The sequence below is a fragment of the Solanum lycopersicum genome, chromosome 1 (assembly GCF_036512215.1).
Source record: "Solanum lycopersicum chromosome 1, SLM_r2.1".
NCBI classification, from domain to species: Eukaryota; Viridiplantae; Streptophyta; class Magnoliopsida; order Solanales; family Solanaceae; genus Solanum; species Solanum lycopersicum.
In genome coordinates this window covers 82109774-82241054 of record NC_090800.1, presented here as the reverse complement: position 1 = coordinate 82241054, position 131281 = coordinate 82109774, and the positions used below count along the sequence as shown (strand labels likewise).

Genomic DNA, 131281 nt, shown 5'->3' with positions numbered 1-131281 from the left:
TTTTAAAAAGAGATAAAATCTTATTTATTAATGACATAAAAAGGAACATTTGAATAAATGAATTAGCTAGGTCGGATGTTCATGCTCCAAACTAGTTCCATTTTCATCAAATTCAAAACAATTATTATTTAATATTTTTAAAATTAGTAGTATGTTCAAAGCCTGGACCACGAAAATATTTAGACCAGACTTATATTTAAAGTTAAAAAAAAAAAGGCATTGGTTTTCTAAAGTCAATATAATAATTCAATTTTTAGAAATTTCAACTTTTCTTTAACACACTAAAGTGCAACTAGATAAATATTAAATAGACAAAAAGCCGTCATTTACCACCTTTTGTTGTTGTTCAATGTTCACCCTCTTTGCACCATTGAAAAATTGATATTTTAACCCTTTAAAGTCAATGTTCAACCGAATGAATTTTCGACGGTGGAGTACTAAATATTTCTTTATTTTTAAGAGGTTTTAAATTTAAATTTTTTAAATACGAGATTTTCTTTGTAAGAGAGTAATTTATTTTTAATATAAAATTTTCTATGCAAATTCAAATTTAATAAAATTTTAATATGAATATCAGATATTGAATTAAAAGAAATACAACTCAATGAATATAAATCCTTCAGTGGCTAATATATATCGTTTTGTATCCATTAACTGAGTGATGGTGGATTTTGTAAGTCAGTTGGTAGACAAAAAAAGAGAAAGACAAAATCCAAAAAATTTCAACAATCGAGAATAAGAGGTTAACTCCGTTATATATATATATATATATACAATAAATATATACATATATGTTTGGCTGTTTATGTTTGATTTAATATATATTTTGTTTATTTTTATTTATTTATTTTAAATTTTAAATGTTTTTAAAAAATAATACTTGATATACTATAATTGTATCCCTATTAATTGATATTTAAGAAATACCTAATTAATGCTAGAAATAAATGATCTTTTTATATGTTAAATGTCATAAGTAAACGTGAAAAATTTAATTTTAAAATAGTGTATAAAAAACAGAAAACAAATGAATAACCGGACAAGTTCGTTGGCTGCTAAATAAATTCGTAGTATTATTTGTCATTTTGGTCATAAAAGACAAGCGCCTAACTAAAAAGACAAAATTCTCATACATTTAGTAAAAAAAAACTCTTTAAAACATATCTAGCTAAATTTAAAAATAAACTATGTGTGAATATAAATTAAAAATTCGATGAAACATGGGTACAATGAGCCAATGAAGAGTGATAAAGATAAAAGAGTCATATCTTTGATGTACATAATATTTTTCATTATTATAATATTGAATTTAAGGTTTTATTTTCTGCAGGTTAAGGACATGAGTGGCCCTATATATAAAATCTATAACCGGCCTATATTTCATTTAATATTTGGGGCATGCACATAATAAATCAACTTGTTATTAGCTTTTAATTAAAGTTGAATATTGCAGGGTAGGAACTTCTTGTTGGCCCATGTCTCTTCCGTATAAGCAATCAACACCAATTGTTCATCCGGTAAATGTCGGAGTCAGAATTTTTTTTAATAACTGAATTTAGTATATAAAAATATAAATATGTGAGAAGATAAAAAGAGATTTAATTTTACATTACTATTTAACATCTATTAGAGAAATTCGAATAAACCAAATTTTTTTTTATCATGGTATGATCCTTACTTCGTTTCAGAATGAAAGGTGTGACCTAGTAGTTGTTGATCTGGGGCTGTCCCTATCTTAAATAGTATCATATCCTAATTATTAATGTACTTTTCTCGTCTAATTTTATTTATTTATTTTCAACTTGAGATTTCTCATAAGAAAAGAAAAACTATAAAGACATATTTTACTAAACTATTCTTATTAATTACACTTTAAGAAATTAAGTTTGATTACTAGAAGTGTATTATGTAGTTACTTAACGATAAAAGTATATTAAAAGAAAATTCTTTTAATCCGTTAAAATAGACAAATAAAATAAAAAATCTATTATTATTCTTTTTAATATAAAAGAGAAATAAAAATAAACTGAGGAACCATACTCCAATGTCACCAACTTATCTGACAATTCAAAATATTCTATTACATTATTTTTTTCACAGAGTATTTCTCTCCTATTGAAATATTATATTATTATTAATAATAATACTACGAAGAAGAAGAATTTTTTTTTTACGAATTTTACAAATATCTTACAAAATGTTACTACTACTTATCATTAATATAAATAAGTAATAAATTAAATTATAGTTATAAAATTTATAGCCAGACAAGAAGATGGAAAGAATACATGCAAGGCCATATATAAGTAGGAATTTAGTCTATTTCTGTTGAAAATGATAAAATGCAATTAATTCCAATCTTAATTAAACTTTTGTGATCTAATAGTATGTCTTTTCCCTTATGTTTTTGGAATTTTTCCCTTTTCATTTAAGTGCTTTTCTTCATTTATACACATATCCATTTTATATCTTTATTATCTCACTTTCTTACTTTAATAAAAGATGGAGATTAGATTTTGTGGTTCCTATCAATGTACTATTACTAATGCACCAGTTGCAAGAAGCTCTGGTCCTATAATATATAAACGTGTCATTTAATTTAGATTTTAATTGATATTTATGTATGTACTTTAATTTTAAGTATACGTAAATAGATACATAAATTTATATAAAATTGAATATACAGACACACACGTCCTAACTACTTGTTAAATATAAACTTATTTCTTGTTTTTTCTTTTTCCTTTCTAAAGTGGTACTACATACTTAATTGGAAAGGTTGAGAGAAGTCTTAGATCAAAAGGTAAAAGAACGACTATCTTGTTCAGTCAAAAATAAAAATTAACGGACCAAAAGATGCAAAAGAGTATTTATGAATCATTTTTCATACATTGAAATATTTATTACCCTTTTGTATTCAATATAAACAAATTTTATATTTCACCAAAAACAAGTATCAGGTATCATAATATATATAACTTTGATCAAACATGAAATCAACTCGAGTTTTACAATAACATGTTATTTATAATCTCTTTTAGCTGCAAGTCTACACATACTTCCTTTTATAGATTAGTATGATGAATTGAGGCCGTGGTAGATGAGTTAAAATGTACTCAATTTTAAGTATATATTATGATTAGTATGAATTTATCAACGAACAGTAATATTCTTATAATCACTTATAAACATTGTATACACCGACTTTTTAGGAGATTAATACTATTGTGTGTGTAATATATATGACAGTACTTTGAATTGAGACATAACTTATCATCCATATTAATTGTACTGAAAATACATGATATATTATTTATAAACATAATTATCAGAGTTTGCATTTGGGATGTTGACGAGATGTTCACACCTTTATTCTAATGATAAAAGTTTCAAAGTTCGAACCTCACTATATTTCACTTCACGAATTCGAAAAAAGAAGAGATGTTGACATATTTAGTACACAGTTTTGTAATCTAAAACAACAAGCTATGAGTCAAATTTGGTATTGGACCGTTCTACTTTTAACAAAAAACTAGATATTTCGGCCCGTTTTGATTTCTCCTTTGAAAAAATTTGTAGCATATGTAACAAATGTTTGTATTAAAAATAAATAAATCAACTTTTATCTATAACAAACACAAAAATTATATTTGTATGTTATAAATATAGTTTGCATAATTGCTCTTCACAGCAAACTTAGCTATGCTATTTCTATACACATATACAAGAGACCGTGATTATTTCGGCATATATATATACAAAAGAAATAATTGTATAATTCGTTGATTCCTCTTCAGGTTTGTATAATTTTGCTTGAAGATCATTTGTATAAATTGATGTCTGTCTCTCGTTTGTATAAATTGTTGGCATAATATCAATTCAATTTTATGTATTTGTATATCTGCATAAAATTTGAATTTGTATACAATTGAATCGAAATAAAACATTTCCTCTTGCTTATGTATAAAATTTGAATTTGTATACAATTGAATCAAAATAAAACATTCCCTCTCTCTCTTTATACAAACATAAATTATACATTATATTTGTATAATTTATGTTTGTACGAAGCAAGAAAGAGAGAAAGACAAAGAAAAAATGGGGTAGGGAAATATTTATATTGTATAATTATAAGTTTATAGGATTAAGATATATATATTTACATGTGTATACAATTTTCTATTGCTTTATACAAACAGAAACGTAATCTATACATTTCTGTTTGTACAAAGCGCGCGAGTCAAGGGGGAGAGTGGCGAGAGGGGGAGAGTGGCAAGCGAGAGTTTAAGAGAGAGAGGCGACTGACAACATATTTGCTATGGGGCACAATTAAATCAAATTATAATTATAACATTTAATCTAAATTAATAGTTTCTCATTATATACAATTTTCTAAAAAAAGAACCCAACTTCTCTTCTCTCCTTTTTAAAAATTGTTGTTTGCAAAAGTGTGAAAATATTAGAAAAGCTTAATAGCTTAGTTTGTTGGCTAATTGAATTTTTATTTATTTGGTAAAAATTTGATTTTTTTTTTATCTTACAATCCTTTTTTTCCAATCCCCAATTTAGAAAATGAAAATGGTTAAAAATTAGAATATTGATGCTTCTGACTCTCTAGTAAACCCTTCTCTAAAATGCAACATCCATTGTGTGTGTATATATAATTAGAAGTTTCATTTTTAGAATTATATCTAGAAGTTTAAAAGGAAAATTATGCGGAATAACAAACATTTAAATGATGTTAAATATTATGGCTACTGTATTTAAAATTTGTGATTCACAACCATAGATTTAGTAAATTTTGCTATTTGTTTAATTTGTGTAATTCGCTAAATTGTATATTTGCCTAGTTGTATAAAATAAAATTTTGTATAATTCGATTTCTGATTGTATATAATTCAGAATTTATAAATGTTTAACCTAGCTATTTGTATTCGATTTATGAAAAAATCAAGATAAATTACCTTATTTGTATATTGGCAAGCGAAATATACAAATGGATTTCTATTTTTTTTTTTAAATGTATCTAATACATAATTTATATACTTATTTTATTTGTATATCAAACGGACAAGTGAAATATACAAATTGAGTTAAATTGCGTCTCCATAATAAACAGAACTGTAGCATTAAGGTATGGAACAAAATTATTGAAACTATATCTATAAAATTTTACTATGTCTACTATGTTTTGTTATTTCTAAAATTTTCTCTTACTTAAATTATTATTCAAACTTTATTCTTTTAATGTAAAAATACAATTTAGATAAGAGTATCTTAAATCTTAAATATAATAATACGATAAATCTCAGCATAATATACTCATTCATGGAACTTTGAAACATTTATCAATTTAAACTTCAAAAAGAGTTGATGAGATTTAAATTGTATTCTTCTTGAACTTATGTCAGCATCGTGGAATTTCACTTTCATAAATTTGTACTTTAAAAGACAATTTTCACATATAGCAAACAAAAAATTCATATTTGTATGCTATAGCAAAATTTGCATAATTGCGCTCCATAGCAAACATAAAACTGTATAATTTGCTATACATATACTATTGTATAATTCGCTGGCCTAAATTGTATAATTCACTGGCCTAAATTGTATAATTCGCTGGCCTAAATTGTATAATTCGTTGGCCTATTTCGCTGCAATTGTATAATTTGTTTTGCATATAGTTGAATCGAATTAAAATGTATGTATATTGCATAATTATAAGTGTGTATCAAGAAGATATATGTTTTTCTAGCTTTATACAAAAACAGAAACACAATATATACACTTCTGTTGTATAAAGCTAGAGAAAATTGTATTTCATTGCAATTGTATAATTCGATGGCCTTTTTCTCTGCAATATTTGAAGTAAAATGTTTGTAAATTGCATAATTAAGTGTATAACACGAAGATATATATTTTTGCATGTGTATATACAATTTTCTCTCGTTTTATACAAAACAGAAACAGAATTATACACTTCTGTGTATAAAGCGAGAGAGGCGAGCGAGATTTTTGGGAGAGAGACGCTGACAAATTTTAGCTAATGTTTGCTATGGAGCACAATTAAATCAAACTCTAGTTATTCCATTTAATTTAGGTTATTAGTTTGCTATTATATATAATTTTCCGTTTAAAGTGTTGCCTTTTTTTGCTTTTATAAATTTTCCTTTGAAAGAGAAAATTTCCATCTTTTAGGCCCAATTTGTTGGAAAAGACAAAAATATTTCAGGCCCAACTATGCTGTGGCCCAATAATTTTTCTTGTTTGGTGTTTCTAGTCGGCTGTTATGAGTCATAAGTAAAGACCACGAACAAGAAGACACAATGGCACAATGAACAAGTGACGCGTGTGATCACGCTCCACATGTCCCTTTGCTTCTTCTTCTCTTCCCTTTTCACCTTTTCAATTTTCTCTGATCCATAGCCTAAATTTTCTTCAATTCTCCGTCACATTCCCCTGCAAATTGAAGAATATTTCAGGGTTTAGTGGGTAATCAAGGTGAAGAATTACTGAAGGCAGCTTATAAAGGTTCAAACTTCACAGGAGGTTGTTTGGAAATTCGTTTGTTCTACGTACGCATAGTGTTCTGCGCGGTTGAGGTAGTTCCGGATCACCTTATACTTCGTCGCCTGCGCCGTGAAATGGCTGTTTCGTTAGAGATTAATGGGTGTCGAATTCCAGCATCCGACACCGTTTCCATCACGGAAGAAAGCAAGTTCTAAATTTGACGTGAATTTTCCTACTGAACCAAACAATCCAATCAACCTAAGTGATTTCGAAGAAAATACTGGAAGTTTCATGTAAGAAGTATCAGTCTTTGTTATGTAATAAAAAATTTCAGTAATGTTTGAACATCAGGTTTTTAATTAATTTATTAGGACCACTTCAGTGTGGAAGACTTTAAAGTTCTGCCATAGATCACATCACTATTTAGAGATGGACAACCCTTTATTTATTGGATATCTTAGAAGTGGTTGAAATATGAAGAGATATTGTGAAAAAAATAATCGATTACTATTTAAGTGTGGAAATTTTGATTTCATACCAAAACTAGGATTGATTGTGGGAAGGGGTTTGCATGAAGATTCAAGATTTTGTTGTTGAGTAGAATGTTCGTCTTATCTCAGATTATGCTTGATTATCGCTCATGCGTTTGTAAAGCTCAACTTAGATCTGTAGTAGAGGTAACAATTCACTTGCCCAGATTAAGTTTTAGAGTTTGACATATATGGTAGAGGAGTGAAACCAACTTTGGTTTAGCATGACACTAAAGAAAGACAGACTTTGAGCACTTCAAAGAATTGATAAAAAGTACCGGTTGACGTTGGCACCAGGTAAAAAGAAGTGTAGTAGAGAATTTGAGTGACTTGTGTCTCCTTAGTCCTTATCAAAAGAAAATCATATTCATCAGCGCAAGAGTATTTTCTGCTTAATAATTTTCGGGCTTAGAAGCATATCCCCCAGTTTACTGATGATGCTTGGCCTGACATACTGGTTGCAGAGGGTTTACCAAAAGCTATAGAAGCATAAGTTCTTTGTTAGCAACTAAGAAGATAGTATGTTATGTAAGGAGAAGTTTCTGTTTGCTTCTTTTTCTCTCTAGTGGTATCTTTATCTCTCCTAAATGTTGCTATGTACTCTCTAACTTAAGATGTACACACACATTTTCTATTGTTTGAATTCCAAATACTACCCTAGTTATCCTCACCTCAAGCACAATAAGGACTCCCTGGAGCAATGCTTAGGTGGGCTTTGATTGTGGAGCAAGTTTAGGTCTGGTTTGGTTTTGATATTCTTAACCAGTTTCTGGGTTTGATTTTTCATATAACTGTTTGTATCTAAGATAACCTCAGCTGGGTAATTGACTGTTCTTTCTTCCACTTGGCGTCTGTTGTATCTCTCTATGGAGTCCTCTCAATGTTGCTTTCTTGGCAAAACTTTTCCCATACAATTGGGAGTGCTTGGGAACTACCTAGTGTAGTGACCAACCAGGAAAAGAGGTTGAGACTTGAGTCAACCATATTGGTTATATTCTTTATCGTTTATAGCCAAATACCACATTTTAGTTTCCTGTGGTTTTTATTTGTCTGCCAAGTTCTTCACAAAAACGTTAAGACTAAGATTTATACAACTCATTGGTGTATCTATACCATGCTATGACTGTTCTATATGTTCTTCGCAGAAATGTTCAGACTTAAATATTCTTAATAATCAATTGGAGTCTATGTTGTTGTTCTGCATATGTTATTTTTCAAACATCGAAATGATCATATACTTTTATCAGATTTATTTTATTATTTTGTCATCTTTAACCCATTGAGAATACTTAATGTATCCTACTTCATGCTGTAGACATTTTGAGTTTACCGCAATTTCTTGTAAATTGTGGTGGATAAACATATATCAATCTTTTATGTTTGTATATTTTGTCATCTCTAAATCAAACTCCTATATTTGACCTTGTGCAATACTAGACGAGAGTAGAAAAAGTTGTGGTTCACCCCAAGTTAGTGTTTGAAAAATGATCAGGCTTCCTCCTGCTGATATTATCGCAGCCTACAAACTTATCTAACCGCTATCTCTATGAGTTCTTTTACCGGCAAATGTGAAGTCTTCTCGTTTTGTTTCCTTTTTTTTAAAAAAAAATTGTATGTGTTTTCAGTTCATCTGTTGTTTTCTCATCTTTTTTCTTCTTTCATGTGTGCATCGATTGTAAATCTTCCAATTGATAAGTTGCTGGAAACATAGTTTTTACATACTGATCAGTAATAGATAGTAATCGGAAGTTTTCTTTAATGCACTGTTTGTTTCGGCAGATCACAGACTCCGAGTTGGATGATTATGAGTCAGAAGGAAAAGCTGGACATGGCTTTTACTCAGAAGACATGTACTATGGTGAAGATGGTCAACTCTCCTGGTTCAATGCTGGAGTAAAGGTTGGAGTGGGGATAGGCCTAGGGATGTGTGTCGGTGTCGGAATTGGGGTGGGGCTACTTATGCGCTCTTATCAAGCAACCACTACAAACCTGCGGAGGAGGTTCTTTTAAGCATGAGAATTTTTTTGCGAGTAAACTGTGGTCGTTATTGACTTTGATTTGAAGATGAAAATCAAGATCGCTAATGGTTGTTGTTGATGTTCAGCATCCAACAGTAATAGAGGATGACATAGTGGAGCCACTGAGGTGTGACATAATATAAATCTCTGGAGTGAATATTAGTTCTTGATATACTGAAGCTGCAAAAGACCCTCCATCAAAGGCTTCTACCGGAATGTTGACTGATACTAATGTGGATATAGCTGTATTTAAAACCATTGGGAACAATGTGTTTATAGGTATAGTAACGTGTTGTGTTTGGCTATGTTGCTCAAACTATCGAAAAATGTCGACGGGTGCGTGTCGAGTTTGCCAAAAAATAGTGTATTTTTGAAGAACCTGACATGGGTACGGCACCAAAAGTGAAGTTTGACAACTAAGGTGTTGGGGAAGATGAGCTGTATTTAGATGTAAGTTTTTTATACAATCATCTTTTCGAGTAAAGTTTTTCTGGGTAGCTAGCGGGGGATGCTGCTGACATCTTTTTGGGTGTTGTTACTTTATGTGAGTTTACAATGGTCTTCAATTTTGGTCATGGCAACAAGCTGCCATTGTGTAATAAGTGTCGTTTGTATAATTCTGACTGAAGTGGATACTGTACAAATTACTAATACAATGAATAGTTTATTTTGTAAATTCTTGAATTTTTGGTTCAGATATTGATTGTTTCAAGCTTTGGATTCCTCTTACCATATTTGGTACAGTGCACTGATGGTGTACTAACATTGGATGAGGTATTTTTTTTTCTTCTCGGTGTTTGGTATCTTTATTAGAGACGGACTAATTTGACTTCGTGTTGAATAGGGCCATTAAGTGGTACTTGATAGCACTTCCTATAAAAAAATTTCTATTCAGAGCTAAAAATTGAGATCTATATTTAAAGGTGAAATAACTCCATTCATTACACCAAGTCAAGTCACCCTGGTTGGATCATTGTTGTTGACATACTAAAGATAACATCAAAAGTATTCCCTTCTAACAAAAAAACTATAATTACTAATTATATCAAGTTTTTTTGTCTAACAAAAAACTGAATTTATTTACGTAACTTTATATGTGAAACTATAATAATGAAGTTTTTTTATAAGTACAAAACTAATTAAATATTTTTAAAGATTATTACTATGAATTGAGTATTATGGAATAGTTGATCCACTTGCATTTACAATAGTACAAATGACTTGTATTGATTGCTAATAATAATAATAACAAATGACTTCTATCTATTGCTAATAATAATAATTCATTTGTCACAAATGAGGATTTCAGAAATTCTACTAACCCATGTTACAATAGATAAGAGAAATTGTACCAATCATTTAAATATGTGTACTGCTATCTTTTAAAAAAAAAATAGCAGTGAAAAAGGATCTAATAATATTCTTTAACTTTTCATTATAAAATATCTAGATATATAAAATGAAATAGAGATAGTATTTTTTCGTCTTTTTTACTTCTTCCATTTTGATTTTTTACTTGGAAGTATTATTTTTGTGGAATAAAGCAAGTACTCTTTTATTTTTCTATTTTTTTTTTGGTTGACTCTTTTTACTTTTCATTTTTGATTAACCAAGACTCGCTTTGTCCCTCTATATAACCACGCAAAATGTGAAAATGGGCACCAACAGGAAGCTACTGATGGAGTACGCGTAGCATGGACGTGCATACATTATTTATTTATTTTTTTAAAAAATAAGCAGAAATATTGTATTTTTTATTTTTATTTTTTTGGTATTATTTGATCTATTAAGACTGACCCTTAAGCACGTGAATACGCTCTCTCTTTCTCTGTCTCTCTCATTCTCCATCCATTGATTGCTAGCACGAAGGGCGGATCCATAATTTTATTGGGTAAGTTTCTGCTCTTTTCTCTTCATATCCATACCTATGTCAATGGATTCTCCATATCTGTTTTTCGCACAAATCATACCGGTTGTTTTTTCTATATTTTATGGATTTCACTTTCGGATCCTAATTCCGATTCAATTTCATCGCCGATTGAGAACCGCCGGCTAATCAATTAGGTTTCAATTACAAATCGTGTATAACCCGTTCCGTTCGATTGGAGCCCCAAATCTAATGCTGATGCAGATTTCTGTAAGATGATGTATTATACTGTAGTTCGAAAGAAATAATGAAGATGATTTCTCAGATTAAGATCAAGTATCTGACTGATTGATTGATTATTATTGTTATCATCATTTGTGCTGGCTTAACTTGAATTTCTGTAAGAGGTTGTTTACAGTTTAATTTATATATATACTGCCTAGATCTAAATTAGTCTGTTCGAAGGGTTTTTTGCGTTAATGCTTGCTACGGTGTGTAGATAATTTGATCATTAATTTTTCTAGTAAGTCTTTGATTAGTTCGTCTTAGATTATAATTGATTCTCTACTCGACAGTGAACTGGTAATAATCATAGAGAGAAACCGCTGAAATATATGTGGTAGTATGCGGTTGTTTATAAACATGGAGTATTCTAGGCTAAATGCATGGTACTTCTCGATTGCTAGTTGTGGTTTACTGCTTCTTTGTGAGCTAGAGAACTGTTGAAGAGTGCTTATTATTGTTCTTGCATATAGTGATGCATGTTTGGCAGTTAGTTCAAGTGTATGTTCAAAGCTAACTCATTTAGCTGTTTTAGGTGTGCTTTTTGATCTATACTATGACATTGCTCCTTTTGATAGATGAGGGAAGTGTGAAAAGCTATGGATGTCATGCAGGGATATGGGTTGACTACCATCTATCCAACTGGATGCATTTTCTGATTTCATATTTCCAGAAATATTTGGTTTTTGACCTAAAATACATGAATATTTTAGATTTCTCAAAGAAATAACTTTTCTACTCTAGGAGTTAGTCCAATTTTGACATAGTTTATTAATAGTGGTATTACTTGTATCAACATTATAGGTTTGTATTTTACTGTTCTGGATAATATGGTGCAAAACACTATATTACATATTGTAGCCTGCCGTTGCTTCATTAGCCAGGAAGAGTGAAACGAAGTCTGAGCTACTGCATTTCTTGTGTTTCAGTGGTCTTGATTTGAGATCACAGTTTGCTTTGTGATGTTTGTAGTTCATTGAGAATGGCCTTTTCTGTTTCCTTAACTTGGGAGAGTATGGGACGGAAAAATTTTATGGAAAAAGAAACACAGGGCTTTCAGAGTATTTAATTCATAAATCAACTGAGTTCTTTTTGAAATGTGGTTTTTACATCCTAGAGATTACCACTTGTTTAATCCTTGTCGCAACCTCTACTAAAGGAATTGACATTTGTTTCTTATTTCATCACTTACATGCATCTTGACATTTGGTGCGTTTTCCTTTTGCTCTTGCCTATAGACTTTAAAAATAAGCTTCTGAAGGCCAAAAGATCTATAAATTTCTTTTTTGAAGAATGGTCTATCTTGTTGCATACAAGTATAAGTGACACTTTTTTAACTGACAAGTGCAGTGGTTGACTCTGGGTGGTTGAAAGAATGTCAGGCATGGAGGATGGAGCTGAAAAGTCGAACCCATCCACCCAACAAGAAGTTGTGTTTGAACCAAGATTTTTTGTTTTCATCTTACATTTTAGTTATATTGCTGATATATTGACATAACTTATCCTCTTTTTGTTAGGAGGAAGTTGTTAAAAAGAAATATGGAGGAATGATACCCAAGAAGCCACCTCTAATCTCAAAGGTAAGTCATAGTATTTGTCTGCTAGATTGTTACTGTGATTGGTGGCACAGTAAATATCAACATTTTTTTGTGAGTATTGCCTCTATCTGTGTTAAAAACCACCTTTTTTGTCTTCAGGACCATGAGCGTGCTTATTTTGATTCTGCTGACTGGGCTCTTGGAAAGGTATTTGCTCTTTGTACTCTCTATGATTTCGCTATAGTTGAAGTTTATACATACATTATATTGGTATGATGATCACCTAAACCTTTATGATGGTTAATAATCACAGCAAGGCGCAGATAAGAAGCCCAAAGGTCCACTGGAGGCACTTCGCCCAAAATTGCAGGTATTTTGTCGCTTATGAGCCCTCTGAATGGAATTAATCATTTGTCTAAGGCTCTCAATTTTTCTGATAGGTTAATGATTGATGAAACAATTTATTTGACATAATTTATTCTTTGATTGACATTTAAATGTGATGTTAAGGAGACCCTATGGTAATTTGGGATCATTTGATGTTTCGGTATTTATATGCCTTTTGACTTTATGGTTGCATAAGACTTTAGTTCAAGAAATTTTATTTTTGGTGCTACAAGAACAAGTATTGAGCATGGCCTTTCTGGATTCTTTGGTTCACTTCTAATGTCTAACGTCTCTTTTGAACTCTTAATTCTAGCCAACACAACAGCAAACGCGATACCGCAAGTCTCCTTGTGCTCCATCAGAAGGTGAAGGTATGCAAGATGATTGATTTTGTTTATATACCGACTTCTTGTTCATGTAAATTAAGTTTTTGCTTTTGGGGGAAGGACCTCAGAAAGTATTAACGGATGGAGATAGTTACTAAGTTGGGTTGTTCACTGTTGAGTTATTGTTCCTTTGTCCTTATAATTCTGAAAAGTTTTATGACCTTGTCTCCTGCGTCTTCCCTAGATGGAATTGCTCCGTCGGAGGATCCAACTGCAAATGAATGAGAAGGAGATGTTGACTCTTTGTCGAAATGTCATAAGCTGTTTACATATCTGCTCTTAAGAATTTTATAAAATAAAAATGATTCACGGGCTGTTTCAACTTTTACTTGAGGCTGGTATTGTGTTGCTGTAACATTGATGTAGGATAATTTCTTATGCTGTCCAAATGAAACGAGTTTCCTGTTTGGGTCTATCCTTCCCAGGAACTTATTTTAGAACTAGATGCTAAAATGATTATGTTACTATTATTATTTATTTACTTGTATTTGTGTTGGTATTACTTTTAGCATTAGTAATGGTGAATCCATGGTTTCAAGTTATGGTAGAATGAAGTCCAAAATAAAATTAGCTATGCTTAGTGGTAACACGGAATTCTGCTGTTTTCTTCCGGAAGACCCTTTTCAAGTGTGCACTTTGATTAATTCCGCAAGGTAATTTCTACCTTTCAACAGTTCAAATATTAGATAACTCTGTCTGCCAAATCATAGTTTTTAGCCCCACATCATTGTCAACTAGGCACATACCATTGTGTACTTCGGAGAATTTTTTTGATTTTGTATGCAATATGAAACATCCATAAGAATTTAAGGATAACACAACAAAGCATTACTACTTTTGTATCATTGTAGTTGAACCAGTGGTGTTCAATCGGTGCATAATAATCACCTGAGAATGAATCATAAGTCTAGAAATGTCACCATGGGTTTGGATTTGAGATGTGATGAAGGAAAACTCAACCTTTTGCTTCCATCACAAATGTTTTTTAAATAAAGCTATTTCTAAGTCTGTTCAACGCCAATTACCGTAAACATTGGGTCTTTAAGCCCATTTATTATTTTTTTCCTAGCAATCGAGATATATTCAGCAATACTCTACGTCTGTTCGACGTTCTTTCCTTTTTTCAACAAAAAAAAAGTGACAGCATAGACTTGACTTAGAACAAGTCAATAACAAGTGCAAGTTTCGCATACACCTAAAATACACTGTTAATTCCTTTGTTCCATTAGTTCTTGCAAAGTCATTTCTTCCAAATCTCGAAAAACATTTCTCCCCATGGCTGTCAATCTCCAAAACTCTAATATAGAAATTTGCAATGTCATTTCAGAATCAAAGAGAATCGTCAGTTCCCAACAACGCCATTTCAGAGCTCTCTCTCTTCTCTTCTTGTTTCCTTTGTCTATTTTCACATTCCTCTTTGTAAATTTCGAGAAAAACAATAGTCATTTCATCCATCTTCATCTTATTTGCCATAATATCCTCTTTTTGTGCTGTGGCTACTATAACATTTGCTACTTTTCATGGATATAACGGTCTACCTATCGACTTTTCCTCGATTCTTCTCTCTATTTTCCCCTTGTTTCTTCCCTTTCTTTCTACTTTCACACTCATCTTGGCTTTAATTTCCATATGCCTTGGCCTTCTTTTCCTTTTGATCTCCAACGGATTTCAACTCATGGGATTTGACATGAATTTGAACTCATTTTACTTTAATTCATATGTTACAATCATGATTGTAGTTGGAATATTTTTGGACATGAAATGGATGTTAGCAAATGTGATTATTGTGGTAGAAGGTAAAAGACGCTATGAACCTTTACGTAGAAGTGCTTATATGATGAAAAAATTGAAATGGGGGGCAATTTTGTCATTTCAGTTATTATAAATGAATTAAAAGTGATTAAGTGAAAAAAAATATTATTGCTATAAATGGTAAATATTTTTTTATTATAGTATATTTATGTAAGTTTCCCTTATATATTTATATATCATTGGAATTAGAGCTATCAATATAGGCTAGTTCACCTCATTCGATTAATCTATACAAACTTCAACATTTTACGAGTCAGATCGGACTAGCCCTTTTTGATGTGGACCGAAAAACGACCGCCCAACCCACAAGTACGTGGGTTACACCAAAGAGAATGTATATGAATATGCCTAAAAGAAACAGATATTTAATCATAATTTTGTTTCTGAGGTAAAATTTCAACTACTATTTCCAAAAAGGTTAAAGAAATTAAAAGCATATTTTAAAATAGATATATTAAACGATTCCATCACGTTTACCAAGGATATTCCCTTAGATTAGGGACTTGATTGAGAAATAAAGCAATTAATAAGGGTTGTTTTGGAAAAAGAGAAAGTCACAGGGCCAGTGTGACACAAAAAAAAGTGACAGGGAAGACTAGGGTCTCTCACAACTCTTTGAGGCAAAAAACCGGCACTTCATTGCTTTCTAAACTCGCCGGAGAAAAAGACGGAAATGCTCGCCGGTGTTCTCCGGCGTCCATAATCATTTCCGACAACAACGTCATCCAGATCTCCGGCAGCAATAATGGCTCACCACAACAAAACGACGTCGTTGATTAATCAACAAGTTCCTCTAGTCATAACACTCAATTGCATCGAAGACACTACGTTAGAACAAGAATGTCTCTCCGGCATCGCACTAATCGAACACGTCCCACTCAGCCGCTTAGCGGAAGCACGGATCGAGTCAGCTACAGCCGTACTTCTTCACTCACTAGCGTTCCTTCCACGCGCGGCACAACGCCGGCTCCGTTCATGGCAGCTTATTCTCTGTCTCGGCTCCTCCGACCGAGCTGTCGACTCAGCCCTCGCTTCTGACCTTGGACTTTCTCGGCTTGTTCATGTAGATGTTAACCGCGCTGAAGAGGTTGCGGATACTGTTATGGCTCTTATCCTTGGTTTGCTTCGCCGTACTCATCTTCTCTCTCGCCATACGTTATCGGCTTCCGGCTGGCTAGGCTCCGTTCAGCCTCTGTGCCGTGGAATGCGCCGCTGTCGCGGCCTTGTACTGGGAATTGTTGGTAGATCTGCGTCTGCAAGGTCTTTGGCTAACCGGAGTTTAGCATTCAACATGAGCGTGCTTTATTTTGATGTTGAGGTAGGTAAATTGATGAATTTTCGGTTTAAAATGTCAACTTTTCTGACTAGATTTCACAGTTAACTGTAATATATCAATCAATCAACATGATCCTGCTATATTATGATGTTGAGGCAGTGAAATTGATGATATTTCGGTTTAAAATGCTGACCTTATGACTAGATTTCACAGCTTAACTGAAATATATCATTCAATCAACATGATCCTGCTATACTTTGATGTTGAAGTAGGAAAGTTGATGTGTCCCGGTTGAAGATTTCAAGCTTGTATGAGTAGAGATTTCATTGATTAACTAAAATATATCATGTAAAACTACTAAAAATTCAATTTGGGTGTCCCCGTGTAAGAAGCACTTTGAAGGAAAATATCAAAGTATAGTGAAGGATTGCTGAGATAAGTACTAGTGTTTCATATCAATGCATGCTAACACATTTTTTTTTCTTAAATGTTTACAGGAAAATGGAAAAATGAGCAGACACTCTATTAGATTCCCACCTGCTGCCAGGAGAATGGATACCCTTAATGACTTACTCGCTGCAAGTGACCTGATATCATTACATTGTGCTCTAACAAATGAAACAGTTCAAATTATAAATGCAGATTGCTTGCAGCACGTAAAACCTGGTACTTCTTTTCTCTGGATATGTATCTGTAGTAGTTTCCTGTTGCCTCAATCCCACATTTCCCCTCTCAAAGGGGTGACTTGTTGATCATTTCATGCAGGGGCATTTCTTGTTAACACCGGTAGTTGCCAACTGTTAGATGATTGTGCTGTGAAACAACTTCTAATAGAGGGAAGCATTGCTGGCTGTGCTTTGGATGGTGCTGAAGGGCCACAATGGATGGAAGCATGGGTATGATGAATAGTCTTAGGGTATGATTGAGTGTTAGGAATATATTTGGTTAAGTAGCTCTTTTGTTGAATTCCTGTATAATGGCATGATTGCTAGTAAATAATGGTGAGACTGAATTTTCCGTCTTTGAAATTTGAATTACGATGTTTCTTCAAAATATCTTTCTTTTGTGCAAGAGAGAGTGAGAGGCCAATTTACAGCTGAAGCTCTTCTAAAAATGGTTTGCCAGGTGAAATTCATAAACCTGTGAGGGATGGTGTACTCATATAGGAAATTATTGAGAAAGTTGGTTATTGCCTTACTGTGAAAGCTTGCTTGTTCGAGAGATACTGTCCTGCAGTTTTGAGATTGAAAATTGGGTTGCGCATATTGAACTGAATTAATTTGAAGCACTGAGAATGAACTCTATTCCAAGGTGCTATTGCCCAAGTCCATGCACGCTAGTGATTTTTATCCTTAACTTTTAGACCGAACTCCGCCTGGTGTATATATACACTTAGGAACCAAAACATGTATGGGTGTAGTCTAGCAGGCATCCTTAATCTCCTACCTCGTCAAGGTGTATGCATTCTCAAAACACTTGTTTTGGTGAGAGATTAATGGAGATAGAGAAGTGTTTCAGGTTGCTGTTGAAATGCTTAGTTGTTCTGAACTTTTTGTTACTCCTTTCTCTTGTTATGCTCCATAAATAAAGTTGGGGTAGAGATCTGTCATTTCATCTTCACTTATGGATGATGTCGAGGTTATGACCCAAGTCCAACAACCTGAATGTTGTTGTTTTCAATTTTCTTTTCTTCTTTTGTTATTTCTTCTACTTCTGCAGTATTTTATATTGTTGCATTTGAAGGCCTTTATAGTAATTCATTATAAAAAAAGACCTTTGAAGTAATTAGGGTTGTGACTTGTACCTCATCGTGACATTTTTGCAGTGCCTGCTCTACTTTCTAGAAACTACCTGTCCAAGTTCCAACAACAACATACCCCGTGTAATCCCACAAGCGATCTACTTGTCCATGAGTAAAGAAAACTAATTCTCCTATCTTAAACACCGATTCTGATAATTCACTTGACTTTTGTAAAAATCTGTTTTTTCCTATAACCATCTTATACTTGTCCTTTTACAAATTTAAGCTAGTAGAAAGAAAGGAGAGAAAAAACTATGGACAATTTATAATTGTATAGCTGTGTCATTACTATCAAATCTTTGCCCTAGTATCACTAACTAAAAGTAGTTTCTTCTCGATTTAGTATAGTTACATTGTACAAATACTAAGTGGTATTTAATTAAGTTGTTCTGTAAGAAATTGTGTTGACTATGAGACACTATGAACTGATGTATTTCTGATATTTGAGTGAGCCTGGTAAGACCTGTATAGAGTTCTTATAAAGATTTACTTTTTTGAATTTTATGTTTTGTATACCTTGGACTTCAAGGGTTGTGAAATCCTTTTCCTTTTGCACCACTTTGTTTCCAATAGTAGTAAGATTGAGGATTATTAGGTGGAGATTGCCATGTTTGTTGGTGGTATCTGTTTGTCATATTTGGATTCATGGATTTATGTTAATTTGATTTCTGCAATATGCTATTTTGAATATAGTCCTTAATTGGAACTTACCTATTTCAAAAAAATAGAAAAAGAATATAGTCCTTAATTGGTTTCTTTTAATTGACGCAAGTAGATGTATGTTTGTATTAGGTAAGGGAGATGCCCAATGTCCTGATACTGCCGCGCAGCGCAGATTATAGTGAAGAAGTGTGGATGGAAATAAGGGAGAAAGCTATTTCTATGCTGCAGTCATTCTTCTTGGATGGTGTTGCTCCAAAGGATTCAGTGTCCGATGAAGAAGAGGAAAGCGAGATAGGGTATGACAATGAAGTTCACCAAATACAAGATGTTGAAAGCACGCTGCAGGGTTCTCCTAGTCAGCAGGCCATTGAAGATGTTGCAGAGAGCTCTCAGAAAAGATTAGCGAGTGTCTCGAGGGAATCACCTAGTCAGCTTCAAGGCTCCATGGTATCTCAAAATAGTTCTGGTAGATCTGAAGTAAAGAGAAGTCGATCAGGTAAAAAGGCTAAAAAGCGGCATGGGCGCCAAAAATCACGACACAAAGTGGATGAACATTTGGCATTTGAAAAGGAGAGTATGTCACACCATGAAGATGGGGCAACAATGAGCGGAACAGATCAAGGTGTGAGTTCCAGTTCACGTTTTGCTTCTCCAGAAGATTTAAGAGGTAGAAAGACATCAATTGAATCAATACAGGAATCATCAGTGGAGCATCTATCAAAAAAAGGCATAAATCTCAGCAGAAAATCTTCAGAACTGCTGAAGGATGGTTATGTAATAGCTTTACATGCAAGACATCATCCCGCTTTGCATGTCTCCAGACAAAGAGTTAAAGGGGGTGGTTGGTTCCTCGACACAATGTCAGATGTTACAAAAAGAGACCCAGCGGCACAGTTCCTTGTGGTTTTTAGGAGCAAGGTATGCCTGACAAGAAATTTTCTTTTCCAGTTGTTGCATAGCTGCCCTCTACCTTCAGTTTGTGGGTAACTATCAGCATAGTGCTTTGGGTTGTGTTGAGGGGGTGTGGGTGAGGAGAACTAGGAGCCATTGGGAAACTTCTGCAAAATGTTTCAGAAAGAAATTTCTGCAAAAAGAAAATATATGGATTATTATAGTTCTTTTTGTGTGCTGTTTCGAGAGTAGAAGAACTTGTTGCCAACCCCCTCAAGCCACGTATAAATATATAGTTTCTTCTAAAAACTGTTCTCAGAAACTTCTAGAAAAAAAATTAAAAAATACATTTTTTCAAAAACATTTCCTCAAACTAATGCTTTGTGAACACATATAATAACTCTGAGGTTCTCCTCTTTCAGGATACAATTGGGTTGAGATCATTTACTGCTGGAGGGAAGTTACTGCAGGTATGTTTTATCACTGTAATTCTTGTTATAAGACATCGTTGACCAAACCATTAGGAAACTGCAAAAGCTTTGAAGTTAAATTGTTGCTTCTACATGCTAGGAACTTTAAGTTTGAGATCACTTGCGTATTAATTCACTTGGACAAACATAAAACTCTGGATGAATAGTCCTTGTATTTATTTCATCAGAATAATTCTTATTTTATATGTAGAAATTTTTTACCCCTCTCCGCAGAAGATGCTGTAGCTTTCCAATTGATCTTTGTTCTACGTACTTAATTTTGGTAGTGTATAAAATACTTTCTCTATGTTATAAGTTAGCATCAATAGCTGAGGTAGAAGTTCATTTCCATATACCTAGTTGCTATTAAGAAGTTATTCGCTCCAAAATTTGAGGGACTTTTGTGTTGGTGAAGTTCTAAATTTGTCGATATAAAACTTTAGGAATTAGAGATATTAGAATTGTTGCATCCGTTCTTTTGTGGATTTCCAGCTTGCTTGATTTTCTTGGTATTCATATATAAGCGGTGATTTCACCCTGACCCCGATTTTGCAGATAAATAGGAGAATGGAATTTGTATTTGCAAGTCACAGTTTTGATGTTTGGGAGAGTTGGACATTTGAAGGCACTATGGAAGAATGTCGACTAGTTAACTGTAGGAATCCTCTGGTAAGTTCTTGTTCTGCCTCAGACATTCAGGACTCTAGCTCCCGTGCCCCATCGCATGATAGTTACTTACTGTAATTATTTTGGTATTATGTCCCCAGTACATATCTTTTCCGTTTCTTTGAACAGTGGTTTTTGATCGAGTGGATCACTACATCCATTGGGAGATCAGTTATTTAAGAATACTTATTCTCTATCATCCACTTTAGAAATAACCAATATTTTTGTGTTGCCATCACTGCAACCTGCAGGCTGTTTTGGATGTACGTGTTGAAGTACTTGCAGCTGTTGGAGAAGATGGTATCACTCGATGGCTTGACTAAGCAGTTGCGCATGATTCTTTAACATATGCTGTGCTGATGCATTTGGAATATTTACTTTACCACAAGTAGTTTTGTAAAGCATTGAGTCTCCCTCAAAGCAAGAGTTGTAAGTTTTTAAATGTAACTTTCATTATTGCCTCCTGTCAGGGTTCTTTCTTTCCGTGACAATGGCTTATTGTAATTTGAGGATTCAGAATAGGCTTGCCTTTTGTTTTGACTGTTGCTTTTTTTAAATGGACGTTTGCATGCTTTGCGAGTAAAGAGTAGTGTAGTACATAATGATACTTCATAGCTGCTAACTCAAAATCTTCAATCCCTGTAGCACCAAAGTTTTGTTCCAGCATAAGTAAAAGATTATTGCGAGGTAATTTCTTCTAATCTATCTAGACAATTCCTGTGCAGACATTTTGAATAATCCGCTTTTATCTACATGTTATTATACTGTAAATTAGATATTGTACTTGCTAATATTAGATAGCAAAATTTTATTTTTTTAACAAAAATATGTGGTCAATCAGTGATCCGTTAGCTCTACCTTTTTATCTGTACCTAAGCTGTAACATTAGCTATGTGTGAACAAAGAAGAAGGAATCTGCCTTTAAAGCCAAATCACTAGTAAATAAATGGTTAATCTTTTTTCTCAACGTCCAAGTGAAGTTTTTTGTGGCAGATGAGGCACAACTAATACTCTAATCGTATGTGTGTGAGGACATCGTATGTAACATGGACAACCCTAAATTCAAATGAATTCCTTAATACTAACCTAAAGTTTTAAATTCAATCTTCTTATTTTAGATTACAAGAGGCCAGAGGATAAGAATGAGACAATCAATTAGCAGATTTATGATAGCGCACAAAACTACAAAACGCCAAAAACTAAAAGAAACAGATAAATAGCCATTTCATATTTTCTAGAGGTTAGCTGACAATAAATTGCAATAGGTATCAATACTCGACTAGTGAATTATTGTAGCTTGCGCAGAATGTCCATATATACCAAGAATTTAGTCACTTACACTTTGTTTGGATTATTGTTACCCATTATTTCATAATGTATTGTATTGTATTGTACTGTATTGTATGGTAGATACAATGTTCGACTAGATTATATTGTTTGTTGCTCTTTAATAATATCTTAATTGTTTGATTTGATTGTATTGTACTGTATTATAATTTATAAATTTACTTAAATATCCTTAATTATTTTAGGATTGGAGATTTGACTAGATTTAAATAATTAAGATAAAGGATAAAATATTAATTTAAAATATTATGTAAAAGTATAATTGAAAAAAAGAAATTAAGTAACAATGAGAACACACTAAATTGGTTGTTCCACAAAATAGGGGTTTCCATTGTTACGAAACAATAAAATTTAAGTACAATACATTTTAAGTAACAATCAAAACAAACATTATAAATATAGTAACAATATAATATAATACAATGGATAACAATGATCCAAACATAATGTTAAAAAAGAAAAAAAAGTCAATCAGAAAGGCGACTTCTTTGTGATGCGTGGCTATAATTTTTTTTGGTTTACCAACTCCGTACTAAAAAGATTTTTCAACCTCCGTTGCTCTACATACTTTGTTTAGTAACATGTGAATATATATTTTAAAAGGAAAAGACAAGCGGTAGAAAGGAAAAATTGACTATTTTATCCTTAACAAAAAAATCTTAAATTCAATTAAAATTGTGTCATACTCAAAAAATGTTATAACTATAATTTAAATTTAATTAAAATTTAACGTAGACTCCGAACTTACTAAACAAAAAAGGTGGGGATGAATATAAAAATGTGTGGTTATTAAAGAGTTAAGTACAGGTCCCCACTAATTAAAATACTAAAAAATAATGGCCTCACATGACTACTAGTCATACTTGTATGATATAAACTTTCTAGAACCTGCCATTTGTTGAGAAATGCAAAACTCATTTCCACCTTCCAATTAATTACACGTGGACGTTCATGATCACAATTTTCCCTCCATTTGCAATGATGTCGGTTAATCATCTCTCTATATATACACAATACATTTCTCTTCAAATAAATTTCCATTTCATAAACGAAACAGACCATAGAGAACACTCAAAAAGCTGAAGTTTCTGTTGCTATATATTGATATACATAATAACATATGGTGTCTGTATATCCAACACCACCGGGTCAAGATTTTCACTACATGGGGGATCCGATGAAAACGGGTCTTATGGGTTTGCATCCGGTGCAGTCGGGTACTAGTATACATGGGAATTTGAATTTGGATTCGAATACAGGTTTGGTGGTGTCTGATGATCACAGCAAGAAGACACGGAAGCCTTATACGATTACTAAGTCTAGGGAGAGTTGGACTGAGCAGGAGCATGACAAGTTTCTTGAAGCTCTTCAATTGTGAGTCTCTCTCTGTTTTTATATTAGCTCAAGGCACTTGTTTGTGTTTTGCTGTTTTATGTATGGTGGATATCACTTCTTGTTGTTGAGGAAGTTGAATAGGACTAGAATAAAATGGAAGCTTTGTACTTTTTAGGTTATGTTATGAAATGGGAAATTGTTAAAACATTGTGGAGTAGGTGAAGGGGAATATGGAGAGGGGAGAAGGATGGACGCAGGAGCTCTGAATTAGGGAACAAGGATCAACTTTTAAGTTATAGTATATCTGCAAAGTTGCCATGTTGGTGTAACAGGGTCAATGAGGGTTCATATAGCCGACCCCGATTTGCCTGGGATTGAGGTGTAGTAGTTGTTATATCTGGTGCAAAGTCGTCCTAGAGGCACTGGTTGTAACAAGGCTGGTTGGCGGCAAAAATCTACCTAGCTATTGAAAAAAATTAGCTAGTCTTAACCATACATGGCACCATGTTTTGACCAGCTACAGGGGATCAAAAAGTAGGAACCAAGAAGCAAAACTCATTACCTCATTTTTTAAATAAATCTCACTCTCGTTGATTGTCATTGATGGTACATACTTATTAAAATCAAAGCTACACATCTGAGGTATGGAGAAACATTATAGGCCGCATCATAAATGCAAAGTCTAGTCCTGGTTGCGATGACTTTGAGTAGGCTATCAAAGCTACTTACTAGTAAGAAGAAAAACGAAATCAGTCTATATGGGAAGGTAACAATCTCTTGGGGCTTGGCCAAAGCTTCAATAGAGGGAAAAGTGGGAGCTGAGAAGAAAAGTTGCCCATCTAATGTTGTCATTGATGTTATGCACTTACTATAATTAAACCTTGATAAATGTAAGGAGAAGTCTTTCAAGTGTTTATTCTATCATAGACTATATTCAACTTTGCCACTGTGGTAAGCTATGTGCCAACACTTGTGACCTCTAGCTGACAAGCTAAAAAGAAATCGAGGCTCGGATAGTTCTCGAGGTTTAGCTTTAGGATAACGGATAGTATCTATTCTGGAGTCTCAATCAAGAGTCATGGAAAAAGCATATCCTAAATTTTTGTGACTTGTTCTTTCAGGTTCGACCGTGATTGGAAAAAGATTGAAGCATTTGTTGGGTCGAAGACTGTTATCCAGGTAGTTTGTTAGTCAGATGGTTTTCATTTGTTGACTTATTTGTTCTTTTTTCCCGATCTGAAAGAATATCTGATATCTGATGTGTTCTGTAGACAAAAGAAATAATGTTTATCTTAGTTATCTAGCAAAAATTTTCCTTCAGATTGAGAGTGTATATTTATCGTCAGCGAAGGTAGATTCTAGTTGTGCAACATTTGATTTTCTTGAATTGACCAACTGTGTTCTATTATGTAGTTGTGATCTAGGGTGGTTTGTGCTTCTCCTGTTCTCCCTTTACCTTCACAACGTGTATGAACTGTAAGCACAAAGAAATGTGCGTGTAAGAAACAACAAAGACTGTCAAGAAAACTAGAAATGGGGTGGGCTCTAGACTGGAAGGATGGTAAAGTGAATGGTAGTCAAAGTGATATAAAACAAGTGAAAGTAAAATTTAGGTATGAAAATGTTGTGTAGACAGATACAAAATTTTGGTAGTACTTTCTCTTGGATACCGAGGGGAGCCACCTCTTATCTCTTGTTCAAAATTAGTCATGGTGTTCCAGAATGCGACTTAAGTATCTCTCACCTGGACGCAGATATTGTATCGTATTTCCTCATCTCCTACCTCTCTGTTTATCTACCAAGGTATGCAGGATAGAAAGATTTTTGTGAGAATACCCAATGACTTTCTTATATGTCAATGAAGACTTAAATTCACCCAGAACGTATGTATGTGTATGTCTATACATACATACAAGCAATTTTCTTACAACTGTTCGACAAAACTGTTCTCAATCATGTTATTTCTTCTTCCCCATCCGCATTTGACAAGATAACTTCTTCTTTTTTTTTCCTTCTCAAAATAACTAGAAAAAAGGGCTTATCTTTTGTTTATCTTATGCTGACCCAGTACAACTTGCTTAGAAAGTGTTTGATTATGAAACTTGCCATTTTCTATGACTTATCACACGTTTACAAGAGCCCTTAATGGTATTAAAACATGTAACTGATGAGGAGCAATACTTCACATAATTTTCTGTCAAACTATTTAAATGCTAAATGCATTAGTCTTTTAGCCCAGAGTGTTCAAGAATTATTTTAGGAGAAACATCTGTTGTATGCTGGTGAAGAACTAATATCAGCTCAATGTCTAGGTCGTGTGCCAGTTGCCTGGTCACAGTTTCACTATTATGTTTTATATTTTGATATGCGTCAATGTACTAAAGAGCAAGCTATGCAGATACGTAGCCATGCACAGAAATACTTTCTGAAGGTCCAGAAGAGTGGAACTAGTGAACATGTACCTCCCCCACGCCCAAAGAGAAAAGCTTCTCATCCTTATCCACAAAAAGCTCCTAAAAAGGGTAGGGATAATGTCAATCATCTATTTGTTTGTTACAACAGATCGGACTGAAACTGATTCTAGCTTGTATTGTTGTATCTGCCTTCAACAGTTATTTCCCAAGTCGGCAGCATCCAATTTCAACCTCCTGGTGCCCTGCCTGAACCCGGATTTGGTATCGGGCCCGATCCTTTATCAGTACCTGGAAATACAATTAATTTTTCTCCCTGGACTTACGACAATGTGCCTGCCATTAGCACGATACAGATGAGAAAAGGTATGTGTCTGATGATATTAAGGAGATACATATAAGTGATTCTTAGCGCCTTGCTCAAGAAGAACTACAAGTTGAATTTTGTTGTTCTCAGATGACGCACAATTATCCAGTGGAGGAGTCAAGCAAAATTGCAGCAGCAGCAGTAATGAAAACAACCCTAGGATTAATAAGACTAAAGAGAGCAATGACCAAAATGAGAGCCAGAAGCAAATGAAAGGTGAGTGTTTTTGTTACTCGGGATGTGACCCAGTCTAAGCTGGTGAAAATATTTGTGACACTTGCGCTGCCTGTGAAGGCCTCTTAGCTGACTTTTGCCCAGCCTAAGCTGGTGAAATATTTGTGACACTTGCGCTACTGTGTAGGCCTATAAGCTGACTTTCTCGTTTTATCAATGTACTTCTTTGGTTGGATCCTTTCCCGTCACCCTTTTGGTGCATAAACAATTAGAACAAATTTCATATATCAAAATATAAATATGTACGGAATGTGTATTGGCTTGTAAAGAAATTGTGTGCTAGCGCTCACTAACATGATGTAAAATGCTCAGTAGAACTGTATGTTATAGCAAAGCATTCTCTTCTGCCCCAGTTAGGTTTTGTGACTGATCTTTTCCTACTAACCTAAGTAGTGTGTGACAGTTAGGCCTAAACTGGGTGTTAGTCGATTGGTAGGTGCTTGGGATGGATTGTGGAATGCTTGTAGAAATGTCAGATTATTTGTTTTTGGAGTTTGATGTTGTTTCGGTCGATATATAGAGCAATTTACTGGTGGAAAAAGATTATCTGACCAACTGAACCTTATGGGAAAGTTCCCCCGTTATAGAAATAGAACAGATTTCTATGCTAAGATGTTTATTTAAGCAGCCTCAACTTCTTTCACTTTTTCATCTCCAATACTGCTCTTCGAAGGTGGAAGTAACACTGGCTTTCCCCCTCACCTTCTCAGTTGTGTATATGGATGGCTATTCCTAGATGTAACAAGAAATAGTGGCAACTTTTGTTTGCCTAATAGTCGAATTTAGGCAAAGGAGTTGTTCATGGGTTAAAATCAGGTACATGAAGGAAACAGAGAAGAAAGTGGAAAGTACTAGGAAATCTAATGGGAGCCAGGGAGATATTCCCGGAAGAGAAGGTTGTTAGGACGAGACTGAGAAAATGTATTATCACATGACATTTATACGGCATTGCACATGATAACTGTACATTTTGCAGCAGTGTGTATTTACAAAATTCTGATAGTAGTTAGGTAGCATTAAGTCTGTTGGGGTAAAAGGGACCAAATTCATTTGTCCTATATTGCATGTAAGCAGATGGAGAAAGGCTATATTTGGTTTCCTTGTGCTCTTTATTTTATTCTCATTTAGTTCCATCTGTTCATGTCATGCTAGAAGGATGTGTTGCAGTACCAAGTCAGAGATCACTGTTACTTCTTTCTTTGCAGTTATTTTTATCTTCTCAAAGCTTTATTAATTCAACATATTGATTTGTTTTCCTTTGCTTTGTAAATTGCAGTTATGCCAGACTTTGCTCAAGTTTACAGCTTCATTGGCAGTGTCTTTGATCCAAGTACGAGGGACCACTTACAGAGATTAAAAAAGATGGACCCCATTGATATCCAGACGGTATGTTGGAATTAAATTAGCAGACGTATATGTTGATGTTAGTTCCAGTTTGCAATTCACGTGATGTATAGTTGTGAACAAAGAAAGGTGCAGAGACACTTATGTTGCATGTTGTAACTCTGTACATGAAGCATATATCCTTAGCTTGGAATTGAGGCGTAGTTGTGTTTGTTGTATATGAGGTGTAAATCTTATACTCGTCTGATCCTAACTGAGATGACCTGACCTTCTTTGACTGCCATGTTGATAGAGAACTTGAATGGTTAATTTTATAGGTTAACATTGAATAGACAGAAAGAATTTCTCTCTCTGCCTCTGCAAATTGCAGTAAAGCCTTGGTTCCTGGAGTTTTAGATTCTTCAGATTGGGGGGGGATGTTAACTTTGTCAGACCTCAGATATCCACTACTGCATGCTGACATGGAAGTCTATGAATGGCTTCATCTCACTTGACTGAAAGATACTGTTTTGTTGGTTTGCAGGCACTGATGTTGATGAAGAATCTATCCTTCAATTTATCGAGTCCTGAATTTGAGGATCATGTAAGTCACAATCTGTCAATTTCATCATATCTTAATCAGTAAAGGCTTATGTGATGTGATCTAGTTAGAAGTCTCAAGGTCTTAATAGAGCTGGAGAAATTACACTTGGTTCTTTTGGAGAAGGATTATGTTTCTTTTTTATTGTGGTTTCTGATATGCGGAGTCTTATTTTTTTGAGTATCTTCTTGTACCCGTGATGCAATAGTTTGTATTGTTAAGAAACCAAGTCGCGAAATTTCTTTTTTTCTGGGGAATTCTCATTTGTTGAGTTGGACATGAGCTCAGGTTGTCTTGGGCTTTGACCACGTATAGCTCAGGCTACAGTTTCTAAGCTTTCTGGGATCATGAGTCTAGATATGAACAGGCGTTCTCAAATTATAGTTGGGAGCCGTCTGCATTCTCAAATTACAATTGGGAGTTACACTTGTGGCTGATTTTGATCTACTATATATAGGCACTAAATACCTTCCCTAGATGCATCTCTTGTTTTCACTCTTCATTCACCTAGCCGCATGCATCCCTTTGGCGGCCCCCTCTATAGTCACATCCAAGGATCGTTTGTTTGCAGTAATGGATTTTGATTATCACAGCATCCTTGCAATCTTTGTCCTTTTCTATATTTTACCATTGTTCTGTGTGGTCAACGGCGTCACACCACTAAGTTATCTTAACTTAGTTTTTGCTTAGTATTTTGTATTTCTTCTGAAAGTTTATGGGATACTTTGAAGCGATTTTGAGTTTTGAAAGGACTATTGTTAAACTTTTGTTTTAATCTTTTTATTCTTTTTGTGAGAAGTTGCATTTCTGGATAGCTTTTTGGCTTGTTAACCCCATCTTGGGTAAGATTGCAGAAATGTCTGTTTTTAAAATAAGCTTCCGGAGAAAACTCAAACCAGATACTTTCTAAAATCGAGTGTGCCTCGAGAAACCTCTCACGAATACGAGAAGCTTCACAGAATAGAAAGAAAATAAATCATTCATAGATGCAAGCTTTTCCTGTTGGCCTAAGGACTTGCAAGTTTTGATGTATTGAGATCTAATTTTCTGTACCTACATTAGGGTGTTACTTTAATCAAGTAAAGAAAATAAGATGTGGTGGTACATACCAAATTGACGAAGTCTTTGTAGAAGCATGAGATGAATGGTTACGCTTAGTGCTGCAGTATGTTTTTTGAAATTGCTTTCAGAAGTTGTGATTAAGTTAATATTTGGTAAAGTTGTGTGAGGCGAGAAGTTGTACTCTACATAAAGAGGCCAGCCATCGCCAAGTGGAGAAGATGAGTCGTAGATGTGTCGTTTCTCAAGTCAATGAATCAAGTTAAAATTTGACCTGGCTGGCAGGGATGGCTCTATAGTGTAAAAAAGAAAAAGATATGTGCCTTGAGCCCCAAAAATTTAAGGGGCCTCATTTTTAATAGTCATAGGTTATAAGTTATTATTTTTAATTAATAGTCATAGGTTATAAGTTATTATTTTTAATTAATGTTGAATACTATTTGTAGAATAAGTGAACTTTTCATGAATAATGAAGAAAATATTAGAAGAAATTTGACATATTTGGCGTACAATATCTCATGAAAAAAAATTTAAAATATGAATAATTGTATCATCAATTGAAAACTAGAAGAAATTAATCACATCAACTTTAAGGCTCATTTGATTTTTGCTTTAGGCCACTAAAATACTTAAGCCGCTTCTGCTGGCTGGGGCGCAGCTTGGCCCAGTGTATATGCGTTCTTATTTTCCGTCTTCTTTCTGGAAAGTAAGTAGACAGCAACAAATGGATGTCGAGATAGATAAAATAAGAAATGAATTATGATCTGGAGTAAGGTCCCTGTGGATTTTTTACCTCCTATATCCATTGGGGTCTTCACTGTCACTAGGATAAATGTTGCATAGTATGAAACCTAAATGAATTGGTCAGTAATCCATTGTTTATCACTCTTATCTTATTTATTATTTGATCTTATTCGTTATCCCATGCTTGGTTCAGAGGAGGATGCTTTCATCATATGGCCTGGGTGCTGAAAAAGATAAAATGGACCTTCCTATAAAATCTGATTTCAGAGGTAACGCCATCCGAGCTATCTAAAGGAGGCTGGAGGAAGGTTCAGATGATTCATGCTCATTGCATATGATTGGTGGAGACAATTGTACGAAGAGAATGGTGTAATGTAAAGATGTTTTGCTTGTGCATCTAGTGTGTTCATATGCTTCAAACAAGCATGTTGCCATCTCCATCCTGTATATATCTCGTTGGGGGAACAATGCGGGAGTATGCTTTAAGAGGTTGTATCTTGTATGTACTTGTGGAGAGTAGATATGTAGGCTTGATCAGCTGTATTATAGATTATGTAGTGCTTGTGTTGTATGTTGTAGAGGGCTGTGCCCCTCATTGGTTCTGTCCTAAGAAACGCCCAATGAATCAGACACTTTGTAGCAGTAGTGTGTTTGACATGTGGAGAAGAAACGAAAATGACCTCTTGTGTTTTGATGTAAATGGATCAATGACATAATGCTTGTGAAAAAATAGTATTGGTGGAGAGGAATCAAAAAGTGTTACAATAAAGAGGTGTATATCAACTGAACTATTACGATTTGTTCCCCATTGATTCATAATTATCCTCCTAATAGGCCATTCAAAGCACAAATGACTGAGAAACTTTATCTTTCACTTCTAAAAATATGAATCAATGGGGAACAAATCAAACAATAGAGGAAAAGAAAATCAAAAAACTTCAGCACCAATTCAAGCAAGTCAATCATAGAAGTAGTATGAAGGTTAAAGAATTCACTAATGTACCTAAAATTGATGATGAAGTAAGTATATTCAGTTCAAGATTAAACCTGCGTAAAGTAATCTCACTTCTTTGAACCTGAAGCTATCCCATCTATTCTGTCAACAACTTTCTTCTTCATCTCTTTCATCGTGCGATCTAACTCATCAAGTTCATCCATACCCATATCATCAAGTGGCACCTCCAGTCCCAAGGTCACATAATCTTCCACTGCCTCTTCATCAACCGGAACAACTTCACCGATCTCCGGAGCAGATGTGGCAGCAATGTAGCGATTCACCACGGTGTCAACAGAGGGATGACCGAATGCAAAGATATTGCCGGCCAAAGAAAACGTGATCACAGCCGCTTCAGCGTCGCATCTTTTGACCAACTCCTTGGTTTTCTTAAACAGACCTTGTCTACGTTTTGTGAAAGTGGTATGCCTTTTAGCCTTATCCTCAATTTTCTTGATTTCAACTTTTGTACGTACCATGGTTGGCAGAAATTAACCTGCAAGGGTTTAAATCTAGGGTTTTAACTTCTTTTACACGTAAAAAGAAGAAGAAAGCCGTAGCATTCACTAGAAAATTAAACCCTAGATCTTCTGAACCAATTTTGTGAAGTGAATTAAGAATTCATACAGAGAAATCATAGACAGAAACTAAACTACTACTTCAAATATTGATACGAATGATTAGTATAGAAACCTGATGATTCCATTGAAGTTGATAACAAGTTAGTACAATTCAATGGATACGGAAGTAAAACCAACAAAAGCGAGCGAGCGAGAGAGAAAAAATCACCAATGGCGTTTTCTCTTCTCTTCTAGACGAAAGAACTTCGCTTTGCCGCCAAGCAACAGAGAGGCGCCTTATTTGTTAATGCGAGGGGATGAGGGTATTGCGAGACTATTATATATAGGGGCGGGAATTCATTTAGAGAAAAAAATTTGAGGTTTTTTTCTTCTTTTTTTTTCAAAAAAATAAAAATCCTAGTAAAGGTTTTAAATCATCACAAATCGATTTTGTTTGGTTTAGTTTTGGATTTTTCAAAATCGATAGTATTTGATTTAATTTGGTTATGATCTTGTTCGAAAAAATCGAAGAAACAACTGAACAAAATTAACAAATTATATACATAATTTCTATCCTAATATATTGTTTTTATAGATAATTTTAAAGATCTTATTTATGTTTTCATCAAAATATATTTATAATTTACTTATGAAAGCAAAAATTTTCAAGTGAGAACATTTATTTTATTGAGTTTATCATTTTCATGTATATGAATGTCTAAAGTTAAGCTTTATTGATAGTTAATTAAGTGATCAAAACATTTGTAATGTCAAATCATTTTAACTATTTTTCGTTCTAGGCAAAATAGATAATTTTGAAGCTTTATTCATAGTAAATTAAGTGATGAAACACATGTGATGTCAATCATTTTAAGTATCTTTTTGTTTTGAATAGATTGTTATCACTTTTTCACATTTTACATGAAATGTTTCTTTTATTTTTTGTGTATGATTAATAATTAAATCACTAAAACAAACCAAATCAAAATTGATACCAACCAAACTCATAATATATATATATACACACACACTCATTCATTCACCTAATGTTGGGGCCAAAAAAAAAAATTTATCTAATATTATTCATGCACCTTATGCTAAGCACTGAGTGTGATGCGGAGTATTAAAGCACAATGTTGTAGGGTGTTAAAGCTTTGGAGTGTAAGTTAAGTCCAAAATCTAATTTCACATGGTGTGTATATATATATATATATATATATATATATATATATATATATATATATATTGTTTGGTTTTGATAATTTTAAAATCAATTAAGTTGGCTTGATTTTAATTTTGATCAATAACTGATTCAAATTAACCTGTGAAAACCCTTGCTTGACTCCCTAAATAATACTCCATCCATCTCTTTTTAGTTGTCCTAATTTTCTTTTTGAAAATCAAACGATATGAATTTTGACTAACATTTGAAATTTTTCCACCTACGAAAATTGTTGCAATTTGTAGTACTTTTTCTAAAACTAGATTTTTTCAATGAATGTTATCTAATTTAACTTTATAAATTAGCTAAATTAACTCTAGTAAACCATAATATGAATTTGTTTAGAAAAATATCATCGTGAATAGAATATATGAGTTTCATTTTGAGTATTAAAGTCGAATTAGGAAAGTAGTTTGTTTTGAAGTTGGAAGTTCCAGAAATATGTTAGTTCAAGTAGGATCTTTATCCTGCAATTCAAACGAGTTGAACATTGTAGGTCTAAGTTAATTACAACAACTTATAAACAACACTTCATAGACCAGCTAGGTCCTCCTTTTTGCCTTTCAACAATTATCTACTAATACAAGGCACTCACATGGAAACCAGATTGCTTCTTCAGCACCATCCATGCCCATCGTTGCTATTGCTACTGCGCCTCCATATTTGAAATAGGAATAGCCTGTATTCTGGTGCTATACAACACAGTTCTTTCTGGGGAAAACTAAAAGACATGTCCAAGAAAAGGGAAGGGGATAAGGGAGCGAGCGGGTAACAATCAGATCAAGAAGAACTGACGAGAATTTCAACCATGTTTGCACAATATAGTAAGAGATGTCGATACAGTGGCCCATTCCTGCCACTCCTTTACTGATGTATGTAGAGATGACAGACAGTAACCCTAAACCCACCACCTAGTACGAAAAAGTAGAATCTAAGTATTATGTCATTTCTCCTGATATCTTGCCCATAAGTGATGGTCTATATCAGTACCACATAAAAGACGTTAACCTTATCTATGTCGCATTCCCATGTCAAGCTCGTGACCATACATCCCCTGTCCCCGCCCAGCAGGAAAAGGGTGAATCTGCTTAGAAGCCCTAAGCTCCATCTCGATAAGCCTTTGCAGGGCATCAGGATGATTGTTTCGGCTGTTGATGTCTGGGCCTGAGGAAGAAAAGAATATGATATAAACTCACACAGATGGTCAAACATCGATAGTTCATCTTCAATCAGAAAAGTGGCAAAACTAAGAGTGCAAGACATTTTTTTAACAATTCATGATATGTGGACAATATTCTACTCTGTTCTAGATTTTCAGGGTCCAATAGTATTCAGCAAAGCATATCTCGAGACATAGCATCCAGAAAATAAGTGGGCATGCGAAAAACAATTTACTAGTTCAAGTCTCAAAAGCCGACATGCTTCGCAAACAGAGTAATCTGTAGCAAAAAAGAGCTGAATAATAACACAAGAATAGCTACTGGTTTTACTTGTAAACGGCTAGAACGAAACTGCAGAAAGTAACGGAAAAAAATGAGCAGCTTGATGAAAAAATCGACAAGAATGAGCAGATACCTACTTCAAGTCATTAGACCTACAGGTTTTCAATGGGCAAGCTAAGGCTGATGTTGGCGAATAGACAACTTGGTCATGTTAATCCTCAATTTTGACTAGATAAAAATTCAAAATCTAACAGGAAAGGAGGTCTAGGAAAGATGAATAAGTTCTCCGTAAATACAAGAGATAATTTAAACAATAAGGTGTATGGTGGCAGTAACCAATGGAGTAAAACTCCTAACAAATTGCAATTCAAGTATATTGTTGTTTCCATCAGTAAAGAATGCAAGTGAGGCGGCGCAGGCAGGAGATAACAGGATATAAATATACGCGACAGTAGAATTGAAAAATAAGCAGAAGGTGTTGCAAAGATTAAGAAACTCGTTGCTTTTATTATAGCAAAGATCAAAAAAGAGAAACTTATTATTGAGGTGTAATCCAAAGAAGAACAAGATGCAGACAGGAAGCTGTAGAGACATCACATCAAAGTTTTACCTGGAATTTGCATCCCGATCCCATTAACGTTGACTTGGTGAGGTTTAAAAGGGAACCCTTGCATCGGGTTAGCTTCATGCACAAAGCCAGCTGCCTGATTACTGGAATGTGAAGGAACTGGGGCACCACTTAGACGGTCATGTAGCAGATGACGGGGGTGAGGTCCAGACATTTGCATCTGCTGCAGCATAGGATGATGAGCAGGAATATCAAACCCTGTCACCCTAGCATTAGGGTGGTGAAAAGGAGATCTCATCATGTTTCCAGCAAATTGATGACCTGGAACGGCATCATGTCGAGTCATGCCCTCTGGACCAGACATAATCTGAGTGTTCAAATGAGCAGGACGAGAATCCAATGGATGAAGTAATGGTTTCCCTTGATTCATTTGCAAAGGATGAAATTGAGAAGATGATGGTTGACCATGGAGATGGTGATGGTGAAACAGCATCTCAGACTCTATCTGTTCGTGAGAAGCCCGTGGAAAGGGCAGTGCTCCTGGACCCATCAAAGACATTTGATCACTGCCAACTGAATTAACAGTCATCAAATCACTTTTACCCATATTTTCTGCGGGCATAAACGTAGAGACCTGGGGTACCAAAGGATCGCCAACAGGTAGATGAAATCCACCAGCCCGATAATCACCATTTCTGGAGACCGCTTCAGTCTGGCGCCTCAAGGAATTGACTTCATACAAGGAATCATTGCAACCCAACCAGTTTTCTGCCTTATCCAGCTTTGTGTGATCTCTGCAACTTGAAGATAAGACAATATTCTCCTTAGTTGCTCTATCATCAATTATCAAAGAAGAAAGGGTATCATCAGAACCAGGCAAGGATGATTTTTGAGCCTCCAGAGAAACATTTTGTCCAGAACCAACTGAAATCCTCTGAACTGAAACTGGAGCTTGTGCAGATTGTAATTCGGTCATAAAAGCAGTTCCAAAAAGTGATTCAAGTGTGAGTGTATCCTTGTTATCTTCCTTCTTAGATCTGTCTTGCATGGTAATATCACCACGTGCCTCCAAGGATTCAATTCCAGCATTGGACTTCTCTGTCACATTTCCATGATCTGGCCTCTTCTGTAATAATGAAAGGAGGTGTTGAGATGCCTGGCTATCCACAATTACAGGTTCCTTAGGCTTTGTGTGATTAGTATTCCAGCCTTGTGGCTGCGAATTAGACTTCTTTTCGCTGAACTCGGACAACATTGTATGCTCAAGGTCTTCACAAGTAAGAATTGTGGGTGCTGCCTCCCTCTTACTGGGCTTATACACAGGCTCAGGCCCCCCAAGTGGCGAAGAAGGAAAATTGGAGACAAACTTACTTGTAGGATCAGGACTATGATAGGAGAATTCTGATGGGAATTGATCTGAAGGATTAGCCTCAAAAGGTTGTGTTCTGTTTTTATCGCCACCAACAATTAATGCAAGCAGATCACCAGGCCTGCTTGATGAAGGATCATCTTCCTGTTTCCTCTCTGCTATGACACAAGTGAGATAAGACTGTTTACATAAGATTTCAAGAGATTTTGATAGAAATTAACAAGAAATGCAGGGGGGGAGAAATAGATATACCTTCTTCGAAAAACCAATGAGCAAATTTCGATGATTGAACAGCTTTGGAGTCTAATGTTTCACTTGGTTTACTACCTTCATTCTGAGCAACATGGTCGAGCCAAAAAGTAACTAGTTAGCAGGGATTCCAGAAAGCAATATGAGAAGTTTTGACCACTAAATAAGTCCACATTGTTAGTTACTCCCCCTATCCAATTTAAATAGCAGACTTAATCCGTCCCCCAAAAAAATGTCACATTCCTATAATTAAAAAGAATTTACCTTAAAATTCCCCTTTTTAAAAAAGTTTATTCTCCTTTTGCCCTTTGATGAAATGAATTATAACCACATAAATGTGTACGGTTTTTTTTAGACCACAAATTTCAAAAGTCTTCCTTTATTTCTTAAAATTTGTGTCCAGTCAAAGGGTGCCATATAAATTAGGAGGGAGGATATTCTTGGACAGAAAAAGAGGAAAAGGAACACACAAGTTGATCCCCAGCATTTAGGCAGATGACAAAATAAAAAATAAAGAAAGCATCCTTCCTATTGATTGTATATGTCCTGCACCAATCCCAGTCATAATAGGGTATCTTGTAAAATTATTTTTCTATGTTTAGGCTACTGTTGTAATCTTTGGTGTGGATGAAATGAACTGTTACCACACCCAGGATTCATGAAAACAATCTCAAGTCCAATGGTGATTAACTCATGAAACAATGTACAAGCTTATGATCATCCTAAATCGTAAATCCTTTCAATTTACTTGTTTTCAAAAGCGTAAAGAAATTTGAGGTAAACTGCAAAAGGACAAGTATGTTGGGGCTTCATAGGATTTTTATTAAGAATAACAAATTGAGATTCAAATAGTGGAGGCTCACAAAGCGTACATACCATAACTGGAGCAACAGAGTCGGTGAGATTTGCAATGGCACTTCCAAAAATCTTATCCAGGATAGAACTTGAATTGTTGATATCGGACTCCTCGACATATTTTCCCCCTGAATTCTGGGCACTGAGTTCCAAAATCGAGGGCTTGTTCAAAGCTTCATGTTCCTCTAGACTTGAAGTCCGGAGTGAGTGACCTCTCGTGCTATGTTTCCTATCGGAATCAACTGAACCCACTGACAAGTTCACAATTTGGTCATTCTTCTTCAAAAATGAAGCATGCAAACTACTGTGCTCAAGTTGATCACTCGAACTAATTTCTTGGGAGCTCTCTTTTTCTAAGCTCTGATGGATACCATTTCGGGCGTCGGCTTTGGCTTCCAATAAAATTTCTTCACTTTCATGCTTCCCTATCTGTAGAAGTGATATGACAAGCAGGCAATTAAAGAAAATACAAATGTGGTTCATGAAGACCTATTTATATCAGGAAAAAAAATCGATCAAGGCCTATTGATGTCAATTGTAAATGTACCATGTGAACGGATACAAGTCAAATCCCATAAACAAGGAATCAAGTAACATGCGCACAACCACATGGTTATTGCTCTCCATGTTCAGTATTTTTGAATTTTATGCAGTTTCTAAAGTTATAACATTGGACCAAGAGTAAATTACTGAGGTGGACTAATCAAGAAGGAAAATGTGGGTTAGCCAATATCACGGTTCTTGAATGGACTATCATAGAATCAATGAACTATTTTCACACAGAGATCTTGAAAGCTCTACATCTTTAAGTAGTATATCTTTGTGTAACAACAGGAATGGGAACATCTCCACCACAAGAAGATAGAAAGGACATCCCCAGTCCCCACCTCCACATGACATGCTCCTCTTTTGCAAAACCAAGCTGTGTAAAAAAAAACTTGAGAATATGACATGGAAAAGAACCCTTCTTTTGATAAGGTATAAGTTTCACTGTTTTATTAATAAAACACCAAGAAGGTAAAAAAAAAGTACGACAAACAAAAAGCCCCTGCAATAGATTATGGATAGAACCCTTCTTTCCTGATCCTTTGGCTCATTCACTCTTATTTCCGTTTCATTATGGGTTTTTTGGCAACACCTCTAGTACAAACTGGTATACATAGATATTTCTTGTTTTTGCTCTTATAGTTAGTAGTAGTAATAGTTTGTACAAGATTCACAATCTTCAAATTTGCAGCACACACATATTAATAGGATTTTTAATTGTGAGATTACACACATTAATTAGATTTGTACTTCAACTCAATAAAGCATACTGTATTGATATCCTTATCCTTAAAATTATCTATTGGAGAAATATTATACTCTCAAATCTTAATGACATAACTTGTTAGATTCACTTGATATAAAAATTCATTTCCTTAACAGGAGTGAAATAAAAACATGTGCAAATATCACCATCACTTATTTAAAATAATAATTTTGTGCATCTAATAAACTCACTAACGTGTTAAACGCCTGATTAAATTTTTGCGTCTAATCTAATGCTTTAACATAAAATAGAACAAATAAAGTAAAATAGTGTAGGGTTCATTTTAGTACTTTATGTTGATCCTCATTATAGCAAACAGAATTGACCTTCCAAAAAATATGTATAGAGATCTAAGAGAATTGACTATTAAAATGCCAAGTAATTTGATAAAAAAAAAATATTTAGAGGACTGATTTGGAAATTACTAAAACCTTATGGTTGCATATGAATTAGTTTCATAATTATTTTCACATAAAATTTCATCAACTTATCAAAATTTTGAAGTCCTAAATTTAGTAGTAGTTTATTCTATAAATAAACTAATTTAATATTTGTATATATTAAATAAAATGTAAAAGCCTTTGAAGAAAACTATATGTAAAAATAAGAGTGTGTGCGTCAAGTAATTTTCCACTAATTTCCTCTTTTTTATTTGTTTTCGAAAAACGATATTTTGACTATTTGTCATATTAATGGTTTCAGTTTAAATTTTTTTTTCTGACAAAGGAAACCCGCAGATGCTCCCTATTGGGTACGCACAAGATAAAACCCTGCTCCTAAGCAATAGCTGACACCACACATGAGAGGTAACCCACATTGGGCAAGCCCGGTGCGACGAGCTCAACCCAGAAAGAAACCCCTTGCTTTCGTTGGCAGGGGTTTCAAACTTGAGATCTCCAACATGGAAATTCCAAGCCCAAATTACGAAGACACCCCGAAAGGTCATTTTTAATTTACAACACACAATTTTATTTTTATAATACTAAGAAATTATGCCATATAATTCAAATAAGGGGAAAAGGTATAATCTTAATTGATTTTGAAGTCCTAAATATTATGATTCCCTATGTACAGAAAATTTTAAACTACAATAACATACTTAGTATATTCCTATAAGTGAGGTCTGGCAGAGTAGGATGTACGGAGACCTTAAACCAAGCATTTTGGGGCAAAGAAGTTGTTCCCGAAAGACTCACGGCTCGAAAGAGAAAAAAAGAAAGGGCAAGAAAAGAAAGCAAATAAAGAGAAAAAGGAATCAGAAACATGCATGCAAGGTAAAAATAATACGATTTAATACGACAAGATAAGTTAAATCAAAGACTTGAAAAAAATTATGTTAAATCATTTTTATTTATATGATGAATATGGAAAAGAATTGAATTGAATTTTTTTTACAACCGTGGTGTCTGGATCAACCGTGCACATTGACTAATTCCACGACATACATGTCACCATAAACCAACAAAAAATATCAAGTAACTCTGTTCTAGCCTTGCCTCTGTCCGCCAAGGTTAGAACAAGGCTAGGTTGGATAAAAAGAAATGACCTAGTGTTTTTGTCAAACTCAAATCTCATGGTGCTTAACCTAAGACATTGACCACTAAGTCACACGGCCACACCCTTGGTGCAATTGAACTGGATTATTTATCTAATAATGAATTCAAAGACTTAATTATTTTCGCTCAACATTAAACGAATCATTTACTTTTTGTTGATTCAAATGTTTAGCACCAGTTCATAAGGATATAATTTATTTCAGATGATTAAACTTTAATTGACTTTAATGTCCTAAATACTAAGACATCTTACACAGTTCAAATAAGGAAGGATTTTTTTTTGATAACCAAGAAATATGTCTGTCCAAACTCGATGGATAATGGACCCGCCCCTCTACCCTTCTCCACTTAAATACCGAGCTTCGCTTTGCATGGTGTAGGGATTGAACCTGCGACCTAAGCCACAAATCCTCCATCTTTGGCCACTCGAGCTAGGCCTTAGGGGAAGCAGGATTTTATTTAATAAAAATGTAGTTGATTTCAAAATCCTACATATTAAAAAGGTAAGAAAAGTATTATACATGGTTAATTATGTTTTTTTTTTAGAATTATACATGGATAATTACAACATATTTCAAATATGAAATGATGTATATCGGGCTAAATCTTAATTGATTTAACATTCAGAATATTAGAACTTCCAATATAGTTCAAATAAGAAAAATACTAAATAAGCAAATTTAATTGATTTCAAAATCCTAAATATGAAGAGAGAGAAAAATCTAAGTAATATTTTGTAACAACAAGACATTCAATCTTCTTGACCTATCTAACAGGAATACCGAATCATGACGATGTTGGAAGACAATGGACATCAACAATAAAAAAATATAAAAATATAGGCAATTGTATGGCCTTGTGGGACTAGAACTTCAAGACGAGGTATAATTTTTGTTCTCACGGACAAAAGAAGTATTTGAAAAGTCCATGCAAATTAATTCTTGATTCCTCTATTATTATTGTCTAACCAAACCAAAATAAATTAGAACTAATTATATATAGACGAAAACTAAACCTAAATAAATTATTCTTTTCATCCCAATTTATGTGATGCAGTTTGACTAGGCACAAAGTTTAAGAAATATGAGAAGACTTTGCAATGTTCCAATATTAACCTTAAAATAACCGAAATTTATAAATAGAAGAGTACACCTTTGTGAACGTTTTTACCAAATAAGTGGAACCCAACATGGGTAAAATGTTGATAGTATTATTTAATATATGTCAAAAAGAAAATGTGTCATTATTTTTGGGATCGACTAAAAAAGAAAGCGTGTATGTGGACAAAAGGAATATAAATAAATAAAAAGGAAAATTTTTATTAAAGTAATGCTGTAATTGATTTTAAATTGAATAATGATCACAATAGTCAAAATTTAGTTAATTTAGAAGTCCTAAACAATAAGAAAATAATTAAATGACAATTTACTCCAATGTGATATTTCAAAGGCTAAAAAGGCAAACAACATTTCGCTAAGGACTTTCGTGTTCCTATTATAATATAGATATGGATATAAATATAGATATTGATAGTATTTGTGTGTTGTGTACATAGGAATGAGACTAGCCTACCCAAATTATAAAGGATTAGGCTGCTTAACAGCATTGTATCACCTGGCTGCTGAAGAGTGAAAACAGCCCTAAATGTTAGAAATATCTCAACAGCCCTAAATGTTAGAATTATCTTGGATCCCTTTCCTAACCCCATCATTAAGAAGAGAGGGAGGAAAAGAACCCTAAAATCCAGGCAAATAAATGCACAATGCTGAGCGGATAACCAAGCCAAACAATACATAACGCAGAGTGGTTTACACCATCTCTAATAATGATGCACCTGATTTGATTTTCATGTATAAGATAAACTAAGAGATGTACAAGTACCTCTGTCAAACATGAATGGTTCAAAGTTGTTGAGCCAGAAGTCTTATCCGTAACAGTGGTTTTAAAGCCCGGGGGCACAAGCGGTCTAGATGGAAGATTCAGCAAAGAGGAAGATGATTTTCCAGAATCATTGTTTGCGATAGGCTGGCTGGCCATTATATCTACTTTAGTATTCTTGTCTAGAAGCCCCCGATCCTTCTTATCATCTTCCAGCAGTACCGAGATTTCTGAATCAAATACAGCTGTGTGCTTCTCTACATTTGGTTTCTGCTTCTCTTGAAGAGCCTTCTGCTGTTCCTTCCTCATCAACTCAAAAGAAGCTGTAAGAAAGCCAATCAAAGTTCATTTGTCCACTAACTCATCAAAATTGCATATTTTATATGTAAGAGCCATGCAAGATATTACTGAAAGAGGAAATACCTCTTCTTTTCCTTTCCTCCTCCACTCTGTCCTCACTTGCACACTCAATTGAACCAAAGGTCTCATCATTGCATGCATCAGTGTTTCTACGAGAATGAGGTACTGCCTGAAGGTATTGCAAGAATAAAATTGAATAAGTTAAATTCCTTTCAAAGATCTTCACAGCATGATCTGAAATAATGGGACAAGTCATGCAGCAGACCAAGCAAGTGGTCACTATGTGAGCAGCAATGATCAATTGAAATTCACCTTATAGGGGCGAGGAGGATGGTATGGTTCATTGCTCCTGTTAAGTTGATAATTATCACTTGCACGGACCTTAGTTGCAGTCCCTGATGCATACGCAGATGGCCTGGGAAATGAACCACTTCCAAGAAGCCCATCATGCTCGGAACTCTGCCAACTGCGCCGGCCTTGATTACCATAGCGTCTACCAGGATCTGTAGAAAATGTTTGCCAAATAGATCTTTCTTAAAGAAAACTTACCATTTAGTACCCACATGCATGTGTGCGTAAAATGAAAAATAGTGGAAGACGCTTGGTAAGGTCTAATACCCTATAGTTCTTAAATGCAAGAGGAGCACTATTTCTGCAAACCAGTCATCTAATAGTGAGAATTGTAAGAAGTTGGAGCTAAATATTAACCTACAAATACTTAAAAGGCTCTCTCAGAATTCAAGAGACTAATGACTTGACCACAACTATAACCTGCATCCCAATTCTTGTTATGGAGATGCATTGAATGCAAAGACGAGACCTTTAATAAGCATTCCTCAGACTACTATTTATAGAGATCACAGATGGAACGAATATAGTACTCGAAGAAGGAATAAGCATATGAAAGGTACTTATGCAACAGCCATGAAAAAACAACCAACAAAAAAAAACAATAAGTTACCATAAAATGTGGTACTTGACAGGAGGAAATAACATTGATTTGACACAAATATAGCTATCTGATTTAGATCGGAATGTTTTTGACACTTTTCACCTGACTATATTGGTTTTTGAACAATAAAATAAAAAACAATGTAATCCCACAAATGGGGTCTAAGGAGGGTGGTCTGTACGAAGCCTTACCCCTACCTTTGCTAAGTCTAACCAACAAAAAGAAAAAAAAAAAAGTGGTTTTTGAAGAAAAGAAGAAGGTTGCAAAGTTGAGTGAGAATGATGTTTAGTTAGAAGGAGCACACCACTGCGGCATTACACAAGTCCCCACCCAGCATAGGATAAATGAAGCACAAGAACAAAAAAAGACAGTACCTTCAGCAATGTGGATTAGCTGGAATCTAACTGTCCGGATGCCCCAAAACATTAGTAGTATAAAAACCCTACTGGAGGGAAATAGATGATAAAAGAAGTTAAACTCCATGAGAAGTCAGTTTCTTTGGGAAGGAAATGCTGAAATGAAAACGTTCATCTGGTAAAATGGCTGGAGGTTATAAAAGGTAAGCAAGGTGGAGGTTTGGGAGTAAAAGATTTGAAACTTCTCAACAAGAGTTTGTTGTTCAAAATGGTTGTGAAGATACAATGTGAATGGAGAGAAACCTGCAAGAAGCTTATTGACATTAGAGAAGGGTTCTGGACACCCTGTAGTGTCTACGCCTACAAAAAGTGGCGTATGGGAGCAAATAGGTAGATTATGGTCAGAATTTCAGAAATACATCTCATTGGAAGTTGGTGATGGGAGAAGAATCAGATCTTTGACAAGATGTTTGGCTGGGAGAAGAAAAAGTGATGAACAATATCCTACATTGTATAGTTTAACCAGGAAAAAAACAGTGTACAATTGCAGAATGCTAGACAGAGGAGGAATGAAGACTCACTTCAGGAGAAATTTTGATGATTGGGAAGATGATGAAATTGGTCAACTTCTAATTTTTTTGAACCTACGATCTTTGATGCTAGTAAGTTTGATTCTCTCTGCAGTATGTGCTTTTTCTGTGAAAATTCTCAGGAATCTGCATAGCATTTGTTTCTGCATTAAGTCACGCAAAGCAGCTCTTCCTATACATGAGTGATGTGCAGTGGGTGATGCCAAAGAATGTGGAAGACCTTTGGTTTTCTGGCAGAATCAAAAAGTTAGGAAAATTCTAAGAGACACGGGAAGGCCATACCTCTTGGCATCTTTTGGATCATTTAGTTGGACGGGAATAAGAGATGTCTATAGAATCAAAAGAATCACTTAGCATAGGAAGGCAAAGTCAATCAAAACATTTATTCTTTGTTAATATAACTCTCAAGTCTTAACACTCTCTCATTTATATTTCAAGTTTGCATACACCCATTTTAATTGTTCATAATAGTCTGTAGATCTCAATCTTTATAAATAAATTTATTTCTCAAATAACAAATATAAAAAGATTGTCTTGATACACTAGCATAATCCTCTTTCCATTCCTTCTAAAGCATATAGTATATATAAGTATAATACTCATAGGCACGAAAGTTTCTCTGCACTGCACTACTTGTGGGGTTTAATGTGCTTGTTATAATGTTCAGGTCTCATCAGTACTCCTGAAGTACTGTTACCCTATGATAACTCATTCAACAGAGTTGCTCTGTATCAGTGAGCTTGGTAACAAGACACATATGGAATGATGTTTTTGTGAAGTGATACCCTCTAGTTATTCAGACTCAAACCTCGTCCTGATTCACTATCTTCTAATTTAATCCCTGTACTACACAGATAATGGACATTCATGTCAGTAAGCATTTGACATTTGCTACTCCCTCCGTCCCAATTTATGTGATGTAATTTGACTTGGCATAAAGTTGAAGAAAGAAAGATAGACTTTGAAACTTGTGGTCTAAAATAATTCACATATTTTTGTGGCTATAAATCATTTCACTAAGGGTAATATGAGCATTTTAAAGTTGAATTGTTACTAAATATAGAAATACGTCATTCTTTTGGGACTGACTAAAAAGGAAAGTGAGACGTATAGATTGAGACGAGAGTATTTAGTAAGGAAATCCTCTAGGAAAACTTTAGACAGTTATATACCCCTTAACATTGCATATAATTCTTAGCCCAAGACATTTGTTGGGTACGAACATTAACCCAGTTATTCACATTTATGACATTTGTTGTTTCATTATTATTCAGGGACCACACCACTTACTTACATCAGCTTTACATTATGAGCTCATGAATATTTAAAGGACGCATAAATAGAAGGCAAAAGTGTCGTGAATTGTTAGAGCATCCAGAGCAGCAACAACTCTACCTCAGATTTTTCAAATCAAAAGGCCAACCTTTGGTCATCTGCTTCCACCTCAACACAATTTTTGACCTTTTCCAGATGTTTGGCTCCAACTATCCAATGAGAATATCTTCCAACCATTCAACACCTATTCAACAGCCAAGGACGCTGAATATCTTAATATTGACTCCATTACATGTCCCTCACAACTCCAGGCTAATTGATTCCTCCGTTCTATCTCCGTTGGTGCAGGTAACAGAAGCATATATGTTTTGTCAAATTTCAACTTTCCAAGAGCTTCTGGATACATCAAAGAAGAAGACAGACTAGTCTTCTGGAAGCATCAGTTCTTTCTCAGGGTGGTTTCTCCAATGTAATTGTATCTCCTGAGCTCATTAGATGTTCCGATTAGGCACAATGTGTATTTGATCCCATAGCACAGACAACCTGATCCCAGGTTAGTGTACTATGATGGCCTTGGACCATGCAAAGGAGCAACTTTTTTTTTTGTGAACAGTCAAATTTACGTCAAACTAGACAGGGGGTGCTGTGAATCTCTATCTTGTGGTCTCACAGCAGTCAACTGTACACCCATGGACCACAAATATGTATTCATAGTTGAAGCAATCAAGTTTAGCATAGACAATAACTATATGTGAAAGAATATCAACTTTACCTGAATCTTTATCTGATTGTGAATCACTATCTCGATCACTACGCCCTGACGAACGGCTGTCCCATCTTCCATAAATGCCTCTGGAACTGCCATCAGAATCACCACGAGTAGGTGGAGACGAACTATAATCATTGCGTCTGAAACCTTGAGATGGCAAGCTTCCAGGTATTTTTTGGCGGTCTTGTATGCCACGTGAGGTGTCCTCGAGCTCACTGTTTAAATTTAAAATGCAAATTACTAATCCTTTCCATGATAACCAAAACAAAATTACCTAACAAAGAACTAGCAACAAATTTTGGGAGAGTAACAACTAATTGCTCCAAAATTTCAAGCAAATGACACTTTCTGCAAACATTCTTACCTCAGGATCAACTGATCAAACCCAGTTGGTAGCTTCTGGCAAATCTCCAGTTGACTGAGTGACAAAAGGAACTCTCTTGTATATGATACTTTTGGATGCCTGAGTTATCACAAAGAGCACTCACATTAAAAAAGTTAACAAATAAACCCTGTTAGAAATTAAACAAGAAAGTTAAATCATTACTTCCGAACTTCATCACCAATTTCAGAGATGTGATTGGTGGCGCTTCCATCTTCATTCTCCAAGCTCATACTTGCGCACCAGCTACCTCACCCACGACGAATAAGTAGCACCACTATCAAATAAATATGCTTCACCCACAAAAGCTTGATACAATAAATCAACAATAATAAACAAGATTCAATTCATGTTCTACAAACTTCTCCCAAATCAACCTCAGGAAAAAAACGATCCAATAAGATTCCAACTATCCAAGTTCGCAATAAATCACCGAAATTTATATCATAATCAAACAACCCAAAATTCTAAACGTCAATCCAAGGTCAGCATCAATCTAAATTCCCGAAACTCCCATTCAAATGAAACCGGATATAAATTATACACAGCTACCGAACAGTAATTCCAGCTCCGATCCTGCACAACAAACAATCAAATCTTCAACCACAAAACCAGCTCATCTATTTCCAATTCGACTTCCACCTCCTGATAAAAAAAAAAAAACAATGCAAATCCTAATTTCGCGTACAACCTCTTCTTTTCATAACTACATATAAACAAGTAATGCTCAATATGATTCACACAATTCTAGGGTTTCATTCGTAATCAGATGTTGAAATTGAAGTTTATTGCGAATCTAGGGTTGATAATTCTACCTGGATCAAATGAGGGGGTTTGGGGTTTCGATGATTGCAAATTCGAAGTTGTTCGATTGATGGCGATAGATACAGATTATCTACACATATCTGTATGTATAGGTTGATATATGTTTGTGTGTGTATGTATATAGTCGTAAAAATGGGAGAAGAGGAGGAGGAGAAGACGATGCTTGTGGGTTCTCTCTGTTTTATCAAGAAAAAAAACATAACCAAGGAGATGACGTTTGTCAAATATTTGGTTTTTTAAAAAAAATACTTTTACTACCTAAAAAGAACTTTTAGGTGAGTAATTAATTTGGAATTTTATACGTCAAAAAAAAAATTAGGATTGTTACAAATTAATGAAAATTGGTACAATTAGTAGGAATAGGTTGGATATTTGTTTAAGAAAATGTGTGATTAATTGTTTATCGGTAATATTAATTCAGGGAAAATACTAATAAAGGTGGATAATATAAAGTTTGTAGTCTTAGATATAAAAATATAAAAGGAAATTATTTTTGCCCGAGAATTTTTTTATATGTTGGTTACTTTTTAAAAATATTTTGACCCTTTTAGTTTTAATATTTTTAGAGAAAGAAGAAAAAGAAAAAAATCAGTTCATTTTAAACTAATTTTTTTTTTATAATTTTAAAAATTTTCTAGCCATTTTAGAACTTCTCAATATAAAATATATATTATTTAAATGTTTAGTGGTGTAACTTATTGTTCTTTAAAAACTTTTTTTTTCTTTCTGAAATCATAGAATTTTAAATTTATGATAATATTATGTGGCAAATTTGAAAAGATGGAGATATTTGGTTATTCGATAAGGAAAGATTAGAATAAATAAATATTGTTTCTAAATTTTTTTCGTCGAATATGATGAATTTAACGATTATTAGCTAACAGACTAACTACTTGTTCCTCAATTAAAAATTATCATGTGATTAGACTAACAAATCTACGAGATGATATTTTATTAAAGATTATTAACTAAAGACTACCTATTAGTTCCTCAACTGGAAATTATTGCGTGACTAAAAACTATTTACTTGTTACTCGATTGAAAATCACCACGTGATTAAATTATCAAAAATGCAAAGAATATATTGTGGCCCAAGTGTTGATTTGATGTTTGTATAGCTTTGGAAAACTGCTTCATGTCCATAGATTTTTGATTTATTATGTATGAAAAACTTATGGTTGATGAAGCGATTGTCATTGAGGAAACTTTTGAATGTGCAATCAATAGTGGGTGAAGTTATGTATGAGATATTTGGACTCTTTCGAGCATGTTTTGATCATGACCGATGAAGTGATTGCTATTAGGGAGATTTTTAGATTCTTTCAAGCTTGTTTAATCATGTCGAATTTTTCCCAAAGTTGATTTTTATATGCTACTAAGGAGATATTTGAATGTAGTTCCTCGATGCAGTAATATAATGCACATTAAGCGCTTCTTAACAAATGAAACCCTATACTTATGACTCAGGACGACTCAAACTCACGACGGCTGTTAAGGTGAAAGAAATATTTATCCCTCCATGACAACTTTTGTTGGTCCTTAATTTTTATTTCTACTTTCACTTTATACAGAATCTAATAATAATTACATCTGAAGTACTTATCACATATTAATTTTTAAGAGTCAAATTATATAAACTTCGATCAATATCCATTTTAATATATGTTTTTGGTCATATCGATATGATAATTTTCTTTACAACCTATGATGCTCTTCATGTAATTTTTGAATAGCTAACTTTTAATATTAAAATAACACAATCAAATTTAGCTTAAAAATATGTTAAATTGACTCTAAAAAAATAAAACGACAATTATGTTGAAAAAAAAGAAATAAAAAATTAAAGGAGGAAATGGGATAGAAAAATAATCTCATAGCCAAACTAACATCGAATTAGTTGTTAGGTATAGCGATAATATTTTTCAATTGCTACATTCATATCTCTTTATAATAGTCTTATTTATTCGAATCTTTTATAATAATTGTATTATTTTTACTCAATATTTAATATCCATATTTATTTTTTACTTGATATTACCTACATTGTAATCTTAATTAATCCAAATGCGTACAGAATAGATACTCATTATTATTATTATTTAGCAAAAATGACATTTCACCCCTAAAAATGTGCAATTGGTTTCACATAAACTTTGCTAAACAAACTAAAATTATTGTATTTAAAATAATAAAAACAATGTAACATACTTGTACAACAAAAACACTCACAATCTTAGCATCAAATTGGAATTGTTTTTTGAATAATGTTTAATGAGTCCAAAAGAGATCCCATCAAACAACCTTTTCCATCATTGAAACATTACTATTTTTCTTGTGAAATTGATCTTTTTTTTTTGGTCCCAAAATGGAACAAAAACAAAACAAGATTTGCCAACAACACTATTTTATTGTAGAACTAGCTAGAGTAATTAACTAAACCCCAATTTCAGTTTTTTCAACTCTCAAAACCTCCATTGATTACCTTCTAATCCTTATCAAAATCTCCATCACATAGAAAGGTGTGCCTTTTCTTGTGTGTGTATATATAAATTTATTACTTCAAGAATGATTATATATCAAGGTGTAGTGGTAGTTGCAATGGCCAGGAATCCTTCTTTAATCAGAGCACAATCGCCTATGTCATCAGATCTCACCTCATCTGACTGCAGTGTGCTCCGCGGCGGCGCTTCCTTTCGCCGCCCTGAACTCATATTCGTCGTTAATCCCAGAGGTTTTTGTTTCTTTTCAAGATTTTATTTTTTTCCTCACTCTCCGTTTAAATAGTTCACCAGTACAGGTTTTCAAGTTGAAATGTGTGCCTACCTACCCACACTATTTGCATTGAACCCCAAATCCTTTTCTTCATAAATGCGTCTTTTTTGTAAAAGAAAAATAATTAATGGAATGAAATAAGATGAGGGTTCTTAAAATTGGGAAATGAAGGTGTTGATTGACATGTTTAATGTGGTTGAATTTGGAATTTAAGGCTTTGAGGTGTTGTTGATTGGTCTTTTTCTTGGTTTTATTGGAGCAGGAGCTAATGGAACTACGGGTCAGCAATGGAAGAAGTTACTTCCTTACCTCAGGTCTCGCCTGGGTAATGACTGTAATGTAAGTTTTCCCTAACTTATGGTTTTCTTTGCTTATTTGTTGTTAAAGTTTCTAACTTTTGGTAGAATTTTTTTATGCTTATCTAATTGGTTTTATGGATGTAATTGCTTTTTCCTTATGAATTTCATGTTTTGTTCCTATATTAAGGCAAATTTACCTGAAGTTTTAATAGACGAATTACGAATGTTCCTATGAAGTCAACTTTAATATACAGAAGTGGTCAATACTCACATACCAGGGTTATTAGACTTCTTATGAACTAGATTGTATGTGTTGAGTTAAATTTTGATTCTAGATTTCTGGAAATTCATGATTTTGATCAATGTAAAGTTTTTACCAAACATCGAGGATATAAAACTGAATATAATGGTGGAAGTACATATTGGTAACATCTCATAATTTGCATGCATGAGCATCCAAAATGTCCTCAAATTCTCACGGTAGCGTCATCTATAGGTATCAGAATATTTGTGCCACGATATTCTGCAACATCTACCCTCTTATACTTTGGTGGAACTGAAATTTCCTTTTTGTGGTCCGATAAGAATCAGAGTTTGCCCATACTCAGTCATAATAAATGTTGTTTGATGTCTTTTTTTGACAAGTGTAGATGCAGCTGAAGTTATATTCCTGATAGTCTGTTGTAAGAGCTATATATTGACCCATGACCTTCTCCATTATAGGGGGACCATATTTTCAACAAACGGGGAGTTTTTAAATGTGTGTAATTTTCTAGTCAAGTTTCATAAATAATGCTACCTATCTTTTCTCTTAAGTCGTAAAGATCAGAAAGTGAAATTAGCTAGAGGGTGCAAACTGTCGCCTTCCATCCTAAAATATATTATGGCATTATCATTTTGGCTAGATCCCAAAATGGTGGCTGCTTTCAGTATCAGCATAAGACTGCTTGTTTTCCCAGTAAATTTCAAAAACCCAAAAGTGTATCAGGCTTTACTTATTCTTTGATGCTAATTAAGTATGGTAGGAGTATCATATAAGTTGATTTCTGTAAAAAATTCAGCTTGGTAGGATAATATATATCCCTCTTACATGGGATATATCTACTTGCTGTAACTTAAATGGAACTAAATGTTTAATGCTCTTGTAGGTATTACTGTAGTTCTTTGTCAATGATTGTTTAGGTGAAAAAGTTCTCTCTGTTTTGACCAGATATGCGAATCTTTAACTTCAGGTCCTTCTCATGCCATTGACATAACAAGAGAGGTAAACACCTAAACATCTCTGATTTAAGCTAGTATCAGGTGGAATGCAGAAACGTTTATCTCAATTGTACTGTCAGGCTATACGTGAAGGAGCTGATGCTGTAATAGCAGTCGGTGGTGATGGAACTCTTCATGAGGTTCGTCCTATTTCTTTCCTGAATTCTAAAATGTCTTCTTTCTGTTTTCAAACTGCAAAAGTACATGTATTTAGCACAAAAAGGAAACAGAAAGGAGTTGGTGGGGGATTGTCTTTGGTGTATCAGTTAAATTTCTATATCTGTTTTTCCTCATTTGCCTCTGAGCCGTTCTAGGTCTTCAGTTTTCAGTTGTCTTTTGTGCTAAGGTGCATCCGGCATTAAGACACACAGCTAGAGGCCTGGCATTGATAAAAGGAAAAAAACATTAACAACTCACTTTTCTTCTAGTAGCCCAGAACTGCCACCAAGTTAAAATATGCTAATATAACAAATAAAGAGCAAGTGAAATAGTTCTCAAGTAAGTTTTTCTCTGTCTAAAGGTAGACTCATCTACAATTGTGGCTGGCTGGTAGTATATCATCATTTTGGCGTAGTCATAAATTTCCTTAGTACTTTTCCCTTTGAATTATACTTAATGTTGGCTTTTCTTTTGCTGCAACTTCTATGGCGGTCTGCAGATATTATAGCTCAAACAGGATTCATATAATCTTTTTTATTGCCATTTGGCTCATAAATCCATGCTTAATATTAAGTTTTGGCTTAATTGATTAAAACTCATGGTTTTCAGGTTGTTAATGGCTTCTTCTGCGGTGGAGAACCTGTTTGTAATCATGATATGAACTCCAGCCATTCTACTGCTCTTGGCGTGAGTCATCATTGGCTGATTGGCATTGTTTAATCAAATCGAGAACATTATTTTGAGATATCGTGAAGTTCATTTTGTGTGCTTATTGCATTACAAACTGCTTGCTATCGATTACCCCATGAAGATACCTAAATGATGTCCTTTCTTAACAGATAATCCCCTTGGGTACTGGATCTGACTTTGCCAGGACGCTTGGCTGGTAACTGCAACTTCTGCTGTTTTTGTAGATTAATTTTTTGTCATTCCTTGCATGGAGTATCAGTATTTATAGATGGTCTTTCTTTAAATCAGGAAAAATGATCCACATGATGCCATAGAACGCATTGCTAAAGGTACTTGGCACAAGGACTCCATCTCTTGTTGGCATAAAGTCTGATTCAAGACCCTTTTTAACCCAGAAAATAAATAAATCGCAGAGAAGTAGATATCCTATTCTATTAACGGTTGCAGTATATCTATTCGCCATCCTTCTCCTTCCTTTTGCTGAAGAAAGTCTGATTTAGGTGTTTTGTAGGGCTGAAATCCAAAATTGATGTTGGATGCATAGCTGGAGAAATTGGAGAGCCCCATTATTTCATCAATGTTGCTGATATTCATCTGTAAGGATAGTTTCCGGAAATTCCTAAGTTATGGTTATGTTTCACATTTGGTGATGAGAATCTGCTATCCATTCCCACTCCTCTATAATTGGGACTAGTTGTTCCTGTATTACTGCCGATTTCATTGCTCCCGAACTCCCATAAAATTGTGATTCTTGTTAAGGTGCAACTGTAGTGTTAATTCTAGGAAGATTAGAGAGGCTAGTCAACAGTTGTGTCCTTGCGTTCTCTAAAATATACTCTATTCTATTTCCCTTGTATTTACCTCTTCTATGCATTGAGAGTCTTCACCAAAATTAGGCATTGAATGAAAAGATTAGACATGCTAATAGTGTAGTGTCCTCTCCTTTCTCTCCATCTACTCCATTCAGTTGCCTTGTATTTACTCCCTCAACGCATTGAGTCTTCACCAGAATTTGGAATTAATGTAAAAGGAGAACTGATTCTAGCATATAGCAAATTATGGGAAATACATCTGATTCTAGCAATTCTTAGTGATTCTAGCAAAGAAAGCTTTGTCGCCTTCATTCATTCTCAGTGAGTAGTCCTATTCTTGTGTGCCGATGCAGTTCTAGCTTCTGATCTGTAAATACATGTACTGACGGAACCTGGTAATTCACTTGATGTTTTGCAGAAGTGCAAAAGCAGGTTATTATGCATCAAGGTACAAGAAATTTGGGAATTTGTGTTATGTTATTGGTGCTTTGCAAGCTTTCTTTCGGCACCATAACCAAGATCTTAGGATCAAGGTCAGTTTGGTTTACCTACTGGGTTTGGGTTATATCTCTCAACTATTCTCAGGATAATGAGGGGGGCGGTTCATTTTGCTCTGCATGGTCAACATATGTTAGTCAGTCTTTCAACTTTGCTCGTCTTTACTTATCAGTCGAAAAACATGATGGTGATCTAGGTTGATGAGGGTGAGTGGGAAGTATGTTCCCAAGTAACTGCTCTTTGCATTGGGAATGCAAAATATTTTGGTGGCGGAATGAAGATTACACCAAATGCCAACCCCTCAAGCGGGGATTATGAGGTTTAATGATTTCTCTTTCCCTGTTCTCGGTCACTATTTTCAACATCACTGTTTTCCAAGAACTGCTTAGATACGACTTACAATGGCTAATTACTTTATTTGCAGATGGTCATTCTGCAGGATTTCAAGTGGTATGATTTCGTTCTCAAACTACATAAGCTGTACAACGGGACACACTTATCAGTGAAAAATGTATCTTCAAGAAGGTATACCATCGCTGTTTCAGAAAGAAAAAAAAAAAAATTCTGATCTCTTCTTTAAATTCATATCGTGAATTCCAAGTTGCCCATTAACAGCAACTACTTTAGTGCACCTGTGCATCTTGAAAAAGAAGTCAGTTTGGACATAGTTATTTCAGAAAGTAATGCCTTTAGGATCAAACCGCTATACTACAATATCCATAAGAACTTCAAAGATCCACTTTAAGGGGTATGTTAGCTTAGTCTATGTTTATGAGATTCTTCAACAGTTTTTGTTTGTCATTGCAGGGCGCGCTCAATTGAAATCGAAGAGATTAGCAGCAGTGGCTCCATATTTGTTCAGTCTGATGGAGAATTCTTAGGATTCCTTCCTAGAAAGTTTTCTATACTACCTGGTGTTATAGAATTGCTTTGCTGATCTTAGTTTTTTTTTTCTTTTTAGAAAATTTACTTGTTATAAAAGCATGATTTTGGAATTACTTTATTAGTTTTTTTCTGGACTTAATTTTGGAGGCAAAGTAGTATATTTCATTTCTGCATTATAACAATTTTCGTGATATTTTGTATAAAATTTAATTTGCAGTATAAAACACTACACGTATGAGTAATACCTGCCTAAAACACACTTAAATTTGTTAAAAATGACCCATTATATTTTGATTATTTTGCGCTGTAAAATAAAAATGACAAATATTCCATCAATGGGAAAAGAATTTTCTAGTCTATTCATTTCTTGCCCTTCTTATAATTTTTCATTTTTTTGTGGTCAGTATTTAATATGAACATAGATATAATACAAGTATTTTCCATTTTCAACTTCTAATTAACGACTAAAACTTAATCTTTGTTATGGCTACTTTTACTTCTTTTGCTTCCATCAAAATTCCCTATCTCCAGTCCGGCGACCGGCGTTCCATTTTCCGGCCAAATAGTAGTAAGAAAATACTCAAGTTGTCCCGATGCAACGTTGAAAACTCATCAAGTAACTCATCAAACAATACTAGTACTAGTAGCCAAGATTCTGAGTCTGAAAATTTGCTGCTCAAAATGGCTTGGTATGGTTCTGAATTCCTCGGGATTGCTGCATCAATTTTCCGTTCTCCGGCGGGTACTGAAGCTCCTTCGGAGGGGAATTTGGAACTTGCGACTGATGGTTCTGGACTTGTTGATCGTGCCCTTGTTGTTGACAACATTAAAGATGACTTCCAAAGATCCTACTTTGTTACAGGTATTTAAACTTTCATGAAGTGTTATAATTCAATTGAGTGTGGAGTTTAAGCGTAAAATCCTAAATTAAGCGATTTTATTGATGCAAAACAAAGTTCAAATGATTTCGTTTTTTCATAATTGGATTTTGTATGTTATGCTATCAGGAAATCTGACCCTAAATGCATATGAAGATAAGTGTGAATTTGCGGATCCAGCAGGTTCCTTCAAAGGGCTTAGTCGGTTTAAAAGGAACTGTACTAATTTTGGTTACCTTGTTGAAACATCAAATATGAAACTCATGAAGTGGGAGGACTTTGAGGTTAGCTCACAATTCATTCGTCTATTAGATAGAGTTGCGATGTATACCAAGTGCGCGCGTTTGTAAATACAGGACAAGGCGATTGGTCATTGGCGTTTTAGTTGCATACTGTCATTTCCATGGAAGCCCATTCTTTCAGGTTCGTCAAGCCACTGCTTCTACATCTACAGTCTACTGACTTTATTCGATTCTTGTCGTTGCCTTTAACTCTGCATGATACTTAAAAATTGCAGCAACTGGTTATACAGAATACTATTTCAATGAGAAATCTGGAAAAGTTTGTAGACATATAGAGCATTGGAATGTCCCAAAGATGGCTCTTCTGAAGCAAATAATAAGGCCTAGTAGAGGGAAAAAAGCCAGTGGATGAAGTTCTAGCTAGCGCTAATGATCCCTGTGAACTACAACGGCTCAAAAACATGACATGAACAAGAATATAAACCGTACAATGATACTGGATTTGAAGGGGAGGAAGATTTGTTATGTGAATGGTGTCGAAAAAAGAATGAAGAATATGAAGAAAAGACACTAATGCATTAATGTCAATACTCTTATTCAGAGTGCAGCAGAAGTGGAGATAAATAAGCTTAGACTCGCGTCTTGTGTTGGTAAGGATCTGAAACAAATATTAAGTGTGTTTATGTTGTTTAGGCCTGTTCAACTGATTCACACACAATATTACACTGGTTTCATGAGATAAATAGAGAGAAGTAGACGAGTTCTATTTTGCATTTCACTCTGCCAATATATATCAAGATTATAGCTCATTTGATGCATTGTAAGTTTTTTGTTGTACATGGCAATATGTGTAATCTGACCTCTTTCCCATATCAGACAAAAAACAAAGACTCAATGAGGGGGTTGGGTTGGGGGACTACAAATGATGACATGAATAGCACTAGTAAGAAAGTGAGAAAAAAAAAAAAGTCTTTATCTGTCACTACAATCAAATGGGTTCACCATTTCTGCATTCACCTACATCTATTAAAAGAGTATCATTCTTGTTTGTTGGCAAAACTCTGCAACAATTTCTTCTTGGAGACTGCTTGAAAACATCCACAAAACACAAATGTATCAGCACATATCATACTAACAAATAGTAACATTCTATGTTGTTCAGATTCTCCAAAAATGTGTCGGATTGCTACAACCTTTTTGGAGAGAGCCAACAACATAGATGACAATAGTTATTCAACAAGAACAAAGAAATTACCTTATCCCATAGATTTGGATCAGGCTTCTTGTACACTTCCACGTGTCGTATCTTGGATGGATCAGCCATACGCCACTTGCATTTCCCTCCGGGTGCCCCATCATGCTCGTATACACTTGTCGTTGTGTCATTAGTCGACGCGTATGCATTAGACAACAAGTAGAAATATGGTCTTTGACAACCTTTCCCATGATATGGTCTTGTGTTGAATGTGAGGGAATTCTCATCCTTAGTTTGATACCAATCATTGAAAGTTGCAATGGGCTTTTCTATTTCACGGGCCGGTAAAATGCCTCTATTTATCTGGACCAAATAGCCCCATGACACAGAAATGGTCCATTTTCTGGGCCTATCATAACATATGGACTGTTGCATAAGCCCAGCTGAGTCCAGTGTAATGGGCTTCTTGAGACGTTTCAAGGCTTTAACTCGGGTTACGTGGGGGAAAATGGGCTCAATTTTATCAAGATGATGAAGAGAAATCAATGGGGCAACTGGATGGGCTGAAAGGAGGCCCATTACATTACCATATAGATCAAACTGTTCCGAATAAACACCGTTAAATCGTCAAATAAGAAGCTCAAATACATTATAAACGGTAAAGAAAAACATATTGTTAGTAAAGTTCATTCAGACGCTCAAACAATAGTCTGAGCATAAAATTGTAAATTTATTTAGTCCCAAGTGTTGTGGATTGGGGATTGGTTTAACTAATTACTTAATTATGTCTCTAGTAATTTGGTTAACCTTTTTGGTTTTATACTTTTCTTTTGACTAACATCTATTTGTTTTTAAAAAAACTTATATTGGTTATGTTCCTATTTGTTTGATATAAGTAGGTCCTACATTAATGTGACATAAAATACATTGATGGAAAAATGTTTAGTTGACCTACCATTTTTCCAAATATAGCATTTAATTGTATTGTGATTTATTAAAAGTAAGTACAATAATTTGAGATATGAGTAGAGACATGTCCTTCATAAGTAGATAATTGTAGGTCACCCACCTAGAAGTGGTTTAGTATTTGAGGATTGGTTATCAAAAGGCTCACCCACCTAAATTGCTGGACTTTTTTTAGTTCTAAGTTTTCTTTTATTTAATTATTAATATTAAATAATTAGAGGTAATTAAAAGGATTAATTGATAACCTGATAGAATAATAATTCCAAGTACAAATGTAGGACTATTTTGTTGAAAGTATTAGGTAGTCGTAGTTTATTCCACCATTTATATCTTAGTGATTGGTGAAATATCTTTATCACTTTAAATTACTCAAACCCTTATATTTAATTGTTATTTTAGTAAATCAACATCTTGTCAATTTAATTAGAACCCTATATTCTAGTAGTCGCTATGATTCTATTGACTAATTAGTTCAACAAAAGGTCATGCTAAGCTTAGACCACACATCAAATTAAAATCAACTACTATGCATTAAAAAAAACCCCGAAAAAGGTCTGGAGATAATATGGTGTACGCAGATTTCCAATAGACTTTAACGTTAGAAAAAATAGTTCGAAACAAACCTGATGAAATCCGACTTCTTTAGTAAGAGGAACTCCAAGTTCAGCCATACAAGCTTGCATTCTATCATCTGATCCATACAAATATGGATATCTTTGTATACATTTATCTTGCATTTTTTCAATTGCTTTTGCCAATGGATAACTTATAGCAAAACCTCCACCTCCATAAGCCATATTGTAAGAAAACTCATGATTTTGCCAATGTGTCTCCGATACACTCCCGATATAATAATATTGCTTATGATCATATTTTCTCAATACCCTAACCAAATTTTCGGGCACGAAAAACGTATCGTCATCCCCCATCACGTACCACCTCACGTTTCCCGAATCTGCCCTTACTGTCTCTGACAAAACTCGGGATATACGAATTCCTGACCTATCTCCATTTTTATTCGTGTAACTGAATTTTGACGTGTCACTTGAAATCATGATTTTTGGAAGAGAAGTAGTAGTAACATTATCATAATTCATATTCTTATCTAACCATACAAATCCTCGCATTTTATTTGGATTCCACCATAATTTTACGTACTCCTTTCGATTATTCCACGTGGCACTTGATGATCCAATGCCAAAAACAATATGGTGAAGCTGAGTTTTTTCTGGGGGAATTGTATTAAGTTTTTTTTGGATTATATTTTCTTGGTTAAATCTCATAAAAGTATCTAAAGGTCTTTGAGTAAACTTGAATGAAGGGTTAAAACAAATTAAGGAGTATAATAAAACATATAGTAAACCAAAGAAAAAGATGAAGATGGTCAAAATTCTTCTAAAATTGCTCCTCACATTATTTTTTTCTGCCCAAATAAATGTGACCACATGATCTTGTTGTCTATTTTTCATATTTTGGACCTTTAATTTTGTGATGTTACAAAATCAAAGACCAAAAAAAATAATAATTCGTTTGTGGGAATGAAAGAGCAAAGTAACAATATCTAGTAGGAGAAAAGAGGATGGAGGAGAATATTGGAGAAATAGGACTATATATTTATATGGAGTTTTAGTTTGATCGAGTCTAAAATACCTTTTTTTTCAACACTTATAGAAGCTTGATACAAGTAAACAACATTTTTTGTTTTGTTTAATGATACGGATTGGAGTCGTACTGTGGATAAAAACAAAATTTGTTTTTTTTTCTATTATCAAGGAAATAATTTAATAATCTTGCAAAATAAAGGTAAAGTAATTGATATAGAAGGAAAAAAGAATATAAAAATGGGTATTATTAGACCTTTCTATCTCTAAAACGTCTAATTTAATATAATAAAAGGTTCTATCATTAATTTAATAGTTAACTTATTTATCTCTTTTTTTTTAAATTTAAACTCACAATCATAAAGTTGAAACTCGAAAATAAGGGTGTTTAGCATTCGATCAATTCTCTTTTGTCACTTACTACGGCATTGGAGTTACTACTTCTTTGTGTAGATGATTTTTTTTTTTTAAATTACAAAAGAGATCCTAGGTCCGTCTATGTAGCGTCATCATAAGTTAATTTTTTAAAATTTTTTTAATTTATTTTCAAAAAATAGTTTTCTCTCTTTATGAAAAATGTGACTTTCATGAAAAGTTGTGACTTTTATGAAGAGTTGCTATTATTATAAAGAGTTACGACTTTTATGAAAAAATTATGACTTTTATGAAAGGTTGTGACCTTTCCATAGGGTTGCAACTTTTCAAAAGAGTTGTGTCATTTTCGATAAGTCACAATAAGTATTTGTTCACACTATCCTTTGTTGTATATAAATAGATGGATTTCCTCTGATTTTAAAACAACAAAAATTCTGAACTACTACTTCTTATGCACGATTAAATATTCATGTATTTTGTTCTTGTTGAGCGGTTCACTTACATTATTGTTTTTTGTATCATTGCATTTGTGAATAGAATATTTCCATCCTTAGAGGATCTATTCCTTTAAACCTAAGGTACTAGGGGAGAAAATTTTTCATGAGGGGACATTGTCCATTCAGTGAGGGTGATATATTTTTTATAGTTATTAATTTATAGTTATGATATTAATTGTTATTTTTAAGTGCATATTTTAAACTTTGTTATGTTTTTGTAATATTATTGTGTGCAAGTATTTGTTATTGCAAATATAAATTATTTATTTATTAGAAAATATAATATATCATGTTGATATCCATCTTATTTCCAAAAAATATCAAATAGTAACGCTTCATGGAAGCAAAGTGACAGATTATAAAATTAAATTAAAGAATGATTGATTGAAGAATAAATAATAAGGTGTTAAAATTATACTTTACATTATTAATGTTTATTACTATGTAAGTTTGTATGTAATATAACATAGTATTTTTATTTGAATGACTGATAGATTTTAAATATTATCTTATAAATTTCATGAGATGAAATTCTCGCCCGAAAGCACTAATTTTACTAATTTATAATAAATGTATATAAGATTGTAGCACTGTGAAGGAGGCGGTAACTTGTAAGGGATAAAAATACACTTGTTGAATGACATATATCCCTCTTATATTATAGATAAAAAAAAATAATGAAATGCTAAATATTGTAATTAATAGTACCGTTCTTTTTTGTAATTTTTAAATATATAATATACTAAAAAGGAAAATAAATAAATAATAATAATTTTTTTTATAATTATAAATACATAATATACTAAAAAAGAAAAATGCTAAATATAAAATAGAGGAAATTTGAGGAAAAGGTCAAATCAATTGTAACGCTAAGCTCCTCTAATTCGATATTCTATATACAGTAACCTCTCAATATAATAATATGTTTTTATTTTTTTTCATATTATATGTGTTATATTATAATAGGTAATTTAGGGGGAGTAAACTATATCAATTAGGTCACATCTATTTTAGTGTAGTTCTTACTACAATTAGGTTTAAAAAGTTATGTTTGGCAGTGAGTTGATTTTATGTTACATTGTAAACAATAAATAGCTTATCGAATTTGTAGTGTAGTTGTTATCCTAGTTTAAAGTTTTGGTTTAAATTAAATTTGCCTTACTTTGTCTCTATTTTGAGTGTTTTTATTTTACGTTTGTCTATTTTGGGTGTTTTTTATTTTACGTTTTAAACAATATATTGAATTATACCATGTAAATATATTAAATAATAAAATAATAGGTAGGACAGAACGTCACAATCTTTTCAAAACTCTTTCATAACTATTTAAAAAATGATTTATAAAAATTTCTTCAAAGATTGAATTCGTATAGAATATCATTTCTTTTTTTATGAATCTTGAATTCTTAATTTAAATCATACACAAAAGAAAATATTAAAACATTATCGAATCAAAAGTCGAATAAAAAATAATTTTTCGATTAAGAATGACTTTTAGAACATTATCGAATTAATAAAAGACATTTTTCAATTAAAAATGTTTTTGCTCCATCAACTCCTCTCATGTCTCCCAGATGAGATATACCTGATGAATTGGGTTGAGATGAATATTTGCTTACATTTGAAAATTACATTTATATTTTATCCGGAAAAATCTTTATATATGACAAAAAGATCAGAAAAGACACCAATTTCATTTTAATGTCTATAGAGCTAAACCTAAAAAAATCTCTGAAATTATGTTAAAATTTTTAGCTCATAATTTTAATATTATGATTAAAAACTAAGGATAAATTATACCTAATTACATATTACTTACTCCTTTTGTTTTCAATAAGGAAATCTATGAAATTATTATAAATTTTAAATTATTATTAAAAAGAAAGGATAAATTCTATTTAATAAGACATTAGTATTTATTTGCATATATTATCTTGGATTTTTGTTGTAAAAATTTAATTAATAATTTAAATATTTATATTTTTTAACTCAATATTTTAAAACATTTATTAATAAAAAGTACATGTAAAATTCTTTCTTTTCGTTTTTTTACAAAATTTGTATCTTTTTTAATATCTTCATTCTTCAATAGTATTTTAAGTGATATTAAAACATAAATTTCATACGATAATTTTTTTTGGAGCCTCATAATTTTGAAAGACCATGAATATACAGACTATCGGTATATTTAATAGAATCAGCATTTGTTTTTTTTTTTTAAAAAAAAGAAAAACAATAGTGTTATATTTAGGTTTGACTCTATTTTATGTAATCCCAAACTTAATGTGATTGCATCATTACTTTATTTATTCTCATCTTGGCTCAATTACTTATTGCGGTTGATAATCTTATTTATCTTTTTAACTCTAAATTGTTCTAATAATAACTCAATATCATACTCTATTTTTGCTTCATAGTATGATTATTCTTTAATTAGGGGAGTGTGACTTTAAAAATTACCAAGAAATATATAATTTATTCGAATATTAGATTAGTTAAAACAATACTTTATAATACAGTATTTATATGTATAGACAATTTGAAATAACACCATATCAGCAAATATCAAACTATTTAGGCTTATATACATACAAAACATATTTTTTTTGGAACGCGAAATACAGGACCTCTGTCACAGTCTATGCCCCTTGGAGCACATTTTTGGTAACCTAAGCTGGAATCGATCCACCAACCAACCACTCAACCATGCCCTTATGGACAACAAAGTTAACAATGCAAGAATTCTGAAGCTGTCTATCTCCAAAAACATCAATAGCTTCTCTTGCTCTTTCTCTCATCTCTTTACCTTCCTTGTAAACCATGACGTATGTCAATGCCTTGGCTATATCCTTTCTAGTAAACGATCCGTTTTCTTCATTTCTCTCCACTTCAATTTCGAATCCTTCTTCTACTATCATTCAGTCCTTGATCATGCACAAATGGCAGAACAATAAGTACATATCCATGTTGTAATGTTTCTACAATTGAACCTAGGCCCCCTTGAACTAGTACTACTCCATTTAGGTTTTTGTACTATCCATAATGGTAGCTTTGATAGTTCAATCCCATCAGCTATTTCGTATACTTGATCTTTACACTCACTCCCAACTCCTACGAATAAAACTGACCGGGGATTCTGTTGATTGACCCATTTTAGCATCCTCTGCCAGGATTGATCACGATTGATGTTAGAGTTCTACACATGAATCATTGAACCACCCATAATTTGTTCCTATTAAACACTGTTGATTAATGCGGAACTAGATTTTGTGAAGGCTATTGATAGAGGATGCATATGTTTTTCCAGAACTCATTAGTTCAATTGATAGTGAAAATGTTTGAGGATAATCGTGTTCTACTTCAAGTCATTTGAACACATTGGAAAACAAATGAGACTAATACACAGTTTGTCTTCATTCCTTCAATCAAAATCATTACAATACGAACACAGTTGAAGGCATTTACAATAGAAAAGTCTATCAAAATCAGTCAACAGTGTTTAAAAGGATAAACTATGGGTGATTCAATACGAAAATAGCGTAGTTAAGGTACATAAAAAGAAAAACCCAACAAATTTAGCAATCTGTTTATGAGTTTGACCTTTTTTTAAAATAAAACAAAGAAAACTTGCTCTTCAAATGCAGTTCAATAATGAATATGTTAGAATTCAAGCTGCAATTTACAAGTTTGAAATTCAATAAACTAAGACCACATAGTCCCTAATAGTTATTTAACTCATTAGAATTGGACCCTATAGTCAATGTTTATCTAATTCATTAAACTATACTAAATTTAAAAAAAAAAAATTATTTTACGTGTAGCTGATTTAACAAACTTCACACAAAAAGTCTAACTCCACCACTTCTTCAAAAAAAATTGCTCAATGTTGGTTAACAAAGACTTCATAACTGTTCTCTTTTTTAACATTTTAATCATTATATTACAAAATTCCCATAAAATTTAATATAATTCAACAAAATTTACGTATTTTGGGACCCTTACTAACTACTTTCCAACGGAAATGACCAAGAACAAATTAAATCACTCTTTGATGACTCTCTCTTCCCTTAATTTTTGCCACTTAGACATGCTAAATTTATGCTTAGCTTCTATCATTTCATCTAACTTTTCAACAACATGAAAAATGTAATCCATACATATACCTAATATGATGGAAATAAATATACCAAACCTAACATGGTGGAAAATATTTTCTTGTATCATAGCATGATTCATCTTGTTGAAGTTGATGTATATCTAATGAATGAGTCATTCCATAACATAAATGATTTTTTGGTCTTTAATCAATTGGTTAGTAACTTGTTGTGATTGTTAGACAAAGATGAATAATTTTTTTGGATTCTATGTGGCACAAAAATAGTTTAATCAATTCTATGCAATAAAAAAAAAAAGAGTGATCATAAATAAAATCAACCCAAAATAGCTATAAATATTAAAACATGATACAAAACTAAACCTATGAATCGATTGGGGACAAAAAGAGGTTGTTCAAATGGTAAGCAGTAAGTACCTCAAACGTAACGTTATGGGAAATATCGAAACATGATACATGAAATTTATTAGGTCATGAATGATGTGAGAAACATGATATGAATTCATACCCAAAAATTAGATATAGGAGGAAAATGAGATTGAACATGTCATTGTCTTAAGTTTTATCTCCATATAATAAACAGTATGTATTTTAGACAAAAAAGTCACCAGTCATACTTTCAAACTTCTTTGCCTATATAAATCACTTGTTTGTGTTTGTATTTTAACCACTAAGCAACTCCATACACCCTAATCCCACTAAATAATAGAGTGGTTCTACAGAGTTCAAGTGAACTGCCAAAACTTTTACTTTTTTCTTTTATGGTAAAGTGCAAAGTTCTCTAAAAACAAAAAAGCAATTCATAACATTTTCATATTAAGATTTTATCTTATTTCCATTTTATTTATTATTCCTGGTCCGAAAGTAACCTTTTCCTTTCCTCGGCTAGTACCTCCCAACAACAAATATTTGTCTTGTGGGATTGTTTTAAAAAATATGAAATTTCATGTCTTGCTTTATTAATATATTTTAGAATAACGTAGTGCTCCGGCCAACTTGTTGAAGTACTGAATAACTCTGTCCACTGAGACTTAAGTCGATGGGAAGAAACCACGTAGTGTTCTTTTTTTATCTTTTGCCTCGCTAAGATTTTAAACCATATCTTGCTATATTCTTGCAGATGGTGAAGACAGATTGGCTATTAGTAGTCCTTCTAGGACTGGTGTTATTAATTCTAGAAGGAGCTGAAGGAAGAAAAGAAAGAATTCTTGGAGGTTCTCCCTATGAGTTAGCATACTCAGCAATAAACTGCAGAAAGCACAGTGCATCCATCAAAGATTTTGGAGGAATTGGAGATGGAACAACACTCAACACAGAGGCATTTCAAAAGGCAGTAAATCAACTGAGCAAATATGCATCAGATGGTGGAGCTCAACTAGTTATCCCTGCTGGTCACTGGCTCACTGGTAGTTTCAATCTTACTAGCCATTTCACTCTTTTTCTACACAAGGATGCTGTTCTTCTTGCTTCTCAGGTACTAGTTTGATCTACTTGTTGCATTAGAATTTCAAACTTTGTCAGCTGAAAAAGGAACTTCATTTTATTATTTTTATTTTGATGACATGGGAAACCCGCAGCCGCTACCCTTTGGGTGCGCATAGGGGGTGCGCATAGGGTAAAACCCCCGCTCCTACGCAATAGCTCGCAAGCCACATAGGAGAGGTAACCAGCACCAGGCAACCTTAGTGCAATGAGCTCAACCCAGAAAGGCAAACCCTTTGCTTTCGCTGGCAAGGGGTTTCGAACTTGAGACCTCCAACATGGAATGTAAATCCGAAGCTCAAATCACTAGGCCAACCCGAAGAGTAAAATGTTGTGAAAAAGAGAAAAGTAAATGTTGAAGAGCCTCAGCAGCTGTAAGCTCTGTTCTGACCCCTACTCTAACTAAAGGACTAAATGCCCCTACTGAATATATGTCCCCAAATTACGACTAATAGTTTCACCTTTTAAACCACCCATCACATTAAGTGACTGATAAAGTTAACACTTTGGTGTAACTAATAAAGAATCAACCTCTTGCAAAAACACAAGGTAAGGCTGTGTACAATAGTCCGATTCTTCTCCCAACCCGTGCATAGAGGGAACGTAATGCACCGGGCTGCTTTTTTTTAGTCGCGTTAAACGATAAGGTCAGGACAAAATCTTATAATTGGCAGCCCTCGACCCGATCATCCAATTCACTCCTAACGGGCATGGTTTTGTAGTTAAAAGCAGTTCATATTATACTTGCTATTACTGAGTGTGATTTTAATTGGTTCAGGAGATAAACCAGTGGCCTCTGATAGACCCACTACCATCCTATGGTCATGGGAGGGATGCACCAGGAGGCAGGTACATCAGTCTCATTTTTGGTACTAATCTCACAGATGTCATCATCACAGGTACAAAAGTCTTATTATAGACACTTATATCCACCTTGAAGATGATGATTTTTTGTTCTATTATTCTACAGTTTAAAACAGACACTTGTCTTTTCTGCATGATTAGGTGAGAATGGGACAATTGATGGACAGGGTGCTCTCTGGTGGCAACAATTTCACTTGAACAAACTAAAATACACAAGACCTTACTTGATAGAACTCATGCATTCTAATAAAATTCAGATATCAAATCTAACCCTTCTCAACTCTCCTTCTTGGAATATCCATCCTGTTTATAGCAGGTGAATCTATCAGCCAAATCTTACATTATTTACACATATTATTTACTCTTTTCAAGTTTAACACAATCTTCATGCCTGTGAAATTTCAGCAATATCATTATCAACGGCATCACTATTTTAGCACCTGTTACATCCCCAAACACTGATGGGATCGACCCAGGTCTGTTTTTATTTCTAATCTAAAAGCATTTTCATAAAAGACGTCGAGGAAACCTGATTCATCTAGTCTACTCTTCTTGTTCTCTAAATTTTCAGATTCTTGCACAAATATAAGACTAGAGGACAACTACATTGTATCTGGAGATGATTGTGTAGCAGTTAAAAGTGGCTGGGATGAGTATGGTATAAAATATGGAAGGCCAACAAGTCATTTGATCATCAAACGTCTAACTTGCATTTCACCTTACAGTGCAGCTATAGCATTAGGAAGTGAAATGTCAGGTGGAATTCAAGATGTGAGAATTCAAGACATTACAGCCATCCAGACAGAATCAGGGATAAGGATCAAAACTGGCGTTGGGCGAGGGGGCTACGTCAAAGATATATATGTCAAGGGGATGAAACTGCACACCATGAAATGGGTATTTTGGATGACAGGCAATTATGGTTCACATGCTGACACTCACTGGGATCCTAAAGCCTTACCAGAGATAAAAGGAATCAATTACCGCGATGTGGTGGCTGAGAACGTGTCAATGGCTGGCCAGCTAGATGGGATATCCGGGGATCCTTTCACTGGAATCTGCATATCCAATGTAACAATTGGTTTAGCAAAAAAGTCCAAGAAAAATCCATGGGCTTGCACTAATATTGGAGGAATTAGCAGTAGTGTGCAACCTCCACCTTGTAAGTTGCTAGCTGATCAGGGCCCAAAGAAAAGTGGTATGTGTGATTTTCCTACAGAAAGTTTACCCATAGATAGCATAGAGATGCAAAGATGTTCTTATAGATTGAATATGTGATAAGCTTTCCATACATGTAATAGTTCTATTACTTAAGTACCCATACTTTTCATGGCTACTTCAGAATACCTCAATATTACACTACAAATATAAGGATCTCGTGTGTGCTTTTTCAAAATAGATGATTTCATGTTACACTAAAAGAAGCAGAACCATGATTCTACAAACCGTGACTGTCAACACACTTAAGAAAGACAAATCTCAAAGTTCATTTACCAAGAAGGAATTACGAACAACACATGTAAGATAGCAAATTCACGCTTCTGAATATCACCTTGTAACTGAGAAAGAATTTAGAAACACTAAAGAAAACTAGGTGATTGTTCATAAGAATACGAATCTACATTCACATAGGGTATCCAGACCGAAAAATACATACAACTACTGTCAAACCACTTGAAAGCAAAGATGATAGGTCAAATTTTTAAGATAACAAGCAGTTATCACTTAGGACTTTCTAGTTCTACCAGCCAGAGAGAATCTGGTAACAAGAAGGAATTGGTACTTGGAACATTCTGATCACCTTGAAAGACTAATATGACAAATCTAACATAAGCTACTAACAGAACCATAAACTCGCCTCCAACTGCATTTGATCTACTTTTTCTGAGGATCATTGAGAAGTTTGATAAGTACCCTACAAAAGTTATGAAACAGCATCTCTCTCAGTGAGTTGGATCTGGATTGAAGTTCACAGTTTCCCTCCAGATGAGCTCCTTGATATTTTCTTCAGTAAAAGATGGTTGCTCAAAGTCAAAACTGAAAGGCCTTGGACAAACAGGCTCCTCATTGATATCATGGAGAGGTGCCAAGTAGGGGTGGCAGAGAGCTTCATCAACTGAAAAAGATGAATAATGAGGATTAGCAATGGAAAACCATTTTTGCAGAAGCAATAAAGTATCTCACCACTTTTTTTTCTTCAAAAAAGTATCTCATGACCTGATGAGTTAAAATTGACTCAAAGAGAAGTTCTCACAATCATCTTTACCTGTAACACGCTTGCTTGGGTCAAAGACAAGCATTTTTTCAAGTAAATCAACCGCTCCAGGAGATGCATTGGGGAATTTAGCAGCAAATTGTTGCCTTGGGTACTGTGGTAGCTGTCTAACATACCTCCGAGCATTATCACTCCGGAGAAATCCAAGACTGGCATCATCAGGCGATCCTATGAGCTATTTCAAACAAGTAAAGGGGCCATATCAGGATTGAACTGACTGAATTAACTAAAGTGAACCTCTTTTTGTGCAAATTAACAACTAAATAAACAGCTAGAAATTCTAAGAAAAATACACTTGTATAGGCCAGATATCATACAATCTACGTTAAAGCATTAGAGACAGCCATTGTTACTGTTAAGTTAAACTTGTGGAATCTGTCAGGATAGACTTTGGACATAGACAAACACACATAATGCATATTTACCTCTGTGATAAGTTTCAACTGGTGAACGTAATCCCTTCCAGGAAAGAGAGGTTGTCTTGTCATCATCTCACCCAGTATGCAACCAACTGACCAGATATCAATCGCTGCTGTGTATTCTGAACAATTTAGGAGCAACTCCGGTGCACGATACCAGCGTGTTACAACATACTCTGTCATGAAATCTGTTTCAGATGTTGTCCTTGCAAGCCCAAAATCTCCAACTTTTAGGTCACAGTTTGCATTGAGAAATAAATTGCTGGGTTTTATATCACGATGCAGGACATTGGCAGAGTGAATGTACTTGAGTCCTCGTAATATTTGGTATAGGAAATACTGCAAAAAAGCAACAAAAAGAAGACCACTCATGTACAGGAAGTATGTGATACAGAAAGCATAGATAAATCCCAAATGAATATACCTCTTTACTGAAATATTGGTGTGCACAACCGTAGCTTATTGTAAAACAGAGACCAGATTATAGATCTAGACAAGCATAGTTATCCAGATGACTAAGATGATTGTTCATCCTATCATGCTTAGAGAACAAAACCTTCTAATCTGTTTTTCTAATCATTTAGTAACAGGATTCGGATTTTGAACACTCCACTCTGAAATATTATAAAACTGGTTTGACCTTTTCCTCACAATTTGGTCTTACAGAGGATCTTTTTGTAATATCATACAAATCAGGTGTTATATAAGCATGGTATGTGAAAAATTGTAGTTTAGGGTATGAACACAGGTTTCACAGAGAGTGTCATATGGATGCAGTGAGCACCACTACCTTACATGCAGTCCATGTACTATTAGTTAAGTGCTGAAACGCTTTCCAAGTACAAAAAAAATATTATATGGAGAGAGGGCAATTCATATACTTTGTACAAAGGGAGGGATAATATAAAGTGTCAATGATCTACATACTGCAAGAGACGAAAACATGGATGATTGCATTATAGTGGAAAGTTCTGGCAAAAGTATTTTTGCAAAACGATAATAATCTGACCCTTACAGATCCAGAACAAGCTTTCTGCTTAGAGTGAGGGAAGGATAGATGCAACGTGCAACACGTATTTGATTGGCTAGTTCAGGCGACATAAAGATTTGGAGTCTCCAGTACACATATTTGATTGAATAGTTCAGGTAACATAAAAAATTGGAGTCTCCAGTACACATAAGAAAGTCTAGCTTACCCGACAGTGATCATCAGTCAACTGTTGGTTGGAACGAACTATCTGATGAAGATCAGTGTCCATCAGCTCATAAACAATGTAGACATCATTGAAATTCTCAGTTTGTGGTGGCCTGATGATATCTCTAATGGCAATCACCTGTGGTAATTATAAAAACTAAATGTTATGGTTCTTATAAAATTGATATAGCTTTTTAAGTGTAAAATCGTTCTAACACCAGAAAAGAACACATATATACAAGAATAACTTTAACAACTACATCTCAATCCCAAATAAGTTGGGGTCGGCTATATTATGAGTAGCGAATAATTGTTATAAATGCACATGGTTCCAATTTTAGCAGCAGATCCTATGCATAGGAGTAAATAGATCATTTAACTCTTAGTCATGGGTAAACCATGATCTGGAATTCCAGAAGAAGTATTCACCTTACACTGTAGCCACAGGCATTTCTCCTAATTTAAGGGAATTTGATAACTATTAACAAATGCAATGGTCCTCGAGACATTGTTTCTTCCTTTCCTTTCTTTACCTCTCCACTTCGACTGAAGCCGTGGAGGGGGTAGAGATAGGATCCAGTATTCTTTTCTTTTATTGCCTACATAGACAACTCATGGAGAAAACTCGCCTTTAAGCGATCAATTTCTACCTTAAAACTGAATAAAACTGGGGTCTCCAATTCTTACTGTTGTCATCCCTTTTTGGAAAATAAGTAATGTAATTATTTCAGTAAAGCAAGATAGTAGTGGTGACACATTCCACAACCAAACCATTCACTGGCCCATAACTCTGTCTTCAGCCTACTCTAGTGGTGACGCATTTCACGACCAAACCATTCACCCAACCCAACCCCCAAGAAGTGAAAGAAGGGGAAACAACAGCTCATTACATCCAGTAAAAATGAAAGAGAAAAGAATGAATGAGAAATAAAAAGAAAAACACAAGGACTGTGAATTGCAAATGGCTAGGGAACAGTAATTACCTATAAACAGCAATGACATGAAATAACTAAGTTATATGTTGTGATACTGAATAGCAACCGAAAAAAACCAGCATAAAGGTAAATAGATAAGTAAGTTTCTTGCATTAAATGCACAAGGTACAAGGCAGTTAGTTTTCGATTTGTGAAGCAATACCAATACTCACATTGTCATGATCCATGTGACGAAGAAGCTTTATCTCTCGTAGTGTCCTTTTTGCATCTATTCTATTATCAAAGGCATTGCCAATCTTCTTAATAGCTACTTCCTCACGTGTTTCTGAATTCAAAGCGGCACTGAAGAAAAAAAATCACATTTTTTCCTTCACATAGAAAATATACAGAGGAAAGAAATTAAACAGAGGACAAGAACAACATATAAGATCCTCATTAAGGCAAAAATCACAACGTTGATTCTCTCTTGCTAAGGCTCCACTCAATAAAACCATATAGATAATTAAGAGTGAAGTGATTAAAGAGAACTCTAAGCTTTTAGTCAAATTGGTAAGACAAAGATCCAGGCAAAAGTAATTTAAGCAGATAATTTCATGCGAACAAAAGCAGCAATCCATGAAGTCACGCGAGTGCATGAGTATTGCATACAGTTGTGTTCCAGGGGACATTAATAAACTAACAAAAGAAAGTAACCTAGGTACATGAAATCATTTCCCTATATGACAGTAAAGAAGAACAGCACCCAGGTAAGCATACTTGCCAAACTTCACCAGCAAAACGTTCTTAAGTTTAATGCTAGCTGATTCATCATAAGATACCTAGTAGCTGTCTTGTATCAGGAAATGACCTATATAAGAAAACTCAATCAAGACTCGGACTATCTCGGACACTCTTCTTAACACATCACTAAGTAACTTTTCAAGCAATGCGGCCATCGTCCGAAGACCAAATTCAGTTAGTCAAAGCTTTCTTCACATCAAGGATGTCACTTCCAATTTATTTATTTATTCGGGTGAAGAAGAAGGTCATTTCCATGTTTCTTCAGCTACACACAAACTCTTGCGTTAGACCAATAAACTTCACTTATTCTTCCAAATTTCTATCCTAATACAGTTCAATATGAGACCTTTGAACTTCTATGATATTAAAATCATATTTAATCAAATATCTATTAGTTCATTCGGTAACTAATTAGCCTAGTTAGTTTTTCAAATATGCGAACTAGCAATTTCAAAAAATACCTAGCTGGATAATACTTACCAAGTTTCACAATGTGGTTGTCTTATTCAATGAATACAATATTAGTCTAGTTATCAAATAAATTTGCACCGAGGTAAGTAGACTGATTAGAGAGGTCATTGATAGCATAACAAACTAAAGATCCTATCCCTATTATATGAACTTGTGCAAACACTTCTGTCATGCAGTAGTAAACATAGTACTCCTAGTTTCTTGAGAAACTAAACTTCTATTCAGACCCAAAGAAACCACACCAGTTGAGTAGATATCAGATTTCACAGTGCCACAGCTATTCAGTTTAGGATGTACCAACAGGATTTGCAGTGATAGAAGCTATGTATTAACAAGAGAAAACAAACAACTAAGCATGATACGAACCCACATTACTCACTTACCAAACATAACCTAGGAAATTCATAACCCAATTCAATTTGTTGATGGCTCACAGAATTGCACATTACACCAAATGCAAGAAATTTGGAACCAAATGTGACCTAGACAACACAATTTTTTTCAATCAAGATGGTGGCTGGGCCTCAAATAAACTAATCCACGGGACAAATTGCTTGCCAAGCACAAGCACGGATCAACTTTACCACCAAGGCGTGGACATATAGGCTCACATTGAGTGTTCTAGTTGAGATCACAACCTGGCATTACCAATTTGTTTCTCCTATGTCTCAAACACTCACGCACCCGATAAAAACTCCTACACGGAAGTCGAAACAATCACTAAAAGGAATAGATAAAACCAAAAGACCCTTGAAAGATAAAATTCAAGGTCAATGATTACAATCAGGGACAACCTTAGTTCCTCATCAGAGATTATAACATAAACCAGGGGCAAGTAATACACTTTAACAGACATAAACTTACACACCCATAACCCATTACAAAGAAAAATGAAGATGAAATTCAAATTCAAAGTAATTGAACCCATGAACAGATATTTTCTTACCAAACGATGCCATAAGCTCCACGACCCACAGGCCTAAGGGGAACATACTTTTTGGAAACTTCAAAAAGATTACCATACACATTATACTGCACATAACGACCCCCATGAGTTGGAACTCCTCTGAAATTACTTTGGACACCATGATCACCTGTACTTGCCTCCATAGTAAATCAATCCAAGAAGTTAGAGAAAAAAAACAGATTTTTCTAAAAGAATATGAAATCTTGGACAAAACCCACTTCAAAAAAAGTGTTTTTTCCAAGTTCCAGCGAATTTGCAGAGCTAACTAGTGTCGGTAGACTTGCAAGAAGAAGATGTGAAGAGCTCTTTTGACATTTCTTTGAGTGGTGACCTTCTTCTTCTTTTTTTTCTTTTTTTTTTCTCCCCTTGGAATAGTCTTCTTAAATTTTCACCATACAAGTATTTTTTTACATTTTTTTAAAAAAATATCAATCTTAATAACATGTTAATTACTTTTTTTCGTTTCAATTTACATAGTATTTTTCTAATTTTCAAATTTAAATAAATAAATATTTAATTATAATTTTTTATATATTTATATATATTCAATTGTTAATTATTGTAATTTTTATTATATATGAAATGATTCTTTTGTATATGTGTATGCTGACATTTTTATGAATAGGATGGGTTATTTTAATTTTTATACATTCAGAAAAAAATAAAATTTGTTCATGTAAATCAGAAAAAAAAATTAAAGTAAAAATGTTCTAGAAATATTAAAAAGTTATCAACGAAAATTGCTAGTCATGTTGATTTTTCAATGCGTCAATTGGTCACTAGCTATATTATATTCCTCTTAAAAACTATATAATTTAAAATTTGTGGCTGCTTTGAATTAAATTCATTTGACTAACTATGCACATATGGTTGGTAAATAATTCTACATATTTTATTTTTTTTTGAAGATTCTTATTTTTTTATTATTGGAAACTACGAGTAGTTGGAGAAATTAATTTTTTTTATATAATTTTGGTCATAAACTCGTTTTGTTTGACTAGTGCAAGAAAGCTTTTATTCTTATTTTTGGTCTACCCATAGAGTTGAAAAATGTGCATACCCTATTCATTGCAATCTTGCGTGATCAACGAATTCTAGTTCTCTCGTACCTAGAGTGTAAGTCTGATCGATTTAGCTTTGGACGATAAAATATCATGTACATAGGATTGATTCATTTTTAAAATGAACACAACTTTTTTTAGGATAAAAAAAAGATGTAAAAATCAATTATAACATGTTGCGAATAAACATATTGGAAAAAAGTATTATTTGAATGTGTTCTTGGAGTACTATTGATAAAAAATATTACAAATGTGAAGTATTATTTGAAAATTTTTAGACCTTCATTCTCTTATGTGTCAATTGCTAACACGTTTTTTGCTAAGAACTTTTTATAGACTTCTCATATCGTTTGTAGTGTTGATGAATAAAATCACTCAGAAGTATTATAAAGATGAAAAATATTCGATATATTAGTCGAACACAAGGCGGTCCGAACTTATGTTATATGTATAGATATGGAGCGGATCGTTATTGCCACTAGCTAATCAATATGGGTATACAGGAGCGAATCTCATTGATATTTCCAATCTCATCGCAATCTTGCATGATCAATAAAGGGATCAAAGTAAATGAGACACATTTTTAGACGATTTAATTTTAATATTTGATAATATGAAAGAAGAATATTAAGAAATCTATTTTAAACCATCTGTCTTGGACGAACATGTACAACTTTTCTTAGTAAGAGAAATTATTGAAGGATGTTGTAAAATGGTATACTTAACACGTCTTAATTTACAAGCGAAAACGAGATTTGAAGATGATAATTGATGAACACCCCACAAACGGAATGGAATTCGAACTCAATCCCCTAACCAATGCATCAATTATTTTTAGTGTTTTTATGCTATCTAATGAAATATATCTCATATCTCAAGCTATATATACACATATATGTATCATCTTTTTCAAAGTTAACGAATACACTTACGCCTTCTTACAGCTCGGTCGACCTCTACGTTCTTTGATCGTAGGATATAATTGACTGTAAATATTATATAGAATATCAGGTCAAAAAACTTGGGCCACCATTTTCTTAATGTGTCAATTGCTGCCTTTTAACATCTAGAAGGTCGGTATTAATGAATGAATATATATATATATAAATAAATTAAAATGTCTTGTCAATACACATATAATTAAGTCCTGATGCCAACCAACTTGCATCCATTAGACCCCACTTATTATAATTCATCCAATAAATAAGGCGGAGAGTACCATTTGCAGCAATAAAATAGAGGGATATATCTTCATTAGGTGGCCACTGAACCCCACAAATAGTGTATGACATTTGGTATAAGCCAGCGGTTAGCGTGTTTAAGTTTTACTAATCTATTTCCCACGACAAGTAATTATGTAAAACTTCTCAATCCACCTACCAAAAGAGAAGAGTATCAATAAGTCATAAAACCTCTACCTTAAGGTTGATATCAATAATTAAAAAAAAATTACATATTTTAAAAAGTTAATTTATCTACGTAATCTGAAACATGTCATAGTTCGAGTGTATTTGATGTGAATGGAGTTGGAAGCTAGTCAATTCCCCGCTCTTTGTGCCATCTCTGACCATTTTTCTTCAAGAAAATGTAAGCCACCCACAGACCCACTAGTATTATTCTTCCCATTGTTTTATCGTCTACCACGTTGGAATTAGCTGTCTTTGACGTTGGGAAAACGTTTGTCCAACAACCCACTTGTTTAATCAAATGGCAGAAAATTTTCTCCATACCACAGTTATCCTTAGACCTAAAAACATGACAGTAATCCTTTCCCAATGTCATTTCAAGTTGAAACACAAAAACAGATTTAGTTCCCAGTTCTGCTAGTAAACAAAAGATGGAGCAGAAAAATTATAACTTGATCTGATAGCAGGGATGGCAACTTCTCATTGAACCATAAACTTCTTTTATACATCGTTGATATAGTAAAGGGGTACAGATATATATGGATCGTTGTAAAACACCTATATGGCAACAATACACAACCTTCACTACTATAAATTACACACCCTTTATCACAACAAATGTTATATATTGCACATCTTAGCAGTACATATTTAACCAGAAAGCACAAAACTCTGCATTGACACACGCACACTTGTGTAAACACAAAAGATGCTCGCTTTCTTAACCATCACTTCACCATTTGTTTATGTACATTGTTGTTTGGTTGGGCTGGTTTAACGGTTGCACTACCAACTCTAAGGTTACAAAGCAACGCATCGCGTCCAGTTAGAAGTATTTGAAAGAACTTATCTGTCTCCTTTGCTAGGAGATCTAGTCCTACTGAAAATTTTTCATTTTTTTGAGTCAGATCTGAAGTTAGAAGTTCCAACTGTGCCGCGTCAATAGAATCTACTCCATCCTGAATGATTGGGTATATCTTCTTCACACTAACATCCAATGCTTCAAGCTCCTTCAGTGCTGTGAATTTCCCTACAGAATATATGCCCCTGATCTCACCACTAACAAAATCACGAAGATCAACAAAAGCTTCTGTCCACAAGCAACTCTCAAGAACCTGCAGATCCTTCAATTTCGCTGCAGAACCCGAGAATGCAACAGCAAAGATGCTACATATGAAAACAGTTGCAACCCTCACTCCATACATTGCATGCATCAGAACCTTCCCTTTAGCAGAATTCTTAATCTTGGGTAGGTTCAGTGAATCAGTGAGACTGTCCAAGATGGCAAAGCAATTCTCCAGTCTATGGTTCTTTGCATTAATGTGCTGCTTCCATCCATCCAATGAAGAACGAGCCTTCATGAACTGTGTTGAAGAGCCATCTAGCTTGTGCAAGCTGCACTGAAGATAAAGGTGACCTTGGCTAAGCCTGGAAATCTCAGAGCTGTAGGCTACGCACATATCCAGCATCTTCAAACTATTGTCTAAGTAGACACCAATCCACTTCTCTTCCCAGTCAGATACAGGAAGCTCGAGATCAGTAATAAGAGTTTTCACATCTGTATGGACTGCACAAAGTGTGCTTATTGCTTGAGTCATCCATGAAAGGCTAAGGATATCTTCCTTGCCTCCAGGCTTAAGACTCTTAAGTCTCCCTGCTAATGTCTGCTCAAATGAATTTAACAGAGCAAGAAGTTTAGGAGACAAATATGAGCCCTTGGGTGATAAAATCATTTTAAACGGATTTCCAAATCGATGATGAGGACGGTGTGATTCCTGTTGTAGACTCATTTCAATATAAGATAAACTGCACAGAAACAGAGAAAAAAACACCATGAACATGTAATTCAGCAAAAAAAGTTCTAGTTTTTTCCCACAAAACCACCTGACATACAATTAAAGAAGCTTCCCCTTGTATGTGAAGTAAATGTTCTAGCATACCTCTCTTACAACAACTGTATGCAAACTATACTATTAGAGATATGCAGCAAATAATATTTACTACTAGATAATTAAGCTTCAAAACCAACAAGGTGTATTTAACAACTTCTATAAAAAAAAACTCTACCCAAGCATAAGAGAAGCAGCATAGCAGAGCCAAACCTAGCATATTCACTGAGATGTCTAGTAACAGAGAAAGCCCGAAAGGCTTGGCTTCCCCTTTTACCAGACGCACCATTTCAACCAAACACATGACACGGCCTCACACAGAAAATCTTCTCAACCATGATAAGAAAAAAAACATAAGTTCTATCTATCCAGTTTACTAAAGCTTTTAGCAATAAATTGTTCTATAAATCTTAAAATTCACTCATCTTCCATGCTTTTAAGTACACAAATATACACAGATCTAAACCAACTCATAATCCACGCTATCAAGCGCGCACAAACACACATACATAGATCTAAAACCAACTCATAATCCATGCTTCAAACCACACAAATATACATAGATCTAAACAGAATCATCGAAAATTTACAATTATAGCCCTGAATATCTATAGATCTAACAGAAATTCATGTTTTCAGCTCAAGTACATCTATATCTCTCAAAAAAACAGAAAATCCATTATATTCATAAAAAAATATGCATAGATCTAGACAAAACTCCAGTATTTCAACTACATAAAACCAAATAAAGCATCAATTACATCAAAAAAGCTACCTGATAATCGGATAGTTCAAATCCGAAGATAATCCAAACCGGTCAACGCCTAAAAAGCTGCACCGATTCTCGCAAAAACTATATCAAAAATCTACAGAGTCAAAACCTAAAAGCTGTATATACACCATAAAGAATAATGGAAAATTTGCCGTACCTAATATACAAGTAGAGAGACGAAACGGTAAAGAGAAGCGCCGTGGAAATTTCGCAGTACGCGTTGTAGAAATATGGAGAAGATGGGGTTTGGTTTTATATGGACGATAGCGTCATTTACCAAATTGGCCGTTTGATTTTGATTATACCACGTGTGCACAATCAAGTGGCGCGCCTTTTTTCTTTCTTTTTTTAGTGAAATATAGTCTAATTTGATTTAGCATGAAGTAAAAGAAAATAAAAAATACTTTTAATTATGTTATTTTAAAATTAAAATTATGTCAAATTTATAAAATTATTTTTTTAATTATGCGCCTTTAAATATATTACGTGAAAAGTTATTATTAAAAAAAAGAAAAATTGTCATTTTTTTTTAAAGATTAAAAAGAGAAGGGAGTCAATTATTTAAAGGGGACTACTTGGAGAATTATTGGAGAGTGTAGGACCCACTTGAATAAAAAATTATCATTACACATTTGTAATTAATAATGTTGAAATGATCCAAACTTATCCTTAAAAATGAAATATTTTCTATGGTCAGTTTTTTATATTTTGGGAACAATTATTGTTCTCAATGCAAACAGCTATTAATATTTTTACTCAAAGTTATCCATGTAATTAGATATTTCCTTTGCATATAATTCACTTTTCACAATTATTAGCTTCGTTGAAAGAATAAAGATCATCAACTTTTAACCACTATAATTTTAAGATTAATTATTAAAATAATATCGTAATTTATTTAAAAGATGAAATATTTATATATAATATTTGTGTTTTGCATTGATAGATAAATGTGAGATACACATATCGTTTTTAACATTTCGAGAAAGTTTAGTGATGGAATTGTGATGAAAAATGTGAAAATTAAATATATTAATATAATTGATTGTTGTTTAAAGTTAATTTAAACTGATTTGAGGTTTGAGAGTACTCGTTATTACTATCTATGGACAAATTAAAATTATTTTGCTTAGTCTAATATGATTATTTTTCTTGTAAAGAAAAAGTCTCACGTATGTAGGGGTGTGCAAAAATCAAACCGATCAAAAAATTGAGCCGATAAAATGTTATTGGGTTATTAGATTTTTAATGGGTTTAGAAAAAATAATTATTGGGTTATTGGGTCGGTTTCGGTTTTTCCTATTGGATTATTGGGTAAACCGATAACCGAATAAGACAATAGTTATTTACTACTTTACCCTTCCTCAATATTAAATATACATAATTTAATACATAAATAGATTCAATATTAGCTTTTCAGGCTATGTGATTTTTTGGTTAGGAAATTGGTGAGAACTTTGTTGATTATCTGGTGGATCAAGCAACTGTTCAAGATTGTCTCATTGAAATATTTTATTTTAGTTTTAATTCTAGTTCGTAATTGTAAGCGATAGCTTTTGCAAGTTTGTGAATGTTAGTAATTTGATCAACATTCAAAGTTTTCTATTATGTTTTGGCGGTAAGTTGGTAACATGTAATTATAACATACGTACTATTATATATTATTTGATCGACATTTTCTTATTGGGTTAACCGAAATCGAACCGATAACATCAAAAATTGATAAATCGATAAAAAATTTCTTATTGGTTTATTATTGGGTTAGCATATTTTAAAACCAAACCGATTATATGTAAAATCGAACCAAATCGACCGATGCACACCCCTACACGTGTTTCCAAACCTTTGATATAGTCAGACAAATTTAACTATATTGGTAAATGGTAATGATAAAATAGTTATAATTCAACTGTTAGAGCAATTTTGTATCATTTTACAAAAATCAGCCATAATTTTGATTATTTTCTTGGTTCCTAAAAAATATGTTATCCCTAAACAATGATTTAACTAAAAAGTATTGGTATATTTTTAAAAATTAATATTAAATAAAATTTGAGCGCAAATAAATAAGAAAAATAGTATTCGTAAAACACTTTTTATGTTATACTCAATTAATCATCAAACGGAGCAATTACAAAAATCAAATATTATGGGTTTGTGTTTGAAATTCTATGACCGTTGTATAATTTCTAGATTTGAAATATTATATTTATACTTTGATTTTGTTATCGTTTTTTTGGTAAATTTTATCGTGCTTTTTTATTAGTTGTTATGTTTTCTTTATTATTTTATTGTTTATTTATTTGAGTTTGATGTATTTGAGTCGAATAGTTTCTCTACCTCCACAAGATAGTAATAAAGTTTATGTATACTTTACGCTCTCCAGAGTTCACATCTCAATAGTATATATGTTATTATTGTTGTATACTTATTTAGTTGAATTTTAGATGGAAAAATTAAAAAAACAAAAATTATTGGATTGAGATAACTAAATTCACAAGTTATATAATAAGAATTTCCTCAATATTTATATAAAGTCACACACAAACGCGGGAACTCAACTTTCGAAACTTTAAAGTATTTGAAAAATACTAAATTGATATTTTCAATTTAATTAATCACAAAAATTTACTCAAATTTAAAATTTATGTTTCATAGATACTTATAATTTTCATGGGGAAATGTTTCTAGAATAACTTATGTGATATTTTAATTTTGATAGTGATGAGATGGCGTGTAAATAATTAAAAACGATAACAATATTTTGCTAATTATACTTCTCCGTACTTCACTTATTTTTGGAAAAATTTCAAACTTAAAAACGTCATATTTGGTGCTGTTTTTAAGGTTTTGCACTTGTATTTTAAGGCAACAAGTTGGTCAATTAAAGCATGCCTAACAATATTATATTTTTTTAGAATTCAAAGGGAACAAGATATCTTGCAACATTTTATTTAAGATCTTTTTGCATTTAGGTAACTCTTTAGATATTTTATTAGACGTGGGTATTTTAGTTATCAAGTGGGGGAGGGAAGTACGTACAGAGTTGGAGACGCAAGGATTTCTTTTTGCTTTTCTCTTGAAATGTGTTGAAGAGTTTCATCTTTGATAAAAAAAAGAATTACGTGATTTCTAAAATTTATTTATGTACTCTATATATAAATTAACACTTAGGTAATTCTTAAAGATATTTTGTTAGACGTGATGTTTAGTTGCCAAGTGGGGGAAGGAAGCATGTAGAGAATTGGAGACGTAAGAATTTCTTTTCCATATCTCTTGAAAAGTGTTTAAGAGTTCCATCTTCGATAGAAAAAGAATTAGGTTATTTCTAAAATTTATTTCTTTACTTGATATATAAATCTAAAACTTAGGTAACTCTTAAAGATATTTTATTAGCGTGAGTGTTTTAGTTGCGAAGTGGGGGAGGGAAGCATGTAGAGAGTTGGAGACGCAAAAAATGCTTTTCCTTTTCTCTAGAGATGTTTTAAAAAGCCTTACCTCTTAAATAAAAAAAAATAGGCGAAAAAATCGTTTCTGTACCTATTATGTACATCAAAATTCGTTATAAGTTTTGTGTATTGATATTTGACATCCATATTTAAGTTGTACGTATATCAGATATTCAATTCTAAACAACCCTCGAACGAAAAAGAAAAGATGGAAGATTCTTTACAAAATGCTTGCATTATTTTTTGTCAAATTTGGAATATTTTCTAAGATGCTTTTAAGGTTTAATTTGCACTTACATGTGTATTTTAGGTAGCAAGCAAATAGCAATTGATGAATTTTATTTGAGTTTGAAGCTTAAATGGTATAAAATATTAATAAAAATTTAAAAACGGTATATAAAATTTTATATTAATCAAAACGGTAAAATCGTTAGAAGAACAGCAATTTCCTCCGCCAAAAAAAGTAAAATCGCTGCTACTGCTGGAAAATGTGTTTTTTTTAAAAAAAAAAAAATCAAGAAAATCGCTGCCTATTTTCATTTTTTTAAAAAAATAATTAATTTCAAGCGATTTTTGTTTTAATTTTTTTTTTACGAAAAACCCTGCCTAGGCAGCGATTTTCTTTTAAAAAAATGAAAATTTTCTTTAATTTTTTTTAATAAAAAATCACATTTTGCAAAATCGCTGCATTAGCAGTGATTTTGCTTTTTCTGGCGGAGGAAATCACTGTTGTTCCAGAAATTTTCCCGTTTTGGTTGATATAAATTTTATATACCATTTTAAAATTTTTATTAATATTTTATACCCTTTAGGCTCCGAACTCAATTTTATTCGACCAAAGTCGAAATGGTCAATTAAAGCATGCATAATAATTTTTCTTAATTATTTTTAATTAATAATAGCAAGAATGTCTTACAGATTAAGCTAAACCATTTTTGTAGTTCACATTTTTTGTATCGTACTGCTGCTTTCTTTGAGATTACAAATATATTTTTTTTTAAAATTACAACTTTGTAAAATTTTAAAGAAGAAGAAGACTATTTTTTTCAACATAAAAAGAAGAATAATACAAAGGGATAGTAATGTTTAAGTACTTGAACACATGTCTTATTACTAGTCTATTCATGTATTCGATCGAGGAGTTTAGAAATCTGTATTAATCACAATTGTAGCATATTGATGTAATTTTCATTTTTGGTATATGATATCTTCTTTGATTTATTGTGTTTAGATAATTTTACCTTGTTGTTATTGTTACGATTCTTTAGATATATGTTTTACGCTACTCTGTATTAATTGTCATGTTTTTCTTTTAAATCTTTGAAATCTGAACACTTAAAATCCTTTGACACAGTTTGCAATTTCAATATTTTCTTAGTGGGCTAAATTAGAATCTCAACTAATCTCGAATAAGTTCAGTTGCCATTCAGCCAAAAAGTGATTGTTGGGCCTCCAACCTTATATTGGGCCCAATTAGAGTTAGCAAAATCTGGTCCTTTATTACCAAATGGGAAAAAGAACAAATGTACCTCTCAAACTATCGTAAATGATATACAGATATCATTCGTCATATTTTTGAGACATTAATGCCTTTACTGTCCAAAAACTAGAGCATATATATATCCTTTATACTAACAGACATACATGTGTAACAATCTTATCTATCGACCCAACATTTATTAAATATCGGATCGACGGATAAAATTGTGTCACGTTCCCGTATTTAGTCTTCCTTTATTAGAGTGAAGGGCATATATGCTTTAGTTTTTGGACGACAAGGACACCAGTGTCCCAAAAGTATAATGGAGAGTATTTGCATACCATTTACGATAGTTTGAGGGTATACTTATCCTTTTGCCTCGAGTTATTTTAACTTTTTTCAAATTATTTTATTTGTAACTAATGTTGGCAAATGAGTTGTACACAAATGGAATGAGTTGTTAACTATTGAAATTGCAATATTTTGTCCTCCTCAGACCCCACTTATAAAATTTCACTAGATAATATTTTGAAGTTTGGCTTTGACAACCTCAACTTTAATATCGTATATCTGAAGTTGATTTTGAAACGGTAAAACCTAGAAAAATAGAAAAAGGTAGTACAAAATGGGAGTCAATGAGGAACCAAAAGACCCCTCAAATTTATTAATCAAAGCATAAATAAAAGCATCACATGAATGAATACTAACTTCCAACAGCAACAAGCAATCTTTCTGCAATTCATAAATGTCTCTTCCTCTAACACAAACCTGTTCCATTTATTACACTATTCTTACTCTTAACAAGCAACCAATCCCATAGGACAAAAAAAAAGCCTTAAATAACAATATAGTATTAGAAATCTGACATTTAGATTCCATTCCATAATGTCTTCTACTATATTTAACTCTCCATTATCCATCGAGTTTCAAAATCATATCTGCTTAGAGATTTCTCGATTATTAAAAAAAGAAGGCAAGATGTACAAGACATGAACTAAATAATTGTGACACCATGTTAGCACTAATGATTCCTAAGTGCCAGCTCTACACCACCAAATCACTTGTAGATGTCATTTTCAAAATACTGTGGGAATTGACATGTTCATTGCACTGAAATCAAGAAGAAACAAATGGCCCCTATATAGAACATGCCAAAACAACAGATCAAAGAAAATTAAAAAGAGTAACTAGAAGCCAATAATGGGTTCCTAAATGAGCAAAGTTAGCTGGCAAAGAGCCAGGGGCCACTAGTTGTAAAAGTACAATGAAGGAATCCTTATCCTTACAAAATATGAAAAACTGTAACATTGTGGCTGGCCAGAGTGGGTGAGTATGTGAACAACAAAGAATAATAGCAAGGGAGAAAAAAAGAATAGTATAGAAATCATTAAGGTTAGTGAAAAAGAATTACATGAAGAACAGAAAAGAATAGGATAAGCATTTAGATATATAAATATTGATATGATCATATGTTTTCATTTATAACTTTTATCTCCAACTAGATGGCAAATTATGGTTTCTACTACTATTTCCTTCACTAGTTTCTGGGGCTCCATCACCATATTGTTTTCTGGCTAACTTGGGACCAGCTTGGTTGTCTTGTTTGTAGTCACGGTGGGAATAAGACGATTCTCTTTCTCTACCAATACGACGTTCCTACAGATTGTACAAGTGACAGATAAACAATCAGGAAACTTACGAAATGACATTATCAGATAGCAAAAAGGAAAGGAAATGATACATACATCACGAACCAGCAGGTCATCCGCCTCTAGCATGTGGATAATGTGTCCCATTTTAGGCCTCTTTTGAGCATCAGGATCAACACACCGAAGAGCAACTAAAAGAGCACGCTTGAGTCCTTTTGAAGAAGGCATTTCAGGCAACTTAGGATCAACCACTTCCTCAGATTGTCGATTACCAACCATCATTTTTAACCACTCCACCAAATTAGTCTGCCATTAGTTTCCAAATCTTAGTTGTATGAAACATATATTACTCTGTGATGTTCATAGATTGATTAAGAAAAGAAAAAACTAACCTCGCCTTTTGGTCTACCATAATCAACTGGAGTTCTGCCAGTAATTATCTCCATGATAAGTATTCCAAAGCTATAAATGTCACTCTTCTCATTAAGCATGCCGGTACAAGCATATTCTGGTGCAACATAACTGGTAAAGAAATAATGAGTTAAGTAATAGCTTCACCTAACAACGAACATTAGATTGATCCTATAGAAGAAGCCCAATTCACAGACTGAAATTGATCTCAAAAGCAGAATTCACTGACCCAAATGTTCCCATTACACGAGTTGTCACATAGCTCCTCTCTGCATTGAGGAGTTTAGCAAGCCCAAAATCCGACAGCTTTGGATGCCATTGGCGATCGAGGAGTACGTTGCTGGATTTTACATCTCGATGAACCACTTTAGGTTCCAGACCCTCATGAAGATATGCTAAACTGCAGTATACATAGAGAACTAGCAGTCAAGCTACGTTTTAAAACCTTGATATGTACAAGAAGTTTCTGAGTACATACGCTTTTGCTGTGCCCACTATTATAGTCATTCTAATATCCCATGTTAAAGGACTGACATCCCCAACATCTCCGTGAAGCCATTGCTCCAAAGTTCCATTATCTACATACTCATAGACAAGCATTCTAAACAGCAGAAAGATACACTCAGTCTATCGACCCTTCAAAGCAAACTACAATTTAGAATTCAAATTATAGAGTTGAAATTGATACCTGTAAGCTCCTTCAACACAGTAGCCAAGCAGCCTCACGAGATTCTTGTGTCTTACACGCCCAATAGCTTCTACCTCCACTTTAAACTCCTTCTCTGCTTGACCCCTGAGATTATTGATCCCATTAACAACTTCCACAAAATTATTTATCCAGATAAGTACTCCTATCATGCGCTTAAGATTGGAAAGAAATGATAATGCAGTTGCCAAGTAAGATCAGAATCTTCAATTTTTAGTAGGAAGACAAAATTTCTCCAAACGCAAACAAAGGAATTAAGGAAGGTAGAAGCATTAAACAAACCTTACGTTTTATCTGTTTCTTCCTGATTTTAATATGTTAATTAAGATATCTACTTGGTTTTCAACTTGAAACAAAAAAAGAACACTTCACACCTACAGGAGGAGACTTAAAAGCAGAAGTTCAGAAGAACCAAGAAAGAATATGTACTTCCGTTCACAATGGTAGGAGGCGTGAGTGCACGTAAAGAAATCATACTTGATAACAGGAACAACTGCAGAATCTAAGCGCCATTAATTATCTCATGTAAGTTGAAGACATTATTTATATTTTTAGCAAAGCCCAAATGAGAAACAAGCAAATAAACAAAGAAAGTGACCAAACACTGAAAGATATCAATGTATAATAAAAATCAGCATCAATGGTTTTTACCTGTTATTCAAGAGATTTTTCACAGCTACTCTGGTGCCATCAGTCAATACACCTTGATACACAATTCCATACCCACCTTCTCCAATTACATTCTCATCAGACAAGCAATTAGTGGCAGCCTCGAGCTCTCTCAGCGTATACCACCTTCCCCACCCTAAATGTGATACTTCTGGCAATTGCCCACTATTCCCTAACGACCCCGTTTCAGCTCCACTAGTCGCCCTGCTCTCACCGCTTGATGCCCCAGGCATCTTGTCTGAAAACACCACTCTGTGCTCCACCTTCCCCATGTTGATCTGTATTTCTGGCACAGCCTGATATATAAAGGGTAACAACACCAATCAAGTTCCAATTTTTAAGGGAACTCGATATTTCTTATTGAAGATAATCTAACTTAAAAAAGTTTATATCTTTCTCCGATAAAATGCAAAATTCCCAATTCAAAAAATCTCAAAGTTGTCAAAGATTTTTTTTCTTTTAACATACAACAAAAATCCCAAATTCAAAAAAAGAAAACTGAACACATATCAATCTTCACAAAAAAAAACTAAATAACCTCGATGAAATAGTAATTAAATAAAAAAAGCACTGTATATAACTGAACTTTCAAAGTAAAAAAATTGTTATCATAAGAAAACAAAACTCAAATTTCCTAATGGAAAACAATCTAAGGAACCAAATCTTACATCTCTTTTCAATAAAGAACAAAATTCTCAGTTCACATAATCTTTGAGCTATCAAAGATAACATTATCTTCATCATAAAGCAAAAATCTCAATTCGAAAATTTTCGAAGTTATCAGATTAAATTTGTTTCTACATAAAGCAAAATACCCAATTCAGAAAAGCTCCAAACTATCAAAAGATGCCATTTTTTCTACTGAACATACAAATTTAACCATATATCAACACACACAAAAAAGAAACAGCTAAAAGACGAAAATCAGAGTATGTAACCGAAATTTTCAAAGTAAAAATAGGGACCACAACAAGAAGAAAAACACACCTGAAGGACAATGGGGCGGTGATCTTGGGCGGTGTCATGGTGGACAATCTCTTGGATTTCCTTGGAGACAACTGGGGTAAGCTCAGAATTGATAGGACGGTGGAGTTTGCCTTTTTGGGTGGTAGTGCGGCGGCGAGAAGCGGTGATACAGAGTGATAGAAGGAAGAGTATGAGAACAAATACAGCTCCAACAAAGATCCCAATCACCACCCACAATTTCAATCCAAATATCGAAGTGTTCTTCGATAACTCACTGTTCACAAACGCCGCATCGTACACAGACATCTTTTTCAGTAATCAAAATCACTTCAGTGCATCTGTATTTCCAATAACTTCAGTTATATTACTACGTATTACTATTTTATGAGTAAAACTAACAAAATGGAATACTGAATGAGTACGGTTTCGTTTCCCGGCGATATTCTGGTCGGATTCTTGATTTTAATGGTGGGGCAATGGGTTTATCGGCAGAATAGTGTAAACTTTGAAATGGGGTTTTTCCGGTGGAATTCTTGATTTTCCGGTGACTATAGACAGAGAGAAGTGGGCAGAGAGAGAGAGAGAGAGAGTACGGGCGAGAATCTCCCCTTTTCTCTTTTTTTTCTCTGCCAGGCTAGCAACTTGTAATATTGTCTGTTGTTTCTTATTATTATATTAACCCCCATAAGTTTAAGAAACTTCGAATTAAGTATCTTACTTTTTTTAAAAATGTCATTTCCCCCCCCCCCTTCAAGGAAAAAAAAACAAATATTAGCAACGTAAAGAATGATCGACATAGGTTGTGGTGTAATAGTGAAACTATTTCATCCTTAATTAAAAGTCTTGAATTTGAGTTTTGAGTTTGGAGTTGGGAGTAGCGTCACTCCCGAATTAGCCATGCAGCTTGCAGTGCGCGATCTATTATTTAATCAAAACTCTAATAATAAAAATTGTAATATAAAAATTATTTATCGTTAGATGTTTGATTATTTGTATTACATTAATTAATTTTGAAGATATTACGAGTGTTTTAAATTATTTTAATTAGTTTAATTCACGTATTAATACTAGTTTTTGTATTCGTATTTCATATTCGATCTCGCACAAAGGAGCAACTAAATATTTGTGTATAAACGATATTAAATATATAACTATAGTTTTTAGCCAACAAATAGTATTTGAATTATATATAATGACTAATTCTTCATAACCATGCAGGCCTTTAATTGTTATTGGATAATGATGAACATTTCAAGCAATTGACATTAATTATATATATTGGAAGGGTAAAAATATTTTTGAATAGAAAAAAATCATCATAAATAAGATGTAAATTTTTTTATTGTTTAATCTTTATCTTATTTAAAATATAAATTTTGAAAATAATTAAAATATTTAGATACAAACATGTTCATAGATTTAATTCCAAATCAGAACTCTATCTCAACCTCAACTTTTGAGTTTAAATGAAATACTTATTTAAACTTAAATAATAAATAAATATAAATAAACTACTACTAAATGTGAGTTCAAAAGGAAAAAAATATTAGAAGGGTCCAAATACAATATCTAAAAGTTTAGGGGTCTATAATTGCTGACACAAAATAAAGACAGCCCATGATGAGAAAAAGTCTTGATAATTGGAAAATGACATGTGTGTCCCAATTTGGAATTCTTTGAATTATGTGCTATATCACTTACTTCAGTTTAAGTTACTACGTTTTCGAATTTGAGTTTTAAATATATATTTTTTAATAGAAAAATGAATTATATATTGCGTAAATTTAGATTAATTAGATTTTAATTAACTAGTTTGAATTCAAGTAACAATAGTCGTTAGGTTTGAAATTTGACTTTTTGAGTAATGAAATAATTTTAATAGAAAATGTTTTCTTAAATGAGTCGTGTTCGGGATAAATCTAGATTAGTTAAATTTTAATGCGAGCATGAAAGAAAGAATAAAAAAGGCTATATACGTTGAAAAACAAAATTTCTTAAATAAGTCATAAACTGCGTGAATCTAGACTATAAAATTTCAATGCAAATAGAAAAGAGAAATAAAGAAGTTATATGCATTAAAAAATATATTTTATTAAATGAATAGTTTTTTTTTTGGATATATTAACTGATAACTAGAAGAAAATAACATTAATTTATTTGATTTAATATGCTAAATTATGATTGTTTAAAACTATATTTTATATTAATATAATGAATTGTTATAACTTTAAAATATCTCAATTTATTATTACAAAACCTACTGCCTGGTTCCCACTTCCTAAATCCTAACGGTTGGATACAAGTAGGGAGTAGGATTTTGACATCAAACACCTCAAATAATTTACTTCCTCCGTTCATTCGTTCATTTTTATTTGTTCATCATTTTTATTTGTTTATAAATGATTTTATGTATTTATTAAGGAATAATAAATAAAATATACATATTTTGCTATGATATTCATATATTGGTATACAATAATTAAAAAATTGAGAAATGAATAATTAATATTAAGTATAAAATAGAAAAATAAAATTATTATTTTCTTAATATGCTAAAACCTAGTTCGGATGGTTGTTACCTGTTCTATTATACTGTATTGTTAATTTAAATACAATATTTATTTTGATTGTTACTTAAGTTCTGTTATATCATATCGTTTAAATTCATCTTTAGGTAACAACGAAAAGATTTGTTTTATGTAACGACTGATAAGGTGTGATCGCGTCATTACCTTGATATTTTATTCTCATTTTGTCTTTATTTATTGTTTACTAATCATATTTCATCTTTTATCCTACCTTTTCAAAATAGCTCTAGCTCGTACCTTACTTTTCTTGTAGGTTTATTATTCAAATCATAGATGTATAACATTATGTAACGACGGAAAATAATATAATTTATCCAAATATTATATTCTTTAATCCAATCCAATACAATAAAATATATTATGAAACAATACATAATAACTATCCAAACAAAGTCTAAAGTGAACAAATAAAAGTAGAATTTACTTTTAATATAATGGACAAATGAAATTGAACAGACAGAGTTAAAAAAAGCATTTAAAACAACAACTAGGTAACGGCAAAAAATAATATAATATATCTAAACATTATATTCTTAAATCCAATCCAATACTATACAATATATTATAAAACAATACATAATAAACATTCAAACAAAGTGTAAAGTGGATACATAAAAACTATTGTTAGTATAATGGACAAGTGAAATCGACTGAACAAAAGGAAAAAGAGAAATCATTTAAAACAACAACTAGGTACTTTATAATTAACATTTTGACAACCCCACCTCTTAGTTGAGGATCATTAAAGTAATTTATCATTTAGATGTGTCCAAATGGTTGTCAACTTAAACCACTTGATTGATGTTGAATTAGGGAAACTTATTTATATATGGTTAAACTATCATTAGCTTTTGGTTGTGAATGTGCTATCTTTAGAATTTTTTTCTCCAAAGAAATAATTGACCTTTATGATGATACTTTACCCTTTTGTTGGAATCCTATTGGTTTATTATAAAGCTACATGATTGTATGTATACCACTCTCATTCTTCCTCCTTAAGTATCCAACTTTAGTAAAGACAAGAGAATGATACGTGCAGATGTAACTTTTGCACTTAAAATAAGGTTTTAATGCCTAGTTACCAAAAAAAGTTGATTAAATTATAGCTTATTGTAGTCATGTACCAACATCAATGGACATGTAATGAGCTCCTTTCCATCAGAATGAATAACTAGTTTACCAACATGATCGAAATGTACATTTTATTGAAAACAATTGCGACCACAATTAATCCAATAATGTATGTTAATCCTAGGTTCATTAGCTTGTTTTCCAAACTGTGAAAAGTTTCGAATGTGTGAGAAGCTAGGACATCACCATCAATACTCGAAAATATCGAACCCTTTAGAAGAGTTACCAAAAGTATGGTTAGGGGTAAATTTTCGACCTAGACAAAGTTTTCCACTAATGTAAACCACATGGATGACAAAACCACGATCCTTACAACCCCTCAAACACCCTTCTAAAGCCCTATGTTGTGAATATAACATGACAATATCAGCATACATGACGTTGCAAGTATAATATCTATGCTTGCAGAACGAGAACGGTGAAACTCCCATGAATGTGTCACTCCGTCTTCTTATCAGATTCATCAATGGCAGCCAATCTTTCAACGAGGGGAGGGTGAGAATAATGATAGGCTGAATACCAAGGATCTGTATTCATAGATGACAAGTTCTCTTCCTGCAAGACATCAGACAAGATTATACATATCTAGTACCATGCAAATTACTTCAAAGTAAAGGACAACATGCACAATCCAATAATCTCTGGTTTTATATAATATTAAGTGAAAATGATAGATGAAAACTGTTCCTAAATATTAAAGCTGAGATGTTCCAGAAAAAGTAGAGAAAGTTAACCTGCAGTTTCACAAGACCAGCTCGAAGAGGTGCAGCATAACCCAGTTTCTTCGCAAATGCATCAGCCTTGAGAAAGAAAAAACATCAAGTTCAAGTTAAAGCTTTTAGGGGGTAAACAATGTCTTCACATTACAGTTCAAGTAAAGCTTTTCGGGGTAAACAATGGCTTCACATTAGCTCAAGCAAAAGCTTTTTGGGGGTAAACAATGATTCAAAATAGAAGATAAGCGCTAAACCGAGATTTACCTGGAACTCAAAGGCACGGCTTACAAGGTTAAGGCCAAAGCTCACAAGGTGCTGAAGAGGTATCACAGTATGCTGCAACAATAACCATTATATTGAACAAATTAGAAAAAAAGTCATTGATTTTTAATTGAAAAACATTAATCCCAGTATTCTTTGCAGTATTTCAAACAATATAATAGTGAAGACCAACCTGGTTGCATACACTAAATTATTGACTATCACAAAGAAGAAGAACCTTAAGGTACTAGTCACAATTTATGCCAGGATTTGACTTTAAAGTGAAAGAACATTTCAAAATGAAAATCTCGATTTAACTATTAATGACTTTAAGATATGACTACAAAATATGAACTGTTTTATAATATAAGTAAATCAAGAGGTTTCCAAAAAATGAATATAAGTTGTATTGAGAAAAGAAAATGCAAGTCCCATTGATTACACGATAAGTTAAAAAATTTCCCTCTTCAGAAACATGAATCATTATTTTGATCTGAGCTAGAAAATGAAAAATGGAGATTCACAGTTCAGACAACGGAAGCAAAAAAAGGGTCATTTCTTTCTAAGTTTTGAAGGCGTGTTGAAAATCTCAAGTAATCCTACATAGAAATTTCCTCCTAAACTGGTAATTATGACCTAAAAGATGCCACTTGAAAGGGATTTCAATATTTCAGACTTCAGTTATCATAGTTAAACCTTCCTAATCGCCACACCTCCTGACCAGATGTCCAGTGTTACCTGAAATATGATGAGTCCAATGAGAACTGGTTGTGTATCAAAGCCAAAACTCTGAAACAAATCCTTTGAATTCCTAACAAGAGTGTACCCTCCAAACTGCAAGAACGTGAGAATCTGCAGGGATATACTTCTGTCAGAAAAGGATGAACATGAATCTAAAGTTAAGTTAGACTAAAAGGACAACAATTATATATGTACATATATGTACATATGTATGCACCACATGGTTAAGTACATATATATGCGCGAGCATTCCAATCAGGTAAAGGAGAAGCAAGATAATATCTCAACATCAGACGTCATTCAACAAGAGTCAGAAAGTCATGCACCTGAAACTAAGCAATGTAAGCCTGTCCAGTTGAATGCTAGTGAGGATAATCAATTAGTTTCACCAGCATTTTATTTCCAAAAGATTTACAATAGTGAAGTCCATAAACAATAACTTGCAACATCATCTTACAACTTGATTCCACCAACAAATCCCAGTCAACCATCAATAGTTCAAAAACAGGGGCAATCATCAACGCATAAACTGAAACCAAAACCTTTTACCAGAATATGATAAACCTAATGTTAATAGTCCTGAAAGTACACTGCAATGGCAGATTCCCAAATATCGAGGTCACTTTTCTCCACGTACAAGTGGCTGCCCAACCGAGTCTAGCACTAAAAAGATCAGACTTCAAATTGTTTGGCAGTTGGAAAATACTTGGCTCTATAGAACAAATGCTCAAGTGATCCCGATCCGAAATTGAGAATCAAGAAAGACTTGTTGACAGTGACAACCCTAAACAATACAGATGACAGTGAGGATTCAAATCAAATTTGTTTTACTGAGGCCCTCTTCAGCACTGCATTCAAGCTGCTATTAAAAATCTCATATCTTCAACCAAATCGCCAGTCAGAAAGGGAACCAATGGAACTCAGAAAAAAATATAGTGCTTCGAGAATAAAATTATTCACCATATGCATGCTATGAGAGTTATTATTCAGCATATGCATTTCAAAACTTTGATGATGAGAAAGCCGATTAAGGAGAGGGCTGCCATGGTTCAAGTATCATTATTCGGCAGATGCATTTAGCATCATATGATTGGAAACTGATCAAGGATTATGATGGGAGTAACTTGATCAAGGAAATATACTGTGCAAAGAAACTAGTACGGCTTCTTTCAAGTAGATATCTTGTATTAGGAGCACAGAGGAAGCAAGAAATTTTGACTCCGAAAGTCAGAGAAGACTCTAAAAACTGACAAAATAAGCAAGAGGAGGAAAGGAAAACCCCAAAACACGGAACTGGGTTGGATCCACCTAGAAAGTTGCATACCAATAGTTCAATCAAACTACATTATAGACCCAGATTAATTAAGTTAGCTATATGAATCAAGGTACTCATTCTACTATATCAGGTCCTTTATACTAACAAATTATTTTCAACCTCTCACAGTTATATCCACAAGACATTATTCCTAACCCAGCAATGAAAATCTTTGTCGGCCAAGTATAAGTGTAACCATAGATGAGATTTTATCTAGATTGATTATGTGCAATTGTAGGTCTTTTCTTACAACTTCCCTTCATGTGATTTTACATCTACCTGACTAATTGCTCCTTTTAGCACCTTCAAAAATTACATAATCACTCCTACAAACGGCTTCATACAGGTTTACCTAGGACATGACTAAACTATCTAACCCAATCATTCCTCATTTATGATATGTGTGCTAGTATTAGTATTCTCTGTCAAAAGTGGTCCAAAGGCCGGGTCACGGACAGATTTCTCGGTTATTAAGAAAAAGGAGAATAAAATCAATAAAGAGTAAGACCTAGCAGGCGGGTGGTCGGGGGTTCTGCTATTGACTAGAGTGACCTCAGTAAATTTCTTGGCCAGCTAGAGATGGAAGTCCCTCCTGCAGCCTACCCACCCTAAAGAACTGCTAACAGACTGAAATATGAATAACTGAAAGCATGGCTTCAGGAATCAATTGGCCTACCTGAACAGCAATAAAGGAGTACATTGTGTGATTAAGTTTCCAGTGACCAAGCTCGTGTGCAATAACAGCAACGATTTCCTCATCATTCTTGCACTACAGAGCATAAATAAGTGAAATTAAAGGACACCAAAAATACAAACTAAAAGGGATTAAAGAGAATCATTTTTTAAAAGCAAGAAAAATAATAAAAGGAGAAGAAAGAAATAATGGGGAGAAAAAGAGTGTGTTGACCAAAATTCTCGACATCTATCATACTATATGTATCTTCATGAGTCTAGCTACAAGGATACCACATATAAGGAGTGACTATCATATGACATGTGCAGTAATTGGCAAAGACATCATTCTAACATCCAATCAGTTCAAAGAAATAGATATCATTTTTAATTGGTTAGAAATGTAAATGAAGAGTCCCAACAAATAATGACACTGGACCTGTATACATTCATTCCTCAAGATATAACTCCAACTTAAGCTGGTGTACACAACTCTCAAATACGGTAAATTAGCATATCACCTTGAGGACTCTCAATACTAAAGCAGTGAAATAGCAGAAAGTGTTTTCAATGAACAACCATTAGCATACAAGTCCGCCCGAAATGCGACGTAAAATTGGTTTTGGTAAAATGATCACAGTAACATATTTTACCATCTTCAATTTTTCTCAGAATCAAAGACACTCCTTACCATCTTAGAACAACCTTTTACCAACAAAACCATTTCAAGACGTTGATTAAATGTTCATAACTTCATCACTAATAGCAATGAGCAGAAGACCAGAAGAAAAACCAGGTTTTATAGACACCACACCTGCTGGATGAGTGTATCATAGAGGACAATGCGCTTGTTCTTGAAGAATCCGTACATGTATGCCTAGCAAATGGTTGCAGACACAAGATCAGTCCATGGATTAAGAGAAAAGATAATAGATAAATAGGTATACAAGAGATGAGACAAATAGGAAACTACAGGAAAACATCAGGACAATATTATACCCTCTGTGACAATCAATATTTCAAGTCACACGTGACATAACTCCAACAAATGAGTGGACAGATAGATTTACAATACCCATTTTCATATCCCTTTTGCCCCCAGAAACTACAATATCCCAAAAACTAATATGATAAAAAAGCTCAGCTTTCTACATGAAGTAAGAATAAGTTGATCACTACAAGCTGGAACCTGAAGCCGTAAATGCTGTTTTGTATCTATAAAGCCCAGGAAGTGTAGGCACACTTCTACATACACCTGTGTGAGAATCCTAGCCAACGACACATCTAATAATATAATGTGGTTAATGTAGATGGGATGAGGACTAGAGAACTATCGTATATGATTATTGTACGCATTTAACTTGAAAATGAAATCAAAGTGAGCATCAGAAAACTATATTGAACTCCAACAACAAATGTGAAAGCGTAAGCAAGATAACTTCAGAAGGCAGCAGAGGGGAAAAATTCTTTGTGTATTTTTTGAAACTGATAAAAGAATCTTTGTACGTATTTTTTATCCCAAAAAGCACAAGATGGGTTTGCAACTAATTTGTACAATAGTCTATCAATAGTTCCTCTGTAGGACGTGGTTGTATCATCTCATTACCATTCACCACATACAAATGCAAGAGAATAAGAACTTGTTCAACCATTGTTTATCATTGCAAGTGCACTAGCTGTGTGAAATTGAACATTCTTTTCTAGCTGAAAGATAACTAACTATCAAAGAAACGAAATTCAAAACAGAAAATAAGAGAGAAATCTATAGACAGAATCGAGTTAGCTCCTGTACATCTTAGCTGTTTATCATATTCGAATTGTTCAAAATGGAAGTGGAATACCTTTACTAAACCTTTTACAAACCATAGAGAAAACAGAACACACACCCTCATCTCCAAAATATATGACAAAATAGGAAGGTACAAAAGAAAGATATAGCTAATAAGAGATGTTTATTGCAAACCTGCTTTAGTTAAAGTTAAGATATTGAAGCAAAAGATCTTAGAGGAGAAACCCTAACACAACCATCTAAACTCTGATTGTCTGTGCCGCAAAAGGCTATCACAGACTACCAAGAGGATTACAAGTCTTCAAACTGGAATCAGAACAAAATTGGCCCAATTTAACAACAAAAATTATCATCTAAGACTTTACTAGAACAGCTTGGATCTTGGACCACACAACCTATGAAACCTAGGCAGCATGAATTTGCAACAAGTAAAATTCAACCAGCATACATGTATAACTACTACGCATATATCACTATAATAAACAAAGTACTCACATTGCTATGGCTTGACCTTGTGGAGCCATCAACAACAAACAATTTCTTTAGGGGAAATTTGAGTGAGGATGCAAGATTCTCGATCTTCAATCTAAGCTCTCCCTGTGGAAGCTAGTCATCGGAAGAAAACCTAATCAGCACTTTGGAGCTGCGCGAAATATGTTTTCCTCTTCGTTAGGGGAAGAGAGAGTTGATGTACTACTTACCGGAGTGAACTTGTTGAAAAGTGGAGCAATTAGTACTGGGTAGATAGTCATCATAACAAGAGACAAAACCAGCATAAATCCCCATAAGTAAATTGCCAAGTAAGGACCTCCTTTCTGCAAATCAAGAATTGCTTTACACTGTTAGTGGAATGCACAATATGACCAGCCTCAAATGTACATGCAAGGAGCATCCCTAGACCCCAATCAAAAGTAAATGAGATGGAGATCCAAGAACAGATTGATGTCAAATGAGATGAATAAGTGAGGGCTACAGCACGTTAAAATCTTGAATTAACCATAACTGCAACAGAATGTATCCTTTAATACATAAAATGCGGCAGTACCTGTACTATAACAATAATGGCAGCCACAATGGGAGGACCAATCACAATAGATAAAGCAATTCCTTTTATCATATCCCTGAAGTATAACCACACTGTTTGCTGCATCACGAAAACAATTCAAATTCCAAAAGGACATGTTAAACCACCAAGAATTGACAAATGGAACTTTTTATGATGGAAAAAAGAATGATATTACTTCCATGATACCTTGTTGAACCCATGGCGGGCCTCGATAACAAAGGTTGAATACAACGAAAATGGCAGATCGGTGATCTGTACAAGTAATTGAAAATTAGCTTGATACCAGATTATAAAGATTAGGACAGACATAATGTTTTGAGTCAATCCAGAATACTTAAGACATCATTGGTCCAGGATATCACTATACTAAACAGTAAAAACCAAATACAGTAGTTGCAGTAAACAACATGTTTCTTGTAATACGTTTCTACCTGTTAATTGTATCATTTCAGAAGAGGAACCAATAGCAAGTTCACCACAATAAAGTAATCTCTAGGCAAATAGAAGTATTTCACAATTGTTTACAAACTGGGAACTAATAAAAAGATGTATTGATCTCTGATAAACCAAAAACGTAAAACTACAAATCAAAGTTGCAGGTCATTGCAGTACAAAGCATGAATAAGATGTCAGGTCAGACATTAAGCGAACCAGGACCAAAAGTACCAAGTTATAAAAATTCACCCTAGGAGTTCAGTAAACAGGTCGACACTTTTTTTGAAATTGGTAACTGTGTATTATATCTAAGAGACAAAACAAAACATAGGTATACTGCAAACATATTTGCATGTGAATTTTAAATTCAGGCCGACGCCTTTACTTAAGCATGATTCTTCGTAGAGAGCACCAGAATAAGAGATGACAAAGAAGATAATTAAATTAGAACTGGAGCTATCTTTAATCCAACAAAAAAGAAAAAGGAAGACCAGGACTGTACATATCGTTTACAGTTTCAGCCAATGTGAACCAAACTACATTACTTGAGCTCAAAGAACGCTATACAGAGAACTCATTAGGATATATAGGAAGCCTTTATGCATGAAAGCTTCAGCAACAATTATTCATCAGATACTTAAACAGGGATTTGCCTTTTCTATTGATTCCTGCGATTTGGATCAAAAACAATTTCTGAATGAGGCCACAGATAAATCGAAAAAGAAATCGTTTTTTATTTTACCTCCTAATTTTTATGAAAAGAATGAATCTTTTTCTCAAATGATCAGAAAAAAATGAGTTCGGATCTCCTGCGTGAATGATTAGGAAGATCCAAAACCAAAATTAGTGGTTTTTAGGTTGCTCTCTGTTCATACAATGCTGACAGCTCTGGTTGTTGGTTGGGTCGGTTCATATGTCGTTATAGCATACTATCTTACAAAACAAGAAACAGACAAGTTTCCTGACAAGAACTAACGCAAAACCCCTCAAATAAGCAAACAAGGAGTTATTACATAATCAAACGCAGATCAAAAATCATCAACCTTAACCTTGTCAGCTAGCATTCATGTTACAATGGATAACGTCATCCGTGAGGCATAATTTCATTTACATTTCACAGTTCAAAATTTTTATGCAAGCTCGGCTCACAAGGACAAGCAGTTGACAACTAAATTAAGTAGAAACACTATAGTTCCAAGTTCCGAGACTAGAAACTATGAGCGATTTGGTCAAATTCATAAAATGGTAACTACTCTAGTCTGGAATTACACAGACAACAAAGTACCCGAAGCATTACGGAAAGTTAGAACTTCTGTAACTCAAAGGGGAGTGAATCTGAGGATTTGTGCATTAAATATAGATTTTAACATAACGCTACACTATTTTAATGACAAAAAACTCCAAGAATGTCAACCATTATGAACAAGAATCCAAAAAGATATCCATATGCACCTGTGACCAAACCATAACTCCTGCTAAAAATGAGAGTGTGTGAAATATTTCATTCTCTGCATTGAGACCAAGGAATACCAGAAACTCTCCTGATCTCTGCCAGAAAATAAAACACAAAGTCAATTGAATTTCCAGAGTGGCAAGAGAGAACATTCTAAAGATAAAACATGAACCATTCACCTTCCAAAACCAGGGCAATATCCGGAAGTACAAGATGGAAGAGTCCATAATTATGGTAACAAACTCGTGGATAAAATGGAAGTAACTGAAACAAAATAAAGACCAAAAAGTTAAAACGGAAACCAAACCAAATAGAACAAGAGCAGATAAGAGTAAGATTGTGTCCCGTGAACAAAAGAAAACAAGTGAAAAAACAAGTAGGAGAGCAACCTTTTGTCTAGACTATAAGCACGGGACTTCTCAAATTTTTCCTGGCTGATAACTCCCACCAAAGGTTTGGGAAGTGTTGGCAATTTATGAGCAGCATGCTGCCGTACATCAAGGTATGACTCAAATATATACATTAATATCATGAAACCTGTAAGATTCAAGAGAAAATTTAAAGCCAAAAGCACAATAAAAAGGGAGATTTATACTACAGTATGTAAAGAAGGCACTAAAAAAATCGAGTCAAGTCCAAGATAAAGTCTGGAGCAAACAGCCAATTAACAACCAAGTGATACAAAAAACTAACGATTTACAGGGGTGAAACATTAGATGACACAACACATCTCATAAACTGAACAGAACCAAGCCGGACCTTAATAAATTAAATTCTAATTTAGTTTCTCAGCAAACACTTAACAGAATACTAAATCAGTCATCGACATATTCACCAAAACTCTAATGCAATCTAATATATTGGCGTTGGCTACGTTTAATAACTTTGGTGTTTTCATAAAAGTTTTTCAACAACAACAATGCCCCATTGCCAAAATCGAAACAAGTTGGGCCGACTATATGAATCTTCAATGACCATGTTTCACCATTTAAATTGATCATATGTCAACATTAAACAAACAAAAATAAGTACAAGAAAACAAAATAAGAAGTGCAAACAATAAATTACAAGAACAAGAAAATAAAACAAAAATTACAAAATAGAGGATGCCAAGACTCCTAAAAAGATATGGTCCTGTCCATACTGTCTTCAAGATTATTCAAGAAAACCAAGAACTTAAATGCCTATTTCTTTCTTAGAAAAGGAACACATTCAAACGAGACCCTACGAAAACTTAATCAAGAACCCCAAGACTTTGAACTTCCAGACCAAGAAAAAATCAACGGACGTAACGTGCATAAAACATGTCAAGACTTTCACAGGTTCCGATTAAGTTAAAGATATCCAAAAAGAAGTTTGTGTTTCTTTCTTTCTAAAACAAACAACAGAAAAAACCCCGAGTACTTTAATTCAAGATTTGGAGATTCAATCCACAAATGTTTGATCAAGAACCTAAAACATTTGACCTTAAAAAATAGAAAATAATGAAGCCGTACCAACAACTGCTTCCAAGTACGGAAATGCCATGGCGAACTCACTGTGAAGAGAGAGAGAGAGAAGGGTACAGTGATGCAGAAGCGTTTCGTTTGGGTGATTTATGAAGAATAGTTTAACGGGTCGGTTGGGTCGGTCGGGTCGGGAGATTTATGGGTCACTGTGTGTTTGGAAAATGAAAGAAGAGGAGTTGTTTGTTAGATAAATAATGGTTTGTTCGCTTATAAAGGCTTAAATTTAATTATTCAGATCTTAAATACATTTAATTAATCGTTTTTTAAGGGTCTAAATAATTTGTTCTGATCTTATCATGGAGGAGTTGTTCGTTAGATGAATAATAAATAAGCTATATATAACCTACATAATTTTCTCCTTCGATAATTTCACTTTTCAAGAGTTATATTATTTTATTTGATCAGTTGTCTCGAGTAAAAGAAGCAAAGCTTCTATGGAATTCAATTATGCTACTAAAGCATAGAATGATCCTATGGATTGCTTCCCAAAATAGAATACTTACCAAAGGAAAGAATGACTAGATTGAATAGTTCAGTTGATTACCTTACATGCTGCTTGTGTGAGGAAAATGAAATAGAGAATCAGAATCATTTGTTTGCTACATATGGCTGGATATTAAAAATAATGGTCGCTCTCCCTACACGGTCAGATCTGTACTTGCAACAGAGGAGAGTAATACAAAATCTACAATGGTTCTAAAGAAGAAAATGGAAGAGGTTCCAAAAGGAAATAGTTGTAGCAATTTATGGTACTATGATTTATCACACTTGGCGAGTAAGGAACATGAAGATTTTCAAGAACATACATATAAATACGAGTTTTGTTATAGCACAGATTCAAAGGGAGATTTGGGAGAGGATATATATGTTACACTGCTCTAAAAGAGCTCATAGATGCACTAACTTAACGTCTAGAATTTGTAACTAGATTGTTGGTATGGCTTCTCTGATTTTTTGCTTGAGGTCTAGATACTTGCTGCAACCATCCTAAGAAGGGGATGGTGATACTGAATGCTCTTTAATTCTGTGAATGGTTCTTGTTGTTGCAATGATAATATTTCACATTTATTATCAAAAAAATGTTTGTATAACTTATATGAAGTTTGATAGGTAGAAGAAATAACTTATATGTTCATGTGTAAATTTTATACAACATTTGACAAGTAATTAAGAAATTCACAAGAATGACATATGTATAAATTATGAGAGATTTTATGTATTATTTTATGAAGTGATTTGTTGCTCGTGTATTAGTTATTAAGAACCGTTGGGTAACTGGTATTTACAGGATACTACTTATTCATGCAAAAAAATATATATATAATATTTTATGAACAATAGAAGGTAACATAATATGCATGACTAATATATGCATAAAATAATGCATGTATAGAGTGAATCACATATATATGAATACCTATATGCAAGCGAGGTATGAGAATGACGAGTAAGATGGAAGGAAGGTAAACAAAATTTTATCTTGTACATTAAACATACACTAAATATATGTATCTGATATAATTCGCATGTATATGAGCAACTAAATATGCGAACGAGATCTGAGAATTAAAATGATTATGAGAGTAAGAGAGAGAACATTACACATGAATTTGAACTCATGTATATGGAAGTATCTTAATGCACCAAAATTTAGTAAGATTTATAATACTCCAAAGTAGATGTATGTATAGGGAGACATGGTTCAAGCACGGTGAAAAAATGAAATTAAAAAAATTATGATATCAAAATTTTGCGCTCTTATATTTCCAATTTCCCGATTTAGCATGTTGATTATACTTATTTAAATACAAAATATTTAAAGCTATCAATGATCCACTCATAATTAATCCATATGCACAATCCTTATTAACTATCAAAGATCCCTCAAATAATTAATATCAATGAATAAAATAATACATATTTTCTCATAACTTATACATATATTAGTTATATATGTGAATTTTCAAATTATCAACCAAAATACATTATATTAATATTTATATATATAAATACCTTAATTTCTATATTCAAACTAAATATGGAATAAGTTGTATAAAAATTGATACTAATGGTTAACTTTTTTCTTATATTAAGGTCATTTGATAGTTGATTATAGCTACACAGGTATTATTTATGTAAAATTTAATTATAAGTAAATTCATATATTATTTAATACATATATAAATTATATGGAAATTAATTATATATACACACAATAATTTGATAGGGCATAGAAAAAGATACTAAATAAAATATATTAATAATATTTGTATTAATTATCTAGCACGTTGTTACGCAAAAAATATTCCTCAAGCATCATTTTGTTTGCTTTGTTAAGTATTAACACATATTCCATATAAGAAAATTATTTACAAAGACATTCTAATGTGCATGAATTAAAATTTTAAAATAATATAAATTACATGAATTCAAATTTTAAAAATAGTATAAATTTAATATAATTTATTTCTTATCTGGCTATCAAACGAGACCGAGTCTTCATTTATTGGACCCACACGTTTACAACTTCTCCCATGGTCCCACACGTTGCCAGCCAACCCCCATGGTCGATCTTCATCTTTAACCTCTTCAGAGCTCCACTTTCCGTTTTGCTTCAATCGCACAATGGCGACTCTTTCTTCCACCTTGGCTCTCTACTTCTCCTTCACACTTCTCTGCTTCAATCTAATTTCAGCTTCCTTTTCACCCCTCGACCACTACCTCGTAAACTGTGGGTCCCCGGAACCTACCACCGTTGACTTCGACCACCGCCGCTTCACCGGAGACGTTTCCGACCCAAAGGCGTCGTTTCTCACCTCCACGGAATCGATTTCACTCGCAGACCCAAACCCATGTCCTAAATCTTCCCCAATTTACCACACTGCTCGTGTTTTCACGCGCCCCTCTAAGTACAAGTTCGTAATCAAGAACCCTGGTATGCACTTGGTACGTATTCATTTCCGTCGATTAAGAGGTAGTCTTGATTTTAGTAATGCTAAATTTCATGTCTTGGCAAATGGGTTTGTGTTATTTAACAGTTTAAGTATGGAGATGGGTAAGGATGTTGCGATAGTTAAGGATTATGTGATTGGGGTTGATTCAGATAAACTTGTCATCACTTTTGTGCCGAGTGAGAAGTCGAATTTTGCCTTTGTTAATGCAATTGAGGTTATTTCTGCTCCTAATGATTTAATTGCTGATGTGGCTCAGTATGTTAGTTTTGATAAAAATGAGCAAATTCATGGATTATTGAAGAATGGGTTTGAAACTATGTATAGGGTTAATGTTGGTGGTTGGAAAGTTACCCCTTTTAATGATTCGTTATGGAGAACTTGGGTTACTGATGATGAGTTTCTCAAGTCTAATGATGGTTCTTCAAAGGTTCACTTTGGTGGCCGTATAAACTATCAAGAAGGTGGGGCGAGCAGAGAGGTTGGTCCTGATAATGTTTATAATACTGCTCGAGTTATTAGGAGTTCGGGTTCTTCAATCCCCGAGTTGAAAATGACATGGACATTTCCAGTGACCAAAGGGTATAAGTACTTGGTTAGGATGCACTTCTGTGATATAGCTAGTATTGCGCGTGGTATGCTATTTTTCAATGTTTATGTGAACAACAATTTAGCCTACGAAAACTTGGACCTTACTGAAGTAACAAATAGGTTGCTGGCTTCTCCTTTCTATGCTGATTTTGTCGTTGATGGAGATAGTTCCGGTGTTTTGACTTTGAGTGTCGGGCCATCGAATACGAGTCTTCCACATGCTGTAGATGCCATTCTGAATGGGGTTGAGATCATGAAGATAAATAATTCCGTGGGTAGTTTTGATGGTAAGATTTGTGCACATGCCGTCTTGAAGAGTTGGAAGAGGGGAAATGGTAACGTCCTATATCCTATGCTAGCTGCTGTCTTCATGCTGCTGATGGCATTTGTGATCATGCATCGGAGAAGAACTGGGGTTACAGACTCTGTGGTCTGGTGGAGGTTACCCACTGAAATTCCTGAAGTTAATCTGAAATATGGCAACCAACTGTCATCTAATAAGCTGTGATGGTTCTGAAATAAGATTAAGATGGTATCTTATATTTCACTACTTTGAAACTTCTAAAAGTGCCTTTAGCACAAAGTCAGTTGTCTTGTACTGTAAGTATTCATATTTGTGTATTTAAAAGCAAAAAGTAGCTTCTCTAACTGAATTGATTTTTGATTTTCACTATTTGTTATTTTTTATGTGCTATCTTTTGTATTTTCAATTTATATATTCAGAGAATGAAGAATCTGAAGGTATTATCTTCAATAAACTTGTGGAGAAAGTCATATTCAATTTATTGGTGTGCATGCTTTGCAACTTTGAGTTGTGAAACATTGGATATTTTCGGGATCAATATTTTTTTGGTTATGGATATTTTCAGTTAATATATGAAATTTCGTATCTTTGTTGCATTCTTATCTCATACATTATCTACTTGTGCATAGAACTGGGTAGAGTTCTTGATTATTTGATAAATTAATTAGTTTTTGTAGATGAAAAGCACAATGAAGATGCAACATGTACAGAAGATTGAGTTTGTTCCTATCTAAAACTCAAATAGCTAAATCCAAAAGCTACTTCATTTAGAACCTTGTAATGTCTGCAACAGCGAGAAACAACAGGAGTGCGTCTTTCCAAACAATGCAGTCTCAACAAGAGCTGCATTACGATGCCTCAGGTTTGGGAACATTAAGAAATTGAGTATCCCAGCGAGGCAGCAAATAAAAAATATTCTAGAAGAAAAATCGAAGCCTAAGCCTTCACATCGAGAAATTGTACCAAAAAAACATATTTACAAGACATCTAGCTTATGAATTTTGAACGGGGTTTAGAGTATAATGATCTTAGTCATTATACTTTTTTTTCCACTTCCATATAATCATTTTGCACCCTGAAAAGAAAGGTTGTTATAGTAGTCTCAGAAAATACGTTATAGATGTTAGCTCTAGCTCAGGAGGATGATAGGTGATTCTCGTTTGTTGATACATCAGTGATTTTTTAGTAATTAATAGCCAAGATGATGTAGGAATGAGGCTTGAACATCTAGACTTCGGCCCCTTAACCTGCAATGATGTGGTTAGTCTGCCAGTGAAAGTGCAAAGTGTTTGCTATTGAGCACCCACCTATTCCGTTGTAAGGACTCTGTAACAGCAAAAAGGTTTTACTACCGGTCTAAGTACTAATGAGGTTTGGTCATTAATCAGACCCTTGCAGGCCTTAAATAATTGCTCATTTCTTTTGTGCTAGAGGCAACGCCTTCTGATCCACTAATTATTCTAGGAAGTATATCCAGACTTGAAAGAGTATTTACTTTTTTAAAAAAATAGAAGAATATTTGCGTTTTTTCTTTTTCCTATTGCCTTCACAATTTCTGTTCCTTCCACCCCTTGTCACAATATTGTTCCATTTCCTCACTACACTTTTCATCCACCACATACTTTTCCCTATTTCCGCATATACCTGACTTTGACCTACTTTTATCCTATGCTACTTATGCATTGCAGTTTCAGACTTCTGTCTAATAGACCTTCCACCAAAAAAGCATCTATTAGCATGTAAAATTTAGGATTCTGATTTTCATGTCAAAACTATCTTAATCCATTTGAGACGTGCTCTCTTAATTTATTCTTCTTCTTTCTCTCTGCGGTGCTCGTTGCTTCCTTTCCTATTAATGACTACATGTTGATGGTCACCTTTCCGCTTACAGCGTGGTGGTGTGCTTCTCATTAAGTGCCTTGGTCTTGAAGCCCAAATGTTCAATGGTGTTCTTGATTTTCTCAATGACGTTTTTGTGCTCGATGAATTCTTCAATGTTGTTCAGGGGAAAAGAAAAAGAAAAAGGGAACACCTCAATGTTTCAGTTTGGGCCAATCATGATTTGGCCCGAAGTTTTGTGCTTTATAAGTTCATTCATATTCATTTTTGTTGCTCTTACCAGTTTGATTTTTGATCAACCCTGGAAGTGAGCTAAAGGAGCTAAGCATATACTCCTTTTTGGCTTTAGCGTCATGTTTACTTTCTGAACTTGGTCCAGGTTATTTAACTATCATGAATGTTGCTTGCTTCACAGTTCACTCCATCGAGGTATCATCAAATACATATCCGCTGATCATATCCTTCATCTTAAGTTCTTAACTTTATGTGTGAGCTTTATGTTCCCTTTGTTGTCTTACTATCAGAACATACTTCCTTACAACACCATTTCCATTTATTTTTTAAAGAAACACTTTTACAATGCACTTCATGAAAAGGGAAATGGAACTTTTGGAATTGCAATTCGAAATTTGACAAGTGAGATTTACCAGTTGCGTGGATAACCAAACTAAATGTACAAATCAATCTGTACAATCAACTATTCAACTAAGCCTTGATCACTAACTTGTTGGGGTTGTGATATGGAGTCTCAGTATTCTGCTCTCTAGAGATTGTTTAACTTATCCAAATAGCTTGGTGGGAGTATACACCATTTATTGGCTCAGACAGGCTACTTGAGGTTTGAGCCCTTTCCATTCAAATGCTACTAATAGATGTCTTTCAATGAAAATTACCGGTTATCTAAATCTCATATCCTTCTCCTAGGTTATCTATACCAACAATGGTTAGACCTTAATTTCAACTAATTGGTATTGCCTATATGGTTCATTTTCTTCCTTAGCTAACTGGTTATACAAATTTTAACAGAATGAATCACAACATGGAAGAATTTGATAAAAGTTTTGGGGGTCTAGCTATGTCTAGGATTTCCCCTGAAATGAAAAATTGGACAAAGCTAAACCATATACAACATAGTGTACATTTTGATATCTCTGCTTCTTTATTTTTGACAACTACTGTAGCTAGTTGGGTAGGATTTAGAAGGTACATTGGTGTAAATAAAGACAATAGTAGTGCATAAGATGGACGTTTAAAGGTAGCCATCTGCAAAGCACTTGTTGTTTAGATGTTCATGTCCACACTAGGCTCATTCGATTACGAAAAGACATTTCTGGAATTGTCTCTTGATTATTACGAATAGGCATTTACGGAAAAGTCTCATGGTTACTCCCTATATTATCCTTCACTTTTCTCTAATTTCTCCTTTCCTCCTATATAGAAGAAGCACAGTGAGTTGTGTGACTTGATTTTTTCCAAAAAAGCTATCATGTTTCTCTATTGTTTACACAAATCCATATGATTAGTAAATTTGAGATGGTCAAAAATTACTCAGGTGCTTGCTGCAAAAGCTGTCTTTCTGTCCCAATTTGGAAGCTGTATTGAATGTGGCTACACATTCATTAATAGTTTCATGTTATATGCTGGTGTTTGGAAATAGTTGTTAACTGCACTACGGTGAGGAACTTTGTTTAGCTGTCACACCTTTCATCTACGACGGAGCTGTGGATAGAATTGTTTTTTCCTTGGGAGAGATTTCTGATCTATTGGTGGAATAAATTTCCCTTGAAAGCAATTATTATTAGTGAAAGTATAAATATGATGTAGCTACCAACCAGAATTACGCTTCCAGAGGTGGTTAACAGAATTGGTGGTCAAGTTTATTTGAATATATATATAACATCATGGAAACCTTCAGGTTAGGAACATGTTGCATCACATGAAAACATGGGGAGGGCAGGGTAACTGTTGCTGGAAGCTGAATGACAACTCTGGAGCTGGTTTATTTTGAGTTCTACGACTGGATTTATTTAACAAAAGTACTCTTAAGAGTTACTGCAAGCTATCTGGAGCCCAAAGTGTGACGGGAAGTATAGTTTCTTGTTTGTTAGTTTATGCTTATGGGTTTTGGGTGGGGTGGGGTGGACAGGTGGAGGGTTCAGGGGGATATTAGCATGCCAGATAACATCAGGATGTTAACATTTTGGTGCTTTGTGCGAAGTACTGAGGACAGGATATGACCATTTATAACTACGCTCCAAGGTTGAAAGGCAGCTATGGCATATGAGACTAGTACTTGATACTCTTTGAAGCCATGGGCAAGGTGAACTGTAGAGCTTTTTGATATTAGGAGAATCCATTTGGTGTAGTTCAGAGTATTTCACTGGTTCTTTTGAAAAGAAAAAAATTTAATTTTTTTATAGTATTTGGTAGGACCATTTGGCACAAAGGCAACAAAAATAAGAATGCTATGAGCTGTTAAGACAACCGTTTCAGTTTATTGATCATCTTTATCTCCTCTTTTCTGGTTGTTAGCTACACACAACAGTTACCTAGTTGTTTTAGAGAAACTTCTTTCCTTTCCGGGTAGCTGTTTAGGATGCATCTTTTGAGCGCATCCATTGCCAGTACACTTCTTGTTTCATGGGGTTTTCCCCATTTTTGTTCAGCAAAATATATGGACTTTATTGGTGTGGCGTGGATGAAGAGGAGGCTTTCCTCCAGAGTCTTAGGTGATAAAAAGGTACTACCTAAACTTAGAGGTGAGTTCTACATAACGGTAGTTAGACCGATTTTGTTATATGGGGTGGAGTGTTGGTCAGTCAAGAACTCTCATGTTCAAATGATGCAAGTTGGGGAAATGCGGATGTTGAGATGAATGTGTGAAATACTAGGAGCGATAAAATGAGGAATGAGGATATCAAAGCAAGGTGGGAGTGGCCTACGTAATGGACAAGATGTGGAAGCGAGACTGAGATGATTTAGGTGTGTGAAGAGGAGATGCGCAAATGCCTCATTGAGGAGGTATGAGAGGTTGGATATAGTAGGTATGGGGATAGGTATAGGTAGGCCGAAAAAGTATTGGAGAGAGGTGATTAGATAAGACATGACACAACTTCAACTTGGTATGTTGTTGTCGTAAAATATGTGGACTTAGGAAAAAAAAAAAGGGATGTAGACAAGCTCAGCCAAGTACTTACATGAGATATTTGTTTTTTTAACCAATGCTCAGAATTCTTAAGATGGCTAATCTTTGGGTAAGTTTTCTGACTTTGTAGCAGCAAATGGTTCTGCTTATTAAATTCACAAGTAGTTTTCTGTTCACCTCTTCTATATTGCTTTAATTTACTGATTCTGTTATGTGAAATTCCTTGATTCAACCAGTTTTATGACGTTGGACGGTGTAGTGGTGTATGAGGACTTCAAAAACTATTGCTGATCTTGATCTAAGCTATTTGCAGATATCGCAAAACTTCTACTGACAGATAGACACGATTCAGTGAACAGGAGCATATGCCAAAGAAGGCGTCGTTTTTGTGGTTGTCAATTTAATGGTTGAAGTCTGTGTCACTTCAGTGCAAAAGCAGGTTGGTTCATATGTATGAACTCTTTAGTAACACTAGCAGCCTTTGTTTTTTGGCCATTCCCTTTGTTTTTTTTTTGCCATTTGTTTGGTGTAGACTTTTAGTTCAATAATGCTGTTTATCTATAATTCCAGAGCAGTCCCATTTTTCTTCTCTAGGTCCATCATAAACCTTACAAAGTGCTCAATAAAGTAGCTATTATGATCCAAAAACAGTGACATCAGGAATCTTCTCTAGTCAAAACAACTCTCCTTTCTGTCTTCTTGCCCTAGCTTTTATATATTTCGACTATTCTATCAAAGCTCTTCAATGATTTCTAATAATTGGTAAAAAATGTAGTATTAGTCCTGGTTGACAGAGTTATCTCATACTTATTGCTGGTGAGAGGTTACATATATCCCGTGACTTAGACAACACAATTTTCAAAAAAAGAAAGTTAAAAATCATCATTGATTTATCTAGTAGTCCATGATTAGCAATTTTTTTGTTGTTAAGTACTTTCTATCATGGAAAACTCCAGACTCCTAACTTCCAGGTGTCTACAGGTTATATTATTATTTTTATTTTATTTTATTTTATCCCGTTACATAATGATCTAATTACTTAGTTGATACTCAAGAATAATATTGAATTTTATGCAAGGACACAAAATGAAAGTATATTAAGTGATTAATTAGTAAAATTATATCCTCAGTTTAGTCACTATAGATTAATGAGCACGTGTAGACACACATCCACCACGCTAACAACATTTCTCAATATCAACCAAACACAAGATGTTAATTTACTCCACTAATTGCGCTTATCTCGACTATTTTATCAAGTATCTGTTATATAATATCCTTTTTGTAGATATCATTATAAGCAGCTTAAAAATTGTTAAAAGTATTTGAACTTTTTTTCTTTCCATTTTGTATTCTTATGCTTTTATAAAACTGGAAAAAAAAAAAAAACAACCTGTATCTTTCCCTTTTCTTCTGTTATCATAAGAACATAAATGTAACGGTATTAGTAATTTACAAGCAAAATCTTTTGCTTTATGTGAATTTTGGACGTTATCTACACGTTTACATCATTTAAATTTAAAACTTTTTATATACTACAAGAAATGAAATAATGTATTTATCTTTTTTGTTTTCCTAAATCTAATATATGTGTAAAAGAAGTTTTGCTCGCTCCTTTTTGGTTATTATGTTGCATTTTTCGAGAGGTAATTTTATTAAGTCTCAAAACTCAATTAGACTACATTTATACGATGTTTTTAACATAAAATTTAGATATTAAAAAATTACCATAAAGGGTACTAAAAATTATAATTTTCTTTAATTCAAAATTCATATCGTTTTGATTCTCAAAAAAAAATTATTACAACTAAAAAGGAACAGAGAGAAGAGAGTATAGACAGGGCAGAGCCACCTTGTATGAAGGGCGTTCATTCGAACCCTCTTCGGTGAAAAATTAGATTATTTATACATTGTTAAAATAATTTTATATGTATATATAGTAGATGCCGAACCTCTTTTAACTACTTCATGTGTCTATTTCTACAAATTTTGAATCTCTTATTGAAAATTCTGACTCCGTCTCTGAATATAGAAGTAGCTTTTCTTGTCACTTTCAACGTTAAAGTGTCCATGAGATACAAGTTCATTTTGGTTTACCAAACGTTTTTTGGTAAAGAAATTTATGGACGATATCTTGACAAGAACTGTTTTCTGAAAATTGAAAATTTACATGTGCGTGTAGTTTTAAGGTTTTCATTTCATAACCAAATTATAAAAGTGGAATAAACACAAGAGCACTTTATAATGCTCAATTCTAGCTAATTATAAAAAAAAAATATCAAATTAGAATTTAAGTTATACAAACATGAGACATATAGTATATTTTGTCTTATAGTGAAAAATGTGAGTTAATTATAGAAAAATCATTTTTATCATTTACTCTCTCCATTTTAAAAATGACATAATTTTCTTTTTACTTTTTTTTTTCAAGGTGATCTTTTTCCTTTTATTTAATAGTACTTTAATTTCATCTTTCTTTATGGTATTTTTAAGACTACAAGATAAAAAGTCATTTAAACATATTTGATATAATTTTAATTTAAGACTATAAATTAATTTTTTTTTAAAAAAATTCCATATCAAATCAAACAAGATTATTCTTTTTAAAAATATTAATTAATTACCTTATTTAAAAAAAAATTCTATATCAAATCAAACAAAATTATTCTTTTTAAAAATATTAATTAATTACCTTATTTAAAAAAAAATTCCATATCAAATTTATTCTTTTTAAAAATATTATTAATTACCTTAAAAACTCTATTTAAATTCATGTTAGGCCCAAAAAAGGTAACATTGCATGATCCATGCAACTGAATAAAATGAAGCTATCCACGTGTCATTCTGGTTGACCTTGTATATTTTTCTTCAACATGGAATTAATTTTATACGTCACAATAAAATGTTGAAAAATAATACTAACAAAAAATAAAATTTCCACAATACGTAAACGCAACAGTATATACAAATTTATGTAGGGACATGAATCATGCTATCAGTATTTTTCATTTCAAAGAATATATAAGAATGATCTCATAATTGTTACATACACTTGCTAAATAGAAAAATCATATATCAATTCCCTACTTATGTACTATATATAGTCTTCATTCCTTTTCAATATTCCCCCATCCTAAAGTTGTCTTTTTTTATTATAACAAAAAAATAAAAGTGAAAAAATGGCTCAAACATCCTCTTCCTCTCCTTCTCTTAAAGCTTCATCAAGTGTTACCAATGATTTTCAAGCAATTATAATGGCTCTAATATTAATTGTTACTATTGGGTATTTTCTACTTTTGATAGTAACACCAACTAATATGTATAGACAAATATGGACACCCAAGATTAAAGCTCACACTACCAACTCCACATACTTTGGAGCTCAAGGTATATACTTTTTAGGCGAAACCAGAAATTTCGTTAAGAATATTAAAAGAACCTATTTACTTTGTATAATTTTCTAGTTGCACCTTAGTCTATGTTGAGGTTATACATATAAAAGTTGCTTATCATGATTGTTAGTATATATGGTTGTTGGATAAAGATAGAAATTATGAATTTATGTTTAATTTTTTTTTTTTTCAAAAACAGGAAGGACTTTGTTGATGAACACATTTCCTCTCATATTTATTGCTGTCTTGGGATGTGTATACCTCCATTTATGGAAGAAATCCAATAATAAAAACATCAACAGGTCAGTAAGGATCTCTCCGACTCAAACATTAAATTTTATAAGCACTATTTTAGCGTAATTAACTCTAATTTACTGTATCAAATTTTACTCTTAACAAAAAAAATTAATTTATTTTTGTTTGTATTTTGTGATTAACAGATTTGAGAAGAAACAAAAGTTGGCTATATGGAGGAGGCCAATAATCATGAAGGGGCTGGGAATTGTATCAAGAATAGAGCTTGGTTTTTTTGTGATGTTTATTGCACTCTTAGTTTGGACTTTTGCTTCTTACTTGCACATTATTTTTCCCACTATTACACCAAAATCCGTAGCAAACAGTGGAGAAAAAGTGTAAGTATATATTCCGAAACAAGTAATTTGAGATAACTATTTTTAAAAATCACGACAGATAATTTGAGCGTTGACGGATTGAATTGGTTATTGACAGATGGGAAGCCAAGTTGGAAGATTCAGGGCTAAGATTGGGACTTGTTGGAAATATATGCTTAACATTTCTATTTGTTCCAGTCACAAGAGGCTCATCTGTGTTACAAGTATTTGGTTTGACATCAGAAGCTAGTGTTAAATATCATATATGGCTTGGCCATATTGTAATGACTCTTTTTTCTGCTCATGGCATTTGTTACATTATCTATTGGGCTTCCACTCATCAATTGTCTGAGGTAATATACGATAGTCTGTAAAGTTGTTGTCATTGTAATTATCATACTGGTATTAGTAATTAATGATTGTTGATTGAAATGAAACAGATGCTGAAATGGGGAAAAACTGATATATCAAATTTGGCTGGTGAATTGGCATTGCTTTCTGGATTGGTGTTGTGGATAGCAACATTTCCTAAAATTAGGAGAAAGATGTTTGAACTCTTCTTCTACACTCATCATTTCTACATTCTCTTTGTCGTCTTCTTCGTCTTCCATGTTGGTGTTTCTTACGCTTGCATCATGCTTCCTGGTTTCTTCCTCTTCATGGTTGATCGATTCTTGAGATTCTTACAGTCACGATCAAATGTTCGTTTAGTCTCTGCTCGTGTTCTGCCATGTGAAACTCTTGAACTCAATTTCTCCAAGACTAAAGGTAAATTGATGAAAATTTCATAAATATTCAATTTTGTGACAAACAAGTCCATAACAATTTTGATCAATTTGTTTATGAATATTGTTGCAGGTTTAAGTTACACACCAACTAGCATCATGTTTGTGAATGTACCTAGCATTTCAAAATTGCAATGGCATCCTTTTACCATCACTTCAAGTAGTAATTTGGAGCCAGAGAAAATCAGTGTTGCCATTAAGGGTGAAGGAAGTTGGTCCAAAAAACTCTACCAGATGATCTCTTCCCCTAATTCTGTCGATCGTCTTAACGTCTCTGTTGAAGGACCTTATGGACCTCCTTCCACACATTTTCTAAGGTATGTATGAGTTATGACTAGTTCAAGTCGAATTTAATTCAGAGTTCGCGTACTACTACTATATGTTACAATGATAAACTAAAGTTCTGTTTTTGTTTTTTTGAAGGCATGATTTATTAGTTATGATAAGTGGAGGAAGTGGAATTACTCCTTTCATTTCCATCATTAGGGAGCTAATTCATACAAGTGAGTCACAAAAATGCAAGACACCAGAAATCCTACTTATTAGTGTGTTCAAGAATTCGGAAGATCTCACCATGTTGGACCTTCTCCTTCCTATATCTGGTGCTCCATCAGAAACTTGTAAACTGGGGCTACAAATCGAGGCTTTTGTAACGAGAGAAAAGCAACCAGTATCGACAGAAGACAAGAAGAATGTGAGGACTATATGGTTCAAGCCCAACCCATCTGATAAGCCTATCACTCCAATTCTTGGACAAAACAATTGGCTCTGGCTTGGTGCTATCATATCATGTTCCTTCCTCATTTTCTTGATTTCCTTGGGGGTCTTGAATAGATATTACATATATCCAATCGACAAAAATACTAATGACATATTTTCGTATCCAATAAAGGCGGTGTTGAATATGCTAATCATTTGCATATCTATAGTCATCACAAGTAGTGCTGCATTTGTTTGGAACAAGAGACAGAGTGGGACTGATGCAAAACAGATTCAGAACATGGAAGGTGCAACTCCTATGGCTTCGCCTAATTCTTGGTTCTATAATGCCGATAGGGAGATGGAAAGTTTGCCCCAACAATCACTTTTTCAATCAACTAATCTCCATTTTGGTGAAAGGCCTGACCTCAAAAGTAAGTTCTCGATCACAAAAGGATATTACTAATAATAACAAGTAACTCGTCATATCAAGCTTCATACATAACATGGAATTTTAGTTAGTTGAATTGTAAATAAGGTACATAACATCACAAATACGCAATATTAGAATGTCTTATTCAAATTGCTCAACTTTATGCAGGAATATTGTTTGAGAGGAAAGAATCAAGTGTTGGAGTTTTAGTGTGTGGCCCAAAAAGGATGAGACATGAAGTTGCTAACATATGTTCATCTGGTTTAGCATCCAATCTTCATTTTGAGTCCATCAGTTTCAGTTGGTGAGTTAGAGAATATAATGCATTCTATGCAATGGAGAAAAATAAGATGGAAGTTTTTTTGTTTGTTTGTGTGCTTATGCTTTGGTTGATTGAATTTTGCATGTAACATGCTTCCTTTGTACTGAGTAAATGTAAAAAGATACAGTTAATTCTGTTTTTAATCCTTCACACTGTCCTAACTCCGTATTGCATCTGTCACAATTTATTTATCTGATTTTGACTTGACACAACATATTATAAAATAACGAAAATTTTTGAATTTTATAATCTTAAATTAAAGATATATTTGAATCTTATAATCTTAGACTAAATCTTATAATTTTAAACAAAAGATATATATAAGTATCACATATTTAATTTTAAACATGTCATCCGAAAAGTTATAAGAATTAGAAAGTAGCCAAAAAAGAAAGGAAAAAAGCATTCTTTTTAAATAAATAAAAAAGAATAATAGATCAAACAAATTAAAATAGACGGACATTAAATGAATAAAGGGAAAAAAATTCTTTAAATTATGTAAAATTTAGCAAAAGTGTTTGGTACTTTGGTCTAAAAATATCTGGCCTCCAATAGTTAGCTAAAAAATGCTGGGGTGGCTCCCAAAATATTGAGTTGCTAAAATAAAATTAACAGTGAATTTTTTTATTTTAATTTCACCTAGAGATAATATTAAATATTATTAAAAAAAATATGCAAAATTGAAATGAAAAAAGAAAAATAGAAAAACTATCTAATTTTTATTAATAATATTTTAAAACTTGGAATTAAACAACTCAAATCTTCATATTAATTAATAAAGTTTTTATAAAAATATCAAAGATGAAATATGGTAAACAAATGAATAAATTCTTATTAACTAGAATTAATCCTTACTTTTATATAATAATATTATTATAAAGTTAAATTGTTAACAAAATAACTGCATATACACTAAAACTATAAAAATTATGTATATATAAAAACTGTATAAATAGAAGGATTATAAATAATAATTAATACTATAAATTAATTCAAAATCATATTGATCAATGATTAGAATAAATAGATAGTAAGAAAATTCTAAATAAGATTTCTAATATAATAAAACATAATAGTACTATATATGTCTCTATCAATAATCTAAACACCACCAATATCCTCTTGGCCTCATTCCCCATCCCCATACTTATTTCAGTCTGATTGATAAAAGAGTTTTTCCTTTATCATACGAGTGTAAATAATATGTTGAGTTCGAACCACACTTGATAAATTTTTTTTTTCTTTTCCCTATGAGTTTAATTTGAAGATTCATTTATGTAATATAAATGTTATTATGAATTTAAGATATTATGTATATATATATATATATATATATATATATATGGTTGAAATTCTTTTCATTCTTCTTTTTTTTTGTCCTAATTCTTTTTATTCTAAGTCAGCAAGATTCACAAAAGAAAGAAAAATCAAACAAAATTGAACACAAGAAAAGGAAATGTGAGTGCTATTATCAAAAAGATCTTGATTATTTAAATTAAAATAAATATCGAAAATTTCTACTACTCTCGAAATGAATTTGTGAGATAATATATATATTTAAAAAAAGCTTCTTCCACACAAATTGATCCCTAGAAATAATTCAAAAAAGTAAAATCATAAAATAGGAGCAAATAACTCTTCACCAAAATTAAAAACATTCAAGCATTTATTTGGAACAAAAAGACCAACCTTCATTTTGAGTCCATCAGCTTCAAAGTAACAAAAATTTTTGAATCTTTTAATCTTATACTAAACATATGTATATCGTATTTCATTTTCTTTTAATCGTGTAAGTTTAAATATATGCGAAAAGTTATAAGAATTAGAAAGTAGCCAAAAATAAGAAGAAAGATGAATTTTTTTGAAACAAATGAAAAAGAAAAATAAATCAAACAAATTAAAACTGATGAAGGTTAAACGAAAAATATAAAAAAAAAATTATTTAAATTATGCAAAATATAGCAAAAAGAGCCTTCGGTTGGTACTTTGGTCTAAAAATATCTTGCCTCTAACAGTTTGTTGAAAAATCTGTTGGGGTGGCTTAACGGGGACTAGGGACGACAATAGGGCGTGGCGGATGCCGGACTGGGTAGGTTTAAGACTATGCAGAGCGTGGCGGGTTTAAGGTTCTGCGGGAAGGGTTGAAGTGGATTCTTTTTAAATTAATGTGGGCCGGGGTAGATTGCGGATATATGTGATTATATGTGGGTTCAAACTTAATTATAACTTCTTACATGTTATAAGAGTAATATAACATTATAATATTAAAATAACTTCTTGATCTAAACTGTTTTGAATGGCTAAGAAACTAGAAAGATGAAAAAATTATCTCACTACTTGTATTTAATATTTTATTATTACATCAAGTGTAACCAATTAAAAAATCTACCAAAAAAAAATGTTGCTAACACATCTAAAAGAGTTATAAAACATTGTAATGTTATAACATGTTACTTTTTGCGATTAACAACTAACAAAATTTAACCTATTATTTGAAATGCTTTTTGTAAAATATATATGTGTGTGGGGGGGGGGGGGGGGACGGGGCAAATTTAGCGAATTTGCCCTACAATTGTCCCGCCCAGCCCCATTGTCATCCCTAACGACTAATGACTAGTATAACATGTGCTTTAGACTCTCAAAGTTTTGAGTAACTAAAAAAAAATTTAACAAAGATTTTTTTTATTTTAATTTCACTTGAGATGATATTAAATATTATAAAAAAATAAAAAATTGAAATGAATAAAAAAGAACAATAGAAGAACTATCTAATTTTTAACAACAATATTTTAAAACTTTAAATCAAACAACTCAAATCTTCTTATTAATAAATAAAGTTTTTTTATAAAAAAATCAAAAACGATATATTACAAACAAATGACTAAACTCTTATAACTAAAATTAATTTCCACTTTTATATAATCATATTATTATATAAATTTCAACTATTAACAAAATAATTGCATGGAGAAAAAATCCATAAATAGTATATATTTATAAAAACTGTGTATATAGCACAATCATAAAGAAAAGTTAATACTATAAATTAATTTAAAAGCACATTGAAATATGATTAGAATAAAGGGATAGTAAAAAATTTTCAAATAAAATATTATCTCCGACCTAATAAAATATAATACTACTGATATATATCTCTAATGTTATGTAGATTGAGATAATTTTTATTTTTTATTTTAATTATCTATAATATTGTGTCAATCTAAACAAAATTTATCCCGAACAATAATATAAACAAACAACATCCATCCCTTAGCCTCATTTTCGTACCCATGGGTGGAGTTATGCCTCCTTGACGAATCATATTCAGATTAACAGAAATTTACTAGTATATATATTAAATATTAATATTTAAAATATATACTAATTATTAAATACTTTTATTTTATATATCATAGTTTACAGTGTATTTTAGAATTTTATGTTCAATCCCAAGTTTAAACGTTTTGTTTGATTAAGACTATTTTTTTCAATTTCTTTTTTTATTTTGTTTTTTCTCTTTATAAGAGAACAAAAGTGAACTTTTTTAAGATAAGAAAATAAAAGGTTTCTTTTGCTTTTTCATAGTTGTTAAATATAACCTTTAGATATTTAGTCCTAAGTGGCGCCTTCATGGGAGTCTTTTTTTTTCTCCGGGATAGTGTAATACCAAGACCAATAAGAGAGAAAGTACTTCATCCATTCGGACAAAATTCTCCTTTTCTCAAAAATCTTTTACAATTTTACTCTTTTAACTTTCTCTCTTATCAATTTTCATACACAATCAACTACGCAAAAATAAAAGTGTCAACCAAATAAAAATACCATCTCACTCTTCACAAATACAAGAATTTGATTTAAATGATTTGAAGGTTGATTCGATCGAAAGAAATTTAATTTTTGAGTTATCATCCAAACCTTCGTGATGAAATAAGGACGGCATACATCATAAAAGGTCCTTGTCAACCTCTAATTCATTAGTTTTCTCAAATTGACTTTTTTGAAAATTCACGTCATTTTGTTTATATGTTGTTTGATAAATATCGTGATTGGTTGAAATATAGTATTAATGCAGCTCAAGGTGGTGGTAATGTATTTTCTACTAAGAAATATATAAATTGGTATAAAAAGATTAGCTTTGCTACACATTTCGGTCCACCAAATTAACATTCATAATCAATCCAAATGAAAGTGTGAAGATCTCATGCGAGAATAACAATCCGTTTAAGCCGCATTTTACAAGTTGGATGATAAAAATTAGCATGAATAAAATTCTCTTGAATCAAGGTTTTGCAATTTGTGGTCATGCCGAGAGTGAATCGTCATTGAACAAGAGTAATTTTTTTGAAGTTCTTTCTTGGTATGCTTCTAGCAGTGGCGTAGCTAAAATTTTCACGAAGGATGTCCAGAAATTATATACGAGTATATTTTTTCTTTTGGATGAATAAGTGCACTAGAAATTTTAAAAATTAAACTACGTAATATACATGAAAAAAAAATTTAAAAAAAAAAGGAAAAAAATGAAAGAGTGCACTCAAAATTTTAAAAATTAAACTACGTAATGTATATGAAAATTTGTGAAAAAAGTACATAATATACATGAATTTTTTTTAATAAACGAGGAAAAAATTTGAAAAAACAAAGGGCTTAAAGCTACTGCTAGCTAGATTTGAACTCACAAACGCTTATATATTATCTTACTTATATATACGACATAATTTGCCGATAAAGGGTGTCTAACAATATGTAGCTACGCCCCTGACTGCTAGATGTGATGCAATTCAACCTTTTATACCAGAAAAAGCTTCATAAAATAATAAAATGACTTCACATGACATCCAAAAGAAAATATTGCAACTGCGTGTAAGATTGAAACAATAAAGGCTATAATAGTGGATATAAGTAGTGACTACACTGCTTTATTTTTTTAGCATCGGAATAGAAGAATGAATTAATTCTAAAGCATGGTGAGAAGTAGTAAATGAATACAACGAAATCAAAGGTTTAGAACTTAAAAACATGAATTACAAAGGTATGAAATGAGATCCAAAGTTAAAAATTAATATTTAAGTAAAAGATTGGAAAAACACACTTAAAAGCAAAGTGACAATATGACCAAACAAACATGAGCAAAGCTCAACAGGCCTAAAATTTTAGGTAACCCATATAGACAAAGAAAATATATTATGATGCAAAGAAAAATGTGATGAAAAAGTATAAGAATTCCTAAAGTATATATAATAGATTAAATATTAGATGATTTTTATATGGTATAAAATTAAAACATAATTTTGCTATGATAATCCTTCAAATTATATGGCTTCTATAGAACAAAATATATATATATATATAAATAATTTTACATGATAAATACATGAAAGTTGAATGAGAAGCACTAAAATTTACTCTAGGTAAGTCATATATATATATATATATATATATATATATATATAATGGGCAGTAGTAAGGTCATGTTTCTTATCAACAAATTGAGTTAGTGAAATTTAAATAGTTTAAAAATATGTATATGGAAGAACTTTTAAAAACTTTGGCACAACAAATCATAAGATGAAGTTGGTAAAATCAATTTTGAAGTGCTTCTATGAATTTTGAGAAAAGCGATATTTTCATTTTAACGTCGAAAAATCTCAGGAAAGTTAGATCATATTTTCTTTTCAGAGTTCAATTTAAAAAAAAAATGTTTTCATACTAATTCTTTCACTTTTTTTTTCAAAATTTTTCAAAAAATCCTAACAACTAAAAATTGTTTTCATTCTCTCTCCAAACTACTCACTATACTAACAAAAAAAAAAAACTCTAATATATTGTGTGGCCAAACATAATTTTAATTTCTAAATACCATTTATCATTTTGATAATAATTTTTTCTCTTTCTATTTTTACCATGAAACGAACGTGACCAAATGCCTAATTAAGTAACTGAATTGTTTGGTGAGAAACGCCTTCCTTGGTGTGATGGTAAGTTGGGTCGTTAACGGGTCGGTTTGAATTGATTATTGGTTAAACTTAAAATTAAATCAACTTAATCGATTTCGAAATTATCAAAAACTAAATCAAACCAAATATAATATACATTTATCAGTCTGTTTGTTATCGATTGCAGTTTGGTTTAGTTCGGTTATTAGCCATACACAAAAAGAAAAGAAACAATTCATTTAAAATGTGAAAAAAATGACAATCTATATAAAACTTAAAATAGTTAGAATGACTTAAATTACTGAACTTTCAGTCACTAAATTTACCATCAATAAAGCTTTAAAATTCACTATATTGACCTAAAAAGAAGAGACAATAACATTTTCAGTCCCACAAAGAATTGTCATAGACACTTATATACATGAAATCAATAAGATAAATGTTTTCATCTTAGATATTTTTGCTTTCAATAAGTAAATTATATATCAATAATTTTAATAAAAGTATATATAAGATCTTTAAAATTATTTATAAAGACAATATATTAAGTATGTATTGTAATAAAAATATATGTATATAATTTATCGGTTTGGTTCAGTTATTTTCTTCGATTTTTTTGAATAAAATCATAACCAAAATAAATACTATCGATTTTCAAAAATCTAAAATCATGTCAAACCAAACACAAATAAAATTGATTTTATTTTATCGATTTGATTCGATTTTTATCCAAACCGAAAACACCGAGTCAAAACAATACTGATGAACTCTGTCTATAGACTATATATACACTAATTTAGCATATTGTTTTGCAACGTGTGTCTCACGTCAATTAATCGCATGTTTACCCCGTTAATCTTTATACTATCGTTAATCAAAGGAAGTCTTGTCCTAAAATAATTATCAAAGGGAAATAAACAAAATCAGTATTGAAGAAAGAAAGTAAAAGAGGACAGTAGTTTTTTGGACCCAACTTTTATGGAATTATTACAAATTTTTCATGTTAATTTGGTCAAGGTATTTCAGTAGACACTATTAAAATAATTTATAATATTTTGAGAAAAATTGTATAATTGGAAAAATAAATAATGAAAAAACAATTTTGTTTGATTTAGAGTTTTTAATAAAAGACAAAGTTCAATCAAAATTTTAAAAGAAGTTCATACTTTTAATATGGCATATAATATAGATAGATATAAATATATCAGGTTAATTTGTGAAGCTTGAAATCTAGTACATGTTCATCGATACTTACTGGAATAATGTAAAAACAAATAATGTGGGTTTTAATCATGCCGTCTCGATCATAAAATCACTAAAGCAATCGGTTGGGACCCCAATCACTTTGGAGGTCGTAATTTTATGTAATCTTATTTTGTCTCATTTTATGTGACACAAATGTATTCATTGTGAACCAATCGAATGATTTATATGTTTTTATATAAATATTTCAAGTTCTTAATTATTATGGTTTATAGTACTTTTTTATGCAAATTTAAATATTCTTGTAAAAGATAGATTAAAATTGAAGATTTTTCTTTGAATATATATGTAACTGTCAATTAATTTAATTATCCTGATTATATATATATTAATAGAGGATACATAACGAAACATAATCAGTATAAAAATGTTTTCATAATCCTTATTCTTCTAGGAATCAAATCAAGGAAACTACAAAAAGGATTACATGATATGAAAATTTGTCATAGTTGATATAGATTCTTGTCATTTCATTTTTATATTAATTATTAATATAAATTATAGAGGGAAAGTCAATGGTTTAAGATTATGCAATATGTATTGCAATAACCTCTTATAATCTATCATTTAACCATTCATGGCCTTTGATAAGTGAGAAGTTCGGCAAAAACATATCTCCTTTAAATAATAATTGGTACATTTTTCCAATATCTCAATAAATCAATAATTTAAAATAAAATTATAATAAAAATATTTTAAATGTATAACAAATATTATTAATTTTGGATAGTCTTAGTTTGTTCTTATATATTACTTTTGTTTAGTATATATTTTTAAAATATTAATCGTTTAACGTCACATATTAATATTATCATATTTATAAAAGTAAAAGTTACTTATAATTAATAAAAGGTTAGCCATTTGTTTGTAATATATTAAGTTGGATATTATTGAAAAAAACTTTATTTATTAATATCAAGATTTAATTTGCTTAATTTAAAGTTCTAAAATATTTTTGATAAAAGGTAGATAGTTTCCCTTTCCTTTTTTATACTCCTCAACTTATGCCCGAAATCCTAGAGACACACTTATACTATACTAAGGTCCTATTACCCCTGAACTTATTTTATAAGTAATTTCTTACCCCTTTTTAGCTTACGTGGTACTAGTTTGAAAAAAAAGTCAACCATCATTGGGCCCACAAGATAGTACCACGTAGGCTAAAAAGGGGTAAAAAATTATTAATAAAATAAGTTCAGGAGGTAATAGGACCTTAGTATAGTATAAGTGTGTCTCTGAGATTTCAGGTTGAGGGGGTACTTGGGCATTATCCCTTATTTTATTTAAATTATATCTTTTTTAAAATATTTGATATTGTCTCGAAATGAAATTAAAATCATAAAATTCACTATTATAATTTTGTGGAGCATCAAAATTTTGAAGCCTAAAACAAATAGTTTACTAACCTTATCCTTGAGCGACACCTACATTTTTTTTTACCAAACTATAAAAGGCAAATACATTTTTAAATCAAAGTAAGCGAGATTTTTTAAAACCTTTTTTCTGTTTTATAACCTTTTACATTATTTTATATTTCATCCTTTTTAATTTGTTGACTCATTTAGTTTTAAAAAATGTTTTTTTCCTTTTTAAATAATTTCTATATTCTTTATAACTTTTCAAAGGACATGTATAAAATCACAAAATTAAAGGATATTTAATAAATTTCACATATTTTAATTTAAAATTATAAGATTAAAAAATTTCTTTATTTTTTGACACTCCATCGCAAGTCAAAACAAAATCAATAAAGAAACAAAACCAACAAAGAAATTCAATAACATAACCATTAATCACACGAGCAAACAAAAAAAAAAGTATGTTAGCTTATTTTTCCATTGCATTACAATACATAGTATTCTCTTCAAATTATGATGAAAAAAAAAATCACCAATTGAAGCTAATAGACTCAAAATGAAGTTGGATACTAAACCAGATGATCTTTGGTGTCCAAATGTTATAATACATATTGGTTGGTGCTAATACGTATCAAATATTCTTTGATCTTGTGATCTTTAATCTCCGCTATATTTTAATGGCACAAAAATACGAAAAGTAGGCTAAGAACCATACAATGCAAAAAGTAGTCATACCAATTTAGGTTTACAAGGCCGTTTGCATAAAATTAAAGTAGTAGTCATGTCATCTTAAATGTATACATATTTAATTGGCAGTCTTTCTATATAAATTAGGTCTACAATTAATTATACACAAAATGAGCTTTTTTCTTATATTGATAAGATTTTGTGTGTGTTTGATACAATGACAAATCTTGAACTTCCTCATAGCTCGCTTATCTGGTATTCAACATACGTATGAATCACACCAGACTCATGTTCACATGTATCGGAAATACATAAATAAGTATCACCTCCCTCCCTCTTGTTCTTGCTTGCCTTTCTCTATTTTAGTGTATCTGGTAGCAAAAGAATATGTATCTAGATGTATTTGACTTGAAATATGGTATGGAATTATTAAGTTATGAGATAAAATATAATTATTTCAAACTATAAAGAGATTTTAATAAATATGATATAAATTTTGTGTAATTAGATAGTTCATCCTAAAATTAATTAGCTAGTAATTTAGTGATTTTTTCTCTATATTCAGTCCTTCTGTACTGACTAATAAAAATTGGGCCGAGGATTTCGACAGCCCATCTGGTTGATTTGCCCACAATAGCCCAACCCAATTAGTCCAAGAAAATACAACTGAGGGGAAAGAATCAAAGGGATGAGGCTTATTATTAAGCCATTTAAGTCTAAAATTTTGAAATTTTAATGCATAAAAGAAGTAAGAGTTTCTTTACATAAATATATCACACAAAAAAATAGTTCACATAAATGACTGCATGTATATGTAATGTATTTATATTGTATTAATAGTATATGATCGTTATATATAATGTATACTTATGTATCAATGATGTATCATATGTGATGAAAGGAATTAACATGGTTAGTTGGTTGAAAAATATATATTAAAAAAATAAATATGGATGTGTGTAGGTTGGTTGGTTTGAGTTTTTGAAAGTTGTCAAATGAATATAGGTTGAAAATGAACAAAGGAAGATTGATGTAGATGAGATGGTAAAAAGAAATTATAATTAGGTAAAGAGTCAAAAACAAAGAAAATGAATTAGTTTGTGAAGTACAATCTAATTTTATTTTTTGTGAAGAAATAATAAAATTTCCTTTTTGACCATAATGATATTCAACTTCCCCTAGTTATGTGGAGTACAAAAATAACAAGATGTACAAATCATTTGCTTCAATTATTTTTTACTTTAAAGAAAATTATTAATCATCATATTGTCTTCAATGGTAGGACAAGTGATTAGAAATCCTTATTTTTTTGGTGGCAAATGACTTGTCAACATAATTAGAGGCCTCTAGACATTTCCAACTGAAAAAGGGTCAATTAGTACAATTATGAAACTGAAAATGCTTGATGAGGAATCAATTATTAATTACCAACCATATATTCATTTAAGTAAGACCTTGAGTTATATTTAAAAGATAGAATTCATGTAGTTTTGGGGAGTTTTGATTTTCATTAATATGTGTACATGTTCAATACTATTATGTAATGTTGATAGGTAGGTTATTTAGTAGTCGAGTTTAATATTATGATTTGATATCGCTACATTTTGAAGAACAAAAGACAAAATATGACTTATTAATTTTAGATTTTTTTACGACGATAAAAAGACTTAACGAAACTAAGGATTGATTAATAATGAATCTTGTATCACCAAGGAGATTGATACTATTATAATTAGAATTGCCTAATTTTGAAGTATAAACATGAACAAATGTTCATATATAAGTAGTGTATTTAGATATACAATTATCGAAAAATTAGAATATTATACACTTTATCAAAAGAGAATATTTCGATTGAGATGTTTAATCATAATTTGCATCGACCTTTTGATAGAATGGTCCATAGATGTGAAAATATTATCGTAAATGAAGATGTACTAAAAGGAAATAGAATAAAGTAATAAACTTAAAACTCACATAAAAGAAAATTGTCTTGAATGACATTTATTGTTTCAAATAAATTTAGCAAAATAATTGATTTTTTTTAAAAAGATAACACTAATTAGTTGATAATCTATTTCAATGACATTTATTGTCTCATATAAATTTAGCAAAATAATTGATTTTTGTTATAAAATCAAGCTCATGGCAATATAAATATAAAGAGATGAAGACAAGAGGAGTAAGATGGAAGATAAGACTTTCTTCTTATTCAAGTGTATGCAAATCTCATATGTATCTATATTACAATAGTGAATGAACAACCCTATTTATAGAGTGAGAAATCACTCCAAAGGTCACCATGTTAAGTATCATAATAAATAGATACATTCTTATCCAAAAAGGTTCATGTAACCTAGTGAATATGAATGGTTGTTCATGTACCAACCTTATGGACTATCCACTCATTCAATGAATTTATAACACTCCCCCTTGGATGTCCATAGATAATGTGCCTCGTTAAAACCTTACTAGGAAAAACCCTGTGGGAAAAAATTCTAGTGAAGGAAAAAGAGTACACATATCTTTTGATACGCACCATACGCACCATTTGTTGCCTCATTAAAAACCTTGCCAGGAAAACCCAGTGGGAAAAAACCTCGATCAAGGGAAAAAGAGTGCAACGCGTATTGTACTCCCCCTGATTAAAACATCAATTAATTTCTTGTGATGATGTCTCCAATCTTCGTACATTGTGGTTGGTATATTCCTTTTTAAAAGAAAAACCACACATTTCTTGAATATGGTGTGTCATTTATCTCAACCAGACGCACTTTTGACTTGCTTCATGGAGGACTTTTATTTTTGCAGAGCAACATTTGCTTCATTGATCCCCAGGATATTATTGTGCCTCCACATGCAAACACATAACGTGCTTGAGATAGAGCTTTATGCGGATCAGATAAATATTCTGCATCTGCGTAATCAATCAATTTTGTCTTGGATTCCTCGGGATAGAATAAACCCATAACTATGGTCCTTCGAGGATATTCAATCATGTGCTCAACACCATTTCAATGTCCTTTTATCGGGGAGAAACTGAATCTTGCCAGTAAATTTACTGCAAAACAAATATCTGGTCAAATATTGTTAGTAAGATGCACTAGTGCCCTGATTGCACCAAGATAGAGTCTCATCACCAAGAAACTCTTCATCCTTCTTTTGAGATCAAACCGAATTATCATTTATGTCAAGTGATCTCATAATCATTGGGGTACTCAATGAATGTGATTTATCCATATAAAATTGCATCAAAACTTTTCAGTGTATGTGCACTGTTAGACAAATATATTATTTGTCAAATTAACAATCTGTAGGTCAAGACAAAATTTTGTCTTACCAAGACCTTTTCATAAAAATACAAGGACAATTAGGGTTATTCTTTTGTACCCTTTTTCTTCCTTGACTATTTCAATCCATATAAGGATTCTTGAAGCTTTATTGGAAAAGTTTCTTTCAAACTCTTATATGCTTCAGACACCTCGATTGTTTCAAGGATTTTCATATAACCTTCATTGTCTAGCTAGACATTACAATTATTCATTTACATGCATTCAAGTTTTCATATGTTGCCAGATCAAAACAAACCTCATTTCATCCACCAAAGGAGAAAACATCTCCACTAATGTCAGGATTTTTGTGATAAACCTTTATGCCCCAAGGCACAAACCGTATTTGATATCTTACGGTTATACTATCGCATAATAATTTATTTGTACCCCACTGACATTATATCTTGATTTATGGATTACCAGTCCAAAATGTCACTTTTCTAAGTGAAACAAAATATACTTGAATTGTGCATTTTACTTGGCCAACCATTTATCTGTCCACACTATATGACAGATTTGAATTCAAGATCCTCATCACAATTTATATCATTGAGCGCTACCTCATATCAAAGATACCGTCGACGGTTATTTGATATCGATTCCAACAAGACATAACTTATCGAGATCTCTTCATTTTTCATTATTTCAGGTACCTGAACCTTTTTCAAGATTTTATGAAGTGTTATGTCAATGTGCTCTTTTATAGCACTTGCCTCATTATCATGACCATATTGATCATTTGCTCCTTCCTTCTACAAGGAATTTTATATTTGGAATCGATTGGTCTATTACGCTTCCGGCGTATCATAGACTCTGTACTTCAAGGACTTCACATTGGAG

General features: G+C 32.9%; 15 protein-coding genes and 1 long non-coding RNA gene across 27 annotated transcripts; 9 read left to right on the top strand and 7 right to left on the bottom strand.

Moving 5' to 3' along the window:
- Positions 1 to 6325: 6325 nt before the first annotated feature.
- LOC109121372 (uncharacterized) lies at positions 6326 to 9734 on the top strand. Its single transcript, XR_002028785.3, has 2 exons — positions 6326 to 6803; positions 8820 to 9734. It is a non-coding gene; the product is annotated as an uncharacterized lncRNA (long non-coding RNA).
- Positions 9735 to 10713: 979 nt separating this feature from the next.
- On the top strand, positions 10714 to 13999 carry LOC101266760 (uncharacterized). Of its 2 annotated transcripts, XM_004229900.5 has the most exons (7): positions 10714 to 10949; positions 12558 to 12636; positions 12725 to 12787; positions 12905 to 12952; positions 13059 to 13115; positions 13446 to 13503; positions 13703 to 13999. In XM_004229900.5, the coding sequence occupies exons 2-7, from the start codon at positions 12583 to 12585 to the stop codon at positions 13741 to 13743; spliced, it is 321 nt and encodes a 106-aa protein (XP_004229948.1). In that variant the 5' UTR covers positions 10714 to 10949; positions 12558 to 12582; the 3' UTR covers positions 13744 to 13999. The 2 variants fall into 2 exon arrangements, with proteins under 2 accessions (XP_004229948.1, XP_025887812.1); XM_026032027.2 differs by having other exon boundaries at positions 12725 to 12952.
- Positions 14000 to 15855: 1856 nt separating this feature from the next.
- Positions 15856 to 21681, top strand: LOC101253532 (C-terminal binding protein AN). The gene is made up of 7 exons (XM_004229856.5): positions 15856 to 16648; positions 17104 to 17272; positions 17372 to 17502; positions 19200 to 19988; positions 20384 to 20431; positions 20987 to 21100; positions 21349 to 21681. The coding sequence occupies exons 1-7, from the start codon at positions 16076 to 16078 to the stop codon at positions 21418 to 21420; spliced, it is 1896 nt and encodes a 631-aa protein (XP_004229904.2). The 5' UTR covers positions 15856 to 16075; the 3' UTR covers positions 21421 to 21681.
- Positions 21682 to 23367: 1686 nt separating this feature from the next.
- Positions 23368 to 31218, top strand: ARS1 (R1-MYB type transcription factor ARS1). The gene is given in 8 exon segments (NM_001353764.1): positions 23368 to 23818; positions 24901 to 24958; positions 26178 to 26301; positions 26392 to 26556; positions 26648 to 26773; positions 28068 to 28177; positions 28659 to 28718; positions 30712 to 31218. Coding segments are annotated over 8 exon segments (996 nt in total). The 5' UTR covers positions 23368 to 23564; the 3' UTR covers positions 30811 to 31218.
- Positions 31219 to 31253: 35 nt separating this feature from the next.
- On the bottom strand, positions 31254 to 32386 carry LOC101244319 (MADS-box transcription factor 47-like). Of its 2 annotated transcripts, none has more exons than XM_004229908.4 (2): positions 32302 to 32386; positions 31254 to 32008 (listed from the first exon to the last, which is right to left on the bottom strand). In XM_004229908.4, exon 2 carries the CDS (start codon positions 31989 to 31991, stop codon positions 31581 to 31583), a length of 411 nt encoding a protein of 136 aa, XP_004229956.2. In that variant the 5' UTR covers positions 31992 to 32008; positions 32302 to 32386; the 3' UTR covers positions 31254 to 31580. The 2 variants fall into 2 exon arrangements, with proteins under 2 accessions (XP_004229956.2, XP_010326646.2); XM_010328344.4 differs by having other exon boundaries at positions 32206 to 32343.
- Positions 32387 to 33706: 1320 nt separating this feature from the next.
- On the bottom strand, positions 33707 to 48288 carry LOC101247558 (uncharacterized). 8 transcript variants are annotated; one of them, XM_010328329.4, is made up of 12 exons: positions 48023 to 48288; positions 47373 to 47783; positions 47190 to 47288; positions 46829 to 47040; positions 43196 to 43386; positions 42947 to 43052; positions 42527 to 42846; positions 37799 to 38206; positions 36926 to 37007; positions 35347 to 36831; positions 34303 to 34458; positions 33707 to 34205 (listed from the first exon to the last, which is right to left on the bottom strand). In XM_010328329.4, the coding sequence occupies exons 2-11, from the start codon at positions 47438 to 47440 to the stop codon at positions 34304 to 34306; spliced, it is 3126 nt and encodes a 1041-aa protein (XP_010326631.2). In that variant the 5' UTR covers positions 47441 to 47783; positions 48023 to 48288; the 3' UTR covers positions 33707 to 34205; position 34303. The 8 variants fall into 8 exon arrangements, with proteins under 8 accessions (XP_010326631.2, XP_069144173.1, XP_069144174.1 ...); XM_069288072.1 differs by having other exon boundaries at positions 35347 to 36828; XM_069288073.1 differs by having other exon boundaries at positions 35347 to 36828; positions 47373 to 47852; positions 48023 to 48228.
- Positions 48289 to 50278: 1990 nt separating this feature from the next.
- On the top strand, positions 50279 to 55631 carry LOC101256219 (sphingoid long-chain bases kinase 2, mitochondrial). The gene is made up of 12 exons (XM_004229864.5): positions 50279 to 50763; positions 51067 to 51143; positions 52314 to 52367; positions 52444 to 52503; positions 53132 to 53209; positions 53362 to 53408; positions 53501 to 53541; positions 53724 to 53808; positions 54443 to 54557; positions 54719 to 54841; positions 54947 to 55047; positions 55330 to 55631. Exons 1-12 carry the CDS (start codon positions 50598 to 50600, stop codon positions 55457 to 55459), a joined length of 1077 nt encoding a protein of 358 aa, XP_004229912.2. The 5' UTR covers positions 50279 to 50597; the 3' UTR covers positions 55460 to 55631.
- Positions 55632 to 55774: 143 nt separating this feature from the next.
- LOC101266162 (uncharacterized) lies at positions 55775 to 57300 on the top strand. 2 transcript variants are annotated; one of them, XM_010328310.4, is made up of 4 exons: positions 55775 to 56269; positions 56415 to 56569; positions 56642 to 56708; positions 56818 to 57300. In XM_010328310.4, the coding sequence occupies exons 1-4, from the start codon at positions 55891 to 55893 to the stop codon at positions 56937 to 56939; spliced, it is 723 nt and encodes a 240-aa protein (XP_010326612.2). In that variant the 5' UTR covers positions 55775 to 55890; the 3' UTR covers positions 56940 to 57300. The 2 variants fall into 2 exon arrangements, with proteins under 2 accessions (XP_010326612.2, XP_004229946.2); XM_004229898.5 differs by having other exon boundaries at positions 56803 to 57300.
- Positions 57301 to 57316: 16 nt separating this feature from the next.
- On the bottom strand, positions 57317 to 60324 carry LOC101264770 (uncharacterized). The gene is made up of 3 exons (XM_004231144.5): positions 59312 to 60324; positions 57783 to 58322; positions 57317 to 57611 (listed from the first exon to the last, which is right to left on the bottom strand). The coding sequence occupies exons 1-3, from the start codon at positions 60155 to 60157 to the stop codon at positions 57516 to 57518; spliced, it is 1482 nt and encodes a 493-aa protein (XP_004231192.3). The 5' UTR covers positions 60158 to 60324; the 3' UTR covers positions 57317 to 57515.
- Positions 60325 to 65940: 5616 nt separating this feature from the next.
- LOC101258597 (probable polygalacturonase) lies at positions 65941 to 68995 on the top strand. Of its 2 annotated transcripts, XM_004229872.5 has the most exons (6): positions 65941 to 66039; positions 66396 to 66749; positions 67536 to 67656; positions 67763 to 67937; positions 68027 to 68097; positions 68193 to 68995. In XM_004229872.5, the coding sequence occupies exons 1-6, from the start codon at positions 66037 to 66039 to the stop codon at positions 68897 to 68899; spliced, it is 1431 nt and encodes a 476-aa protein (XP_004229920.3). In that variant the 5' UTR covers positions 65941 to 66036; the 3' UTR covers positions 68900 to 68995. The 2 variants fall into 2 exon arrangements, with proteins under 2 accessions (XP_004229920.3, XP_069144152.1); XM_069288051.1 differs by lacking the exon at positions 65941 to 66039 and having other exon boundaries at positions 66237 to 66749.
- A 161-nt stretch (positions 68996 to 69156) lies between these two features.
- On the bottom strand, positions 69157 to 74976 carry MAPK5 (mitogen-activated protein kinase 5). Its single transcript, NM_001247337.2, has 6 exons — positions 74643 to 74976; positions 72658 to 72787; positions 71512 to 71649; positions 70322 to 70654; positions 69888 to 70071; positions 69157 to 69737 (listed from the first exon to the last, which is right to left on the bottom strand). The coding sequence occupies exons 1-6, from the start codon at positions 74804 to 74806 to the stop codon at positions 69565 to 69567; spliced, it is 1122 nt and encodes a 373-aa protein (NP_001234266.2). The 5' UTR covers positions 74807 to 74976; the 3' UTR covers positions 69157 to 69564.
- A 2647-nt stretch (positions 74977 to 77623) lies between these two features.
- On the bottom strand, positions 77624 to 80171 carry LOC101258899 (protein BPS1, chloroplastic). The gene is made up of 3 exons (XM_004229874.5): positions 79949 to 80171; positions 79795 to 79872; positions 77624 to 78936 (listed from the first exon to the last, which is right to left on the bottom strand). Exon 3 carries the CDS (start codon positions 78918 to 78920, stop codon positions 77859 to 77861), a length of 1062 nt encoding a protein of 353 aa, XP_004229922.2. The 5' UTR covers positions 78921 to 78936; positions 79795 to 79872; positions 79949 to 80171; the 3' UTR covers positions 77624 to 77858.
- A 5898-nt stretch (positions 80172 to 86069) lies between these two features.
- On the bottom strand, positions 86070 to 89767 carry LOC101250738 (probable serine/threonine-protein kinase At1g01540). Its single transcript, XM_004229846.5, has 8 exons — positions 89143 to 89767; positions 88138 to 88451; positions 87469 to 87573; positions 87259 to 87381; positions 87010 to 87180; positions 86762 to 86891; positions 86466 to 86675; positions 86070 to 86376 (listed from the first exon to the last, which is right to left on the bottom strand). Exons 1-8 carry the CDS (start codon positions 89425 to 89427, stop codon positions 86209 to 86211), a joined length of 1506 nt encoding a protein of 501 aa, XP_004229894.2. The 5' UTR covers positions 89428 to 89767; the 3' UTR covers positions 86070 to 86208.
- Positions 89768 to 92894: 3127 nt separating this feature from the next.
- On the bottom strand, positions 92895 to 103042 carry LOC101247858 (CAAX prenyl protease 1 homolog). The gene is made up of 14 exons (XM_004229836.5): positions 102785 to 103042; positions 101678 to 101825; positions 101468 to 101552; positions 101288 to 101383; positions 99587 to 99652; positions 99380 to 99478; positions 99036 to 99149; positions 98830 to 98940; positions 97360 to 97422; positions 96550 to 96642; positions 94556 to 94669; positions 93821 to 93892; positions 93575 to 93640; positions 92895 to 93395 (listed from the first exon to the last, which is right to left on the bottom strand). Exons 1-14 carry the CDS (start codon positions 102813 to 102815, stop codon positions 93279 to 93281), a joined length of 1275 nt encoding a protein of 424 aa, XP_004229884.1. The 5' UTR covers positions 102816 to 103042; the 3' UTR covers positions 92895 to 93278.
- Positions 103043 to 105250: 2208 nt separating this feature from the next.
- Positions 105251 to 107096, top strand: LOC101262049 (probable receptor-like protein kinase At5g24010). Its single transcript, XM_004229885.4, has one exon. The coding sequence runs from the start codon at positions 105422 to 105424 to the stop codon at positions 106844 to 106846; it is 1425 nt and encodes a 474-aa protein (XP_004229933.2). The 5' UTR covers positions 105251 to 105421; the 3' UTR covers positions 106847 to 107096.
- A 7661-nt stretch (positions 107097 to 114757) lies between these two features.
- FRO1 (ferric-chelate reductase) lies at positions 114758 to 118026 on the top strand. Its single transcript, NM_001247400.2, is given in 8 exon segments — positions 114758 to 115013; positions 115218 to 115320; positions 115459 to 115650; positions 115748 to 115982; positions 116070 to 116397; positions 116488 to 116731; positions 116838 to 117547; positions 117715 to 118026. Coding segments are annotated over 8 exon segments (2160 nt in total). The 5' UTR covers positions 114758 to 114805; the 3' UTR covers positions 117855 to 118026.
- The last annotated feature ends 13255 nt before the right edge of the window (positions 118027 to 131281 follow it).

Bases quoted from the DNA above. Each gene is read 5' to 3' on its own strand.
- LOC101266760 (XM_026032027.2), top strand. From the start codon at position 12,583: ATGTCAGGCATGGAGGATGGAGCTGAAAAGTCGAACCCATCCACCCAA. The intron at 12,953-13,058 runs GTATTTGCTCTT...TAATAATCACAG, and splicing joins CTGACTGGGCTCTTGGAAAG to CAAGGCGCAGATAAGAAGCC. The intron at 13,116-13,445 runs GTATTTTGTCGC...TCTTAATTCTAG, and splicing joins CACTTCGCCCAAAATTGCAG to CCAACACAACAGCAAACGCG.
- LOC101253532 (XM_004229856.5), top strand. From the start codon at position 16,076: ATGGCTCACCACAACAAAACGACGTCGTTGATTAATCAACAAGTTCCT. The intron at 16,649-17,103 runs GTAGGTAAATTG...AAATGTTTACAG, and splicing joins TGCTTTATTTTGATGTTGAG to GAAAATGGAAAAATGAGCAG. The intron at 20,432-20,986 runs GTATGTTTTATC...CCGATTTTGCAG, and splicing joins CTGGAGGGAAGTTACTGCAG to ATAAATAGGAGAATGGAATT.
- LOC101244319 (XM_004229908.4), bottom strand. From the start codon at position 31,991: ATGGTACGTACAAAAGTTGAAATCAAGAAAATTGAGGATAAGGCTAAA.
- LOC101247558 (XM_010328322.4), bottom strand. From the start codon at position 47,440: ATGAGCTTGGAGAATGAAGATGGAAGCGCCACCAATCACATCTCTGAA. The intron at 43,053-43,195 runs GTGAATTTCAAT...CAATACCTTCAG, and splicing joins ATCCTCCTCGCCCCTATAAG to GCAGTACCTCATTCTCGTAG. The intron at 36,832-36,925 runs GTATATCTATTT...CTTGTGTCATAG, and splicing joins TCATTGGTTTTTCGAAGAAG to CAGAGAGGAAACAGGAAGAT.
- LOC101256219 (XM_004229864.5), top strand. From the start codon at position 50,598: ATGATTATATATCAAGGTGTAGTGGTAGTTGCAATGGCCAGGAATCCT. The intron at 53,542-53,723 runs GTACTTGGCACA...GGTGTTTTGTAG, and splicing joins CATAGAACGCATTGCTAAAG to GGCTGAAATCCAAAATTGAT. The intron at 54,842-54,946 runs GTTTAATGATTT...CTTTATTTGCAG, and splicing joins CCTCAAGCGGGGATTATGAG to ATGGTCATTCTGCAGGATTT.
- LOC101266162 (XM_004229898.5), top strand. From the start codon at position 55,891: ATGGCTACTTTTACTTCTTTTGCTTCCATCAAAATTCCCTATCTCCAG. The intron at 56,270-56,414 runs GTATTTAAACTT...TTATGCTATCAG, and splicing joins AAGATCCTACTTTGTTACAG to GAAATCTGACCCTAAATGCA. The intron at 56,709-56,802 runs GTTCGTCAAGCC...TAAAAATTGCAG, and splicing joins ATGGAAGCCCATTCTTTCAG to CAACTGGTTATACAGAATAC.
- LOC101264770 (XM_004231144.5), bottom strand. From the start codon at position 60,157: ATGAAAAATAGACAACAAGATCATGTGGTCACATTTATTTGGGCAGAA. The intron at 58,323-59,311 runs GTTTGTTTCGAA...TATTCGGAACAG, and splicing joins AAGAAGTCGGATTTCATCAG to TTTGATCTATATGGTAATGT. The intron at 57,612-57,782 runs GTAATTTCTTTG...GTTTTCAAGCAG, and splicing joins ATCCAAATCTATGGGATAAG to TCTCCAAGAAGAAATTGTTG.
- LOC101258597 (XM_004229872.5), top strand. The intron at 66,750-67,535 runs GTACTAGTTTGA...TAATTGGTTCAG, and splicing joins CTGTTCTTCTTGCTTCTCAG to GAGATAAACCAGTGGCCTCT. The intron at 67,657-67,762 runs GTACAAAAGTCT...CTGCATGATTAG, and splicing joins CACAGATGTCATCATCACAG to GTGAGAATGGGACAATTGAT.
- MAPK5 (NM_001247337.2), bottom strand. From the start codon at position 74,806: ATGGAGGCAAGTACAGGTGATCATGGTGTCCAAAGTAATTTCAGAGGA. The intron at 71,650-72,657 runs GTGAGTATTGGT...TAATTACCACAG, and splicing joins GTCACATGGATCATGACAAT to GTGATTGCCATTAGAGATAT. The intron at 69,738-69,887 runs GTAAAGATGATT...CATCTTTTTCAG, and splicing joins CCCAAGCAAGCGTGTTACAG to TTGATGAAGCTCTCTGCCAC.
- LOC101258899 (XM_004229874.5), bottom strand. From the start codon at position 78,920: ATGAGTCTACAACAGGAATCACACCGTCCTCATCATCGATTTGGAAAT.
- LOC101250738 (XM_004229846.5), bottom strand. From the start codon at position 89,427: ATGTCTGTGTACGATGCGGCGTTTGTGAACAGTGAGTTATCGAAGAAC. The intron at 87,181-87,258 runs GTATGTACTCAG...TGTATACTGCAG, and splicing joins ATAGTGGGCACAGCAAAAGC to TTTAGCATATCTTCATGAGG. The intron at 86,377-86,465 runs GTATGTATCATT...TACAATCTGTAG, and splicing joins ATGACCTGCTGGTTCGTGAT to GAACGTCGTATTGGTAGAGA.
- LOC101247858 (XM_004229836.5), bottom strand. From the start codon at position 102,815: ATGGCATTTCCGTACTTGGAAGCAGTTGTTG. The intron at 101,553-101,677 runs GTTGCTCTCCTA...ATTTTGTTTCAG, and splicing joins GCTTATAGTCTAGACAAAAG to TTACTTCCATTTTATCCACG. The intron at 101,384-101,467 runs GTGAATGGTTCA...ATTTTCTGGCAG, and splicing joins TATTGCCCTGGTTTTGGAAG to AGATCAGGAGAGTTTCTGGT.
- LOC101262049 (XM_004229885.4), top strand. From the start codon at position 105,422: ATGGCGACTCTTTCTTCCACCTTGGCTCTCTACTTCTCCTTCACACTT.